Here is a 144,179-nt window from a genome sequence, read left to right on the forward strand (position 1 = left end):
AGTCGACAACTGTGTTCATTTACAGTATTTTTTCGATGTCCTCCCAAACACATTTAGTCATTTACTCATCCCAGTAGCTTAGTGGTTTCAGCTACCCAAGGACTCAAAGGTCACACACATTCAACAGCCTTTCATACGCTAAAACTTCCCTGAACTCCCTGAAGGTTTTCACACATATATAGTGCATGTGGTCAGTTGACTCCATTTTCGCAATTTTTAGTTGACTGTTATTCTTTTTGAACTGACTGACAATTTTGTCATAAAGTTTGGCACAAAGTGATGAGTCATGACCCATCCTTGCAAAGACCTTTAACCTGTTTAACCCTGACTATATTTTCAGGGGAAAAACGCCTAAAAAGACATACCCAAAGAAAAATGAAGAATTACTCCACAATAATAAGGTTCATATGGATGTTCTTGGTGCATATGGACATTTAGAGACCTCACAGAATCTATTCCCATTGTCTAAAATATTGTATCTATTACTATGCCTGAGTAAACTGTAACAAACTAAAAGAGAAATTAGAATTTTTTATCCTCGCCTGTTTTTTTTCGGCTGGATTGACAATGATAAGCATAAATTAATTGTTTGTGTCGGAGATTTTTAATAGCATATATTTCACCCCACAAAGATTAAAAATCATGTTTGAACATTAAAGTTTGCACTAAAATACACTTTTGATGTACTTTTATTAACATTAGGGGCTAAACTTTGAGCAAAAGTAAAAAAAAAACATCCATTGTCCTGATTTATTATGTTTTTATAGTAGATGAATATTAATATAATTTTTTAGGCCCGCAGGCGGGCTGATAGGGCCAAGGCCGTATCAAGATCCAACAAGTGGAACCAGTCACAACAAACCCCGCCTCTCACAGGTATTGTAGTTTATTTTGGCATCAATCCATCTGATGTTATCATGTCTATGCATGTGCTGATGTCAGCATATCAGCTGCCTCTATATATGTGCCAAGTTTGAAGTAAATTGAAACAAAATGTATGTTTTTATAGACATTTGAAATTTTACCCTTTATGGGTAAATGGGAGAAAAAAAGATTTTAAAAATTCATTAAAAATGTGAACTTTGACCTATTTTTCCCAAAATGTAACCAGATCTATTCTAGGTCATTGACAATCTATAAACCCAATTTGGTATGAATTCAACCAATAGTTTTGCTGCTACAGACGTTTGAAATTTCGCCCATTATAAGTAAATGAAAAAAAAAAAAGATTTTAAAAATTAAAAAAAAAAAAAAAGAACTTTCTAACGACCTGCCAACTGTGGAATCTTACAGAGTTGCTTGTACATTCTATAAACCTCTCAGTTTTATTTAGTATTCGTCTCAACCATTGAGTGTATCACAGTGTATTATAGATCCAAATCTAAATTTCTTTGTATTTACAGTTATATTTATAATTAGTTTGATCAGTGAAAACATTGTATATTTCATCAGTTAAATAAAGTTTCAAGCAAATGAACAAATAACAGATTTTAACTTTTATTGCATTTTATACAATTTCTGGAATGAAGTTTATATATTGAAATGAGAAGAAAATAACTGGCTGGAATATGAAGAGAGATTTTCGGAAACAAAACACTACACTAAGCTTTGGTAAACTCAGTATTTACAGTATGTATGTGAGGTATATATATAAACTACTTAAAATAGATACATACGGTTGCACTTTTTAAAGCTGAATGTAATTTATTTTATAGGAGATTTTTGGCATCGCTGGTTTATTTTAGAGACAATAAAGACTGACAGGAAAGGCAGAGGAGATAATGGGAACGACATACAGTACAACAATATGACAGATGCTCTACAAGGTGAGCCACCAGGGTGCTCCTCAATCAGTTAACTTTAATTAAGTAATCACAACAGGAAGGTAATGCTTTAGATTCAATTATTTTATGACTTTGCTCTAAATATTTAAAATATTTTTTATGTTAACTGCTCTTGAGACTGTAACAGTAAGTGCATGACTATTGCATTTTAGAGCAATTCAATAGGTCTGTTCCTGACAGAGTGGAAATGTTTTTCTATAGCCAGCTGGCTTCAGGTTGCAGTGCCACAATATTTAAAACCACCTTATTATGGTACTTATTGTTCATCATTTGGAAAATTCCATTGTTATGCCTGAAGCTGTAAGAGAATATAATGTCAAGAAATAGTCACGCATAATAGTCACAGCGCCAAACTGTGTCCTTCTAATTTAACTTGAATATAATCAGTGAGGACACATTAAAGCACATTTACAGCCAAATGTTGTCATAGTTAAAGAGTAGACAGGAGATCGTCATGTTTTATGTACTGCTATACAGTTTAATGTTGAGGCAATCCATGTTTGAGAATTTTAGTGATTGCCGACAATTGTGCGAAGGTGAGAGGAGCAGGAAAGCTGTTTAAAATTCCAAACAGGTAGAGACGAGTCTTCAGGTAAGAGGGTAGTGGAACAGCTACCAGAACACACACACACACACACACATACAGATGTGAGACGTGGAGAAGGAAAAGATGCAACCCGTGGACAGAAAATTCTGCTACTGTATATAGATGAGACAGAATAGGAGCTGAAGTGATAAATACTGCTTTTCTCAGGTACATGGATCTAATGTATTGTAGGCAACCAATGGGAATTTATAAAATAAGTGATGCTGTTAAGGAGCATGATTATCTGTACCATGTTGCATGGTAATCCATTGAATTGTTGGGGAGACATTTCACAAAAATGCAAATGTCAAGCCCATGCAAGATGGAAGGTCTGTGTGTGGGGACCATATATGAGCCTGTAATATTCAATGGTAAATCCCTCAAAATATGTTCAGATGTATCAATCTGGTCTGGACCAATGTCATTACCATTCACAGAGGCTGAGCATGGCAAAAAGAGATCTGCTCAGAAGTCAAGAAGAAAGGTTAGGCTGAGTTCAGTGTGTGATTGATTTTTTCTTTTTTCTTTTTTTTTTTTTGTTTTGGATCGTCTGTGTGGTTTGGTCCCTAAGCTTCCATCTCTGTTTGTGAAACTTACCACAGCATCACCCAATGCAAAATCAATACAACATGATGGAACCAATAAAGAAAAAATGGGGGCAGTTGAGAATCACAGGCTTGATTGCCTCAAGGGATGATAAAGTTGCTATTTGGAAAACCAAAACCAACAAAGGTGAAGAAATAAGTGAGAGAGGAAGATGATGCTGGAACTGGAACTGTACCATCACTGTGGAAAAGCACAAATCGAGTGTAACCGAGAGAGTTCAGGCTGCAAAGGAACAGATGAGACTGTGTAAACACACATGACACTCCTAAAGCTGTCAGCTGTCCCAGTTGGCGGCTGAGCTGTGTGTGTTCATGTACATACGTGTAGGTGTATAAAGATGTAAAGACTCGTGCTTGATGTGAACAGCTTGTCGGTGCACAGCTGCATCACACGTGAAACACAGAAATCATACCACACAGACCAGAGGACGTGCATAAATCACACTGACATTCCCTCAGTGTTTTGTTTTCTGTCTTGCTAAATTTTAATGTTTTCACCAGTTCTATGAACAGAATTTTCCATATGGGCAGAAAAGAAGCATCTTACAAAATTTAACACTGTATTATTACAAAACTATGGAGTCATACAATCAGCATGGATTTGTGAGCGTACACAGGATGGTTTTAAGCAAAAAAAACAAAAAACATATTTTTATGCTGTAAGTTCCTCAGATTGTCCCCATCTGTTTTGTTTTTGAGTCTGAGCTCTTCTGAAGTTGCGTGAAAGGTTGAAAACAACTTTTGGATCATATGCTCCACTAGGGCATGCCTGTATGCTCGCTTTGTAGCCTCTATTTATTTTATTTTTATGCCCGGAGGCAAATGAGAAATCCAATGGGCCAGTGTGGAGGTAGCCTGATGTTACTTAGAGAGAGGGATCTAACACATTAATTCCAGGTCATATGCACTGGATATGACGCTGATGTCAGTTTGAGTTCGCTTAGAAAACATATAAAGAGTTCAATCTGATGCAGTGAACTGGGATACAAACTAAAGATATCACATTAAACATGGTGACACTTTTGTTTCATGGTATTAAACAATCTATTACATCTATGAAACCTGTTCTGTGTGCACAGAGACCCATGAAAATATTGATTTGATTACATTTTTCTGACCTGAATAACCAAGTATTATTGATTAGAGATAAACCAGAAGCACATTGTTTAAAATTCTGACAGTTTTACAAAGAACTACAAACCATTATGTACATTGAACACAACATTCGAAGTTAAAAGTTTGTGTCTGTTTTCTAAATAATACTTCCAGTGAAATACCACAGTTTTTAACCACCTCAGTCACTTCCCAGAAGGCACATGGAAATGTGTTTGTAAAATCCAGATCAGTGAGAAAACCTGGACACAAAATAGGCTTCAGGTTTGTTCTGCTGTGAACAAAAACTTTTGAGAGCATGTGCAAGTAGGTGGTAACTATCTGATAGGGTTTCATACAACTGGTCTACAAGAAAAATGCTTCCAAAATAAAAGGAGTGAAACTTTACCAAGTTTTAGTCACAAATAAAGAAAAATCAAGTCACAAATACAGTCTTGGGTCAAAATGTGAAATTCTGAAAATTACTAAGAGAATGGGTTTTACTCCAAAGAGATTTTTTATATCAGAGCTACCAGATGTACTCCAAAACATTGTCTGTACATGACAATACATTCACTTTTCAGGTTCTTTCTAGTAGAAGATTTATAACTCTATATTATGAATAAACATAAACCAACATATATGTGTAATAATACTTCATTAGATACATTTTGAAAACATCAGCCAGTCAGCACTCACTCATACATTTTTCAATTCATCTAAATAAAGTATGGAAGATTTTGTATATTTAACATCTAAGCAGGGACGTGGCCAGGGGGGCTAGGGACAAGCTGTGCCCCCCTGTGAAATGCCCTGTCCAGCCTCAATGGACCCCGTTTGACAGTCATCTTTGACCCCATCCCCAACCCCCTCCGACAATGACGGACGCCCCCTACCTGTCCGACAATCACACACCCCTACCCCCACCCACATTTTCTTTCTGCCCACCCCCCAAACAAGCAAAATGCCCACCCACACATGACATTATGGTCACAACTCTGCATCTAAGGCAGATAATTTAAAAAAAAAAAAAAAAAATGTAGATCAGGGCCCTTAGCAGATTCCAGCTGACATGTGGGAACATAAAATCTAGTCCGTAAAGTTTAGAATGAAGGTTTTCCCTTTATGATATTTCACATTTTATACATGATTTTCAACATCCTTCTCGAGGAGTTTGGAAATGGATGAATGTATGATTTTGTTTCTATGTGCAGAAGTTTGACATGTTCCAAATCACAGACAAATGATCCTCCAAACCAGGGGTGTCAAACTCATTTTAGTTCAGTTCCACATTCAGCCCAATTTGATCTCAAGTGGGCCGGACCAGTAAAATAATAACTGTGAAAAAAGTAAAATTATATTATGATCAGGTTTACATCTACAAAGTTTCCTTAAAAATCTGAATAACATGAACAACTTGAATTGTCTTAAGAAAAACAAGTGCAATTTTAACAATATTCTGCCTCGGTTTATCAGTTTATCATTTACACATGTGCATTACAATCACAAAAAACATTTAGTAACAGGCAGAATATTGGTAAAATTGCATTAACTTTTCTTAAGACATTTCCGTTTGTTCATATTTGTTCAGATTATTCACATTTTTTGTAAAAGTATAGTTTCGTAATGTAAACATTTTCATGTAATTTTACTTTTTTACACCAAAAAAAAAAAGAGAAAATTTGGGGTTGTCATTATTTATAGGTTATTATGATAATATATTACTGGTCTTACCCACTTGAAATCTAATTGGACTGTATGTGTCTGTATGTGGAACCTGAATCAAAATGATTTTGACACCATTGATTGTTAATCACTTCAGTGTAATTTTTGCATTTCACAAATTCATCCCGCAGGCCGGATTGGACTCTTTGGCAGGCCAGTTTTGGCCCCCGGGCCACATATTTGACACCTGTGAACTAAAAGGATCACAGTCTTTCACAAAAGCCGTTGTCATTCAAGCAAACCTCCCAAATCTTACATCACAATTAGATTTTCATGTAATTTTACTTTTTTACACCGAAAAAAAAAAGAGAAAATTTGGGGTTGTCATTATTTCTAGGTTATTATGATAATATATTACTGGTCTAACCCACTTGAAATCTAATTGGACTGTATGTGTCTGTATGTGGAATCTGAATTAAAATGATTTTGACACCGTTGATTGTTAATCTCTTCAGTGTTATTTTTGTGTTTCACAATTTCATCCTGTGGGCCGGATTGGACCCCTTTGGCGGGCCGGTTTTGGCCCCCGGGCCGCATGTTTGACACCTGTGCTCTAAACACATAAAGTCATATAACTTTTTGGTCTGTCTCATCATTTTAATTGATACTCTTTCAATTTTATCATCGAGAAGTGTTTGGTCGTGCCATCCCGCAGGCCGGATTGGACCCTTTGGCGGGCCGGTTTTGGCCCCCGGGCCACAGATTTGACACCTGTGAACTAAAAGGATCACAGTCTTTTACAAAAGCCATTGTCATTCAAGCAAACCTCCCAAATCTTACATTACAGTTACATTTTCATGTAATTTTACTTTTTTACACCGAAAAAAAAAGAGAACATTTGGGGTTGTCATTATTTCTAGGTTATTATGATAATATATTACTGGTCTGACCCACTTGAAATCTAATTGGACTGTATGTGTCTGTATGTAGAACCTGAATTAAAATGATTTTGACACCATTGATTGTTAATATCTTCAGTGTAATTTTTGCATTTCACAAATTCATCCCATGGGCCAGATTGGACCCCTTTGGCGGGCCGGTTTTGGCCACCGGGCCGCATGTTTGACACCTGTGCTCTAAACACATAAAGTCATGTAACTTTTGGTCTGTCTCATCATTTTAATTGATACTCTTTCAATTTTACCATTGAGAAGTGTTTGGTCGTGTAAAAATGTACATAAACAGAGACTAAATAGGACAACCATATTAGTAGTAGTAGTAAAACACCAAAGCTGGTAGAAAAATAGAGATTTAATCATAGTGCTACTGGGTGGAAGTATTCCAGATAACCACTCTTTCTCATCTTCTTTTTCAGCTGAACTTAAACATCTCTGTCTTACTCCTCCCATTCAGGCCTCTAGCCTATTTCATTTATCTCCCTGTTGCTCTTTCTTTTTTCCAAACACATCTCTTTATCTACACCATTCAGGAGTCTGCTCTAATTTGCACTTGTTGGCTATGACGGGACGCTGAAATGACACTCCATTATTCTGCTTATATCTCTTCTATAAATTAAACCACACCGGTTCACGTCTCCGCCTTCACCACTTCGCCTTCACTCTTCAATCCCCTGCCTCTGTACCTTCCATGTTTCACTCCATCTACTCCCTATCCTTCATCCCTCTGCACCTGCTCTGCTGCCCACCTCACACACTCCCATTCTGTGTGCACACTCACAAATAGCCTTGAAGTCATGAACGTCTTAGATCTCTGCCGTGCTTCATGGATCACTGCAAGCAAACCTGGCTGGCAGAGCAGCTGCTGCCCAATTTACCCGTAAGAGACAATCAATGAAAATAATACGGAAGGTCTACAATACTTCCAAGAGATTACACACAAACACAAAGGCACACATGCATGCTCCCGTCCTGCTAATTGTTGGCTATTAGTCTGCTAGTCTTGGATTACATGTCTTATTAAATACAGAATTTCAAATGAGCTTCGTTAAATAAGAAAGTACTCCCCTTTTAATGAAGCTAATTTATATGGAAATTACACATAATACTGACGATTCAGCAAGAGATTTATCCTCATTGGATGAAGGGGAGGAATTAAAGAAAAAAAAAAAAAAAAGTGGGATAGTGAATTTTCCCCTTTCCATGCAGATCTTTAATGGTGGACTGTTTGCTTTTGAAGCGCACCCTGAGAAGGTTCAGGTCATGTATGTTTGGGTTGGGGATACAGCCATCAGTGTGCATGTGATGGAGTGCGTGAGTGTGAACTCCTGTCCTTGTGCTGACCCTGCAGAGCTCTAGTCTGCCTCTCCGGTTCCCACTGATTCATCATGCTGTCTGATTGCCCAGAGAAAACCCATTACTCTGAAACACCACAACGCATTAGCAGTGAGCTGCAGGTGTCTCTTTTCTGTGCTGTGCTCATTCCTCACCAACCACAGATGCAGATGTCATGTTTACAGTGCCCTGCCCATCAAACTGCACAACAGTGGATGATCATGTCTGTAACCTGAAATATATCCACATACTTTGAAAAAAATAAAAAATAAACATGTATAGCAAAGCATCTGCTGCTGTGTGTTACTTTCTGCCTCCTGACTAAACTCTTCTTAACAAATGTTGGGGTACATGCTGTGTGATAAGACAATGTTTCTGTCTTTCTCACTCTGACTAGTGATTTATTAATGCAGGTTTGTATGCAGCTTTGCCCCTGCAGACTGCCTCTGTCCCTCAGGCAAAAAGCTCATTGTTGCCCCCTGGTGGTAATTGCACTGATGTCCTCAAATGCTAGTGTCATAATTGAATAAGTCTTTTAATACATGGTTAATGCTGGTTTATAAAGGATGCATGAGAAAAAAGTATACGTTGTAAGACACTCCATCAGAACTATTTTACACCCTAGTGTCTTCATAAAATGGTTTACTACTTAATAATGTGAGTTCGAAATGTAAACACTACAAAGGCTCCTTTTTTCATGCAATTTTGCCAGTTTGGAAAAAGGTAATACAATTAATTCAGTTCAAGGCTGGTTACTTATGCTTGTACCAACTCAGCTGTTTGTGTTTGGAGATGAGCTTTATCAATGATTTACAGATCGGCACTTACCACAGCCCAAACAGGTTTTGTATGGGAGACCAGAGTGACCTTTCATTTCTGGAAAAAGTTAGACCAGAATGAATAAACATGATGACCGAGAATGTATTGTCTATATCACAGGTGTCAAACATGCAGTCCAGGGGCCAAATCCGGCCAACCACAAGGTCTAGTCCGGCCCTTGGGATGAAGTTGTGAAATGGAAAAATTACGATAAAATATTAACAATCCTTTTAGTTCAGGTTCCACATTCAGACCAGTTCAATCTCAAGTGGGTCAAACCAGTAAAATACTATCATAAGAACACATAAATAATGACAACCCCAATTTTTTCTCTTAGTAAATGTAAATATTTTTATGTATTTACACTAAAACAAAGTAGAATTTCACAAAAAATGTGAATAATCTGAACAAATATGAACAACCTGAAATATTTTAAGAGAAGTAAGTACAATGTTAACAATGTTCTGTCTGTTATTAAATATTTGGTGTATTTGTAGATCTGCTGTGATCTGTAAGTTATAATAAACATGTGGAAATGATCAACTGAAGCATAAAATTGTGAAAATTACCCTTATTGTTTCAGTTTGTTCATGTTATTCACATTGTTTGAAAGGAGTGTTTGTAGATGTAAATATATTCATTGTTTAATTTTACTTTTCGCACTCTAAAACATCGAGAAAATTTTGGAGTTGACATTTATATAATATTTTGTTATTATTTCACCGGTTCGGCCCACTGCAGATCAAATTTAGCTGAACGTGGCCCCTGAACTAAAATGAGTTTGACACCCCTGGTCTATATTAACAGTGGCTAGGTTATATAATCATAAAGAATCAAATGTAGCGTGGAAGGACTTTTTTTAATATAGGCAAATTGTGTAGCAAGAGCCAGACTTTGCATTGTATTTGTACTCCTTATTAATTTTCTGATATATTGGTATTTTGTTTGATATTTAAAGTAGGAATATTTTTCTTTTTGTTCAGGGATGATGTGCTTTCTACAAATGAACTTCGCTGGTGTTAAGATAATGCTGTCTTTTTGTTTAGTCAGCTGTTAAACTTTACCTGGTTTGACAGAAAAAAAATAATTTCTGATTGACCTACCCCTGTTCAAGTCCAGGTTAAAGACACACCTGTTAAGACTGGCTTTTAACCCTTAGCACTTAGACACCATTAGGTTTTAATCTGTGGCCTTTTTTATTAGTGTGTTGTGTCTTATTGTTTTATGCATATTTATGGTATTTGACAAAACTGTTTCTTATAATTTAATCATTCTTTTAGATGTAAACCACTTTAGTCTTCATGTTGTTATAAAGTGCTATATAAATAAACTTTGATTGACTGATAAATACATATATACCTTAGTGAAAAGGTGCAAAAATGCAATGTGTAGGTGACTGAAGAAAGTGTGAGAATTTTGTGAAAAAGCCAAAAAGCCAATTACATTATCTTCCCTCTGTAGATCGGTTCACTGCTCCACTTGTCAACAGTAAAATGTGAACAAGATGTTTGTGTAATGAACAAAAGCTTTATTCAAACATGAAATAAAAAAAAAGTGACAAAGAAAAATGAACAGAACTCACAAGAATTTGCATAAATATACCATCAGAGCATTTTAGAGACAACATATTTGAAAGGAAAGTATACCGCAACAATCTACAAACAAGCAGCAAAAGAAAAAAACTAATTAAGGACAAGGCAGAATGAATTAATAGGGTACAATAAATGTGTCTCTGCTGTGCAGGTCCTTTTTCTGTGATATCAGATATTGTGCGATATCATGGTCAAATGCACTAATGATTGTTGCCACCTAGAGGTTGCCCATACAGTGAATTCAAATGCAGTATATTTTATTTTCAACAATTACAAAATACACACATTTTTAATCAAGCAATTCCAATTTGTAAGTCATTTAAAACCAATGCAAATACAGCCCAAGGTGAGCAGTGTTATGGTGCTCTGACAAAATGCATATTACGTATGCAAAAAAGTGCAATCCTGTGGGATTATAGAGGCTATTGTGTTTAAAACCAAAGGGGCTGTGAACTGCAGCGCCAAATATTACTCTGCAGAATGTATTGTGGTGATTCTGCATCCAGGCCAGGGTAGCTGAACCCAATGAAAAACACTTGCAGGAGTAAAACATATCAAATAACACTACACTGACCATTTGTTCTTTTTGTCATATATATTTAACCGGCTTGTGTGTGACATTAAGTGTCATTATGATGGTATATTTCACTTGATAAACATGTGAAGTGAACGCTGCAGTGTACACCTGCAGCATAGTGTTAACAGAGCACTGTTGTACGAGTGAGTTCACTTTTCTCAAATAAGGCCATGAAGTTAAATAAACCATTAAGCTAAGGAAATTTTTTTACACTCATACCACAATGTATACCCCACGCTAACAGTCCAGCAAGCTTCATTCTTATATAAAAAGACAATTCATATCAATATGGATGCAAAACAAATCATCACACGTGTGTACTGAACAACAGTAAATTTTAACAGTTTCCCCTCTATAAAAATAGCTTAAAAATCTGACACATATTTTAGTACAGTGTAGGGTTAAGTCAGTTTTTTTTTTTCTCTTACATCTGAGACAGTTTAATAACAGGCTGGTACATAAGTCCTTTGCTCCTCCTTCCCTCCTATGACACTGCCAAACACAGACACAGGGCAATAAAGACCACCTGAGTCCCAATAAGGAGCGCTAAAGGGAGCAAAAATGAATGGCATCTTCATCTTCTCCCTGATCTAGACTAAGACTCCAGACTCCAACTGTCTGCAGGCAGGTTGTACAGTCGTTTCTGTACAGGGCTTCACATGCACAGTGGTTTAGTAGTAGAGCAGGACTTGGTCCATGACAGGTAAGAGAATGGCCAACAGTACAATACGTGTGCTCCATAGCAATGTCAGGATCATTGAAAAGGTGAAGCAGGAAGGACGAATCATGCCACGTCTGGCAAACAGAAATCACAGAATCTCTCTCACACAGAATAGAGCATCTGAGGGTCAGAGACATTTAACACATAAGCATTTAGTAACCGATAACCTATAGAACATACACTTAACCACAGCTCAGTGTTTTTACACAGAAGAGACAGGCCCGACCAGAGTGAACCCAAGGACAGGATGTGATTTTGATATACAACCTACAGGGCAGGAGTCAATGAACAGATTGTCACATTTCATGCTTTGCACACAGGCAATAAGTTTTTACGAGATGAGTAATAAACACTATCGTTGCCATCGTTATCATATTCCAGGCCCAGTTAATTCACAAACATTCATAGCAGGCAAAACAATACTTTACGCACACACACACACATTTGTAAGTGCACAGGCATACCGACACATCCCCACACAAACACGCCTCCCATTGCACCATGGGATGTAACTTATAGTGTAAGTGGTGAATAGCTTGTCCCCTGATACCCAAGAGTAAGAAAGCGAACAGAGAAGGCAAACAGAACACAACACAAGCCTAACGAGTGATACAAACCACTGACGTTATAAGGACACTTGAAGAAAGATTGTATTGTTTGGATTAACTGAACGCAGTTGTTATGTACCGCTGTGTTTGCTGGTTATAGCTTTTCAAAGCATATAAAATAAAAACTATCTGTAATATATGACAAAAATAAATAACTAAAACCTCTTGCAGCAGTTTTAAAAAGGCCACTGAATGCTTGTGTGTTTGTATGTTTGTATATGTGAATGTGCGAGTGTGTGTGTGTGTGGGATGTGTGAGAGAGATGCAAACTCAACAGCACAGATAGGATCTAGCCAAATAGTCTTCAGCCTCAAACCATCATGCATTGACATTACCATATAAAAGACTGAAATGCAGCCTCAAATACAGGATCTTGCTCGGGTTTCTGATCATGCCATTATGAAGATTTAACTGTATGCATACAGTACAGCATCGCAGGTTACAGTACAGCTTCCTCTTGGTAAGTCTCTAACCTGGATGAGTCCCTGTAAAAGGGTCAAGCCGATTACCAGGCTAGTGTTTACAAAAAAAAAAAAAAAAAAAGAAAGCAAATAAACCTATAAAACAGCCTCAATCCTGTAACAAGTTGGATTTCAAAGGCAGAAACTGTCAAACAATGGCAGTAAATGACCAAGGAGTTAAGCACACGCTTCAGGTTCCTTGCTGCAGCTCCATCAAACACCCAAATATCACAACAATTCTGCTGGAGAGATTAATTTAGGATCAGCTCCTGTTCCTGAAGTAGAATATCATAGCGATATCCTGCAGAGCAAGAAAGGCTTTATTTTGGGGCATGAGCCTGTGGCATGTTTTAAGTTGAACTGAATAAGGCCCTTAATTAAAATTACACCATGTACAGTTCCCCTGTACAGTAACACTATACATTAAGTGGCCTCATTTAAAGTCACTATGATGTTAACTTTTCCAATGTCAAATTACTGAACATCAAGTCAGTTAAAAGTACCCGACAAGTGATCATAGCTTCACATAAAAGGACACTTTGAATAGATAAATCTATCCTGTTAAAGCATCAAAACCAACACTGCCCTGCCAATGTTCCATCTGTACAGAACCCAAATTAACAATAAATCTCTTTTTTTTTTAGCAGACAGTAACACTGAACATTTTCAACGGGAGTCTCGACCCCAAATGGACAGTTCTATAAGGTTGCTTAGTGCGCTTAACATTTGTTTTGGAGAGCAGTAGACAAAATCTTAAGTTGTGTAACGACATTCTGTCACATTGTCAAATCTGCGTCACTCAGTTTTTTTTTTCCCTCCCAAATTTCTCCATCTCTATGAAGCTTTGGCTTTTCTTGCCCGTGGTGATGTTTTATCCTCTGACTTCACAACCCCATTGGCGGCGCCTCCTGACAAGACAGAAGAAAGAACCTTAATGAAAGAGGATTTAGATGTTTTAAAACAGTAGTGTAATGGCACAATGTCAAAATGCTATAAAATGTATGCTGATATTTTGCTCAATATGGATTAACAGCCTGTCACAAAGTAAAAACAAGTGGGACGCCCATAAAGTATCACGTGTGAGTAGACTGTCCTGAAATGCTGGCAGGTAAATGTCTGTGCTGAAGTGTTTATTTAGTTTAGTTACAGGAGCTGCTTCTATTCATACTGCTGAGTGCATCATCGTTTGACACAAGAATGAAGAATTCAGAATAATTCACATAAACCATAGTTTTGAATGGGAAAACATGCCAACAGATGTACTGCTGCATTCAAGGACACCTGTTAAATTCAGACATCTAACATAAACATTACTGAATAGAATAGAACCTAATAGAATAGAACCGAACAGAACTGATAGAACCAAACAGAATAGACTAGAACTGAACAGAACAGAACCGAACAGAATGGAAAAGAACCAAACAGAATAGAATAGAACCTAATAGAACAGAACCGAATAGAACCAAACAGAATAGAATAGAATAGAATAGAATAGAATAGAATAGAATAGAATTTCAGTGCAGCTGTTACAGAATTGAAAATGGGCAAGAAAAAAAATACTCTATAATTACAAATACATAAGGATGGAAAGAAAATTAAATAGAAACATTAAACAAGTTCATGTTTCTTCTTATTCTTCTTTGTTTAAATTCTATATCTGTCACTACTCAGAGTATGACCAGGCAGCCCATGAACTTACCTCAAAAACATTAGAAGGTTTCTCTTAAATCTGGAACATCGTCAAATTCTATACTTTTGTGATAAATATTGATTTTAGTTTTAGTAAACAAAAAAACCCAATACACTGTAGGTGACTGATGAGAGGGTCTTCATAACTCACCCCTTGTGGGCTCCCTTTTGTGAGGCTTACTCTTTGGGCTGACTGTCTTCTTCTTTGACGCCTGATTCTGGCTGTGCTCCCGCCACTTTTTCAACTGAAAGTTAATGAATTTCCACATCATCCAGGCCTGTGTCAGGCAGATAGCTGCCAGACAAGTCATCCTACAGGGATGAGGAGACAAATAAAGAATTAAAAAAAAAGGTAAAGTGATTTCAGTTGCAACAGGAGGTTTACTGCAATGGGTAAATTAGGGCTGTAACTCAAGTCAGCTGTTATCTGGACTTGCCTTATGGTGAGCACATTGAAATTGCCCTCTGCTAGGGAGAAGCCCTGGTTTTCTGTGCGGGGTAGCCCAAAACCAAAAGTCAGAACTGAAAGTGTGAGAGTGAGGAGGCGGGCAATGACAAAAAGCAGCGCCCACAGAGTAAAACTGTGAAAGAAGAGAAGACACTACATCAGGTTGTTCAGACAAAAAATTAGAGGATTGTGTCTGTACTGATCATTGTGTACACGAACAAAATGTTTCTTTTAAAAGATACCCTTTTTGTTTGTTCTCATCGCTGAAATAGAAGAGGCGTGAGGCGTGGAACAGGAGCTCCACCAGGTAGTGAGGGACCAGCAACACCAGGCCCAGTCGGTGGAGACTGAACAGAACAGACGGCACAGAAAAACAGAGGGACGGCAGTTAAGAATGAAATACGATCATGTACTAAGAGACACAAGTAACTTCCATATTTTCACTTTAAAAAAAAAAAAAAAATCAGTGTTTAAAGAAAATGAAAACAAAAGGAGACAACTTTATACTGTATATCTAAGAGAAAAACTTATGTTCATGGGATAAAAGGCAACAATGATTTAATTTAACCACATTATACATTTAAAAAGGCATTTGTAAAAATTACTTTGTCATTGTTTTAAAGAGGAACGCCTCATCCTACTCACTTTAAGACATAGGCACCGGTGATGTGGACAACATAAAGGCAAATGTAATAGAGCTGGCGGGGTATGTCCTCCTGTAATAAAACAAACAACAGGGTTTATAACTAAAAGAGCAACACGTTTTAGCAGCTATATCAGCCTTTTTACTGTGAAAACACTGATGTAAAAAATACACTTCTGATGGATGAGGCAAACATCATCCAAAAACCCATAACTTAGCTTTATTCAAAGAATTTAACCAGAGAAAAAAAGATGTAAAAAATAACTGTTTTATCATTTACTATAGTCTATCTGCTGTGTACCACACATCTGCAACTTGTACATTTCAGTTGGGTGATATGTAAAAAAAAAAAAAAAAAAAATATCATAAATACAAAACAAATATCATGACTGTTTTCATGTCATGGACGATTCACAATTTCAATAAATTTTTTACTGTTTATATTAAATCAAGACAAAACATGTTTCATGAATAGTTTTCCTCACTAAGACCTTATACTATACATGCAGAGTATTCACTTTCAAGGGGTCATTGTGTTATTTATTAAAAATATAACAATCATTTTAAGTAAAATAAGGCTCTCTATCAGCAATAAACATGTTTTAACAAACAAACGGACTGCACATTGAATTTTTCCTGAGAATCTCCAGAGTACAAGGCATTTTTTGTGATTTTCAGAAGGCAAATAACTGATCAATTGATCAGCGTCATCGCGTGATTTCTCATGGAGAGAGCAGGGCTGTTAAAAGGAAATTAATCAACAAATATGGCGCTCCATGGTACTTGTCATGTTACAGAATGTAAAGCTGTTAATACATAATATAAACACTTTTTACTTTAACAACTATTATAATTATAACATCTCAATCTAAATTAGCATTCATGACACTATGGGAGGTTAAACTACATGACTAATGTTCTTATCCACTCCATCTGATGAGAGGTTACACGTGATTAATGTAGGTTTTATTTATCTATTATTTTATTTTATTCATTTATTTTAATAAAGCTCATTGAGATTCAAAATCTTTTTCAAGAGTGTCCTGGCCAAGACAACAGCAGAAGCAGAAGTTACACAAAATACTAAACCAAACTTACCTTTCGTACTTTTTGGAAGTACAGCTCAGGAAGTGCATGGAGCCAATAGGCAATTTGGCAAATGTAGAAGAACTTGACCTGAAAACTAGGCAGAGAATGGATTTTGTAAAGTTAAAAGACCTATATCATCATTGACAGATGTTTTACATGTCATGTAAAACATTACACATTACCCTACAAATATCCACAACAAAAAAAATGGCAAAAATGTTTTCTGAGCAGATGTAGCTGCCCTTCGACAGTCTTTCAGGATCTAGATTATGATACAAATCTAGATTAAAATCCAAAAAGTCACAGGTGCATCTTACTGCTAACACCCTGACATTAAACTTAGATTATAATGCATGAAAAGATGAAAATGTTTATCACCAAAAAGCAGATGAGTTACTCTAGCAAAAATGATGGAAATCAGAAAAATGCAGGGGGAATTATAAGGGAACATGTGCATCATCACCTGAACTGAAAGAACTGATGCTCAATGTTGAGATGACGGACACTTTAGCTTACTAGTCATGAGGAGCACTGCTGAAGGGAACTTTTAAAGTCTAAGGTTATCTCAGGTCTGGCTTGTAGACTTGAAAAAATAGAAAGCACACACTTCAGAAAATGCTGGCATTGCCCAGCAGAGAAGTGCAACAAGATGCTACCAAGTTGATTGTGTGAAATGTGGGATCCAGTATTTTCAGAGCTTGACCAGGATATTTTAGCAGTTGATGCTTTACTTTTGACTTTCTTTTAATGTTTTTGTATATATTCACTTACACCATGTGGGTGTGTGGGTAACCCTCCCATAGGAAAGTAGGGTTTGTTGCAAAGTCCTCCTGTTAAAAAAAAAAACAAAACAAACACTGCATGAGAAGTGGTAATGTGGCCTAGGACAATACTTCTGTGACTGCTGACCCTCATACCGCTGTTAAAATGCTGCAGCCCCAGATGAAGGAGAACAGGTAGAATGCCGCCAGCTGCCCGGACTCATTGAACTTGCTGTGTTTGGTTTTTGACAGGTGCAACCTCCTGTTCATTTTCTGGAGTTAAGAAAAAGGGTTTTAAGGGTGATATTCAGCTCTTCGCATAAAAATATTAAATCAAACTAAAGAAGTGATTTGTGCTTTCAGTTTCACACATTTTATTTTAAAACTGCAGAGCCTGTACATGAATATTTGTATTTAATTTAACAACTGGGTCACTATTTGAAAAAAGGGAATATAATCTTGCAAGTAAGAAGTGTAATAAAATAAAATGTAATAAAAGATGAATAGGTGCAAAAAATCTTAATGTTTTACTTTCCTTTCCCTTAGAAATTGTCCAATAGTGTATTACATTAACCCATAAAGACCCAGTGCTTCTTCTGTGGCAGTTCCCACCTGAATTTTTCTATTTATTTAATCATTTGTAATTGATTATAATATTATCCTCTGTATTTTGTGTGGGTTTTTTTTATATAAATCATGTATTTTCCTATATTTAATTTTCTGATCATGATGTTCATAAAAGCTTAGATTAAAGTTATGTTTATCACAAACAGAAAAAACTGAAGAAAAAGTGACTTTTTCAAGAAAATATATTATTAACCCTTAATAGGTAACCATGGTGCCCCCCACAGCTACAGGTAACCTGGGGTCCAGCTAGACCCCAGGTTACCTACGGTGATAAAAACATCTAAAAATGTTATTTTTTAGTCAGTTACAATACTTTATTGCTTATAGTATGAAAGGATAGCAATGAAACGAAAAAAATATAACAAAATTGTGCTTTATTTTCCAAATAAATTCTCCTTTACTGCGTGAAGTACAATTCTCCTTTACTGCGTGAAAACATACAAATTAAAAACGTGGGGCCTGCTGGGACCCCAGGTTACCTATTAAGGGTTAATTGAACATCACACAAGTGTCTCCATCCACTGTCATTGATCCAACTCCATGGGTTTTACTGGTGAATTAATGTTGTAGAAGATGACGGTGTTTCCACGTTCACTACGGAGCCTCTGAACGTCCAAATGGGTCATATCTGATGACCATGAAAAGACGACAAACTGTATTTTACACCAATTATTTACATGTATTGGTAGGATTAATGGATCAACAGGCATTAAACAATTTAGATCAGCAGATGGTTTTGTTCGCCAGTGGCTGTTGGGGTCTTTATGGGTTGAAGATGCTTTTTGACTAAAAATATTATACATATTAAAACATCAAGACCAAAAAAAAACATCAGCAAATATTGTACTTACATCAAGAATATATTCTTGTATCAAGGCATGAAGGATGACTGCGATAAGAAGGTAGAAAAACACAGTTGCCACATCTTTAGGGCCGTACTGGTAAAGGTTTACTGGGTCGTGCTTTTCATCTGGTTAATAACAAACAAGAAACACAAAGGGAAAAAAATTAAGATAAGTGAAGTGCTCGTTCAGTCAGAAATCAGGTGAAAGACAACACATCTGGCATGGGTTGCTTATAACACAGTCATAAAACTCTCCACAATCAGAACTTACCAAGAACTTGTGTTACATTATACTGGACTGTAATGAACATGATGGCAAACTTTGCTGTCACCTGGAATAAACATAAACATGCAGGATTAGTTGACAAGTTACGACTTTAAGGAAATGTGTATTAATAGATTCCCCATCCATGTCACCATTTAGACTTGAACATAATATGGAAGGCTTCTTGATAACATGCTTGCATATTTATGAATACATCTCTCACGGTACATTCCCAGCAGGTGCAGGGACGCAGGATTTCTCACTAACTTCATCCATCATTAAATTTGTCTTATCAAACAGCTGTGAAGCAGTCAATCATGGGATGCACATTTGCAATATGAGGATTGCTGTGTCACTGCCAGTTCCTGAATTTAATGACTGTTATAATTGGGGTCTGGGGACATCCAGGAGGTGGCTGAAGGGAATCCTAAGGGTCTGTGGTATATATTAAAAAAATGACACTGCTTTTTTGTTGATTGTAAGCACTGACCATCTTCACAGATAAGGGTTTGTTTGTGGGTCTAGGATTACATACACAGAATTGATTGTTTATTTTTGTGTGCTAGGGGTAGGTGGAAGATGTTTTCCTTGCAATAATTACAAGCTATAGGATTTCTGTCGAAGCAAAGTGCTGGATAATCAGGTGTAAAACAGTCATACAGACATTTACTGTAAACCTGATCATCTTATATTGGAAAAGGCAACATGATTGTATTGATTTGCTCTATGGGGGCAGTGCATTAGCCTGCTGATAAAATGTCCTGTTTGTTGTGCCAGTGGGCCACCTCACCATCTCCTTTGGCAATCACTGAGACACATGAGAAGGGAAGGAGAAAGACACGCTAGCGCACTGTCCCTGGAGTGCTGCTGCTGCTGCTGCTGTCATGTTAGCTAGCGTTAGTTAGCACCAGCTAGCATCCCTCTGCTAACCCAAGCTTCCCCATCCACTCACACTGTACCTCGAACATCAGGCCGAGGAGGATTATCATGGCCAAACACGACACCATATCGGCGTGGTTCTGGATCACAAACTCATGGCTCAGCACCGGCGGGCTCTTGTTCTTCTTACGGAAACCCATGGCTCCCCTACGCGGCTGTCCCTCCTCGGGCTCCGGGCTGCCGTCACTGACGCTAGCTGGGGCTGACGCTAGCTTCCCCCCGGGCTGCTACGCTGCTGTCGGCTGATGGATGTTCCCTCTGCTGGGGGCCGGTCGCTCCGCTGCAGTCCGTAGGCTCAGTGAACCGCTGCTCATGTGTTTAAAAACAGTCATGAAGATACATCGCACCAAAAGCAAACACCACAGCACAACACCCACTTTTCCCTGCCTGGTAAAGTCCGAAGACGGGCCCTCCCACTTAAAAGCCCCATTCATGAACCGCCCAGTGGCTTTGACGTAGAAGGAAAACCATGGATGGAGCAAGGAAAACCCAGGCCCGTGGTGCCTTCACGGACCGCATGGAAACGGGCAGTTCTTGCAATAATTTTTATTGATGAGGAGAGGAAATAGCACAAGTACCTACAGGGTGGGGAAGCAAAATTTATAATATTTTGAGGCAGGGATTGAAAGACAGTGTATGACCAATTAGTTTATTGAAAGTCATGAGAATTTATTTGCCACAAGAAAATGTACATAATAGAAAATGTTTTTATTCTATGTGTCCTCCTTCTTTCTCAATAACTGCCTTCACACGCTTCCTGAAACTTGCGCAAGTGTTCCTCAAATATTCGGGTGACAACTTCTCCCATTCTTCTTTAATAGTATCTTCCAGACTTCCTCGTAATAGTTTTGCTCATAGTCATTCTCTTCTTTCCATTATAAACAGTCTTTATGGACACTCCAACTATTTTTGAAATCTCCTTTGGTGTGACGAGTGCATTCAGCAAATCACACACTCTTTGACGTTTGCTTTCCTGATTACTCATATGGGCAAAAGTTTCTGAAAAGGTATGGATAATAGTGTTAGGTATGATTATGACATCAATATATGTTTGGCTTCAAAACAATTGATGTAGTGCCTGCTGAGAAAAAACAACTAAATGTTCATTGTAAATTTTGCTTCCCCACCCTGTAGCGCCCTCATATAGTGAATTAACCCTTTCATACATAGTGGTCACTACAGTGGACAACTGTTCAAAGGTGTTCTCTTGTATATTCATGGATTTTGTTGTTTTACAGGGTGGGGAAGCAAAATTTACAATGAACATTTAGTTGTTTTTTCTCAGCAGGCACTACGTCAATTGTTTTGAAACCAAACATATATTGATGTCATAATCATACCTAACACTATTATCCATACCTTTTCAGAAACTTTTGCCCATATGAGTAATCAGGAAAGCAAACGTCAAAGAGTGTGTGATTTGCTGAATGCACTCGTCACACCAAAGGAGATTTCAAAAATAGTTGGAGTGTCCATAAAGACTGTTTATAATGGAAAGAAGAGAATGACTATGAGCAAAACTATTACGAGAAAGTCTGGAAGTGGAGGAAGCAACAAAAAACGTACCAAAGCTTTTATTAAAGCTCTCAAATCCAAAATCCTAAAGGATCCAACCAAATCCATGAGAAAAATGGCAATTGAACTTGAGGTAGACAACAAGACCATTAGAAATGCAGTAAAATATGATTTGAAGTTAAAATCTTACACAAGAACACCAAAACACTTGTTGACAACAGCAACAAATCCAACTTTAGCAGTTTTTGGGAATCATGTTTATGGCCGCCTTCTAGCCCAGATCTAAACCCTCTGGATTATGCTATTTGGGGCGTTTTAGAACATGCTACCAATAGAACATCACACAGCAATGTCGACTTTCTTAAAGATACTATTAAAGAAGAATGGGAGAAGTTGTCACCCGTATATTTGAGGAACACTTGCATAAGTTTCAGGAAGCATGTGAAGGCAGTTATTGAGAAAGAAGGAGGACACATAGAATAAAAACATTTTTTATTATGTAAATTTTCTTGTGGCAAATAAATTCTCATGACTTTCAATAAACTAATTGGTTATACACTGTCTTTCAATCCCTGCCTCAAAATATTATAAATTTTGCTTCCCCACCCTGTTGTTCCATATCAGCCAACACAGTGGACGCTTAAGCATCATCCCATACACTGCAATTCATACCATTACTGTAACTTTGCTGTTTATTTTATTTATTTATTTATTTATATAGCACTTTTTAAAACAACATGTTACAAAGTGCTTCACATAAAGGGGAGATAAATCAAATCAAATCAAATTTTAAGCCAATTTACAGAAACCCAACAGAATCCTCCAGGAGCAAACACTTATGACTGGTGACAGTGGCGAGGAAAAACTTCCCTTTAACAGGAAGAAACCTCGAGCAGACCCAGACTCCTGAAAGATGGCCGTCTGCCTTGGCCAGTTGGGGTTAAAGCGAGAAAGTAAAGGAGGAAAAAAGAGAGAGCGATAGAGATAGAGAGAGACTGGGGGAGAGGGTGGAGAGGGGGGAGGTAGGTGGAAACACATGCACAGATAACCGAACTAGAACATGTGTAAAACAGTATAATAAACACTATTGTAACTATATGGATAAGTGAGTGATGACGATAAAGGTGGAGAGAGGCAGGACCACAGCAGTAGGTCCAGAGATGATCTTAGGAAAACCTGTGAAGATCCAGGGAAAAAACGGTGATGATCCTGGGAAAACCTGTGAGGTGATAAAGCACAGAGACTCCAGGGAAGAAGTGAAGTCAGTAACATGAATTCACTGAGGCGTAAACAGAACAGATTTAATGAAATGCTTGTTTAAAAAAGTGAGTTTTTAAGAGTCGTTCTAGATAAACCGGATCTGCAGTAACATGCTTGAGTGTAAAAATTTATTTATTTATTTATTTATTTATTTATTTAACCTTTATTTAACCAGGAAAAGGATCTCATTGAGATTAAGAACCTCTTTTTCAAGGGAATCCTGGCCAAGAGACAGCATGAAACACAACACATAGTTACAACATACAATTACCTCATACAGTTACAACAAACAATAATTTACAGGACAATTCAACCTATGAAAAACACGTGCAAGTCATTGAGTTGATCTCCAGCACTTTGAGTTTGGACTTAAAAGTATTCAGGGAGATCATTTCTGAACATTCAATGAAATTTAACATGTATGCACTAGCAAAACATACATAATAATACAAATATCAAGAATCATAACAATCTTAGTCAGAAGAAAAGCACAATAATTCCATTAACATGCCTGAAAAGGGGTGGGAAGAAGTGCAGTTTATTTAATCCCACCCCCTCTCCTTACAATATTATTAATAATATATGTCCCTCTTCCTTTTACATTAAGTAAGTAAGTAAATTTTATTTATAGAGCACTTTTCACACACAGAGTCACAAAATGCTTTATCAAATCAAATCAAAATCAAATGAAATTTTGTTTTTTTAGCGCCAAATCAAGCCAATTTACAGAAACCCAACAGAATCCTCCAGGAGCAGACACTTGTGACTGGTGACAGTGGCGAGGATAAACTTCCCTTAACAGGCAGAAACCTCAAGCAGACCCAGACTCCTGAAGGATTACTCTTCTATATTTATATATCTATTCACACACAAACATACATACACACATACTCATTCATCCATATACACGTTTATACATATACACAGCATACAAATACACATATAATCTTTTACCAATGCCTTTCTTAGTTGTGCTAGCTAATAAATAAACAAATAATAACTAACTCAAGGAAGGAAATATGTACATAAACAACAGTGAACATATGGTGACAATTAATAACCCTCTTCCCTATTTCTTATGAAAAACATGTTCTTATAAGTGTTTTTGAATTGTCCTATGTTTGAACACTCCTTGTGCTCCTCCCTCAATCTATTCCATACTTTATACTCTATTATCTTAAAAAAAAAAAAAGATTTCATAATTTTCACACAGTATATCAGTAAATACAGGTTTCTTTGAAAGATTGGTTCATAAAAAATTATCACATTGTTTTTTTTTTTCATGCCTAAGGAGGAATAAAAACAGTCAGGAAAAAAATATTGGTAAAGGTTCTCATAATTCATGCATGAAAGGGTTAAATAACTATTGACAAAAAAATTATCAGAGAATATTGCAATATGCTGACAACAACAGGAAGGAAATGAATCATCTTTAGGTAGACAGGCAATTATTTGAAAATATGTTTGTAGTTTTGAATTTGAATTTATTATTTTTTTCCTTTTTCCTCCTTTTTTTATTGTTGTTGGCACAAAGCAAATTTACATATTAAGAATGGAAAAATATTACAGAACAGTAAAACAGAAATTCATAGGAGACATTGTGGAACGGTGAAACAGAACTATTGCAAATATCTGAAACAAAATAAACACAAAGACTAAGATATTTGAAGTGTAATGAAAATAGAGAAACAGAAAGAAAAATAAATAAAAAATAAATCAAACTGGACAATAGAGCACAAAAGACCAAGGCAAGATACAATTAAAACAGCAAGGACTTATATAAACTAGAATAAAGTTTTCTGGCTTTTTTGGACGTATTTACAATATACTGTAGAGATGAACATTTGAATTTATTCAGATTATAATGTGAATTGTGTCTCTTATCACATATTAAAGAGCCCCCATTTATAAACTGAGGACTGCTTCTGGGGTGTCCTATTACAAAATGTATCTTGTAAATGAATTGTTGATTTTAATTGTTTGTAATAAATTGATTGATTGATTGATTGATTGATTGATTGATTGATTGATTGATTGATTGATTGATTGATTGATTGGTTGATTGGTTGGTTGGTTGGTTGGTTGGTTGGTTGGATGGTTGGTTGGTTGGTTAATTGATAAAATACATAACAGTTTGGAAAAGGCAGACTATAGATTATGATTGTATGACACTAGATATTATTGGTGCTATTGCTGTTATTACTGTGTTATTATTATCAGTTACTGTTATTGTTATCAGTACTGATTGACAGTTTGGTAGGAAGCAGCTGAACAGATTTATACTAAGCAAAATATAATTATAGAATGGGGTGGGTATAAATAAGTAGAATTCCTCCCACTCCTTTTCTGGCTCATATACAGTCGCGGAAAAAATTATTAGATCATCAAAAGTCATCAAAAACAATGGTTATACAATCAAGTACTAACTCCTGTGTGTATCATGTGACTAAAACAGACAGAAAAGAAAACACGGAATGCCTAAAAGCACTGTTTTTGTCAGTACAATGCCATAGATATTGATGTAAGAACTGAAGTGATTTTGGTTATTATCAGGAAAACCTGGAAAATGGCTAGATATCAGCTCTGAAATTAAACTCTTATGAGCTATTTTTGTTGATATCATTATATTTGTCCAAACAAATGTACCTTTCATTGTACCAGGCATTAAAATAAACAAGAAATTGAAGAAAAGAAGGGGTGGTCTAAAAATTTTTTCCACGACTGTATGTAGGGTGTATGTTTATGTATGCATGTATGTTTGTAAATGTATATATGTATATGTGTAAATTTATATAAATATTGTACATTCATGATGTTCTTTTTTTTTCTTCTGCACATGCTCAAAATAAAAAGGATCAATCAATCAATAGTCTAGAAGCTCTTCATTCTCATATAGATAATAATGCATGTTTTTATGACATCAGAGATAGGTGTATGTAGATGGATGTAAATAATGCAGCTTTAAGAGGATGTAGGGAATTTTGCATCACCAACTGCTCTTCACAAAATAATTACAGCATCTAATTCTATGTGTCATTCTTCTGCAAACCAAATGCTCCCAGATAGAGTACAGGGTAATCTGTTTTGGGGATTTTTACAGGCTTATCACTCTTAAAAATTCACTTTTAGCCTTTAGATGCAGCTTTCCCCACACTACAGATTCATGTAGGTATAATTACCTGTGATGATAAATACAGATTAATTTGTTGTACATGATACAATTGTACATTTTCTGTATATATTTTTGTGCAAATATTTGTACACATGATCTTTTAGGTTTTCCTCTAACAAACATTTCTTTCAAAGTTTTTCCCTACCAAAGAGACTGCTGCATTTTGTACAGATTATAAAGCACATTATAGTGAATCTGTAATGTGTGGTATTGGCCAATATTAATGCAGGAAAACTAATTTGGATTGAAAATCCCTTTGCATAACTATGCAATGACAAACAGGCATTTTAATAAACTCTGTCTGATGACATTACAGAGCTAAATGTAGCTTCACATTTTAACCCATAAAGACCCAAACATCCACTGGTGACCAAAACCATCTACTGATCTAACATGTTTAATACCTGTTGATTCATTAATCCTATCAATACATGTAAATAATTGGTGTAAAATACAGTTTGTCATCTTTTTAGGTTCATCAGATATGACAAATTTGGACATTCAGAGGCAGGCAGTGTTTCCACATTCCACAGTGAACGTGGAAACACTGTCGTCTTCTACAGCAATGATTCACCAGTAAAACCCATGGAGTTTGATAAATGACAGTGGATGGAGACACTTGGTTTATGTTTAGTTAATGATAGATTTTGTAGAAAAAGTCACTTTTTCTTCAGTTTTCTCTGTTTCTGATATTATGACAATCAACTTTAATCTGAGCTTTTATGAACATCTACATGACCTACATGATATGGGAAAAATACATGATTTTCATTTTTAAAAAATGCAAAATACAGAGGATAATATTATAATAAATGGTGATAAATCACTTAAGACAGGTTAAGTAGAGAGAAAAAAAATCATGTGGGAACTGGCACAAAAGTAGCACTGAGTCTTTATGGGTAAAGCATGTATATATACATCTAATGCATACAGTTATCTGGTAAAAACAAAAAAAACATAAATTTAACAAAGTGGTATTCTGTAAAAAAAAAAAAACCCAAAAAAAAACTAAAAAAAAAAAAAATACATAGGCTGTGTTTGGATGCAACTGGGTTCTATTATCCAAATACTTTAGGCCTAAAACAACAAATGTAAGGTTTTTACACTTTACTTGCCTTTTTCCATTAATGCAGCTTCACTACAAGTCAGACAAATCCTGTACTTTCAGTACACTTGTGTGGCAGCTAATTTGGTAGTTTGTGACAGCTGTTTATTTTTGTACTTTTCTCGTCACATACACACATTAGACCAGGGGTCTCAAACATGCAGCCTGGGGGCCAAAACAGGCCCACCAAAAGGTTCAATCTGGCCCACAGGATGAATTTGTGAAGTGCAAAAATTACACTGAAGATATTAACAATCAAGGGTGTCAAACTCATTTTAGTTCAGGTTCCACATACAGACCAATATGATCTAAAGTAAAATAATTGCAAAATAACCTCTGAATAGTGACAACTCCATTTTTCTAGGTTCTAGGTTCAACTGCACTAGCTGAAGTAAAACTAGTCCAGCTGAACCTCGAAGAACCACCAAGAAGAACAATGACCTGAGCAAATGAGAAATTGAATGAGAAATTATTCTTATTTCAGTACCAAACTCCAAATTTTGAAACAATATTATGCTTGTCACCAAATGTTTGTGTAACATTGTGTGTAATCCTCATGTATAAATGATAAGTTAAGACATAATATTGTTAAAACTGCACTTATTTTTCTTACAAATTTCATTTTTTTCAGGTTATTCACGTTTTTTGTGTGTAAATGTAATAGTTTCATAATTTAATATTTTTACTGCACGAAAACAAAAAGAAAAAGTTGTCATTATTTATAGGTTATGATGCTATTACTTTACTGGTCACTTCAGGTCCTACTGGGCTGAATGACCCTTAAAGAAGTGAGTTTGACACCCCTGCATTAGACTAACAGGCCGGACAACTACTGCTGCAGGAGACGCAACAGTTTGACAAAAGACATCTTCCTTTTGCAGCAAAAGAAAAAACAGCTTCAAAAGAGTAGTGAGTATAATTCCTAACCCTTGATTTATAATATGCTGAAAATTAAAAAAGGATGTTTTGTTAATTAAAAAGCATGCACTTCCGCTTTAGCTAAATTGTTAGCTATGTTAGCTAGTTAGCTATTGTTATGCTAAATTCTCATCTGGGCCTCTATTTGCATTCGTTAGCTGTCTATTCAAGAATTCAATTAGCTTTAGCATTGTAAATTCCTCCATTTATAAACTGTCTTGAAAAACTTAAAGGCAAGTCAAAAATCATTTCATTTTCCTTCTACGTTTTGGCCACTAGAGGTCAGTAGGAGATAGAAATATATAGGTTAGCAGGCCTTTAACACAGTTTCAGTCATGTTTTGAGTGCTGTACTCGTTACACTTCCTTTATACATGACGCAGCATTAGCTCCATGTTTGTGTAATGTTTGGCATAGGCTACGTACAGGAAATGATCAACAGAGTCAGTTCTTTTTTTTTTTTTTTTCTTTGGTTGGATTTAGGGGTCGGTTGTGAATCGGGGCTAAATTTTCCAGTTCTGTTCAGACGTTCACTTCAAACACAATAAGCACTTTGATTTAGATGAGAATGAGGGATATTTTGTCAGTTTACATTTGTTTTACGGCCTTATGGTAGTGTTTAAGAATGCATACACTAAATGATACGTCCACCTACTATTGAAATACTATGGAAATACCGTAGTGCTTTTTAACTATTCAGCAGTTTATGGCCGGAAAATGTAATACTTCAAATTTATGAAGCTATAATGTGTTTTAGAATGTGACAGTCTACATTATAATAATACTGAACATTTGTTTGATGAATGGCAAGAAAATATTTCCAGATGATTCAGCCAAATCAAACTCAACATCTTCAAAACTTCCTAAAAGAGGGAGATTTTAGGTGACTGAGTTAACTTTTGGATATTTTATTCCGTTATTTTGGTCCCTAGGTATGTGCTTTATGTCTGTGTGGTGCTGTAAGGATAACAAAAAATGGTCCCATATCCAGCTGTAATAAAATTATTACTATTATGCTACAACTTATTGCTATTATTATAGTGTAATAGTAACATTGCCCATTCATAATTCAAAGTGTTTCAGTTCAAGAATTTATGTTTCAGGAAGGCAGTGGATATACTGTATTTACATTATATTTATTTATTATTTTATTCCTCTGGTACTGGACCTGTTTATGAGGTTCATTGCTGTACAGAAATATGTGACATATAAAGGCAAGCTTATGGCCAGGCCTGCTTCGAGTAACATTCTGCTGTCCTTTCCACCAGTGCTGTGAATATTTCATTGGTCAGGTTGACTGCTTAATCCTAATGTTTTGCTGTCTTTTTTTTTGTTTTGACAAAATAGGTGAAAAGCTGTAGCCTCTTTCCTCTGCAGACGGCTGGGAGGGAGGAGTTTAAACAAAGGCCCTCTCCACATAAAAAATGGAGGCTTGAGCAGAGCAGCAGTGGTGTCCTTAACACAGCCTCTACATGATGCCTTTTTCACCTCTGAAACCTTCCCTTAAGGCAATAATTTCCAGATTCCACACCTGGAAGCTTCACAGCATTGTTCTATGAGGTGTGTATGTCAAAACTACTCCGATTAATCATGTTATTTGGTGGTTCAGGCCTAGCTTTCTGCTTATTTTTCTTCCCCTGTCTCTGACACTCACAGGGCTGCCCCTGCCTGCACTGAACAAAGATAATTACTCAGGAAACATTTCGGCCAATCAGGCGCAGCCTTCTATCTTGCCTGTTAGGCAAGCGACCAGTCAGGATCTGGCTAACATCACTGGGGCCTGATCGCCTTGCCTGAAGAGCGGAGCCTTCCCCGGCTGAGGGCTGAGAGTGTCCTCCATGTTTTATAAGTGTTGATATAACAGTGTGTCAGGCAGCCATGCATCCACAGAGGTAAGCTCTGACTTTTTATTATCTCAACTCTGATAACAACATGGCTTCCTTCTTGTTGTTTTGGTGAGTGTCTGTTTCTAATGATGAATGTGCACACCTTAAAATCAGTTTAGTGTGCAGGAGGAGGAGCTGGGGTGGACTGGAGGCCTCGCCAGGCCTCTGTGCTTCACGGTGCTGAGGAAGGTGGGGGGTTGGGTAACGACTCTCACCCTTGCTCTCTCTCTGTGTCTCAGGGTCACATGGGTGCCCCAGACAACCAGGCTGCCATACAGGAGGCAGAGTGGACCATGGCAAATCCTTTTCCTTTTTTATAATGCAAAAGAGAGTTAGAATTAAAAATGGCACTCACATCTCCTTTCTGTTGTGGCAGTCTTGTTTAGAAGCCTGGCAGAGAATGAATGGGGGATGGGCAGTGGAGGAGGAGGGGGTGTTATGTACCCTTTGTAAGTAGTTCGGCTCTGTGTCGTTTTCTTGTGTGTCATGCCAGGTTGGAGAACAGACATGGGGGGCAACAGATGTGCTTATTAGCAGGAGCAGGGGGTTTAACTGAATCCTAGTTTCCTGTCACATGCACACACACACACACACACACACACACACATACATACATATATAAAAAACACATTAAGGTACTTATATGTATTCTTAGTTTGGCAGGAGTTTCTTTACTCCATATTGGTCCATGAACACAGGGTGAACCCACTCTAAACAAAAGTTTAAAGAGATCCTTAGTGGAATTGCCTTCCATTTGTTTCAGGTTTCTGCTCTAATGATTGAAAAGAAGGTAATGTGTCACAATTTACCCTTATTTATAAGCACAGGCCTGTAGTTTACAGTCCACAACCATGTCGACTCTGCAGCACTGTTGTGAAACTGCTTCCTCCACTCTAATCCTTACACAGAGGCCATTTTGTGTTTAGAGAGAGAACACTAGTCTTCCCTTCACACACCAGGCAGCATTACAGAGGAACAAGTAGAGACTTACTGGACAGAAAAGGCTTTTATGTGGTATGTTTTTTGCAGATGTCACAGTATTACAAATAACTGGAGTTATGTTCCTCTGTTGGCGTCTTCACTTCTAATCCCTGTTTTTACCATTTTTTCAGACACAAAACTAGAAATGTACAAAGCTTACTGACGTGTGTATTCTGTTTAGATAGAGCAAAGGTTACACATTCAGAACACTTGTGGGAAGTTCAAATAATTTAAAGATAGCAGTGCAGTTTCTCAGTGCACAGAAAAACTGTACATTGTGTAACCTAATGTTGCTCTGGTTTTGCTGTCCCAACTGCGTGGGTAAGATTTTTTTTTTTTTTCTGTGAGTTAACGCAAAACATGTTTCATCTACTTGGCAGCCAGTGAACTGTAATGTTACCGTTCCCTCTTAAACTATGACTGTGTTCTCTCTGTGAAAAGCAAAACCACCAATTAAAATTCTGCTAATGAATAAGCATGTGGAAGTATGCAGTGCTTAACTGAGCTTGTAGTGTGGCTGTTGCATTCACTTGTTAGAAACAGAATAGTTATGTAAAATGGAACAGTGTTGGAAACAAATCGTCTGGGCCTGTTTCTGAAGCGATGCAGTCAATAAATAAGACAACCGAGCAAGAATAGCAGAACTGTTGGGTTATGCATCATAACATGGATATAATCTCCCAAAAGGCCCTTTTTAAACCCCCTCTGGTTTATACTGACATAATCAAGATGGGCAAGCTAAACCGAAGTAAAATAAATGTCTAATGCAGGGGGAAATCTCTGCATTGCAGCAAAAATGCTTTTTAAGAGGAAGAGGGGAGCTTGCACACTGTGATCCGTGTGGCAAAGCACAGCCGACCAATAATGTTCCACCCTGTTGGCCCTCCAGCCAATTGCAGCTGCAGTTGAGGTTAAAGATTGACAATCAGAGGGAGAGCAGCAGGGAGAGCAAGGGCCTTCTGGAAAATTCCACAGCCATCTTGATTCACCCTTTACAGCCTTATATAAATCCAGGTCAAATCTTTCTTTTATTTGGCATGTTCTGTGAGTGCTGTCAGTCGACTTCATTTGTTAATGTAATGTTGGGACATGGTTGAATGTTTTTACATGATGTACTGTTTTGGGATTCATTATTTTATGTAATGCAGGCAAATATCCTGACCACAAACATATGCCTTCAGCTGTAATTAGTTTCATTGGTCTGCTTATGGTTGTTCATCTCGTGAAAGCTGGATGTTTCTCTCCATTTCTTAAAGAGGGTTCACAATACAGACCTAATAATCTCTCTGGGGTGATGTGTAACAGGGTGAGTGGGATGTTTTTCTGTCAGTGGCATTAATCCCAAGTGTTTTCAATTACAACACAAGTGCAAACTTAATAGTGTTATATTTGCACTGAACGCTTTTTCTCGATGGCCACAAAAAGAGGCCATTTACACCAATATTTTATCTGTTTGAAGTGTAAAGAGTGTTTTAGGTATAGAGAAAAGCTATTCCAGGATGCGAATGTACTTTTGCAGTATTAGCCTCTCTCTTGAAAATGAAATTTAATTATCCTATAACAGCAATATTCACAGGGAATGGAAGGCGTAAAAAAAGGAAAAAAAGAGAGAGAGAGAGATGAGTGCTCCTTACTTTGTTGGATTTTCTCGTGCTTCCTTCTCTGTGTCTCTTCTGTCTCTGTGACCAGCATTGAGGGTTTGTCTTAACCAAGCAGTGTGTATTTTTGTGTTTTTTTTTTTTATTCTGTAGTGTTGGACTGTAATCGCCACAGATCTCTTTGGTCCTCCTGCATGGATGTGCCAGTGCCTGAGTCTGAGCCTGGGAGTGGGGGATGGGGGAGAGGGGGGAGGGGAGCAAGCTGTGGCCTCCATTTTCTGTGACGAGAGAACCCTGCTCGTCTCTCACAGGAGTGGAATCTAAAGGCACTGAGTCAGTGTTGTTTCCTTTTTGTCCATCAGGTACTACTTGCAGAGAGGAATACTGTCAGTATTTTATTGAACCTGGGTCTTTCTGGAATACATCCCAGAATCTGCTGAGGATTTATTTGCTTAACTCTCCTTGTGTGATGGAACACAGCTCCTGATTTGAGATTGCCCTTTGGAAGAGCACCCTTTTTTTTTTTTTTTACTACTGGTCATCTTATTTTCCTGGTAGTTGCAGCAGTGTCTTGTCATTAGTATCAAGCACATGCGTATAAAGATTGTGGCACTTTCAGGAGCCAGACGAATGTTCTTTCTCTTCACTGCTTTGGTGCACGTAGCAAAGCAACTTGGCTAACGTTGTCTTATTTTCATGTGGGCCTCGCTTTTTTTCTCTGTGTCCGGAACAGGAAGGCCCTGGAGGGGTTGGGGTGTGTGTGTGTTTGTACGTGACTGCTGGCAGGCTGAAACAAGATACCCACATGCCATATTTGTTTAGAAACCCTGCTCAGACTATCACTTCTTAGTCAGTAACAACATATAAGGTATGAATTTTGTAAGTTTTAATTTGACAAGCTGTCTATGTCAGTGTCTTAAACTGTTTATGTAGCCTTGTGAGCTTCAACATTGCCTTGGTAACAGTTGTGGATCTGCTGTTTGGCTTAAAGAATAGATTTAAATTGCTGTTAAATCAAGGTTAACATGGTGTTTGTAAGAATGTTGTTTTTAAAGGGGCTAGATCAGACCCAGGTTTTTAGATATTGGTTCTCTGGTTCACTCTGTCCTTTTAGGTGTGTATTTTTACTTCCTTGTATGTGTTCCTGCCTATCAGTGAACTGACATTTGATCAACTCTGTGTGGAATGCCTCTGTAAGGGTGGAGGAGGAGGCATTCCTTTACTTTCAGAGGAGAAGAAAAAAAGCTTATCCCACAAATGCAGCTGACCTTTGAGTCGAAGCCTGTAAACCCATCATCCTGGCGGGAAACCAGAGCTACGGCCAAAGCTATGAACTGGTCAAGTGTGTGACCTGTCAGGGGTCCTTGGCAGTGTTTTCTCCGAGGGGCTTGTGAATAAAGGCTACATCCTTGGAACAAGGCCCTCTGTTGCTCTGACAAAGGAGGAGCCAAATGTTCAAAGACCCTCTTTTATCACCAGCCACCCTTTATTCTCCTTTTTTTCCCTTTAGAGAAAATGAGTTGAGAGAACAACCAGGGACGAAACCAGGGAAATCAGGCTTTTCCAGTGCTGCGTGTGTGTATGGTAGTTTCTGTGTTCTTGGCTTTTGAATTGATTCATACTTAATCCCTGTTTTGTAAACAGGATGTTAAATCTGGGCTGTATGTTGAACTACATCAAAAAAATATACTCAGGATTTTTATATGCATTTGAATGGTGTAACATTCTAAAAATCTACATTACTGACAGTGAATTATTACTTTGACTAGCAAATGTTGAAATGAATGTGTTTGAAGTGGTAAAGAGGGGCTTTAAACATGTCTGAGAAATGCAGACCTTCATTTTAAGCCTATTAGATGGATGTGTTGCTATAGGTTTCTACGATTGGGCTTGAAAAGCCTTTGGGGTTTCCTCGTTGTTAGAGGAGGTCTCGAGAGGTTCCTTAAATGCATACTGTGAATCTCCACAAGATGCCATCCCTTTAGTAGTATGGACCAATTCCCTTTGGCTTTCCTTGTTACAATAGGTTGGTCTTCCATTTATCATGCAGGCACAAAACACAGAGCAAAGATCAGAACACAGTCCAACTACAGTCTTACAGCAGCAGTGTATTCTGAGGACGGCAGTGCAGGGTAATGTCAGCTAAATGGCCCTGTGTGTTGTTGTGAATATCAACCTGTGCTTAGCGGAGAGGAACGTTGCCATGGTGATTATTACCACTGTGTCTCTTGGAACACAGAACAGAATGTGACTGATATTATGGAAAAGGAGTTGAACTTCGTAACATGATGTCAGAAATGTGTTGTCACCAAAAAAAAAACAAACAAAAAAAAACAATAGCAATGGATACCTGCAGGGTCCCTATTGACAGATCCTCAGGGACTCTGGTGCCTTAGGTGGTGTTCCACTTGTTTACTGTTATGCTGATGTGGTTTCTGAACACCCTTTCTGACTTTGTGTTTGCCTCTCTTTCTGTGTTTCTGTGTGCTCTTGTTCGGTGCTCTGCAGTCTGGCTGAGGAGGAGATAAAGACAGAGTCTGATGTGGTAGAGGGGATGGATTCATCTGTACGATCCAAAGGTAAGTCTCTGAGGCCGAGTACCTCACATTAAGAGTCAACAATCTTCAGGCAGCTTAGTGTCAGTGAAAGCAGAGGATATTTACTGTTTATAAAGCAGGCTGATGCATTTTGTTAGTCTCTCGGGGCTACAAAGATAATCCATAATGCTCGACTGCCTGCCTGTTTTGGATTTGTGTCAAGTAACAAGGTATAGTTGGTTTAGAGGTAGCACTCTAGCCCTGCAGTACGATCAAGTGGTAATGTAATATGCATTAGCATTGTCTTCAATAAATAATTGTATGGGTAGATTGATAGCTGTCAGTAGTGTGTTTTCCTTTGTTTGATGGCAAAGCATTGCATCACATCAAAATTTCTCAGCTAAAGGAGCGTTTTTGCAAACAGTTCTTCTCTTGGTGCATTAAGCAGATGAAATAGAAAATGTCTATGTTTAAAACAGACTTTATTTCATTACAGTCATTTTGAATTTTTCAGTCTTTTTTAATACGTGTCTCTTTCTGCTTCCAGTCCCTGATCCACCAGGGTCTGCAGAACGATCGGTGGGACCACAGAAGAGAAAGGTATCGAGTCCCACCCATTCCTCCAATGGACACTCTCCATCAGACACCTCACCCAGCCCGCTCAAGAAAAAGAAAAAGCCAGGGGCTGTCAACTGTAACAACAAAGATCAAGTAAGAGCTCCAGTATACTCATCTCCAAATTGTGTGTGTTCTCTGAGGTTGGTGCTAGAGGCAACACTGTTGAAATCTATGTGACAGAGAGTTTACCTCATCCACATCAGAATACAGGGACTGTATTGGGATGTCGAGGATGAAATCCGTAACACAATTTCAGCACCAATGCAAAAGTAATTATTTACTTTGGAATGCATTAAAGTCTAATTAAATACTCCTCATATGTCATAGCAATGTAAAGAGTTAAATGCAAGTGTTGGTAAATGCTGAGTGGGGACTGAGAGGCACAAAAGCATTTAAGTTCTGCACTTTGGTGAAATGAACAACAAAAACTTCACTAAACTCTGACTGGAAGCTTGTATGTTGCAGAAAGTAACACCCTTGCCCGTGAGAACACAGCAATTTGGATTTTGTATATTGACAGCTTCAAGATATTTACAGGTCTATGTGGGTGTGACAGTGAATATGTTGTTGTTATGTGTGTGTTGTGGCTGTGGGTGTTGTGGGTTTTCAGAGCAGTGCCAAACTGCATGATCCACTCACTATTTTATTGTTTACACATCTTGACACTTGTATAAATGTGGTATTAGTTATTCACGATTATCTGTATCCATTTGCTTCCTCAGTGTATGACTTTTGCCATCATCTGATTGTGGTGGATATAGTTTAATAAACAGCTTAATTTGGTGCTAATTAAAACCCTGTGTAGTCCCCCGTTGACTTGCATGTTACTAAAAGATAATTCTGACAGTTTGCAAGTATTATAATCAAACTTGTTGTGATCGTAGTAATGGCTTGATGACAATTTTTCAGTATAGGCATAGGTTAAATTGGGCCAGAGCACACCAGAGGTCAGCTCCGCCTCCCTAGGTCCACAACAAACCCCATCAGAGCTTAGCTCCCTCTCCCTCAATGTAAAACAACCCTCTACTATTTCTGTTATTCAGTTTCATCTCCTGATAAACAAAATAAACTATGAAGTTGAACAAGTGCAAGACACACTGTGCAAAGACACACCCAAATCAGCTACATGGAATTGTCAGGCTTCAATGTCAATGCATTTTATGATTCTGCTATCTCAGTACATTAACATCTAAACCATGATCTATTCTAAACACATCCTAGAAAAAAAAGTTGAACTGTATGAGACATAGATTACTGTTCAATGTATCTGCTGTACAGCATTTTATCTTCTTCATGCAGCTTTATAATGTGCAAATAAATTCATTCATTTATTCTTTCATTTATTCAGAGCGAGTAAGCATTTACAACACAAATGACCTGCATACAATAGTATCTGATAACACAAATACAATCAACAGAATACATGCAGGTACAATATTTCAAATACATTCATTTATGCTCGAAAGGGAGTAGGAAGTAGAAAGCTTATTTAATCCCACCTCTATTTCTCATCAATAACTTAACATAGTTTCAAGTACTCACCCCTGTCTTTAAACTTCAAACTAAGACAATGAACAAATAGGCCTATACACGATTATAATAAACTAATTTATTTAACAAAAATATGTGTGAAAATAGAAACAAAGTACATTCATGGTGGTGTTACCACGGATAACAGTTAACCTTTAATTTACATTATAATAATAATTACATGCCAACAGTGGTAAGAAAACTACAGTACCACTAATGGTAAAGAACAGCATACACCAGCAATGGTAAGGACAATAACAGAAAGGTAATGGACAACACATACCAACTTAGTGAGGAACAAGAAGCACACATCAACATTGTAAAACAGAATATTGATGCAACATAAGTATTAAGACCCTCTATCTTTATACTGTGACCAGATCATGTGTTTATTTAGCAGTTTAAATCGGTGAATATTTTGGCATTGCTTGTGTTGGATATCCAGACTGTTCCAAAGTCTCACTCCACATACAGAAACACAAAAACGTTTAGGAGTGGTTAGAAATTTAGGTAATGTGAAATAAGTTGTTATTGTTGCATGATAAAATTAAATAGATAATAAATCGAAAAAATATTAACGTCCTCATTACTTAGATAACTATTCAATCACACAGTCTACACATTAACCCCCCCCCCCAAAAAAAAAAAAAAAAAAAAAAAAAAAAATCACATAAGTTGTGGGTAAAAAATGAAACAAGACAACCATTGACCATAGGCTACACAAGGGCTCCCTCTCTTCACAAAAGCCAATTAAACCACTGAATATATGCATATAACAACTTCAGAGCTGCAGTAGAATCTGAGCTCTGAAAATAAGTACTATCTATATACAGTCTATGATCTTTATTTGGTATATTTTGAGCTCAGATATTGTGAACTCATTGTGTCTTCTCAGGTTAAAACTCTGCTTTCTAAATATAACAAAAAGAAATGCAGTCGTGTTAATACTAGATACTTCACACATAAACCTGTTGGGTGAGTCTTTGACTTGCAGGCATAGCAAGACGGTCAGATCGTTTACTTGCTTTAAGAAAAGTTTTTGTTGTGAACTACCTTAGTTGCCCTCTTAGCTGCTTCCCCTGCTTCCCTCACCTCATCACTGCCTTGTTTTTGTTGCACTGCACCTTTTTGTGTTCCTGCGTGTTTTTTGAAACCTGCCCCCCTGTTTCTCTTGCCTGCATTTCAGTCAGAGCTAAGACATGGTCCCTTTTACTATATGAAGCAGCCAGCACTCACCACAGACCCTGTTGATGTTGTACCGCAGGACGGCAGGAATGACTTCTACTGCTGGCTGTGCCACCGCGAGGGCCAGGTGCTCTGCTGTGAGCTCTGCCCCAGGGTGTACCACGCCAAGTGCCTCAAACTACCAGCTGAGCCCGAGGGCGACTGGTTCTGTCCAGAGTGTGAGGTATCTTGTTGAGTGTGTATGTCTGGGTGGACACAAATAATGTGAATTATTGTGTGACTCAAGGCACAATCCTGACAAAAGGGGTGTCAGATCATGCACTATGGTCTATTTTAGCCATAGAGCAGTGATAACATTGGCCAGACAGAAGAACCATAGTGCATTATGTGACACCCCTGTAAATGTGTGTGATTTTTAATGATTAAAATTTTGATCAGATCCTTTCCCAATTAAGAACAACAAATTTAAAGACAATCATGACATAAGATGTAAAAATCAGTCTCGCTAAATAATGATTTCATATGTCTTACTGTTGCAACTTTCCTTTTATTTAACGGTGCATTCATTTATTTTGCAGAAAATAACAGTTGCTGAATGCATAGAAACTCAGAGCAAGGCAATGACAATGCTGACAATAGACCAGCTCTCGTACTTGCTCAAATTTGCACTCCAGAAAATTAAACAACCTGGGGTAGGTATCCGAAACATACATTATCCTCTAAACTATATGGTTCTGTGTATGATTTACAAATGTTGTGTCAGAAATGTTTATTTTTTATGGCAACCATTTTCGTATTTATACAACCAAATTCTTCTGTCCTTTTTTCCCATTTTGTCTAATATGAACAGACCGAGCCTTTTCAGAAGCCTGTCTCTCTAGAACAACATCCAGATTATGCAGAGTACATCTTCCACCCCATGGACTTGTGTACCTTAGAGAAGGTATTATTGAACTTCTTTATGTGCTTGTACAATGTTAACAAAGTAGACAGTGCATACATAATAATGTCCGTAGGCATGGCGTTACTAAAAAAGGTTAAATAATTTTCGTCTTCTTTCACTTTGAATAGAACATTAAAAAGAAAATGTATGGCTGTACGGAAGCTTTTCTTGCTGACATGAAATGGATCTTACACAACTGCATCATCTATAATGGAGGTAGGCTACTGACACATCACACTATCTACTGGTTTGAATGAATGAATTTATTTTTAAAATGGGACAGTTCGTATTAATGAACATTTACATGTAAATACAAGAGATTATAGCCATATGGCTAATTTCCATCTCAAGTACCATTGGCAGGTAAAAAACAAAACAAAACAACAACTTATGGATAACATAATACCATAACTGAACTGAGACATACAAAAAGAAAAACAAGCAACAACACATAGTGCACACAAACAGACAAAAACAGGGGGACCAAGACAAGCCACCGAGCAAAAATTGATTGAGGTTTGCACATGATTATATCATAAATACCGTCATTACACATGATTATATTGCAAATATCCCATTGTTGCTATTACACGTAATTATAAATACCCCATTGTCACTATTACACATGATTATATTGCAAATATCCCATTGTTGCTATTACACATGACTATATTATAAATACCCCATTGCTGCTATTATACAGGATTATATTATCAATATCAAATTGTTGCTATTACACATGATTATATTCTAAATACCCCATTGTCGCCAACAAAACAAAAGAAATCGATATTAAGCATGTGACTGGATAATAAGCATGTGACTCTGTTCTAGGTAATCACAAATTGACAGCAACTGCAAAAGTCATCGTCAAGATTTGTGAACATGAGGTAAACTAACGTCACAACTTAATCATTGTTAAGTTTATGTAAATGTGCATCCTCAGCTGAACTGTCATGTGTTATTTCAGATGAATGAGATCGAAGTGTGTCCAGAGTGTTACCTGTCCTCCTGTCAGAAAAGGGACAACTGGTTTTGTGAGCCATGTGTAGGTCTTAAACAGCTTCATATTTCGGTAAATATTCTTGAGGATGATTGATGTGTAAAGTGCTGAAAATGACCCTTTGTCCGTAACAGAGTCAACCCCATCCTTTGGTCTGGGCTAAACTAAAAGGCTTTCCCTTTTGGCCGGCAAAAGCACTTCGGGAAAAGGACGGTCAGGTAGATGCACGGTTCTTTGGACAACATGACAGGTAAGATCAGCTTCTTTACGGCAGATCTTTGAGGAGATTATAGTTAAACACTGAAGAAAAAAGAACACTGCTGACTCCTCACATGTCTTGCACTCACAGTACGAGCTGTTCCCATCTGAACAACGCTGCACAGTCCTGATCAACAATGGGAAAAGATGTCTGAATAGATACAAGAACTCTCATTCCATGTTTGTCAGTCTCTTACATTCAGGCCATAGAGCAGGATCAGGATGTTTTATGGGACTGATGTCTTGTACTTATTGCACACTGACTGTATTAGTCTATGTCATGTATTGTATTTGCATGGTGGTATGTGGCAGCCTTCATGTCCAAGATAAAGTTCTGTCAGGCAAATAAAGCAATCTGGAATCTTGAGTGTTTGACATAAATTTAGCCAAACTGAATCTTCTGGCTATGCTTATCTGATATTTTAATATTCTTTGTCTTGCCTTTTGATCCAGGGCCTGGGTTCCCATCAACAACTGCTACCTCATGTCCAAAGAGATCCCATTCTCTGTGAAAAAGACAAAGAGCATATTCAACAGTGCCATGCAAGAAATGGAGGTCTATGTGGAAAACATTCGCAAGAAATTTGGAGTTTTTAACTATGCACCTTTCCGTACACCCTACACACCCAACAACCAGCTCCAGATGCTAGTGGACCCATCCAATCCCAGTGCTGGAACAGTAAAGACAGAGAAACCTGATAAACTTCGATTCAACTTTGATATTACAGCATCTCCTAAAATGGTCCTTAGTAAAAGCTCCACCTCCAGCGGCATGAGTCGGAGGGTCTCGATGACAGATATGCCTCGTTCTCCCATGAGCACCAACTCCTCAGTGCACACTGGATCTGATGGGGAGCAGGATGTGGAAAAGGCCAATAGGAATCCCGCTTTCCACTACAGCACCGGAGAGGAATCCATGGATTGTACAGGTAAATAAAAGCATACCATTCAACTGAAATAATGTCTTTTTATTTTGTGTAATTCAAATAACTTGGAATTTGTGTTGTATTTACAGCATCTCCTGTGTCAGGGAAGATGGGTCCTGCAGGCAGTGTGACAGGAAGCCCAAAATCCTTTAACCCTGGACTGGTCCCCAAACAGGAGAGGACTGCAGGAACAGGCAGCATCCTCAACCTCAACCTTGGTCAGTACTAAGAACACATCAACTGTTTTTATGGTTTAGGTCTCAAATCCTGATCTCAATGTAATATTACACTATACTTTCAGGATTTTTTTAACCGAATTTAACCTTTTTTTTTTTTTTGGTTAGATCGAGTTAAGGCTGAGATGGACTTGAAGGAGCTGAGTGAGACTGTACAGCAACAACAGCAACAGCAACAACAGGGAGCGCCAGCTGCCCCACCTACTCCAAAGCGACCTATCAGGAGCCTCGACAAGACTATCGAAAGCTGCAAGGCACAACTAGGTATGAAACAAAGATATACTATGTAATGTTTCGGCAGAGAACTGTGATTTTATACTTTGTAGGCTATGTTGTGTCAAGATAGCAATATCTGGCAGAGCAACAAATATTTCAAACAAGCTGAAGACTGCTCAGATCAATTTGTTCATAAGAACAATGAATCAGTCGGTATGTGTGAAAAGAAAATGGGCTCCCATAGTGTCAAACTTGTCAACTGGAAGACATAAATCAGCCAGACCCCAGAAAGCACAATCCAGTCAAACTCTTTGCCAAATATTTTCCATTTGAACTTTAATATGTGACAATAAGTTAACAAATTCCAAAGTAAGTACTGTAATTTAAGAGTAGATTATATTTTTTGTTCTTGGATTGATATGTGCTAGAAAGGATTTAGAAGTTATAGTTTGCACCAGAAATAATCCTATTTAGACTTGATTCACAGTGTATTGTCTTATGACAAGGTACTTTCAGCTCAAAAACTGAAGCAACTGAAACATGACTGACTGAGGGAAAACGGTTGAAAACAGTTCATGGTGTTAGAACAAAGTGTTCCAGTTTTTGTGACATAAAAAAATGTGTAATGATGAATTCCATTTCTCCATACAGGGATAGATGAGATATCTGAAGATGTATACAAAGGTGTGGATCACAGTGACTCTGAAGACTCGGAGAAATCCGACTCAAGCGACAGTGAATACCTCAGTGATGAGGAACACAAGCCAAAGAGCTCTGCCCAGGACAACAAGGACAAAGCAGAGAGAAAGAGGCCCAAAGCAAGCACTGAAGGAGAGACTAAAGAGGGGGTCACAGGGACGGGGGATAAAGCTACCCCTGAACCCAAAGACAAGCAGGGTAGTAATGGTACAGACCGGGATGTCCAGGACAAGCCCAGAACACCCCAGGCTCAGCCCCACACTGACAAAACCAAGACCCCAGAGGAGGGAAGAGCAGCAGCAGCCTCAACAGGAGCTGAGCAAGACTCAGATTCTGAAAGAGAGCTGGTGATTGACCTGGGGGATGAACATGGGAGCCGTGACTCTAAGAGGGCGAGAAGAGAGCAGGGGGCTTCAGCTGCAAAAATGATCAAAGAGTCCACTGTAAAGTTAGAAGGTTAGACATATAAGACAAAATATCAGTTTTCTCCTGTAATTCTTATAGTGAACTATCTGTTCGAACTGATTCCTGATTCTTACATTATCTGTTTTTCCTCTGCTGCAGCCACATCTGGACGGGAAGCTGCCTCCAATCTAAAAGACTCTTTGCAACCTGCCATCACAGCAGCCCTCAACCTTGTTTCCACTACAGCTTCTGGTCAGCCCAGTGCCACCACAAACAGCAGCGGTTCAACCAGCGCTCCCTCTCCCGCCTCCACGTCAGTCTCCACATCATCGACAGCACCTGCAGCTGTAAAGAAACAGCGCCCTCTTCTGCCCAAAGAGACAGCTCAGGCAGTGCAGCGGGCAGTGGTTTGGAATCCAACAAAATTCCAGACCTCCTCTCAGAAGTGGCACATGCAGAAGGTGCAGAGGCAGCAGCAGCATGGGGAACAGACGACGCAGACGTCAGCCCAGAATCAAGCACAGACCCGCAGTCCACAGCATTTGCAGTCACAACAGCAGAATTCCTCTTCAAGTACCCGCTATCAGACCAGACAAGCAGTCAAGGGTAAATAATAACATACATAATAACAACATGTCTCAACAACTTTATATAATGGAATATATGTACAATATGTGTATATTATTTCTCAAATTATATTGTTTGTCTCTCCCATATGTAGGACAACAAAAAGACTCACCTCAGAATACATCCTCATTAACAACTACCCAAGTCTCATCTAGTAGCTCTTCCTTTATGCCAGACTTGCAGATCCCAACAGTCTCAGCGGATGTAGCTGCAGATATAGCCAAGTACACAAATAAAGTAAGTTAGTCCCCTGGGAAGAAAAATGTGTAAAATAATGCAACAGCAATTAATAAAGAAAAAAACACTTATCTTTTTTAACTGTATTATTTGTGTTAGTCTAATGTTTTGCAAAACTTTGCAGATTATGGACACAATAAAAGGGACAATGACTGAAATCTACAATGATCTTTCAAAAAGCACTTCAGGAAACACAATTGCAGAGGTAAGTATTGAGATACAAACATTTTTATGACCGATTCAAAATATTACACCACAGTGTGTACAGTACTGTAATAACTGTGTACTTCTGGTGCAGATAAGGCGGCTAAGGATAGAGATTGAGAAACTTCAGTGGCTTCATCAGCAAGAGCTGTCGGAGATGAAACACAACTTGGGTACGTTTCTTCTTTTTGTAATGTTGTGTTACTTAAGTTTTTTTTTTTTTTTTAAATGGCATAATTTAACACATTTTTGTTTTTTATGATTAACTGCAGAACTGACAATGGCAGAGATGAGGCAGAGTCTTGAACAGGAGAGAGAACGATTGGTGGCTGAGGTGAAAAAGCAGATGGAGCTGGAAAAACAGCAAGCAATTGATGAGACCAAAAAGAAACAATGGTGTGCAAACTGCAGGAAGGAGGCCATCTTCTACTGCTGCTGGAATACGAGTTACTGTGATTATCCCTGTCAGCAAGCCCACTGGCCAGAACATATGAAATCCTGCACGCAGTCAGGTAACTTAGACACATTCATGATTCCCTTCAAAAGAAAAGCAAGAACTTTTCATATGGAATTGGACAAAGAAGTGAGTGTCAAGTGAAAAAACTAATTTCTGCATGTAATGAATTCATATCATTTTAAAATTTAACTTGATTTTTATAGTTTGTATTGTACCAAAACAAAATACACAGATGTGAGTGCAAATAAAACTAGAAGCACTCGGAGAGCGCAGACCTCCGCCAAGGCTGATCAGTGGGCCCCCCCACCCCCGATCACCACCAAAATTTAATCATTTGTTCCTTGTGCCAGTATCAACATTTCCTGAAATTTTTATCCAAATTAAAGGCACAGTAGGCCAAAAAGTAAGGGCACCCCCATTTTTTATATAAACTGAGATAAAATCCGCCTTTTGGATCAGATCCGGATCAGCCTTTGAAATGTGATAGAGGACCCCATTGTCAATTCCTGAGTTAAATTTCATGAGTTTTGGTCAATAATTAAGTGAGATATTGGGAAACGAAAATTTTGGCCCCATTTACCACAATGTTAACGAAATTTCAAAGTGATCCAGAATCCAGGATTTCTTCAGGATCACCCCCAAAATTTAATCATTTCTTCCTTATCCCATTTCCAACAAACCCTGAAAATTTCATCCAAATCTGTCCATAACTTTTTGAGTTATGTTGCACACTAACGGACAGACAAACAAACAAACAAACCCTGGCAAAAACATAACCTCCTTGGCGGAGGTAAATATTCCTGTTTTAAATCTTCTAACAGTTTAGTTTACAAAAAAAATAATTACTTCAGTACACTTCAGTTTTCCTAATCTGTTATTTACATTATTAGGACTCTAAACATGTAACTTTATCATTAAGAAAGCAAAAATAATGTGTTATGTTGTATAAATGAGAGGTGGGGGTGGGATTTAATAAGTTTTCTTCTTCCCACTCCTTTTTGAGCAGTACTTACTGAAGTTATTTTATTACTAGTGTACATGGCAATTACTATATTGTCTTGATCACCTCTATTTATTAATGTATTTGCTCTGCTATTAGTTCTTTGTACACAAAAAACTTCTGTTTTTTTCTGCTCTAAACAAATAAATGAATGAATAAAATGAAAAATGGATGAATTAAGAATAGTTTTTCGGCTTTTGCCTACAAAGTTGCTTGTTTTGTAATAAAAACAAATACGGTAGTTGCAGTCTTAGCAGTGTAATGTCCTTGACCATACTGACTGTATGAGCAGGATGAAATTCTAAGCACAAATGATACATTTTTTTTTTATTTAACCTTTTTTAAACCAGGAAAACCTCATTGAGATTAAAAATCTCTTTTCCAAGAGTGTCCTGGCCAAGACGAGCAGCAGTACATTTTTCAGATTGATGCATGATTCGGATTGACATAGCTTACATGCTTCTTTGCTTTTCCTTTCAGCCACAGCTTCACAGCAAGAGCCAGAAGCGGAGCCCAACTCGGACCCTTCAGTCAAATCATCAGGCCACTCTCCTGCCACACAGACACTGCCATCAGGAGCAGGATCCATATCAGACAAAAGCAATTCTCCCACATATATGGAAAAAAGCAAGGACGGTGCAGGCGTTACTGTGACCTAACTGCTACACTACAGACATCCTCATGTTTTGAAAGGTGGATGTCGGGCTTGGAGTCCAAAACACATGGTCTCAGACACAACACTTGAAGGCCTGAGCTTCTGTGACAAATCACTTTGATTTTTCCATTCCCATCTGCGTAGTGATCAGACTGTTTATGTTTCTCTTACACACAGTGTCCACAAGTCTGTGTTCAAGTGATATATCCATGTGAAAGTAGTCTATATTAAAATGTGAGTCTGTTTTCATCCTGTACGTTTGTCATATCTGTGTCACTATATTGTTTCAAATCGGTGCAAGATTGTATCAGCAAACTTTCAGTGCTGCTCTCAAGTACTCCAATGCTGTTTTATGTTGTTGATTGTTCACCAAATCAGGCAAAACAACCATCAGCAGATGAAAATGTTCACTATCATAGTGCCATTGGACATATTTTGAGTTATGCAATTTCAACTTTTTTGTTTCAAACCATGGTTGCTTCATGTCACCTGAGAGATTATAATTCATGCAACTTTTTCTCAACTGTGTCACGGCATTTTTTGTTTATACCAGTTTTGTATTGTAGTTCCACATAAAAAATATTTGTGATTTATTAAAAAGAATTTAAAAATTTAAACTGTACAAAATTTTTGTAAGAATATACCTGAACAATATTTATAGTGTTATATGTTTTTATAGTATGTTTAATTAAATAACATTTCTATGTGTCAAAATTATTTGGAAAAAACTACTTATGAATGTCGGCGCTTTCTGTTTATAATCAGTTATTAAAACTGATGTAATTCCTAGTTAAAGAACTGGGTGGGCATAAAGAGAAACTGCATTTTGGCTGTATATTAATTCCTGTGAGCATGTCTGTTTTTCTAAATCTTGTGTCACGTTACTGTTTACATATTGTACATAAAATAAATGGATTTGTGAGGAAAATAAAATTGTTCTGCATATTTCAGTGCTTAGTGTGCAGTGAAAATAATCAAAACCTTGTAATAATTCACACAAGTAACGCTCAGTGATAATTATTTCATTGAGTTCGATTACTATCTGTGAAAATGATCAATCAAACCGATCATCAATCATCATTTGAGTGTATCTCAACAAAGTGGGCAGCCGCGCTGTTCTCGGGCTCTACGTAGTTATCGCGAGAGTTCGAGTATGTAACGAGGTAGTGAAAATGGACGAGACTGCTAACTACTTAGCTAGGTGAACAAATATTGTCGCAACTGGAAACTATTATTACAAAGGTATGATTCAATTTTTCTTCAGAATATCCCTTTACAAGCAAAAATCGCGAAAGTCCTCGGACTGTTGTATTTGACGTTATTCCTCGTTATCGTGCAGCTTTAAGTATCAAGTAATGTTACCAGCTTTAGCTAAATTAGCTGCACACAACAATGTTGTCTGCGAAGACAATGCTTGTTACCTAACGAACCACTGTATTAACAGGGTCATAATAATAGGTTTCAGCTTTGTTACACATGGCTGGGAGATGGTAGTGATATTAGAAAAGTCTCTTTTGTGTTCGTCCTTAAGATTAGCCGTGCTTTATGAGTGTTTATGGATACCTCAAGGAGATAAGACTTTGCAAAAGAATTTTAACCTGACCGATTTTGCAATGTGAGCATTACCCCCATGTTTCCTGCCTTGACAAAACAGCTGACAAACCTTAGACAAGAGAGTAAATAGTACCACTTCAATATACAACCTTAGATGAAAATGATTAGATATAGTGATACTTATTAATGTGAAGAAAACCACTTACTATAGATTTCTTTCGTGAGGTTGAATTTTACACGTGATCAAACATGTTAGGCCCAGTCATATTCTTTGGATTCATCCCAAAACTAACAGGTAATGTTTTCTTTAATTGTATAGTATAGTTTTACATGGGCAATAAACTGGTTTCACAGAGTATAGTCTTTATTTCATTGCAGCCTCTTGCAGAAAATTGTGTGTGCAGCAAGCCCAGTAGTTTTTCCAGTCATTAGTGAAATGGTTACAGACAGTGGAGGCAAAGAGTAGTTCAAGAAGGTGTAAATATGTGCACATTTATTTTGTAAGAAATCAAAAATGTTTGTCTAATGAGAATATGTTGCATATAGGAACACACTCTGCACTCTGAAGACGACACAAGCTACAGCCTTGAAAGCATTTAAAAAAAAAAAAAAAAAAATAGAACCTCATGCCTCTTAAGTGGAATATTAAAATGCTGTACCATTAGACTACAGTGGTTTTGGGCTGCAAAGTTTTATAAACTGGCTGCTGAGTGTAGTATGTATTTCCATCTCCAAAGAGTATTTTATCCTGTACCTTAACAGGTAATGTTTTATGTTATTAGGCAGTAACCTTGGACGTCAACATGGACGATATGGAAAATAACAGTGGCACAGATAATAATACAGGTAACACACATTTACCAGTTTGCAAATTGCTTTGATAGACTAATGCCACAAGGAGTCTGATTTTGTTTTGCTTATCGTGTCTGTTCCTTTCTTTTTGTAGCAGATCAGCAGTGTGAATCAGAAGGGAAGGAGTCCAAACAAAGGCCAAACTTGTCACAAGTTAAAAAGTCCTGGGGCTTCAGGCGGACAACCATTGCTAGAAGGGAATTCTTGGAAGAAGTTGGAGATTTAAGTCACAGTCCTCCACTTGTACGAAGGACCAGAGGTCGTCGAGCCAAGACGGCACAAAATAGACAAGATTCCCAAGCCACTCAGAGAGCTTCTTGTTCAACTAAGAGTGTTATAGATGACCTAGAGTGGTCTGCTCCATCCTCACCTGCATCAGAGGACAGTAAGCCAGCTTCTGAAGCTTCTGCAGGAGGGAGCCTTGATCCCTTGTTATGGCAAGATTTTGGTTCTGCCTTCCACACTGCTTTCTCACTACTTGGTGGGAGAGAGGGTTTATCAATGGACATCTCGGACACACTGGGTACCCCTAATATTTTAGAACCCACTGATGTCCTTGATGACCTGCCTTCAAATGGTGCAGATGAAAACAATGTACCTGATAATTTGGAATCTGTCAGTGACATGGAAGGTTTACAACCTGACAATACAGAGAAAGGAGAAACTGATGTAGTTTTAATCTCTAGCCAAGAAGAAGACAGTGATGACCTGACTCTGTTAGATATTAAGCAACAGCAGTTGTTTAAAGGAAAACAGGGAACTAGAGGGGGAAAAGGTGGAAGAGGAAGAGCCAGAGGTAGGGGAAGAGGGAGAGGAAGAGGCAGAGGCAGAGGAAGGGGTAGAGGTAGAGGCAGAGGCCGAGCTGTGGAAGTTGTCTCAATCATTGTGGATGATGAGGACAATGATGATGAGTTAATAGTTGTTAATCTAGGTGGACAGAAGGCACAGGTGCTACAGGAAGAGGAAAAAGACAACAGTACACAGAGCCCTTGCCCAATAGAGATATCACCTGATTTCTCTGATATTTGTTTGAGCCCTGCTCAGCAATTAAGTTCAGACTGTATAATTATAGACACTGATTTAGACCAGATTCCTGATGTAACTCCTGGCCAATATGATGATGCACCAGAGGAGGAAGAGGAGAAGAACATAGAAGAGGATTCAAGCATATCGAAGACAGATGGTTCTGAATCAAATGCTCTGTTCTGCATCTGTCGGCAAAAGGACAATAAAAGGTATGGGCTCATTTCTGGTAGCATGATCTCTGGGCCTGAGCTGCTGTTATAAGAGGTTTGCATACACAAACCATCTGTAAGTTTCACTTTCTAATCACCATTTGTTTGCTGTTTCTAGATTCATGATCTGCTGTGACAGTTGCCAGGAGTGGTTCCATGGTGACTGTGTTGGTATCAATGAGATAGAAGGCCATAAAATGGAGAAAGAGGGGCAGGAGTATGTCTGCCCCCCCTGCACAGCAAAGAAGCAGAGCCAACTAGAGTCTGTGCCTGAAACACAGTCAGAGTCTCAGTTGAGCATCCATCAGTGTCTGACACAAACTCCCTCTGGTGATAATGGGGAGGGGCATGAGGAGCACCAAGTGCTTAAGGTTAGAATTTTATTTAGATTGTCAGATATTTCTATGTGGCTCCCAGCCCTCAGAGACAACAAAATATAAATAGCTTTTCATCACACATTCCCCAGGAGATGATGTTAAGGTGAAAATCTGTTGCTACTGTGTGACAGGAAATGTGTAGTATTGCTGTGCTAAGCTGCCATGAAAGTCACTCCTCTGTATCTTTGATGATTTGCATGATGGACATCTAGTCTTGGTAACTGATATGAGAATCTGTTTTTAGAGCACTTTGGGAGAGGAGGAGAAAGTGGAGGCCGCTTTGACGAAGTCAGAACCTGAATCTGAAGTTGAGATGGTCACAGAAAACTCTTCTCCCCTGTGCATTGGACTTGGATGCAACAGAAATGCCTTACCAGACTCTGTTTACTGTGGGACTGATTGTATTCTTCAGCATGCAGCTTTTGCAATGAAGACACTTTCTGGCCCAAAGGTGACTAAGTCTAAAGGACGGGGACAGAGAAAGCCTGCCACTGTCCAAGTCCCTGCAAAGGTAAGTCACTTTAACAGAATGCAAATTAAAATGGTCACTTAAGCTGTGATTAAAAAAAAAAAAAAAAAAAAAGTAGTACAAAGTTTTCTACATCTTGTTTTTGAATTATGTGGAACTCATAGTGTTTATTTTTTTACAATGTGAATATTTGTATTGCAGGGTCAGAGGGCATGTAGGATGTCTAAGAGGTTAGCAGGAAAACCTGAAAAAGAAAGTGAAGAAGAGATGAAGAAAGATGATGGAAGGCAGGAGGAGGCTGAATCTCACTTAGCCTGCGACCCCAGTCTCTCAGATGTTCAGGCCACTTCCATACCACCATCCAAATTACACAAGTGTATGTACCATTCACTACTCATACACACCAGAATAATAGAAAAATGCCTAATTGAGCATTATAACTTTCCCTTCAATCACCACAAAGAACTACAGAATCATATGCCTGCATTCCATATACACAGTACATAATATTTGTGGAGTGACTGATTAGTAGCGGGGGTCTGCAGTGGGTAAGTATCTTCAGTTTTATCATTTGTTCCATGATGCCCTAAATACCATGTGTAATCCACCTACAACCCAGTATTTACTAAACTGAGTCCAAATCAAATGAATCCACCAAATCGGAAACTGGTTCTTGAGCAGCAAAAACCTTTTTTTGTGGTGTAGTTCTGGGCAGGTAGGGTGCTGTATTGGAGTTTTCTATGTTCTAAACACTGCTCTACAGTTCAGGTGGTTTCTTTCAAACCTGTTTGTGGTTGGGACACATGAAGTACTGCACGGCATGACACTCACTGAAAGACAAACATCAGTTTGAAGGAAGAGGTTGACAACAACAGTTTGTTCAAATATGCATTGCACTGTGACATAAGTAACCATACATGGAGATGTGCAGAATGTTCTTGAGCACTTCACTATTATCCAAAGTTTAGGTCTGGTAATATGTAGATGAAGTGAGCGCTTCTCATTACAGTGCAGTTGTCACTATTTCACCATACAACAGCATACATTTAACATATAATATTACAACTGATTAATCGATTAGGTGCTTGAAGCGAATGCAAGAATTCCCGATTTGATTAATGGACTCGAATTGATTGAAGGGAAATATTCTATTGCAGTTTTCCTGAATTGAAGCTTCTTTGTGCGTCACAATAAGCGTCCATGTGAAACACAACAGTGGAACCGATGTTTAACAGCAGAGAAATGAAGGAAACAAAACTTTGATTCAGGAGAATTGTGATTGAATGATTTTTTTTGGATCATGTTGAGCCGAATAATCGGTTGCAGCTCTATACAATATTCAACCTTGCTAAATGCCTTTGATAATATAGTAAGATTATATAGAACGTCTTTAAAATTCATTTTAACAAGACACAAAAGATGAACTGCTCAGATCATTTCCTAGATTAACAGATACAGCGGAAACCACATATAGTAATCATAGTTGTGTGAATCATTTCTAATTGTTTGCAGCGATGAAGTACTTGTTGCTGCATGCAATTTGAAATAATTTTCTCTTCATGGTAAACAGGAAACAAGTCAAAATACAAACCGCATTTGAAGCCATGCTCATTAGTTGATTCATCAATGTGCTAGTGTTGTAGTCAAGACCGCACCATTTGAGACAAGACATTTAAAGACCAGAGGGTTTTGAGACCAAGACTTTTCAGGGTCAAGACCAAGACAAGACTGTACATACAATGAAAAATTATTAGAAGAGTGAACAAAGTAAAAATTCTCTATTTTCAGATTGATTTACAGTAACTGTAACAGTGACAAACAGTCTCTACACTTTTTTCAAAGCACCACAATGCAGGAAATCTCAATTCTTAGTTTTTCTGTCATAAAGCCAGTATCCATCAACCATACAGCAGCTGTTTCATTCACATAATTACAGCATTAAAATGATGGGAACATACTAAGACTGAATAAAATGCAATGACAAAACACTCAAACGTCTTCACCATCCAAAAGCAGAATCTACACACTGTTGAGTGTTTTCGCTTGCATGTCGTTTTACACATGTATTCTTTGTGGTTTTGGAAACCAAACTTTATCACTAACAAGTTCGCAGACATCACTGCTGCTGGACATGTAAACACCTTCTCCTGGTCTTCCTTCACTCTCGCCGCATGTGTGAGAGAGGGGGTGAGGGAAGAGTTGTCACACCGTTGTTGGGGAACCGTGGGAAACAAATCAAGCAACCAATAACTGGTTACTTTGAAATGGATCCCTTTCCACTCTAATCAGTGGAGTGAGCAAATAACTTAACAGCGGTGGTCTCGACCGGTCTTGTCTTAAAATCCCATGTCTGCACAGTCCGAGACCAAGACAAGACCTAGTGGAAATGCACCTGAGATGAGACCAAGATGTTAAAAAGGCGGTCTCAAGACCAAGACCGATCTCAAGTGCTATAATACTACAAATCCAGTATCACTTTGTGATGAACTGAGTGTTTGTCCCACCCACCCAGGTGTGGTTATAGCAAGTGTCCACTTACAGTGATTGATTTGACCTGGACAGATATGATCACTATAAGTGGTGTCCACTACATTTACAGATCCTTTTGTTGTCTGTGCTACATTTATAAAATTGTAATGCATTTCAACAAATGGTTTAGGTTTAGAATTAATATAACTGGATTTTTCATTGACATCCAACTTTAAATTGTTCACTTAGCATCTGTCTAACACACACACTGGAGTTAGCACAGTCAACGTCAAAATGCTTGTTTATTAAAATTTTAAGATATTTAGGATAATTTACAATTTTAATGCCTGATAACCCATTATTATCGACAGTACATTGTGTGGTCAGACCAGCTCCTGAACCTCATAATAAACACACTGATTGACAGATTGTTAACAGTATGACTACAGATCTTCCCTAAACCCCAAATAAGAATTAATACAACTAACAGCTGTGATGAATTGACACATAATAGAGGGTTTCATTTGCCCCTCATATCGTCAGACTTGCTGCAGGACAAACAAACCTGTCACATAAAAGCAGGAAAGTGTCAGCAGTCGGGATGTCTTGATCACAGACATTACACAGAAAGTACCACTCAATACACTGGATTTGTAAAGCCTGCTTATTGGCATTGTAATGTCATAATGCTGGCAAACATCTCACTTTTCAAAGTCCGATGGTTTTCTCATGGTTATGGTTCTTGTCCAGAAACACTAAGGGCTCAAAAATAGAGAAGTAGTTAAATCACACATAAACTCTATTCACAAACAGCAATATTACGTCAGCATTTGGGACAGCATCTTTGGTGGCCTTCGCATCAAACTTTCCTGTGATGACATGGACAAACTTTATTTTTTCTTCAACATGATCAAGTTCTGTGATGCTACAGCTCAGAGTTCAATAATCACATTACAGACACACATATGGACCAGCAAATACACAGAATATCACATGAACATTAGGATGCAAAGGATCCTGATGGGGCAGTTGGTGAAGAGGTGGAGGAGTTTGCTTCATGTGCTGCAGAATCGCAAAGACAAGCCAGAGGATCCATCATTGCAGGAGTCCACCACAATGAATGGGAGCGGTGATACCACAAATGTTTGAGGATGAGCTCTTCATGAAGTGTGGACATCAATGCTTCTGCCCCTGAGAAAACTCCTCAACCTCCTGCACATGAAGAAAGCCAACATGTCCTTGAGTTCACTATACACGCATACAAACTTGACACAAAACTTTTCAGACACTGACTGAAGGAACTTTGTTCAACATCTGTCCACCACATTTTAAAAAAATATTCACACACACATACAACAGCACCAAAACTTACCCAGTATCAGCTTCCATGCAACTTAACAACATTGCAGTCACAACTTGCCAGTAAAAAAAAAAGCACACAAATGGAACATGCAAAAGTACAATATTTTATTGACACACCTAGATCGGTCAGTATGATGTAATATGCAGATTTCACCAATATTAAAAAGTGCAGGTTAAAATAGAAGACAATACATACCTACATATATACAGTTGTGCTCATAAGTTTACATACTCTAGCTGAATTTCTTTGGCCATTTTTCAGATAATGTAAAAATACAAAAACTATTCTTTCAACCGTGGCTAGTGGTTGGATGAAGCCATTTACTATCAAACAAATGTGTTTACTCTTTTTAAATCCTACTGACAACAGAAACTATTCAAATGACTCTGATCCAAAGTTGACATACCCTAGTTCTTAATCCTCTGTATCGCCCCTTTAACATCAATGACAGCTTGAAGTCTTTTGTGGTAGTTGTGGATGAGGCACTTTATTTTCTCAGATAGTAAAGCTCCCCATTCTTCTTGGCAAAACACCTTCAGTTCCTTTGGAGACTGAGATGGACACTCCTTCACCTTCACTTTTTTCTGCTGTAGCCAATGACAGGTCAACTTGCTTTTGTGTTTTGGGTCATTATTATGTTGGAACATCCAAGACTGTCCCATGTGCATTCTGTCAGGGTATGTAAACTTATGAGCACAACTGTATGTCTATATCATTTTGAAGTACAACCTTGAATTTTTTCTAAATTCTTACTAATTGTAGTTAAAGCTTCATAAAAATAATTTTTAAGAACAAAAAACATGTTATTATCTCTAATTAGTTCTGCACCGGTTGCTACACATCAAAAAGGTTCTAAAGGTAATAAACTTAGCTGCCAGTGGTATCCACTGAAATGACAGTATAAATAGTGATGATAGTTCTACTCGTGTTACTGTATCGGGGTTGCAGCTCACATTTCAGGGATGACATCTTGAAATCTCTACACAAATGAGCAAATACCTTATGGCCCTCTTAGAGTACAGTGTTGCTTTGGGTTTCATCGTCAACTCACAGCAACTGTGGGTGTCCTCTGGGTGCTCCGTCTTCTCCCAGGAATTCAGGCTAATGAAAAGATTTGCTGGTAACTATATTGCCAGTAGGTGTGAATGGTAAATAGTCTATGTCTGTCTCTGTGTTGGGCCTCCAATGAACTGAGGCCGTCCATGATGCACCACAACTCACTCAGTGGATCGGCTCCAGGCCCCTGAAAGGATGAGCAGTAATAGATGGTGGATGGTTGGAAAATACATCTGTGGTTTGGATAAACTGACCTTAAAAACACTGACTGCAGCATGCATTTGTTTTCTATTAAACCTATGCATGTTGAAGAGGAAAGGGAAAGACTGTTCAGGATTGAACTTATGAAGACTGAACTCAATAGTCCTGATATTATAAAAAAGAAAAACTTCTAGAGAAGTAATCCAAGTCAAGAACCCTGGTTAAATACCTTTCACTGCTAGCTCTATTGAACACTTCTGAGGCATGGTCTGGTGAGAGTCAGAATATGCAGTTGTGGGGTACTGACACATGTCTGGAGAAGGTCCTGACCAAACCGCTGGCTCTTGGCAGACAGAGGCCACATGTCCAGCTGTTACGTCCAACTGTTCCCTGTTGTTGAATTCAGGAGAGGAGACTGAAACGGCATCAACACACACTAGTAGTCCTCAGGGAAGGTGTGACCACAGCATCTGTGTCTGACATGGTTCACACTAGTTTCACCTCTGATGATATTAGCTGCTGTATCATTTACGCATCACATGATGTGTGGCCTTTGTCTTGGAGTGAATGAACTTTGATCTAGAAGTTTTGAGCCAGAGTTTTCACTGTTCCCTATTACCTTCATTTGGTTATGGCACCATTCAGAATGAGGTATATTTCTGGTCATTAATTGTAATGAACTAATGTAAACACATTTTAAACACCTCAAATAATGTAACATTCTCTTTACAAAAAACACATTTTTTATCACTACATGAAAACAGAACATAGCCATCACCTATTTTTGATTAAGAAGACCTTTTTGAGTTTCTAACAACACATCTGACATTTAGTCATAAAAGACCAAGAAAATACATTTACAGTTTTGTTGCGAGAGAAGAGCTGTTGATACCTGGACCTGTGATGGGTAGTCACAGGATCAAGGAACACTACAGGATGTTTGGGTTGTGTGTTTTTTTTGCTTATATATTCCATAGACCTATCATTAACATGGTTTGCATTTTCTAATAATGACCCTGTGATGATCAGTGATCATTTTTGTCAGCTTTTACCAACAGGGAGGCTATTGTAAAGCAGATCTCATAAAAACACATCAAAAAGCAGCTTCACTCTTTAAAACATTCTAGATGAGCAGGATAGACTGTATTATAGCGATATCCTCCTGGAAGGAAGTAGATTCATATTAGTAGTGTCATCATCTGCCTTGACAGTGTGATCTGTTCATAGGGAGAGCTGTAATACAGAGTCTGACTGCAAACATTTCTTTTGATGTCGTGATATGAAGAAAACAACCAAAAAAACCCCTTCATTTGTACATTTATCGGTTAAGTGATACACATGAATGACTTGGAACAACATTTCACTGCTTTGGCAGGTTTTTTTAAGCTACACAAACCAAATAGAAACTCATTACTCAAGCATGTATAGATTTAAAACCACAGAATGGCACCTTGGGTTTTGCAAAGGTTTTTAGTAAAATCTGAATTATAGAAAACTGAAGTTGGCTTGTTTCAGCCCGGGGGAATTTAACGTGAATGTGTAAAGTGTTGTAGATGTCTTCATTTTTAAAATGGGACAGTTTGTATTAATAATGGGACAGTTCGTATTAATGAACATTTACATGTAAATACGAGAGATTATAACCATACGGCTAATTTCCATCGCGAGTCCCATTGGGAGGTAAAAAACCCCTGACAACTTACAGATAACATACCATACCTGAACTGAGACCTACAGAAAGAAAAACAAACAACATATAGTGCAGACAAAAACAGGGACCAAGGCAGCCACAAAGCAAAAATTTATTAAGGTTTGCACATGATTATATTGCAACTATCCCATTGTTGCTATTACATATATCCTATTGCTATTTGTGTACATTTGTTGATTTATCAAGATAAGTTTTTTTTTTTTTCATCTCAGATAACCTGTCAGTTTATTGTTCACTAACTAACTAATGGGAATTATAGTGTGGTTTGGATTCTGAAGAATGACTCCTACCTGATTTAGTGTCTTCATAGTTTATTTGAAGTATTATTGACAGGAAAACTCAACTGAAAACTCATGTTGTGTCACCTAACACAAGCATAATACAAATTCCAACATCCCCTGATTATACTGTTTTCCCCAAAACCAGAGTAACATGTTTACATACATACTATTAAAGTGATAGTTAACCATTAGGTAACCTATGAGTAATTCTGCTCAAACTTTTGTCTGTTGTTTTCAGTTTGGATATAGTTTATGATCACATATTATAGGTCAACTAGCACGGTAATGGCATGGGATTTTTCTTGACTATATTTGGTGATTATAGAAGTAGAATCAGGCTGGAAGTTAAACATATACATTTCATTTCTATTCACTTGTGTTTGCATACAATGGTGAACTGTCTGAAATGAGAAATATCTTTTTCTGAGCAAAACTGGGGCATTTTAGTTGGAAATAGGCTGTCACTTCCAGTTTAATTTTTTACATTATCTGCTGCATGTTTATTTCAGTTCTTCTTCAACTCACCTACTCATCATTTCCCCACCACATGCTCCCAGAGGGTGTTTTCTCTCTGTTTTTCCACTTTGAATAATATCAGTGCTTCAACGGCTCAAGTATTTAATTTTAAGACAGGAGTGCCCTCTAGTGTCCAAATGAAAAATGTGCAACTATAGAGAAAACTGTCAGTTAAAGATGATGCCCTTAATCAATCACTTATATATTCTAAAATGATACCATGAGCTGACCAGACATTACCAGTCAGATCAAATGTGAGCATAGATCTATTGAAAAAATACAGTTTAGTTTGATTTGGATTGAATTTTCATATTAAACATTTATACAATTATTTTATTAATCATTCAATAGTATCTTTTATTTGCTCCACTTGGTATTATATGACAATATGTATTTTTCTTCCTTTCAACTTTAACTGATTGTTTCACAAAAGACAAAAGCCCCCACCCTCCACCCCCCAGCATTTCTCAACTACTCAGCTGAAAAGAGGATTACACATCTTCAGTATAGTAGGAAACTCTCCTCCAGAGGCTCACAATTCTGATAACATCCATTTTTTGAATCACATGTGGTTAATCTGACATTAGAATGTGATCTTTGTTGAAATTAAATCCTCTGTTTTGGCAAATTATATTGAAATCCTGGATAAACCTGATGGTTCTTATCACAGAGAAACTGATTTTGAACTGATTATTTTAGATGAATATACCACATAAATTCACTCATAGCTAATGCTCACCGACAACCTTAAGATTGACTGTATTCATTCCCTATGGGAAACGGAATTGTTCCTTCACTCAAATAGGATGAAAATGAAATTATAATGAGTAATCGATACATTATTTAGAGAGTAGTCATTGACATGCATAAAAAAAACTTAGTTGAGTCTAAGCAGTCATTCTGTTCAGGTGCTCAGTCCGACATTAACCAAAGAATAAATTATTATAAATAAACTTGTGGTTTGTGTTTGTCATAAGATGGAAAAGGTTGTACACAATGGAGACACAATTAGAGTATAAAACAACATATTTGTTCAGCATTTGCAGCAAATCTGTGACACTACTGTCATTAGTTTTTAACATAATGAAATGACTCCCTGACCTTTGGACCAGATAGCTAGATAGATACTTTGTTCATCCCAGAGAGAAATTTACAGGTTCCGGTTGTACAACAATAGTAAAAACACAATAGACAACCAATGGACAAAGAAGCCAGATTTACTGAGTTCAAACCTCTCATGACCTGTTGACAGGAATGGTGTTTTTCATCCTTGATTTCAACATTTTCATTTTACAAAATTAATTTTATTATTTAACATGTTTTCCAGTTTCCATGTTTTTTTCTGTCTTAATAAGGCTTACTTGCAAATGGTGGTAACCCCCCCCGCCGCCGCCCCTCCCAGTTAATTCAATGTCATGAACATTAAGACTAAGTAAAGGTTTTGATTTGAGCTTTTGGCCGTAGTTTATCTGCAGTAGCTTTTACAAATTTTTATACACAGACACGAAAATAGTAATAGTCCAAAATTATCTGACATAAGAAATGTTCAGTTTTCTTGTTTGAGGACCCCCAACAATTCCCTGACTACATGACTTCCATACCCCCAATGCTTAAACTCCACAGCTGGAAAATCCTGGTTTCCACCAAAGGCTGTTAAAGCAAAGCTGCTCTGTGGCCTGAAGCACAACGATGACAGTTGTTGAACAAGACTTTTCCAAGTTGAACATGAGTGTGTGGGTGAGGAAGGAAACTACACTCATTCTTTTATTTATCTTTGTTAAGTAATAAAGTCAAAATGTGCTAACATTTCCTTTTTTTTTTTTTTTTTTTTTTTAATCACATTTTTTTTTATTTTTTGGTAGTCTGGGCATTCTAATGAACTAAAGCATAATTTAAGTATTTCTTAAAACATGTAGATAAATAGTAATTAACCCATAAACACTCAGTATGACTTGTAACAGTTCCCAAATGATTTTTTCTGTCTATTTAACATTCCTTGAGTTATTTATCACCATTTATTGTAATATTATCTTATGTATTTTGTGTTTCTTCAGTGAAAATCAGATATTTTCCTCCATTTAATTTACTAATCATATAGATGTTCATAAAAGCTAAGAGTAAAGTTGCATAATATATCAAAAATAGAGAAAACTGAAGAAAAAGTGACTTTTTCAGCAAAATCTATCATTAACTGAACATAAACCCAGTGTCTCCATCCACTGTCATTAATCCAACTCCATGGGTTTTACTGGTGAATCAATGTTGTAGAAGATGATGGTGTTTCCACGGTAACTACGGAGCCTCTGAGCATCCAAATGGGCCATATCTGATGATCATGAACAGATGACAAACTGCATTTTACACCAATTATTCACATGTATTGATAGGATTAGTGGATCAACACATATTAAACAGTTTAGATCAGTAAGTGGTTTAGGTAAATGGTGGATGTTTGGGTGTTTGTCGGTTAACAAATGTATTCAGATTCTGTTTAGTTACATGCATAGTCCTTAACAAAGTCAGACATAACATAGATCTTGTCATGTCTTCCTCAGTGAATCACTTTAACCTTTATCAAACATGAAAAAACTCCTTAAAGGGATTTTCGGAAATGCTTTGCTTCTGCTCTGTGTTTGCTATAGATCACTCTGTGTTTTGTTGGTGCAGATTTCTTTTTTTTTTTTTTTTTGTAATTATATTTTTATTATCTTTTTTGAGGCAGCCTTATCTTATCAGCATTTTACACCATGTATATAACTTCTATATATGTAAAGAAAAACAAACAAAAAACAAAAACATACTCATACAGGGGAGCAATGACAGAAATGGCAAAAATATACACAGTAACCTAGAATAGAATTAATGGGAAATGAGTATATTTCCCATTCCATTTTTTCCTTCCAGAAACCCTTTTCCCCTGTATAAGATTAACACTGAACATTTCAAGTGTGTAGCATGAACCAAGGGTTTACATGGGTCAGTATGCACGTTACTCATATCAAGTACAGTCAGCTCTTAATAGTGTTACAAAATCAACCCAGTTTTTCCAGTAATTGCTGAATTTGTCCTAATCCTATAGATGTCACCTATAACCTCTATCCAGTCCTCCATTATTGGTGCATCCTTTTTTAACCACTTCCTAGTGACGGCTTTTTTACCTGTCACCAGCAGTATTCTGAATAAATATTTATTCCGATAATTTGTTATCCCCTGGTTCTCTTTTCCCAAGTATATGGATTCAAAGGTGCAGATTTCATAGTAAAATAATAATAGTAATAATAATAATAATAACTTTATTTATATAGCACCTTTAAAAACTGAGTTTACAAAGTGCTTTGACAGACAAAGCAAAAATGCAAAACAGCAGAATAAAAACATAGCAAACAACACAACACAATAAAAGAGATGAGTACAGAAAACATGAAAACACGACTAACTTTGAATGTATCACAGTGGAGAGGGCAGAAATAACAGAGCATGATTCTGTCAGATCAATGCAAAATGAAGGAGTGGAATAAAACAACATCATGTATGTCAGTATAAATGAATAACCAAAACGGTAAAATTAAATATTCAACATTAAAAACATTAAAAAGAGACAACATCACATGAAGGCAAGTCTATAAAAATGCGTTTTAAGAAGTGACTTAAAAGATGACATTGATTCCGCAAGCCTTATCTCACAGGTGTCAAACTCCGGTCCTCGAGGGCCGGTATCTTGCATGTTTTAGATGTTTCCCTCTTCCAGCACACCTGATGGTTGTTATCAGGCTTCTGCAGAGTTGGATGATAGGCTTATCATTTGAATCAGGTGTGTTGGAAGAGGGAAACATCTAAAACATGCAGGATACCGGCCCTTGAGGATCTGAGTTTGACGCCCCTGCCTTATCTCCTTGGGCAGGCCGTTCCAAAGTCGAGGGGCCCTAATGGAAAAGGCGCGGTCGCCTTGCAATTTAAACCTGGACTTTGGAACAGCCAGGAGCCCTCTGCCCAAGGATCTAAACCTGTGTGCTGGCTCATAATTGACTAGCATGTCCATTATGTAGCTAGGGGCCAGGCCCATTCGGGCTTTAAAAGTGATTAATAAAATCTTAAAATATATTCTAAAGTGCACAGGAAGCCAGTGAAGTGAAGCCAGGACTGGAGTGATGTGATGTTGTCTGTTAAAACAAGTGAGTTGCCAATCCATCAAGGATACAACACTACCACTTGTCAAATAAAAAAAAAAAAAAAGTTGGGAAAGTGCAAATTTGAAAAGAATTCAGTTAAATAAATAAATAAATGAATGAATGAATAAGGGTGGTCCAAAAACATTTTTTTTTAAGATTCTCTGGATTAGAACCCTGCATTTGGTTCCATATCTGGCCAAATTACTTCAGTCCAAATTTTATGCAAATTAGTTAATATTTAGAGGTTGCACAAGACACGTGAAGATTGCTCTATATACTGTAACATAACTAGTCAAATGAATAAGGCATATTAGAATAATTTGTAATTTTATTCTCAAAATCAAACTGCAACTCGCATAAAAATGTTACCTAGAAAGTCCAGCAACCACTGTTGCTTTATTGAAATTACAAAAAATGTTCCGTGTTCTTTGACAACTTGGAGCAAGGATTGTTTCTGATCTTCATTTTTTGTTGGGCTACAGTTGAAGTCTTGAATAAGCTTCACCCCTCTTTCAGCAACATCATTGGCAACTTTTCTGGAATGCACAATTTGAGCAGCCTTCTGAAAGTCTTCATCATCAGCCCAGTCTTCTGGAGGAATTCTGAAGAATGTTTGTGGCAGATCCAAAGTTTCAAAGAAACGCATTGTGCTGGTGGTGACAAAATCACTGATCTGCTTCCCTTCATAATCTGCTTGATTAAGGGCATCACAACGCTTTAGTGGAACTTCTGAACCTTCATTTTCCATAATGTTGTGAACCATCAGCTGCTTCTGTTCTTGTGTCACACTGGAGTTGAAGAATGCCAGGCCAACCAATTCTTCACTCAAGTACCAAAGATGTCGGCAGCCTTACTTAATCCATATATTGCTAGATGAAGCACTAAAACCTTGGTTTTGATAGTACTGCTGCTTCTATTACAGGTCAGCTCAGCTATGCTGAAAATGCAATATTAGTCAATTTCCAGGGAACTTCCAGCAACTTGTGCAACCTCTAAAACATCTCCTTTTTCTTCCAAATTTTTTCCTAAATCATCTTTTGAATGCCAAAACCTAATGCAGGGTTCTAATTGAGGTTATCTGAAACTTTATTTTTTACTATGATTGTTGGACCATACATGCACATATATATATATATATATATATATATATATATATATATATATATATATAATGCCTCAGTCATTGTAAACAGTATGAAGAATTCTATTTCATTTTTTTGCCCAATCATCTTTATTTCATTTGTAAATATACATTCATTCTTGAGACCCAACACATTCAAGGAAAAGTCGCAACGCTGTACATTTTTTCGTCTTTCATCATCATCACATTTTATGTTTGAAGGTGTGCCACATATTCCCTCTGGGGACAAGTGGGAATGCAGACAGGGCAGTCCAACATCTTCCCTCTCTTCTACTTGAAGGCAGCTTTTGTTGCCTTAAAATGTCAGTGTACTTTTCAGCATTAATGGTGCATCACAGAGGTGTTGATGACCTTTACCGAGGACAGTGACCGTGGCTTCTGCCCTTGTTGGTAACACTCTGGATGGTCTTTGTTGTCTTTGGTCCGGAGCGCATGACATATTTGTTTCCCTTTTTTTTCCTCAAAATGACCTGGAATAGTGATTAGTCTGAGCACGCTTCATGTCTCCACTGAGTGATGGTCCATCCCAGATGCCCAGACGTCTGTAGAAGTTGATGATGCTTCTGGACTCTGTTAAGATGTGAACAGACAAATTCAAGTAACCACTGAACCTTCTTTGTGGAAGTGATGAATTGGCATGAAGCTGCTGGAGCTAAAATACACACCTTACCTCTGCAGCCTAAATATAAAGATAGATGACCTGAACGCAACTACTTTCCCAAGATCCCACGTTGAGTCATTTATGACCAAGTTATATATGGGTCCGATCAAGTGAAAGTGAACATAAACATGAAAAAGTTAATTTGCACACATCATTTATCAAGTGGGCTAATTTTTTAGCTAAAGATCTCTATTTTATGGAGCCGTTATCCTCTTTACAATACCATTTATAGAAAAAAAGTTACAACTGATTATTATTGATTGTACTTTTTACACCATAACCATGCCTCAGACATAAAAATATAACTCGAATATGACACTAGAAACTATATCTAAAAAATTTGAACATTTATTCAATCTGTCACATTTAAAAAGACTATTTGTGTACTGTAACTGAGAAATTACTCTTTATTTGTAATGTGCCTATATCAATATGGACCACCACAAGTTGTAAATAACACTCTGTTAGTATTAAATACATTAAATAAATTATTGTGATTATATCTGGTTTGTTGTTTTAAACAATAAGTTAACATTTTGGGTGATGCATACAATGGTAAAGAGTCATCCACATTACTATGGCAACCTATCCACGTGTTACCACATTCTCTTGTCAATAAAACAAAGACTTTTCAATATTTTACTCCAAAATTTAGTTTCAGCATAGTTGAACATAATATCTAAAAGGTTTTGTCCTACTTGATATCAATTTCTGTTGAGAATCGCATGTTTTGAATATTTGTGTAAAGCTTAAAAAATTCCACGTTACCGAGCAGTAATTTGACATTTCTCACCTAAAAATTTTATCTCCCTAAATTTTGTTATACATAATGTTAAAGTGCTTATAAATACCTTCTCAAATATGTATAATACATGCATATAAGGTACTCTGTTTACATGACAGAGACTGTTGAACATGAAATGTGTCCACGTGTTACCGCTTGATCGAACCCATATGTAAACCCTCAAGCTACCTGGAAACACTTGTCAGTAGCTAAAGTCTCCATCATGGGGTTTATTTTCGTCAGCCCATAAGTAGTGATTAGAATTCTGGTTTCTCACATATATTTGAATTACATTATGCTGAAAGATAATTTTGATCAATTACAACAAAAAACAACTATCATGCACTGCAGCTTTAATGTTCCAGCTTGCATTGACTGCAGTAGTGCATTGTTGGTCATGTTTCATATGTTGACGTCAGGGTCCTATTCTGGACTAATCCATTGTTAGTCACATAATCATCAGATGGTTTAACATTAAATCATCTCATTTCATTAGATGTCATGTTTGAATTACAGTATGCTTAAAGGTAATTTTGATCAGTTACAACAACAACAAAAAAAGAACTATCATGCATAGGGCTGTTTATCAGCAAGAATCTGGCGATGCGATACAAATCACAATACTAGGATCACGATACGATATATCACAATACTGTTAAAAAGGCTATTTTAGTGGTTTCCTTTCTTTTTTAAAAGGTTATATCGTGGAAGAATGGAATTACCCCAGAAATATGCAGAAATACTAAACACATTTTTATTTGATCACAACAGGATCTGATGCTACATCACAAAATGTTCCTGTGTTCAAACTTCAGTTATGTTTTACAGACATTACAGTTTAAGATCCCGTTCAAATGTTCATATTCTATTAGTTCAGAATTAACATCAGAACATTATTTTTGTGCAATCCCAACAAAGGAACTAACATTATTTAATAAAAGAGTGTTAAATAATAATAAATAAAATATAAACAAAAAAGAAAAACAAAACAAAAATGAACCTCCACAATATCTGCATTTGAATAAATACCTAAAAATATCAGTACAGTACTTTTTAATATTGATACTTTAGTGTGAAATGAAATATCGCAATATATTGCAGAACCGATATTTTCTTACACCCCTAATCATGCACTGCAGCTTTAATGTTCCAGCTTGCATTGACTGCACTAGTGCATTGTTGGTCATGTTTTATATGTTGACGTCAGGGTCCTATTCTGGACTAATCCATTTTTAGCCACATAATCATCAGATGGTTTAACATTAAATCATCTCATCTCATTAGATGTCATATTTGTCTCTGCCCTGTTAGTTCAAAGGATGGAGTGTAATTTGTGTATTTTCATAATTTCCTAAACCTTATTTTTTGCTGCCCCACATATATAAGTTAACTCACTTAGCACTGTTCATCTATACCGTGGTCCTTGTTCTGATGTAACGCGTACCATCTGTACTTAGTCTTGACCATAAATCCAGCACTCATTATTTTACAGTATCAGAGTGAAGATAGAAATTCTGTCGCTTTAACTTTTCATTTTCACTTCTGTCAGTGGATCAATTGTCAGGCTACGTGAAGAGCACAAGAGCGAGTTAATAAAAAATCTTCAGAAGAGTTTTAATAAATGTTTCTGCTCTTTTAGCTTAAATATATTTCCAGTAAATTCATCACTAATGCAGATTTCACTACACTCTATTCAATCAACATGAATATCACAGTGAACAATATTGCCAGTGCATCAAGGAGAGTACAAGTCTATAGTGACATAATTATTATATGAACTCAAGTATTTCATTCTTTCCCTGTGTCATTTATTTTTTCACATCATACAGACTTTGATTGATTAGTTACCATAACATTCATCATTTATTTATACTCATGGTGTTGATTAATTATTTAATTTTCAGTAAAGTCTGTCAGTGCCTCAGTCCTGGATGTGAGTGATTAAATAAGGCTGGTTTTACCGAGACATATGATAAAACTTGAATTAACACAGAGCACCAGTCAGTGTTTCAAACCTCTGATAACCACTGATCGCAGACATAGAGGAATAGTAGTGTGTCTTGTTCTGTCTTTGTCTCGCTCTCCCAAAGTGATGCAGAAAGAGAATATTCTGTCATTCATTCCTGTAAGAGAACCATACAAAAAGGAAAATGTCTGCAGATGAGACAATTGATCATCACTTTCAACATTTCTTAACTATGTAGAGTACGTCCTATCGAATTAGATTAATTGTTTTAGTGGATTTGTCTGTCCTTATCTTCTGCTAAATTTGATAAATACAACCAGAAGGGCCTTTGGAAAGCGCAGACTGCCATCAGTGGCCGACTCCAGTTCTTCTTTTTCCACAGTATTATTATTAAACCATAGATTATAACCATGTCTTCCTGGTTTTTATCAGTTGGTGCCACTGGCTGATGTGACTGACTGTTCCCACAGGCTCTTAATTCTCACTTAGCCTGGGGGAATCCTATCCTATCTTCCAATATTGAAGAAAAACAGTGAAAAAAATGTCAGCCTTTTCCATGTTTTATGAATGCACGCCATGATTTAAGGGGCTCGTCCTAATCTTCTGCCAACTGTAATGAAATCAGTGCAATATTTCCTCTGCAATTCTACTGACAGACAAGTACCAGTAATCATATAACCTCATAGGTGGAGGTAGTAAGTTGTCATTTAATGTAGTTTTAGTTGGTGCTGACTGCTTTAGTGTATTGTTGCTGTTTTATAAAGTGTATTAGGCACAATGAGCCACAGAAACATCAGAGGTTTTTGCATTAACTAGACTCTCATCTCATTAGTTTTTGTTTGTTTTCAGTTACACCAAATGAGTATGTGTTTGTCAGATCAAAGTATGGTCTCTTCATGTTTGTGTGTTCTAAGTCTCAGAACTGAACATGAGTTTATATGCATGGGCGCACTTTTAATGTGTCAATCAGCTGATAATACTTTACTGATCATTTTAGTACTTTTTTTTTTCAGTAAAAAGAAAACTATTCTATGAAAGATTATAATTCATCATTGGCTCTTGTGGAAAACCACAACCTATCCACTTAACCACCTACTGTTGGGGTCAAGTCCTATATTACCTACACTACAAACAAAAAGTTAAGGATATTTTTAATTTTTGGGCTATTTTTTTCAGTTGGGACTCCTGCACAGCGCTTTTTACTTTTTTGTGCGTGAATTGAATTGAAACCCATTTTTTTAATGATCAGACAGTTTTATTTATAAAAGGCAAAAATGACAAAAAAAAAAGAAATATTCTTAACTTTTTGTTTGTAGTTTATGTAGACGAAGTATAAAACACAGAGGTGGAGGAGATTTAACAGTGGTTTAACAGGCTGAACAGGACTAAAAGTCATTATCTGTGAAATCTGGTCAGGTTAATTATCTGCTTCAGGGTAATTATCTGCTTCACGTGCATTCTGGACTCCTGAAAGGGTCTGTATCTCATTCAAGTCAACCCAGTGACAATCATCCAGTCACTCAAGAACAAGAAAATGAAAATAATTCTGATCTGAAGCTAAAAATTGCGTCCTGGGGTGAATCTTTAATCATCCAATGAGAGCACAGCCTGTGCCCCCTATAGACCGGTCACCAATGATCTCATACCTTAATTTTTAATGAAGAGAAATAAAACATATACAACAACACAAGTAAATACTTGTGAGTGATAACAAACAAACAAAAGAACAAAAGAGAATATGATTAAAGACAGACATGCAAAAGCAGAGTAATTTGTAATCTTACTTTTGAATAGAAATGATTGTTATGTTTTCATGGAGTAAATTGTTCTAGGTAAATACAGCAGAGAAACCATGAGCAGTTTTCCCACATTCATTATTCTGCCTTCAACTTTTAGTCAGACACTTGAATATATTGAATAATGACTGCGTGACCAGTTAAAGAACCGAAGTCTGGTGGCATGTTACTGTCCCTAATCTCACTTAGTTCCGTTTATCTGCACATTGAAGGTGTGTTCTAAGGCTTCCTGTACCACATGCAACCAATCCCAACCATAAATTCTCACTTTAGCATCATTACCAAAAGCCGTACATTTACAATACAATGTCTACATGGGTTACTGTGGTGTGGAATTGGATTTGTCATAAATGTGCAATATGTTGAAAATCAGGGAGAATGAGTGAGTATTCACACAAAGACATAAATACATGTTCCTTCTACTAAACATGAATAATATGCCTGTTATTTACATTCTATCAAATGCTTCATAACATACATTTACATGCAGTAAACATGCTTGCCCATGGGTGTGAATGTGGGAGTGATTGTTTGTCTCTATATGTCAGCCCTGCAATGAACTGGCGACTTGTCCAGGGTGTACCCCGCCTTCGCCCCTATGTAGTTGGGATAGGCTCCAAGCGACCCCCGTGACCCTAGTGAGGATAAAGCAGGTTCAGATAATGAATGAATGAAACATGCTTAAATTTTCAACAAGAAGAAAACTGACTTCATGACATTTGTTTCAAGAATTTACAACTGGGAAATAAAAAAGAACACAGTAGACTTTATTTTTATTTATATTTCAAGTCCTTATCTATGAGAATGATATTTAAATACAGGAAATTCTAATATTGAGTAGTCACAATAATAGAATCTGAGATGATAAATAACTATAATAAAAAGAATTATTGTGATTAGCTATTTTAACTGTTCCATTAAAGTTAAGTCCCACTTTTTGTGATGCAAATAAGTTTGGTTGCAATTATCTTGTCTGTGTTCTGACACCTATTATGAGTGTTCTTGAAATTAAAGATTTTCTTTTTTTTTTTGGTCATTAGTAAAATGGCATTTGACAATTTGGCCTAAAAATGAACACATTCCAACATAGTTTTAAACAATTCCAAGTAGTAGTTTTTCTTTTTAAACAAACGTTGTGGCTCAATGTAAAAACTTTAATGTTTTCATTAAACATCGATTCTTTGTCAATATAAGACCAAAAACAAACAAAAAACATTCATTCAAAAACTTCATTACATCAAAATTTGTAAAACTTCACATTACTAACAGAAATTGTTTTTGATCTTTAACTTTCTGGAACAGCTTGTCATTTTCTTTTCATTTTATGTCACTCGTAAGAGTAAATTAGTAGTAAACTATAAATGTTAAACTGTAATCAGTAATGTATAATACAGAGCTTATGAGGAAGAAGAGGCTCTTATTAGCACTGAACACTAAAATAAATAACTGCCCTGGAGAGAAAAAGAAACCCAAACGTTTTCTTACTTTTGATTTTTTAGTCAGGGTATATTTTATTGCAGACTTGATCAATAAATCACTCTGATTGCTGTGAGATGTTGCTGCAGTTTTTACATAGTATATTTCTAGATGTTTACAAAACACTCTTTTGTTCATTTAACAGCGGAAAAGGACAGTGCACAGGTAGATGCAGACCCTGAGACTGTAAATGACCCACAAGAGTCGTCAAAGGACCCCTCTACAGAGTCCACCTCTTCTCCAGACCATGTCGCTGATCCAGCTTCACCCCAGAGCCACTCTCAAGAAGAAACACAGGGGTCAGATGATGTCTCGAAGCAACCGTCAGCAACTGCAGATTCCTCTGTCCCACCCACCACTGCAAAATCCAGTTTATCTGCAGCCACCCTATCCCAGACCCCCTCAGCCACTAGACATCATGAAACGGGGGCTCTCGTGATTACGAAAACCTCATATGTCATACCCAAGAAGCAGTCAGGAACCCCTCCTCCATCTAGCCATGTGTCAGCGGCGGCGTCACCCCAAAAGGCAACCTCGACCCCCACAATGCTGAATGAGACACGAAACCTGCCTGTGCCTCCTGCACCCAGTGCTCCTTCCTCTAGACCCACCCAGCCTAATACCCAGGTCAGACAGAGCATCCAACGCTCCCTCACTGGCATCCTGTTTAAAAGGTAAGACCTGGTTTGAGGTTTTGCATGAAAGCACAATCTAAGGGTTCCAGTACAGTGTATTTAATGTATTAACTTGATAATGCTACCTTTAAATTAACACAAATGATGTTTGAACAAATACAGAAAAAGCAGATTATCTCAAAACATATATAAACAACATGGATGTAATTTATGCTAATAAACATGAAAAAAGTACACTTTAATATACATATTTCAGATGAAGATACATTTGACTACATTGGTACATCGTCGTTATCATAGCTTTTTATGTGTGTACTGATATACAGGGTGGTTCTTCATTATTTGCATAAACTAGGTACCACAGTTTCATGTTCATGTTTCATGTTTATGGAAATACTGACATTAATAAAACATACCTTAGTTTCAGGAAAAAAAGTTTTACACTCACTTTAGATGGTTTTTGCCTTTGTCAACAAAGAATTCATGCACATGAAAACACCAACATCTTTTTTCAGCGAATTCTCTCATTGATACAATTTAAGTCACCTGAGTGATCAGATGACTTACCACTGGACTCTTTTTTTTTTTTTTTTCAATTCAATGCTGAATGTGTACCTTCAGCTAAGTAGCTCACTGACTGTCTTTTCCTTTGTCAAGGGTGAGTGATTGTGAGGATCTGAAGATGTCTGAAAGTGAAGCTGCTAAACTTGTCACAAGCATTGAAATGGAGATGTTCAACATATTTCGTAACACAGACAGCAAATATATGAACAAGTACAGAACAATAATGTTCAACTTGAAAGACCCAAGAAACAAGGTTTGTAAAAAAAAAACAACTTGTAAAACTTGTTTGTGATTTTCTTTAGTTTTACTATACATTTAAATACTGTGTTAAATGTCAAAGAAATCTGTGCATTTAGGTTTTCCAGTGTTGTCTGTTTTTGTTTTCACTCTTCTTGCTTGTCTCTAGGGCTTGTTGTATCGGGTTGTACATGGAGAGATCGGTCCCTTTAGACTCGTCAGGATGAGCCAGAAAGATATGCAGGCTGTCAAGGCACCAGAGCCAATTGCAAAAGAAACAACACAGGTAAAGTGTCATCACAGCTTAGACAAAATTATACATTTGTGTTTTCTTTGTCTTTGGAATCAGATGGGTCAAGCAGAGGTTGCGTCAGATGTGACTGTCATCTTTTGTTTGTGCGCATCTAGGTTAAGGAAACAAAGGCTAAAGCAACAGGTTCACTGCAGAAGCCTGAAGCAGTGAAGGTAGATTTGCCCACTTTGAATCCTGCCAGACCTGACAAGAACACGGTGAATGTCCCTCTCATATTACTCTCTTTTTCATTGCATAGTTTCTCCTGTTTTCTCATGAATGCTGCATATGTTTTGATGCAGCGCCTTTCTGATATAAGTCTTATTGCTTGTGTGTTTCACAGGAACAGAAGAAAAGTGTTCCTGCTCCTTCTCTGAAGGCTAAGACCAGCCAGCTAAACCAGGGGGGTAGTGCTGTACCAGATATTCTCACTTGTATGCTTAAGGACACAACATCAGAGCATAAAACACATCTCTTCGATCTGAAGTGCAAGATTTGTACAGGTGATTTACAAGGATGTTTGACAATGGTTGCGCAAAATGCAGTAGATATTCATTATAATCCACTCATCACTCATTTTAATTAATTAAAGTACATTATCATATTTTCCCAAAAGGTCAAATGGCAGCTGAAGAACTAGATGAACCTGCACAGAAAAAACAGAAGGTTTCTGAAGTGAGAGATAAACGTGAACCTTACTGGAAAAACTCTAAAGGAGATGACTCCCCACTGCGGGCGCCTCCTGATTCACCTGACTTGGACTCACCAACATCTTCAATAACAGAACCTTCTTCACTCCTTACCTCTGACTGTCCTTTGACCATAGTTGAATCTCCTGCTTCCCCCATTAAGGACTCTCCTGCCTCCCCCACTTTAGAGTCTCCTGCTTCCCCTGTCATGGAGTCCCCCGCATCCCCAACTTCTGACGCTTCTCAAATGACAACATCAAGACCATATGCACCAGTTGTGATTCCAGCGGTATCCACAGTAACCATCACAAGGCGAGATCCTCGTACTGCGGCAAGCAGATTCTCAACTTTGACTAGTGGTATTCCTAGTTCCAGTAATACAGCCCATAACAAATCAGCCCCTTATACCCCTCTTAAAGACTCTAGCTCCACCCCACCCTCAGCTCCACCCTCGTCTCTCCCACCAACAAACAAATTACCCAAATCTATCTTAATGAAGCCATCTTCCGCAGCAGATCCCAGACTTTATGGCACATCCTCAAGGTACTGAAGAAAGGAGAAGTATAAAGTAAATTAATCAGCACTAATGAGTGGTGTTAGTTATATAGTCATTGCTGATGTGCTTCTTATTTCAGGATTGTGACTTCTGAACCCACTGCTGATAGTGAGACTGCTCAGTTCCTTGCTAAGCAAGACATACTATGGAAAGGCTTCCTCAACATGCTCACTGTAGCCAAGTTAGTCACCAAAGGATATCTGGTTTCAGGATCTGCTGAAAATCTTAAAGCGGTACTGTACTGAATAAAACTAACCTCTCTGCATAGCTGTAGCAAAGATATTTGAAGATTTTGGTGCTTGAGCATTAAAAAATAAACAACTTTTATTTTTGCTGTGTGCAGGATCTCCCAGACTCCATACAAATTGGAGGGAGGATCCTACCTCAAACAGTTTGGGACTACGTTGCAAAACTAAAGACCTCACTCACAAAGGTAGGGAATATAAGCTTTTTTCTTTCTGTGCTTTATACTTCACTGAGATTATATTAAAAACATACAATAGTACCCATTCATATATCTTTTCTTTCATTAGGAATTATGCGTGATCCGGTTTCACCCTGCAACTGAAGAAGAAGAGGTGGCCTATGTCTCCCTGTTCTCCTATTTTAGCAGCAGAGGACGTTTTGGTGTGGTTGCCAATAACAGCCGATCCATCAAGGATGTATACCTCGTTCCACTCAGTGCAAACGAATCAGTCCCATCTATACTGCAGCCACTGGAAGGACCAGGTGGGAAAATGCTTCAACTTAAAACTCATAATTATCAACAGTATCACCAGTATTTGCACAACTTAAGGAGATTAGGGAGCAGCTGACCCTAACTCAAGTGTCAGTAATACCTGGTTATATCCAGTTTTCACTATCTCCTTAAATAACTGTATATAACTTTGCAAATTTGGCTGTTTTTACTTTTCATTTTAATTTCACGGTCAAATGTTTTCAGTAGATTTGTCATTATTGACAGCTGACTAAATTTTCTAAGAACAGTTGTAATTGAAAGTAACAAAGCTATTGTTGTTCACTGTTGTGATCATTGCTGAAAAATCTAAATATACTTGAGTTAACACTGTTCCTGTGCAATAGAAAACTGTGAAAGAAAACTTAAAATTCCATATATTAATTTTAAGGTATAGTTATGGATTTTACTCCAATTGTGTATTTTACTTTCACTGTGACCTTAGTGTGTATAATGTCTCTATTTTAATCAAGGACATTGCTGATTTGTTCATATTTATTAATAAATCAGTGTTCTGAGTCCTTAGTTCAGTGTCAGTGTCCTTTTATGCAAAAAAGAAAAAACTTATTTTTGTATTTATTTTGTTTCATTCATAGGCCTTGAAAAGAACCGGCCCAACCTTCTTCTAGGGTTGGCAATAGTCCAGAGGACAAAACGTCCAGGGAGTTTTCCTCAGGAAATTGAAGAAAAAAGACCCAAAGTGCATATGGCCAAAGACCCTATGTGGATCCCAAAACCACCAGTTCTTTATGGTTCTGACAACTTGGAGATATTCCAACCCTACAACCCAGAGACACCTATCAGCACCACCCCTCCTGATTCACCCCCTTGCCCTGGATCACCTTCAGATTCTTCTAGCTCAGTTACCACACCAGCTCTTTTCACTTCTCTTAAAGCAACTCCTCCTGTCTCTACTGCCCCTGATGCTGCCACTCAGTCAAACTCCAAAAACATCACTGACAAGAATCCAGCATCAGCATCCAGTAGTAAGACACCCTTACAGACAATCTTAAAAAGTTTGTTTCGTAATAATTCAAATGACTCTGACGGAAGTTCCACAACAGCAACCACAGTGAGTATTAAGAAACTCCCTGTGTTGTCTCAGATGTCTGGATCAATGCTAGATCCAATTGTCCAACAATATGGACAGAAAAACAAAGTCAAAGAAATAGAAAAAGAAAAAGAAGAAAATGACTTCGATCGACCGTATGACCCAGAGGATGAGTATGATCCAGCGATGGGATATAATGTGACGACTCCACAGACCACAGAAAAAAATAAGGAAGATATCCCAGAATTATCAGCCAGTGCTGATGATGATGTGGCCTATGATCCAGAGGATGAGACGATTTTTGATTGTATAAAGAATGACATAGTAACAAAGTCCCTTGCTCCAACTCAAACATCAGAGCCATGTCCAACACCTGCTTCTACTGTGGTGACACCAGCACCAGCTTCCACTCAAGCTTCTACTTCAGCCTCTGCTCCAGCCCGTACTCCTACTCCAACTGGAGACTTGCACAATATCCCTTCAGGGACTGTGGTTGTGTCAGCTGAAACACTAAGTGAACAGAAACGAATGCTTGAGGAGCTTAATAAGCAAATTGAAGAGCAAAAACGACAATTAAAGGAGCAAGAAGAAGCCCTACGTCAACAAAGAGAGGCTGTGGGAATCTTCATGGCCCACTTTTCTGTTTCTGATTCCCTCATGTCTCCCCCATCAACATCTGTGCCTCTGAGTAAACTTTCATCTCTGCAGATTGGCAAAGTGAAAACAGACAAGGCCAGTAACCCTTCAGAGACCCAGGACAGTTCAAGTGCGGATTCACCAGCTGTTAATCCAGAAAATAAGACTTCCTTATCTGTTGTAACAAATGACCCAGACACTGTCACAGAACAAGGTGAGACAGAGGAAAATGTCAGGGAAAGTGACAAGTATTCCTCTGCTGGAGAGATTGAAGATTCAGATGTAGCTTATGATCCAGAGGATGAATCCCTTTTTAATGAAATCCAAGAGGATGTATTTCAGGGGAGCAGTGCAAAGTCTCGAGATAAAAGTGGGCACAGGGGAAGTTCTCAGAGTTCATACCACAGCAGAAAGCACAGGCAGTCACCCAAGAGACGGAGTCATCGTGAAAGGGGTCATCATAGGAGTCCATCAAGAAGGTCCCAGCGGCGGTCTCCTTCGCGTTCCCATAGGCGAAGGGAAAAGGACAGACACAGAAGAAGTGAAAGGGAGAGGTCAAGCCACAGATCTAGAGACCAGTTTGAACGCCGTAATCGTAAGGAACATACTTCACATCGGCATTCTCGTGGACACAGAAGATCCCCATCATCTTCCAGGATTAAGCATTCTTTATCTCTTTCACCAAAACAGAGCAGGACACCTTCCCCTAAAATTTTTGAAGATAACCTGAAGCATGCAGTGAATACTTTTAATACGCCATTAGACTCTGCTGTGGATCAAAGTGTAGAAAGCAGCACATCATTATATGGCCTGGCTTCCCTCAAAAATGAATTTGATGTTCATCAGTTAAAGCAGGAACAAAAGAGCTCTGATGAAAACTATTCTTCCTATTCACATGATGTTCTTCTCCCTGAAAAGGTAGAGATAAAAGAATCTTCAGAAAATCAAAACCAGTCAGAAAGTGACCATAATGTTACAGGTAGTGGTTGCAAGCAGGTAGATAAACCTTCTCAACAGGAAATTATGTTTATCGACAAACTTGACAGTGCAATTCCTCTAAGAGAACTTGATCCACCCATTCGAGATTCTCCTCATAGTCCTGATCCAGAGCCTCAGTTTGTGAAACCTAGCAGCATAGAAAAACTAGACTTAATTAAAATAGAAAGAAATGAAGTTAGTGTGACATATAGCAGTAGCCTGATGGAAGTTGGTAAAGTTGAAAATGATCCTCTCTATGTTGAAGCTCAGGCAACAGTGGTCTCTCTGCAGTTGTCTGCTACTAGAGGCAATTTTAGAACCTTAGACCTACAAGGCCCAAGTGCCAGAGAAGAAGATCTGATAAATCCAAACAAATCAATCAGTCATTCATATTTAGCTACAGGTTCAGATTTTCAGGTTTCAGGGAATACTGTGAGAGGTCCAGGTATGCAAAGCTTACCACCAAAAGAATCACTGTTTGAAAAGACAAAGGAGCTTAAATCTCAAGCAGAAAATCAAGATGTAAAGCCAAACATTGTCACTGTAGTAAAAGATTCCTCTTTTGAGGATCCACAGTTAGCAAGTAGGACTGCAAATCTAGACCATACAGGTATGATGCATAAACATCAAAATCCAGGTGTGAGGAACGTAGATCCAGAAAAAAATGCACAAATATCAAATATTTTTGGAAAAGGTCCATGTGGTGGAGGCATGGGAGATGCAGGTCCAGATATAAGGAGTCCTGGGCCACCTTTTCAAGGGTTAGGAATAGATCAGAGGCAATCTCCACTGACAGATAAAAGATGGTATTCACAAAGAGGGCAAGATGTATCCATGAAACAGCCAGGGCCAAACACAGACTGTGAAAATAGAGAGTTAAAGACATTTGAAGGACAAGTGGTGAGTGATTCTAGCAAAGACTTCAGAGAAACTCAAATGATGAAACACGAATCAAAAACTATGCATGAATTAGGAGTTCCAGATTTGAGGGAAAGAAGTCATGTTATGTCTGGTCAGAATACTAGTAGTATGAGTGGGTCAATTACAAAAATTGATAGAACTGAGCCACATGTAAGTACTTCAGACATGCATGGTCCAGATAGAGGAAATTTGGGTAATTTAGGTATGAAAAAATTTGAAATGCAGGGACAATGGATTGATAGGAGACATGGTCCTAATATGGGTTGTAATGTCGGTCAGAGTGGTCAAACTACAGATCAGGATTCATATATGACGGATTTGAATATGAGTGGCACAGGGTTAAATGCAAGAGATGATACAAGAGGGCCAGGCAGAGGAGGGACGTTCACCCAAGGAGAATGGAGAGGACATGGCAAGAGAGGACGAGGAGGTCCAATTTATTTGGGCTCAGGATCTGAAAGGAGAGCTCCAGCTCTGGACAATCCAGAGACTGAAAATGGAGATTTTAGTGGAGGAGGCCCTGACAGGAGAGGGCCACCTATGCAGGGTCCTTTCAACGCTAGGAGGAGACCTGGTGATCCAGATTTTAGTAGAGGGGAGCTCGAAAGGAGAGGATTGCCGATGGAGGGCCCTGGGCCCCACAGTGGTGGACCTGGACAGCCAGATTTCAGTGGATCAGGGCCTGAAATGACAGGACCAGCTATGGATGGTCCGGTACCTGACAGGAGAAGGGCAGATATGGCAGACTTCAGTGGGTCAGGGCCAAAGAGGGCAGGTCCTGATATGGAAGTTCAAGTGCTTGAGAGGAGAGGGCCAGGAGGTCTAGATTTTAGGAAACCTGGGTCTGAAATGGGTAGTCCATGTGTACAGGATCCTGGGCCTGATGGAAGACATCAAGGCCCAAATTTCACAGGACATCAGTCTGAAGGCAGAGATCAACCTAATGATATTCCAGGTACTGACATGAGAGGACCAGGATTTTCAGGTTTTAGAGGACAAGGACATGAAAGGAGAGGTCCATTTATAGATCACCAAGGGCCTGATAGGAGGGGAGAATATATGGGTGCATCTGGACCGGGACCTGAAAGAACTGGTCCAGGTGTAGAAAGCCAAGGGCCTCATGGATTAGGACAGGGAGGTATACACACAAGGGGTTCTGAGTCAGAAAATAGACATCAAAATATTGAAAGTCCAGGTCCTGACACTAAAGGCCCAGAATTCAGAGGTCACAGGCCTGACAGCAGAGCCCCAGAATTTAGGGGTCCTGGACCCAACAGAAGAGACTTTGAATTCAGGGGTCCTGGGCCTGTAGGAAGAGGCCATGAATTCAGGGGTCCTGGGCCTGACAGAAGAGATCCAGAATTCAGGGGTCCCGGACCTCACAGAAGAGATCCAGAATTCAGGGGACCCGGACCTGACAGAACAGATCCAGAATTCAGGGGTCCAGGACCTGACAGAAGAGATCCGGAATTCAGGGGTACTGGGCTTGATAGAAGAGGTCCAGAGTTCAGGGGTTCTGGGCCTGACAGAAGAGACCCAGCATGGAGGGGTCCTGGGCCTGACAGTAAAGGTCCAGAATTCAGGGGTCCTGGGCCTGACAGTAAAGGTCCAGAATTCAGAGGTCCTGGGCCTGACAGTAAAGGTCCAGAATTCAGAGGTCCTGGGCCTGACAATAGAGGTCCAGAATTCAGGGGTCCTGGGCCTAACAGGAGAGGTCCAGAATTCAGGGGTTCTGGGCCTGACAGTAAAGGTCCAGAATTCAGAGGTCCTGGGCCTGACAGTAAAGGCCCAGAATTCAGGGGCCCTGGGCCTGACAGGAGAGGTCCAGAATTCAGGGGTCCTGGGCCTGACAGGAGAGGTCCAGAATTCAGGGGTCCTGGGCCTGACAGTAAAGGTCAAGAATTCAGAGGTCCAGGGCCTGACAGTAGAGGTCCAGAATTCAGGGGTCCAGGGCCTGACAGGAGAGGTCCAGAATTCAGGGGTCCTGGGCCTGTTCGTAGAGGTCCAGAATTCAGGGGTCCTGGGCCTGACAGGAGGGACCCAGAATTCAAGGGTCTAGGGCCTGACAGGAAAGACCCAGAATTCAGAGGTCCTGGGCCTTTCCGGGGAGACCCAGAGTTTAGGGGTCCGGGGCCTGACAGAAGAGGCCCAGATATCAGGGGACCAGGGCCTGAAAGACCAGATGTCAGTATGCATGGTCCAGGGCCTGAATGGAGAGATCAGGAAAGATCACCATTCATCACTTCAGGATCTGATAGAACAGGACCAAGTATGCAGGTTTCAGGGCCTAGGAGGGGTCCTGGAGGTCCAGACCTGTGTAGTCCAGAGATGCAATTTCCTGGTCAACATGCAGAAGGCCCAGGTCCTGAAAGGAGGACACTGGAAGATAATTCCAGGGCACTTGGACCAGGAAGACCTCCAGATATTGGGGGCCCAGGATATGGTAGGAGAGGTTCAAGAGGTCCACGTATTGACCACATGAGACCTGATTGGAGAACTTCAGAAGGTCAAGAATTTAGGGCAGTTAGACAGGAAGGTCAAAATCCTGAGGGCCTGCATCATGATGACTGGGAAGCACCTGATTTTGGAGGGTCAGGAATTGGCAATGATAACCCCAATATAGAGTGCCCGGGGCCTAATAGAGCAGGTCCCAGGTTTAGGGGTCATGGACCTCAGAATGACTGGAGAGGCCGTGGAAATAGGAGGCCAGGGCCCATACACGACAGACAATTTCAAGGGCCCAGAGGAGGCCAAGGAGACGACTGGAGTGGTACTGATTTCATGGATGCAGAACCTGTAGAGGAGGGTCCAGATTCAGTGAGCCAAGGGCCTGATGGGTGGGGTCCTGAGGATGAATGGGGAGAGCCTGATGATAGAGGTAGAGAGGGGCCAGGGAGAATGGGACCAGGACCGAGTTTTAGACGCGGCAGAGGTCAGTTCTTTAGAGGACGAGGCCGTCATCCACGAGGTCGAGGCATGAGAGGATCCCCGGGCCATATGAGGGGGGGTCCCAATATGGGTAATCACTGGAGACAGCCAGGGAACACGGAAGAACCTACTTCTTATAGAGAAAGTCCAGACTCAAATTTATGTCCAAACAGAAAAGGTTTTGAGATGGAAGGTCCTGAGAGAATAGGCCTTAGAGGACCAGACTCAATGGGCCCAAGATTAGGACCAAGGGGACCTGAGCCACACATGAATGATATGCCAGTGTCAGACTTAAGTTATGAAAGCAGGGGGTCGGACATGAGGGGCAGAGAACACATGCATATAGATCACACAGTCGGTAATAAAAGGGGAGGCCCACAGATAAGACATGGTTCACCACATTTCAACAGCCAAAGGACAGACTCACATAGAGGTCCAGAGAGTCATCCACAATCTGCACCTTTTAATATTCCAGTAGGTTCAGCTCCCAACACTGGAGGAAACCCTCAAAGACACAGAACTGCTTTACTTCCCACTCCCACAGAGGGTCTCATACGTTTCCCAAATCGTGTTTTGAACAGGGGTAGAGGACGACCAGTAAATCGAGAAGTAGATCAAAATCAAGTCATCCCATCTTTTGGTGCAACCACAAAGACTGTAGCAGAAAAAGACAATTTAAACCAATCAGAGAGCTCGCACAGTTAGCAAATCAAAACCTAAAAATACAAACACAGGAAGAGACTGTAGAATGATATACTTTGAATGTTTTTTGTTTTTCATTTTTTGAGACAGTTGTTTCTAAAAATGACCTGCTGGTAAAGCCATGCAGAAATGACACTGTAGTAATGTGGTAATGCCTGTAGAGGTATCTGAGTTTATCGTACTGAAATGTGTCCTCGTTCTGTCAAAGCTCATAGTTACTTTTATTTTTGTTACTTGACTGAGTATCTCGTAGTCTTTATTGATCATTTGTAAATTGAGACTGATGTGGATTCAAGTAGAAAAAAAACAGAGTTTTGTACAGAAAATACTGTCCTTTTCTTCTTCTTCTTTTTTTTTTTTTTAAACATTGGCATTGTGTCAGTACATTTGCCTAGATGTGGCTTATATTACATCTGTCTATAAAATGGCTTGTTTAATTCTTGTTTTAGAATAAAATAAGGCAATAAAACCTAACTTTTCTTAAGTTTGGGTTTAGTCTGAATTTTGTCATACTGTTCTATCAGTGTGTAGATCTCAACGTTCCCTTTAAAGTCTATTCATAGTCTTATTTTAACAAAACAAAATGTGTGTATTTATCAACTGGTTGTGCAAGTCGTAGTATTTCCATGTAGGGCCAGGAAGAAAAGTGTGTTTACTGACAAAGTAACTACTGGATTAATGTTATTTTCTTAGATATACATGAATGTAATTAAACTGTAAGAATTTTTTTATCGACTAGTGTTTTTTGTATCATACTAGTTTGGGGCAAGGTCAGAATGACCATTTGTCTGTACTTAAGAACAACTTACGTATAAGTATTCCAATATTTTGCAGTTTCATAGTATTGCTCCACCAATTTTGAGGTTTTTAAATACTTGCGTCCAAAATACTATATTTAGCAGCTACCTATAGATACTATTTACTTTACAAATTGAGCATTTATACATAAATTCATCCACTGCTGTATATGAAAAGTACAAGGAATGTCAAGGATGGGCCAGTGGAAGCAGAGGTGGACTATTGACAAATAAAAAGCCCTGGTCTGGACTTAACCCTCCAGACCAGGAGTTGTCCCTCCAGGTGTTTTGGTATCTCCAGACCTGGATGTCACTTTCACTCTATTGGGAGTTTTCCTCCAAGTCCTTTGGTTTCCATCCATGTAACTGCTGTAGTAAGTGTCTTCTTGAGGTGAATGTCCTAATACTTAGATTATATGGCTAAAACCATAAACCTAAGCTTTGACATAGTTTCCTCAATGATTCTTCTTCAATATTAATCTTCCATTTGAACAAAACAAAACACATTTCAATAATAATCTTGGGCCTTTTTTTCCACAGCTCATTTGTATTTATCTAGTTCCTTTTCAGCTTATTAGGTTGGTGTCTCTGAATCCTGACTGTTTCGCTCTGAAAGCAAATGCACAATAGAATTAAAATAAATTATATCAGATTAGACCCTGGAAAAATAAATTTAGTTTCTAAGTTTATTTATGTACTATGTAAATAAAGACAACATTTATTCAATAAAAGAGACTTAAAACAGGTCCAACAGTTAGAATGTTGTATGAAACATATTTAAGTCATTTATTAATTTAATATGCTTTATTTAATGTATTTTACTGGTTTATCCGACATAAATAGTCCACATCAATGAACACTACTGGCCAGCAGTGGAGACCAGGTGTGGTGCTTACACACACACCTGGTAGCTCCTCACCTTCACTCCATGGGTAGTTTTTCCCAGATTCCTTTGGTGTCCACTCATGTAAGTTCTGTTATAAGTATTTTAGATGTAAATAAGTAATCAGAGACATTTTAAAGATGCAATGAAACTGTCAAAGACAATGGACAAAAATATATATATATTTTTTAAAATTTATTAAGTACCACAAACAATCACAAAATAAATAAATGAATAAAAATAAACTCAATGAGAAATAAATCAACATTATGAGTAAAATATATATTTTTTGGTATCATTCAGTCTAATGCTTCATACTGTGCTCTTCATATATTTTTCTACACTTATGTATTAATATTTCTGTTGAATTATTCTTTATTTTGAGTTATCAGGTATAAGTTTTCTTTCACATCTGTCTTTCAGAGGTTCTTCATGTCCAGTAGAAGCTGTTATAGAACAATTAAAACATGATCCTGCTCATTTCACTTTAGACAGTAGAAAAGATAGAAAAAAATGCAGACTAAGGAGGAATGACAGACAAGAACTATCACTAGAACCGGAACTCTTTTTTTTTTTTTTCCAACTTTATTGAAAACATTTAAGTATACAGTACAAAAATTTGATCAAACAGTAAGATGTCAAAAGGGAAAAGACATTTGAACATATGAGTTTAAGAAAATAGTGAAAGATACAAAGCATAATACACAAATAATAGTATAGAAAAATAAATAAATAAAAATAACAAATCTAACAAATATAAATAAATAAACAGAGAATTCAGTCAGTATTAAATAATTGTTTATAAATAGCCAGGGTGTTTAGAGCTTTTTTTTTTTATTATGGATAAATTCTAAAGATTTAATATATTTTAAAATTTGGGTGTGTTTTAGTGTATTTATTTTTATGTATATGAAATTTTCCAAATAAGATGAACAAATTTACAACAAATTCTAAATTGTGAATATGATGTTTAAAACATGTAATTACATTTTGGGATGTTATAGTTATCTTATTATTACTTTTAGATATGATGTATTTTTTCAATTTTGGACCAGAATTAAAAGAATGTTCACATTAAAAGAATAAGTGTAGAGTATTTTCAGAGTAAGAATGACACTAGAACCGGAAGTTGAACCCGCAGCCCTTTAGTGACTACGACGACCTCGCGACCACTGCAACTTCCGGGTAACGTTATGACGTCAGTTACCGCCCGCTGCTACGAAAGAGTTTTCTGTATAAAGGTTCATTATTTTATCGTATTTAGTAAATGTTCGGCCCTTATAACTTAAAACACATACATTTTTTTATTGAAAATGTTTTCTTGTCGTTTATTTACAGCTAAAGGTGCTAAGTTCTTAATTATCAACGTTAGCTATCATACGAGCGTCGTCTAGCTTAACAGTTACTTGCTAACGTTACTTGCTAGCTCTGCGTTTGTCCAAGAATTGAATTTTGTCTGCTTACTTTCAAAAATGTATGTTTTCCCTATGAGTTATTGGTCTTAGTTTTAAGTGAAAGTCAGTTGGATTAACTGTTCAGGTGCTGGGCCTGGCTAGTCTAATGTTTTGTTTTTTTTCCTCTGATCTCCAGCCTGTTTCTACACTGAAAGATGTCAGCTTTTTCCACATCTTGTAAAACTGTCCATATGTCACCTTCACCCTCATCCACAGAACACACCTGTGAATCTGTTGGGTTGATTTTGAGCCAAGGTGGTTTTTTGACACATGATCAGGGCCAGGTGTTAGGTACTGAGCTTGGTCTCATGGAGATGACAGAAGTTGAATACACACACCTCCAACACTTCATCCAAGCAGATATGGACATGCAAGCAGCTGCTTCAGATGGACCAGATGGCAGATCTTACTCAGATACAGTGATTACTAAAGATGCCCCTGGATCCGCAGTTGTCTCTCTGTTCTCCACCGCTGAAGCTATTGACCTATCAACTTCGACTGATGAACACAATCTGGTGATGCCAGGAGAAAGGACACCTTCCTCTTCTGGCAAGGTCCCAAGCTTTGTGTTGGCCAAAATCAGGGATGATGATAGTCAGAATGAACCACCTGCCAACATTAATATGTCTTCTCCAAAACGAACTTGCTCTGCTGCCAGAGTTTGCCTCGAAAAAAGGTTTAACTCCATTTGTGCTGACACTCCAAAGCAGCAAGATGTTCAGGCAGCAGTTCTTAGCAAGTAAGCTTTAGTGTTATAATGCATCTTATTTTGTATGTTTTAAATATACAGTATATTGCTTGAGTGCTTACTTGCGTTGATTGTGCAAAGTCTCGTTTGTTGTTTCAGTTGTTTGGCAATCCTTCAACAGTCTGCTGGGGCTCAAGACACAGACAAACATCCTCAAAAACAGAAGTGGATGAAAACTGACAGGACAAATGCCTTTGAGACTTCCAGCCCATATGTAGGTGGCTTCTACAATCCAGTCACCAACATGTTTGGACAAGTATGACAAAAACAATGTTCAGATGCATTATCTAGAATTATCAGTCACATGGAACGTGCATTATTTGATTCATGTTTTTTATCTAAGGTGATTGGCCATATCCCTCAGATGGGTGACCCTAAAATGCATCAGAGTTTGATCATCAACAGTTTTCCTTTAAATATTTGCCCAGAGACAGTCCTTGCAAAAGCTCACTGTGCCCCTAGCAGCAACATAATGGACAAGCAACAGTCAGCCAAAAGAGAAGGTACAACATTAGTTGTAAAAAGATTTTTTTAATTTGTACATTGATGCCGATCTACCTTAGGCTCATACAGTCTTATATTTTTTGTAGATGAAATCCCCACACTTGCTGCATCTAGAAAGCATGGTAGTGCCCAAAGCGCCAAAGCCATCAGTGCTGCTAAAGTTGCTCCAGATTTAGCAGGAGAATCAGGGAAGAAGGCCAGGAAAAGAGTGCAACGTAATGTGTCACATAGGGAGCGCAGGGAGAGACACAACAGTAAGGAGAGAGAACGCAGGTGTGCATTCACTTCAAGCTGACAAAATACTGAATATAAATGTAGATATTCTGCTGTACTTAATTTAATAACTACTTGTTGAGAGTTGTGTGTAGAAAACTGTGGATTACTACAGATGCTGCTAGAGACATCTACAGTCACATCACAGCTGTTTAATGACATCTGAATTTGGAACCTCATAGTTTCCCCATAGAAAAATTCTATAATCCATGCTTCTTGACAGATCTGTTCTACATACAACACAATAAACTGTATTCCTCATGAGATTGTGGTACTTATGTTTGATACAGGGTCATGAAGATATAAAGGGTGTGTCTCCTTTCTGTACCTACCTGGCTCACTTTCATAGACTTACTCCGAAATGGTTGAATTTTTGATTCCAAGAAGGGTCCATTTTATGATGCCATACATTGTTATTCTGCAACTATCTAAACCTCCAGATGCTGCTACAGCAGCAGCTGAACTCACCCCCATTTTCCAGCACCTTGCTCCAGCAATATTTCCTAAAAATCACATCAAAGCTCTTACGTAATTTTATCAACTAATATATCATTCATGCATATGATACTTAAATAGTGCCTTTAATATGTATCCAACTGCATATAATGACCAAACATGACCTTTGAACTGAACTCATTGGAATATCAAGTTGGAAAATACAGCAAAATCATTAGGTTTGACTTTTAAAATGTAAAGTAACATTCTTGCCCACCTTGTAGATTATATTGCTTGAAATACGTTAAGCACACTATATTTATACATAAATTATATCAAGCTTTAGAATCTACGAGGAGCGCAACATGTTCAATTTGAAGGCAAAGTAAGGTTTAAAAATTATACATTGCATGCAGAAGTAAATGTAACATCCCAACTCATCACCTAAACATGCCTTATTTACAAATGTTTGATGTTATTATGATCATAAGTAATTGTTGCTTTAATGGAACATCTTTCCAGTTGAGTAAATCATGTCACTACTAATACAAAAGAGTTCCAGACTTAGTGTTACAGACATTATCACACTAAAAGGGATCCATTTTGGAGATGCTTGATATTGTTGTTTTGCTTCATCAGCTGAGTTATGAATCACTGAACATGGTCCAAAATGATTTTCTAGACATAATTATGCATTTTACTGAACCAGACACACCTATTTTTAAAATAAATCCAAAGTGGGCAAAACAGATAGGATACCAGAACATGTCCTTTATACTTCTGTTTAACTTGGAGATCCAAGATTAGGGTGACAAGTTAAATGAATTGAGAAAGTGTCATCTAACGTCTTTTCTTTTGTGCAGGAGGAGGATCCGTTTGTTTTGTGATGAGTTGAACACACTGGTTCCATTCTGTTACTTAGACACTGACAAAGCCACCACCCTGCAGTGGACCACTGCCTACCTTAAATACATCAACAAAATGCATGGAGATACCATCAAAGAGGTTAGTACATGCAAAGTCGAATCATCCACTTATGAAATATTTTAGTTTGATCATCCTGGATCCATATTATTTCAGTCCAGTAACTTATTGCCTTAACCCATAAAGACCCAAACATCCATCACTGACCAAAAGCATTTACTGACATAAACTGTCTAATACCTATTGATACTAATCCTATAAATTCATGTAAATAATTGGTGTAAAATACAGTTTGTCATCTTTTCATGGTCATCAGATACGACCCATTTGGATGTTCAGAGTCTCCGTACTTAAAATGGAAACACCATCATCTTCTACAACATTGATTCGCCAGTAAAACCCATGGAGTTTGATCAATGACAGTGGATGGAAATGCTTGGTTTATGTTAAGTTAATCATATATTTTACAGGAAAAATCACTTTTTCTGTTGTTTTTTTCTGTTTGTGATATAATAACCCTCAGCTTTGATCTGAGCTTTTATGAACATCTACATGATCAGTTAATTAAATACAGGAAAATACCTGATCTATACTGATAAAATGTAAAATACAGAAGATAATATTATGATAAATGGGGATAGATCACCTAAGAAAGGTTATATATTAAGAAAATTTCATTAGGGAACTTAGGGACACAAAAGTAGCACTGGGTCTTTATGGGTTAAGAGCCTAATTACATTTTCAGTTAGTGCTTCTGGGTTAATTATGTAGTTTTTTTTAATTTAGAGTCTAAAGCCAAACTGCATTTATACATAACATTTGAGAATCAAAAAATAATCTTCCTGATAATAATTTCCCCCTTTTCAGGAGTTTGAGAAGTTGTACAGAGACAAGAAAGACCTGAAGTCCAGCTCTTCTGAACTGGAGCAAATCCACCAGGAGATGGATGAGACCCTGAGCATCCCTTTGGCAGCAGAACAGTGATCACTGTGGTTTTTAATCTGTTTACCTGATTACCTGGATGTTAGTTAAATTCAGTACATTTTGAATGATAAAAAAAGTTTTCTTTTTAGAGGAGTAATGCCTGTGACTTTAAAGTGTCCATATCTGACCGTATGATTCTCAAACAGGGCTGGATTTCTTCTACTGGGGCTTAAAATCCCAATAACTTGACACATTTCTCCCACTTGTGTATTTTTGATCAAGTGGTAGAAAAGACTTTAATCTCTGTCACATACAGGTGGCAGTGTTTCCCTTTGAAAACAACTAATATATTCCCTGAATGATTAAATGCAATACACATTTTAGCATGTATTTTATAAAACTAATTTAAATTTATTTATTATTTCATAGCGTTATTTAAATATTGGAAAATGTAAAAATATGATGTGTTCTAAACTCTTTGTAAAATGCAGTTATTCATTTTACAGTCCACATACAGATACTGTTCATATATTCAAGTTTTAATATTGACTTTATGAATTCATTCAGTTCAATTTCTTGACTTTCACAGTGTTGAGCATATCGCTGGAGTGCAAACTGATACTTTGATATTTAGAGAAGAGTAGTGTTTTACTGAAAAGTGGCTTTATTTGTTCTTTCTTACAACATGTCGCTGTATCATCTTACTGTACATACAACAGTCACCCACAAATAATAAATAGTATTTAAAGTCATGTATATTTAATAGTTACAGCACCGGTAGTACATAGTGGATGTGGTCATTGCAGATTTGAAAATGAAAAAAAAAAAAAAAGTTCACTTTGCACTTAAGATTCCTGAATTTATTTTACAATGTCTGATTTCTCCATCCACATGTTTCATTTTGTTTTTTATTGTCGGATCTAGAAAATGAACTTCACATGTGATTAAAAAAAGTAAAGCTGTAAAAAAAAAAAAAAGTTAAAAAAAAAAAAAGACTATCACAAGTATTACATTTTTTTCATTAATGTACACAATTTCTGGGCACCTGGGTATTTGTTTTTATTCCTTTTACAACACATACACTGCTCCTCCTCTGGTACCTGTTATCTTATTTTACAATGTAAGCTTGTACTGAATGTTGAGGTAACACCTGTGATCTACATCAATGGGCCATGATACATGCACATTCACTTCAGAGACAGTTGTTTTTAGATAGAAGAATGTTAACAAAGGTATGGGGGCATGGAAACAACATGTACAAAGTTTTTACACACAAAGGACTCATTCATTTTTCCAGTTGTTTGTAAGTCAAGTCTTGTCATGATAATATTAGGAGCAATGCCATTGTTCTCTTGCACTCTTCTGTCCACTTTATTTATGAATGTCATCTTGATTGTTGTCTCTCAGGTTCATGTTACTCCTGGATGTTCCTCTGTTCCTCTCAAAATATCACACGTGTTGATGTTAATCTTCCCATGTTGTGATATATGCATTTATATAAAGAGGAATTTCTTCATGATCACACTTTTTTTTCATTTGTCTTCCTTCTCTTATCACCCTTTCTCCTTGGGGTGGATGGTGTCAGCTTGCTGGAAGTAACTTTTAATGGTTTTTCGGGTTTGAGGATTTCCCAGCAGCTGCTGCCCCCTGGCAAGCTGTTGTGTCACAGATTCCAGGAGGTCCCTGGTGCCCAGTCCTACCTACCCTGCCTGGCTCTCCAGGCTCACCTGGATCTCCTGGAGATCCGTCACGTCCGTCTTTGACAATTCCAGGAACGCCTGGGAGACCTGTGGACACAGCATTCAATGAGTGAGTATAAGACATTCATGTATCAGTTAAACTGCTTAATCCTGAGCTGATATACAGCTCTGGAAAATGTTAAGAGACCACTGCAATTTCCTGTGAAATCAGCATGTCTGCATGTATGACAGCCATTCCAATCCTGTGTCTGTTGAATTCCAACACAAGCACACATTATTCTACTTAAACACCTGATCCATGTCTTATGTAAGAAGGACAAGTATAAAAAAGAAGATTTTTTAAAAGAAGATTAAAGACACACCTTTTTAATCAGGCTTTTAACTAATTTTTTAAACTCTTCTTGTTCTTATTTTGTTTTATTTATCACTGATACTTTATCTATTCTATTTTATTTATAATCTTACGTATTTTACTCTTGGTACTGTATTTATTTTATTTTATTTATTCTTAGTCCTATGTTATGCTTTTAGTCTTTAGCTTTTAACACCAGTGTTTCCTCAGGGGGGTCCTCCACACTGGGAGCTGTGTCTGGTCTGCTAGTGGGGGTACTGTCCTTGGGTCCCTTTGGCCCGACTGGCTGGGGGTCCTCCCTTCGATGTGGGGGGTCCACCTGTCTGTCGGAGTCGGGGGGCCTGGGTGCTGGTCCCCCCGATGGCACGGCCTGTGGCTCCTCCCAGTGTGGACGGCCCCAAAGGTGGCGTTTCCTTGATCCACAGTGCCATGCCATGTCTCCCTGTTGTGTGCGTGTGCATGTGTGTAAGTGTGTAAGTGTGTGGGCGTGTGTGTGTGTGTGTGTGTGTGTGTGTGCGCGTGTCTAGTATGGAGGGTGGGAGGGAGGGGTTTTCTTTGTAATTGTTATTCTGTTTTTATTGTGTAATTGTTTTTAATTCTGTAAAGCACTTTGTGTTGCATCTGTGCATGAAAAGCGCTTTATAAATAAAGGTTGATTGATTGATTGATTGATAAAAACCACTACTGTGGCCATCACTATCTTCTTGCAATAGGACTAACTGGGTGGCAAAAGCAGTGCTATCAGTACCACAAAAGTAACTGGAATCAAAAAATAACTATTGAAAACTACGGGACTTCTGCTCTGAAAATGTTCCCAAACTCTGAGGATTGGTTCTTCTATCAGGACAATGCTCCTGGCCTCAGCTAGGTCATTAAAGGTGTGGATGACAGACCACCAGATGAAAACCCTGTCATGGCCAGCCCAATCTCCAGACCTACTTTGAAAACTTGTGGAAGAAGATAGTCACAAGCCATCGAACATTGCTGACATTCTTGAATTTCTATGCCAGGGGCTGCATAAAGTCATCCAACAGCAGGTGGAGAGCCAAGACACATGAAAGCTGTCATTGAAAATCAGGGTTATTCCACCAAATATTGATATTTGAACTTTTACCAAGTTACAACATTAGTATTGTGTTGCTTAGAAATGAATGTGAACTGGTTTTCTTTGCATTATTTGAGGTCTGAAAACACCTGCATCTTTTTGTTAGTTTGACCATTTGTCGTGTTCTGCAAATACATGCTCTAAATAGCAGAATTTTCATTTGGAATTTGGGAGAAATGTTGTCGATAGTTTAGAGAATAAAACAAAAATGTTCATTTTACTTAAACACATTCCTATAAATGGTAAAATCAGAGAAAGTGATAATGTTGCAGTGGTCTCTTATTATTTTCCAGAGCTGTGTACAAACACCATTCACTCTCACATTTACACATATGGGTGATGGGTGATTTAGATTGACCTGTTAAACACCCACAGAGAAACATCTGGATATATTTTGTTCTTGATATGTAATGACAGATATCACATCATTCACCTCATGACAGGAGAAGGACTGAAAACATGTAATTAACAGTTTGTATAGTATTTCCATTTACTTTATAGCAGTAAAGCATTCATGTGTCATTTAGGGTGACCACACCTGAGTATGTTTGTGAGGGATAACATGGACCATGTTACCAGTGCTGATGGATGGTTTTATTATATGATATAAAGTCTTTTTAACTTTTAAATGAGCAGTACGAGAACTCCAATAACACTAGTGGTATAGTAGAGCTTTATTTCTTGGGACAACCCTGATGAAAGCCAATAACTGAAACATGTTGCCCTAAATGCAAAGTGAAATAAAGTTCTTCTATTCGATAAGTGCTGCTGGAGTTCTTGACCTGTTCCAAGGTTTTCTCCTTCTCTGTGCACCTTGGAAGTAGATGAAGTTCTACCACAACCTTCTACTTAGATTAACTTTTCAAGTAGAAGCACTCGGAGAGCGCAGACCTCTGCCAAGGCAGATCAGTGCCCCCGCCCCCCCGATGTTTATCTGTCTGTCCATGTGTAAGATAACTCAAAAAGTTATGCATGGATTTGGATGAAAATTTCAGGAAATGTTGATAGTGGCACAAGGAACAAATGATTAAATTTTGGTGGTGATCGGGGGTGGGGGGTTGGGGGTTGAGGGGGGGCACTGAACTGCCTTGGCGGAGGTCTGCGCTCTACGAGTGCTTTTCTAGAAAAGAGCGCAGACCTCCGCCAAGGCAGATCAGTGCCCCCCACCCCCAATCACCACCAAAATTTAATCATTTGTTCCTTGTGCCAGTATCAACATTTCCTAAAATTTTCATCCAAATCCATCCATAACTTTTTGAGTTATCTTACACACAGACAGACAAACAAACAGACAGACAGACAAACCAACGCCAACAAAAACATAACCTCCTTGGGGGAGGTGATGAACACACAGTAGATTAACTATGCAGGCTACATATTAGGCATTATGCATGTGAAGGACGAATGTACTTTAACTCAACTTTCTAACTTAAATACTGAGAAGCATAAAAGGAAGCAAAAGATTCACAGTTTTTATGGCACCTCGGGGATAAAAAAACAGCCAGATGAAATATATTCTATCAGGGTTTTTTTTTTTTGCATTAAAAAGCTGAGAAAAAAAGATCTTAAAGTATAGTAATGAAACTAACCTGCACAGAATCCATACAAGAAACATCTATAAATACCATTTCTGATGCTGAACAGTCATAAAAATCCACCATGTATTCTACATACACAGAGCTGTGGAGACAAACAGTAGAGTTACCATAAAAGACCACCCACCTTGGTATCCCTGATCTCCAGCAGGTCCATCAATGGCTTTGCCAACGGGTCCCTTATCACCCTGTTCACCAACATCACCTGTTTTGAAACACAGTTCATGTCATTGTGTAAATTATGTTTATTATGTTGTTGCTTTGTAGATGTCTGATTTTATACCTCTTGGACCAGGGTCTCCAAGTTCTCCTGGCAGACCTCTGTACCCTGGTGGTCCACGGGCACCTGGGTGTCCTACAGATCCAGAAACACCTGGTTTTCCTGAAGGCCCAGCAGGACCAGGGCGGCCCACCATTCCAGGAGCCAGGGGTCTTCTAAGGTTAGCTGCGAGCTGTGCAATCTGATCTGCATGATAAAGAACAGCACAAGGTCAATTATCCTGGCTAACAATCCATTCACTCAGTTGAATTACTTATAGACTTAAGTTAATTAAGATCTTCACCATCAATCATTGAGCCACAGAGCTCTCTAATGTGCTGTTCACTTGCCAGTTTACCCTAAAAAACAAGAGAAAACAGTGTGACTGGGTGTATCTTCGTTCATCAGAGGATATTTACAGTTTTGTGCAGATTCAAAAACATATACTTACAGGTACGCCTGTCTTTCCTGCAATTCCAGGCAGACCTTGCTCGCCCTGGAAGCCCATTGGTCCTTGTTTTCCTGGAGGGCCTCTCGCTCCAAGCTCACCTTGTGGACCTGTCACTCCCTTGGGTCCCAGTTCGCCTCGTTTTCCACCCTATAATCATCAAAACCAAGTAAGTTGCAAAGCTGATAATTCACAAAAATAACCAAATCAGTTTATTCCACAGGTTATTATTGTTAACGAAAACTAACGAAATGACGAAAACTAGAATTATAAAAACATTTTTGTTAACTGAAATAAATAAAAACTATAATTAAAAGCAAAAACAATCACTAACTGAAACTGTATTGTGTGTTTACAAAACTACCTAAAATGTATAAAAATTCTGGATAAAATTCCTTTCATTTTCGTCTTTGTCAATGTCGAATTGATATAAAATCGATTTATTTCCCTCAAGAAATTTTAGCTGCTGGCACTATATGATATTTAACAGTTCGTCACTTGTGGTCACTTGTGGTTTACAGTCGTCCTCTGGTCCCCACTCTACCTGGAAACATGTAGACTAAAGTTGGGAGAAAGCAGCAGAGTCCTGTCTGGGATTTATGTGAATTCGACGGAGAAGAAGAGAAAAAATATAAAGAAACTAAACTAAAACTAAGCATTTAGAAAATAACGAAAACTAATAAAAACTAGCAAACCTGCTCTGAAAACTAACTGAATTAGAGAGAAAAAAGTCAAAACTAAATAAAACTAAACTATAATGAAAAATCCAAAACTATTATAACCTTGATAGGAACATAAACATTCATAAGCCTCTGATTTAGAAGCTGACTAAACATTAACCAAAAACAAATGGAGTCTGCTGAGACAGTGCGTGGGTAGATTCAAATGGCATCTTGTCGCTTGATTATTTTACTCCAATGAGCACAGAGAGTGATGCTCATCAGTGTTTCTAATTACATAAATTGTGCAGCAACTTAATGTGACTTGTCTCTCCCTTGTGGCGATAACAGTGAACGGGCCAATAATGCTAAAGCAGTAATACCTATCTCTAATTAATCCTATTAAACTTGGAATGTGAGGCAGACTCATGTGTAGTGACTTTGACAAGTGGGCAAATAGCTCAGAGCTAGACACCAGTTTGTAATGTTTAGTGAGGGAGGGAGTTTGGAACAAAGTTGTACTGTTAATAACACCCACAGAGAGCATGTGGTATAACTATACTAATAGACAGACATCTCCTGCATGTAAAAAACTAATTTCAACAGCTTTGAGAGCATGTAAAGCAAAACAGAAAACTAGTACATACATGACCACAATGTGAGTAAAAAAATGAATGTAACTCACTTCTCCTTTTTGACCAACTGGACCAAAAGGACCCTAAAAATGATGATATAAGCAAATTAATGTTATAAAAAATGATAGGTTTGTTATTGTAACTGCGAAAACAATACTTACAGGTTCTCCATTCTCTCCTGGAAGACCGTCACTTCCTGCTACACCCTAAGGACGCAATATCTCAATTTACTTTATGGCACAATTAATAATTGAGATTGTTTGTGTGTATGAGAGATACACAGCTGAAAAATCATTCTATGAAATGTTATTTTATAAGTAGAAATACACTGATTTAAAAAAAAAAAAAACAGGACCTGGGTTTAAAGTATTTAACCCATATAGACCCAAACAGCCACTGGCAACCGAAATCATCTTCAATCTAAAATATTTAATAATTTCCGATCCACTAAGTCTATCAATACATGTGAATAATTGGTGTAAAAATCTTTTCAAGGTTATCAGATATGACCCATTTGGACGTTCAGAGGCTCTGTAATGAACATGGAAACACCATCATCTTCTAATAACAGTGATTCACCAGTAAAACCCATGGAGTTTAATAAATGACAATGAATGGAGAGACTTGTTTTATGTTCAGTTAATGATATATTTGCTGATAAAGTCACTTTTTCTTCTGTTTTCTGTTTCTGACCTAATAACTCTCAATTTTAATCCAAGCTTTTATGAACATCTACATGATCGGTAAATTAAACATAGGAAAATAACTGAATTTCACGTTCAAAAATTGAAAAATGCGAGGGATAATATCATAATATATAGTGATAAACCACAGAAAGAAATATAAATTTTTGTAAATGCCACAAAAGTAGCACTGGGTCTTTATGGGTTAATCATGTCTTAAAACTTTAAATATGCAGGAGCAGTCTTCCATAGGACACTCAGTGGGGTCACATTTATGCTTGACCAGCCTCAGCTTTGATGTAGAAATATTTACCATGTCGCCTTTAGCTCCAGAAGCTCCGACTGGCCCCTATATTTAAAAAAAAAAAAAAAAAAAAAAAAAAGGAGAAAGTGAGTGAGTGAGTTATTAAATGAAAGAGCCATGGTGAGTTATTTGACTGGTGGAAGGCAGGCTGTGGAGAAGGAAGGGAAGTGAGGTGGGCTGGTTCAGGGGAACCAGGAGACGTATAAAGACCGCCTTTGTTCCATCCCCAGATTATGAACAAGAGCCTGCTTTGTGTCTGAGTCGACTCCTGGCTGTAGTTGGAGTTCATACCACTAGGACTGAGATGGGAAGACCTGCTTATTGATAAACCACACCATATAAGCACAGCTGACAGTTGTATATCTCAGGTGGAGACTTGGGTTTTGAAGTTTACATATCCTCTTGAGACCCAGGAAAGCGAAAATTTTAGCTTTTTTACATTAAACAATTGTCTTGATTGGAAACTGCATAATGCAACAATTTTTTAGATATATTTTTAGAATTATTTGTATCTATATATTTATTTATTTTATAAAGGAATGTCCTGTGCAATGGACTTTTTTTTTTTTTTTTTTTTTTTTTAAATAAAACTGAAACTTTTGTCCCCTACAGAGGACAAAAACGCATTGCTAGGTCTCAGGAGGATATTGTTCTGTTTTATATTTACTGCTATCATAACTACATCCTGGGATCACACATCACAAGACACACTCACCCTTTCACCAAACTCTCCACGGATTCCTGTTGGACCTGGAAGACCTGGATCCCCCAAGGCTCCTTTCACCCCCTGTGATAAATAAAACACACAGTCAGTAAATGAACCAATAATTAACACTAATGCTGTTTAGTGACATCATGACACTGACCTGGAAGCCTTTTACTCCTGAAGGCCCAACGTGGCCTGCAACACCAATTCCTCCCTGTTGGAAACACACATTGTCATATCATCCTATAAGAAGGAAGTGGTCTTAGTTCATGTCATTTTCTTGCGAACACTCAGTCTTGAATCTTTCAAGATGTGACCTAATGGATGCGATGGGTCTTTGATGTGTGATTATGTGCAAAGGGTGTGATATCAGCATGTTAATTCCTATGCTCTCATGAGAAATACTTTGAAGTAAATTTACGTCCAGCTTCAGAGATTCTCTTTTATCATTTTTTTTCTTCAGCGCAGGGTCAGATATGAACAACAAAGACCTCTCTATGTATGAATCCCCCCTTTATGAATATCCTTAGCGAGCCACTGAATCAGCAGTTACACTTGAAGGAGCTGAAGTTTCTTACCCTGCTGTTTCACTTCTGGCATGAAAACCTTTGGGTGCATATATTACTGCTCAGTGGTGCTATCTTTGATGCTTCTTGTACATCAACCATGTTTTAAGAGATTTGCTTTAAAAACCTTTTGGAGACTTCAGCTACAGCGTAGGCTCTCGGTGAGTAAATCGGTTATATTTAAGAGATGACCATCTGTGCTGCTGGAAGTCTAATGATTTGGCTTGTAAATGGGGCAAAGATTATTTTTAAATGCCCTCTAATAGCTAGATGTGATTTAAGCTTATTTAGCAAAACTAGAAGTGCAGCAGAAATATACACATCACCAGTGTCAGCTCTAACTTACAGCCACTCCTCTGGGTCCTGCTATTCCTCTCTCTCCTGGGATGCCAATCTCACCCTGAGGGCAGAGACGAATGATTGTGTTGGAAAGTTTGGAGAGCAGATGCAACATAGTTCAAGTTCCATGTTGGTTTAATGACATGCCAGGCTGTAGCCAAGTAATGCCCCAAAAGCCCATCAGATACATACAGGAATACCTGGCTCTCCAGAGGGTCCTGTCTCCCCAGGCTTCCCTGGATCACCCTGGGAGGAGAAAACAGTTGTCAACCGTTGTCTAACCGAGGTTCTAAAATTAAAGTGCAGTGCTATTTTGCTGTAATACTTACAACTCCTCCTTTAGATCCCTTTACACCAGCCTTCCCTTGCAAACCCTGGAATAAAAATGCACTTTTTTAGGCAGGGAGCTAATTTAGGACTGTTCCTCACACATTTAACCTTAGAAAATATGCAGCAGGGAGAGCAGGCATTACAGCTGCTCCACGGAGAGTCAATTAAAGAATATTTTTTAGCATCAGCAACTTCACACAAAAACACTAGTTTATTAAAAAAAAAAAAAAAAACTTACAGGAAGTCCGTTGGGTCCTTTCTCTCCAACTACCCCATGGCGTCCAGCATCACCCTGTAAACACAGAAAACACATGAGCCTTGATCTGGGCATTGATGCTCATGTTATGAAAACAGAAAACATTCAAGGAGAAAAGGCTGAATTTACCTTCTCGCCATCCAATCCAGGTGTACCGTCTTTGCCGTCTCTGCCAGGAATACCCTGTGGATCAAAATAAACCATCAGTGCTGTAGAGCAGGGGTGTCAAAGTCATTTTAGTTCAGGGGCCACATTCAGCTAAATTTGATCTGAAGTGAGCCGAACCAGTAAAATAATAACATAATAATATATAAATAATGTCAACTCCAAACTTTTCTGTATGTTTTTACAGTGAAAAAAGTAAATTTACATTATGAAAATGTTTACATCTACAAACTATCATTTAAAACAATGTGAATAACATGAACAAACTGAAAAAAAATGTAATTTTAACACTATTAGGCTTTACTTTATCATTTCCACATGTACATTATAACTTACAGATCACCGTGGATCTACAAATACACAAAATAGTTAGTAACAGGTGGAATATTATTAAAATTGCACTTCTCTTAAGACATTTCAGGTTGTTCATATTTGTTTAGGTTATTCAGATTTTTTGTGAAATTATACTTTGTTTTAGTTTAAACACGTGAAAACATTTATATTTACACAGAAAAATTTGGATTTGTGATTATTTATAGGTTATTATGAGATTGAATTGGTCTGAATGTGGAACCTGAGCTAAAATGATTGTTGACATCTTAGTGTAATTTTTGAATTTCACAAATTCATCCCAGGGGCCGGACTGGACCCTTTGGTGGGACGGATTTGGCCCCCGGGCCACATGTTTGACACCTGTGCTGTAGCGTAAACGGTGATGTGCAGTGTATATACATTATATACCAGTGGTTCCCAACCTTTTGTGGGTCGTGACCGCATTTTAACATCACAAATTCATTCAAAACAAAGACATTTTTGTGCTGGAGATGTCTTAGCGGGGCCAGGCGGGTGAAGAAATCTTTCCATTCTCTGTTCAATCCAGTTTTCGGGCAGGTTGAAATACAGTAATGCAAGCGGTCACATGATCAGGTCAATCAAGATATACCCTCTCAGATATAATATCCTATTTTATTTGAACTTGATTTTATTAGGAAAAGTGTGTGGTGTTTTAATTATAATGAAATATACACTGAATCATTAAAACAATTTTTTATTAGTAATTTTTTTATTTTTTTTTATCAATTACTAAACATTTCAGGCGACCCCAAGGTTGAAAAATGATGTTATGTACATTGTACTTACAGGCTCCCCTTTGGGTCCAGCTCCACCCGGGGCTCCTTTGGGACCGATTTTACCCTTTTGAAAACATATCTCGTGTTAATTTATCTCTCCATTTCACATTTATCAAACTGATTGCTACAATAAAAGGTATCTTACTCACAATTTCTCCTTTGGGGCCTCTAAATCCCTGTGGTCCTTTTTCTCCTGAATCACCCTGGAAGCATCAGATGAAACACACACAGCTATTCGTTGATGGGACCAATGATGTTTTCTAGCTATAGATTATTACCACCAGTTGCTTTTCATGTAAATCCATTTGCAAACAAGGAGAAACTCACTGTTTTTCCAATGATGCCGGCAATACCAGGTTTACCTCTGAAGCCAGGCAGACCCTAGAGACAGAACATGAGGAAAAAGTTAATAAGTAGTTTGTGCATCGATTAAAAATATCTGAATAAGAAATTAAGTGACTTTATGAAGGTTGCTTACTCTGTCTCCTACACCTCCCATGGGGCCTTGCAACCCCCTCAGACCACGTGGGCCCTAAAATACAGCATGAGAGCATTTTTTGAAGGCCATGTCGACACAACAAACAAAAATACACAATAAACCACTTTGCATATTTGACACGTCCTCTGAGATGTCAGAGTGAGGCCTATGAACAGTAAAAAAAAAAAAAAAAGAAATAATAGAAGAAATATGAAATATGGTGGAATTGTTTGCCCCTGAATTACCTGCAGACCCACAGTGCCGGGAATACCAGGTGGGCCAGGTGGACCAGCATCACCCTGCAGACACAATAAGACACTTAGTACAGAAATAAAAGCACAAAGGCGCTCAAAGATTAACCCTTTCATGCATAGTGGTCACTACAGTGGACAGCTATTCTACAGCTGTTTTCTTGTATATTCATGGATTTTGTTGTTTTATTTATATATCAACCAACACAGTGGGCACTTATTTATGCATCATCTCATACACTGCAGTTCATACCATTACTGTAACTTTGCTGTTCTTCATAAACCTGATCTGCAGTAACATATTTAGTGTGTCAATTGCAATTTTTTTATTAGACTGTAATTAGCAGGGTTTTTTTAAACAGTAAGTAGTGGGTTTTTTTGGCATATTTTTTTAAGTGAGTAATAACTAATAATAGAGTATGTCAAAATGTGAGAAAACATCAGATTAGCGGCATTAAAAATGTTTGTATTTCATCGTTTTCACACAGTATGTCAGTAAATACATGTTTCTTTGCTTCAAACATTAAACACATGGTGTCTAGCTGAGTGGACATTTTTGTAACTCCATGAAAAAAAAAAAAAAATCAGTCACATTGTTTTTTTTTCATGCCTAAAGAGAAATAAAAACACTCAGGAAAAAAAATATTGATTAAGGTTCTCATAATTCATGCATGAAAGGGTTAACAGTTAGATGAACAGTAAAGAACTTCCGTAAACAATACACTTACTTTTTCTCCATCTTTTCCAAGCTCTCCCTTATCTCCTTTATGTCCTGTGTGACCCTACGGGAAACAAAAATAAAAACTAAGGGTCAAAGGTAAACATAGACCTGTGAATGGAAGTAGACATGAGTGACTGTGTGCACACTGGGCAGCAGATATGCTCAGATCTTTACCTTGAATCCTGGCATCCCAGGGGGTCCGGGGGGACCAGGAGGACAGATTGCAGGACACTATCAGGGACAAATAAGACAAAGCACTGAAGAATATAGACTGTTCTCAAAGGATGATTTGTCTTTTACAGGCACATGTGCTCATACTGTGAGCACAAGAGCAGGACTTACCAGAAGGTCACCATTAAGATCATGAAGAGTTCCAGGAAGACCCTGAGACAAGGACAAACAAGAGACAACAGGTTTTTTTTTGTTTTTTTTTAAATCTTTGTGATTCCGCATTTCAGTCCTTTTGCTTTTTCACAGGTGGTAAAGATGCATGCGTATATCTTAGGAGTCGTTCAACAAGAAATCCACTGGGTGGCAGTGAAAAAATACAAGACTATATTGTTCAGTCTCAGTAGTAAAATATACAGTATAAAAATGAGTGTACATACTGGGGGGCCATCAGGGCCAGGAGGTCCGGGAAGTCCTGGAAGACCCTCAGCACCCTGATGAAGAAAAATGCAAAAATCAGAAACTCGACAAAACAATAAATATTCATTAATGGAGATAAGGCTTGCGGAATCAGTGACATCTTTTAAATCACTTCTTAAAACACATTTTTATGGACTTGCTTTTATGTGATGTTTGTCCCTTTTAATTTTTAATTTTAATTTTCTAACTTTGAATTTTATCCTGTTTGATTATTAATTTAAATTGTCATACATGATGTTGTCTTATCCTTCATTTTTACATTGATTTGACAGCATCATGTTACGTTATCCCTGCCCTCTTTACTCCGATTCACTTAATTTATTCGAAGTGTCGTGTTTTTGCATTTGTTGTACACATCTCTCTTATTGTGTTGCTTTTGTTTTAGTGTTTTTACTTGCATCTTTTATCCTGCTGTTGTGCCCTCTGCTTTGTCTGTCAAAAGCAATTTGTAAACTTTGTTTTCAAAAGGTGCTATATAAAAAAAGCTATTATTATATTATTATCATAATGTGTCATTTAACATCTTGGTGCATCTGTTAGAATGATTTTAACTTGAATTTGATACTGACACACATTATTGCTGTATGTTTACAGCTTCGCCTGATGCTGAGATAAACCCCTGTTTGGATAGTAAGATATCTACACACTGTGCTTTATACTCTGGTTAATAAATCCTACGCAATGCAGACTTGAAGAGAAATATTAGTTCACAATCTGAAGCCACTGTCCCACTGCTGCATCGTATGTAATTTAGGTTAATATCACACATGTAAAACAGGGCTTTACATGGAAAAGACTATTGGATATCTAAGATTAATATCCCTTGCATTCATCATTAACAATAACTTACTTTTTTCTATGGCTTAAAGGCATTTTTAATTGAAGGTAGAATAAATTAGATTAGTTTTCATGTATTCAGCCACAAGACGTATTATAAGGATGATCCATTTCTAATTTAGGAGATAACATGGATACTTACTGCTGGACCTTGGGGTCCGACTCCGCCCGGCAACCCGTTGGTTCCAGGTAGCCCCTGGAAACGAAACAAATTGGATTTTGGGGTAATCTTTACATTTCACAAATATATATACAGCCCAACATCCACTGTAAGAATACTCAGAAAAAAATACAAATGAACAGTTTGAACGTGTATCGATGAGACAAACACACTGCTCTACATTTTAAGCACAAAAGGATAGTGCTTTGTACTCACTGCAGCTCCTGGTCTCCCTCTGCCCTACGGAAGACACAGGAAGGCAAATTAAGTCACAAACACCAAAAAGATGATCCAATTCACTCAAAATGTTAATATTGACCAATTTTTAATACTACAATAATTACATTTGAGGAGTTTATCATATTGTTGCTTTCATCGACGTTCTCATCATCATTTCTTTATCTAAAGGCTGGTACATGTGATATGAAGTAACTTCTGTGTGTGTACTTACAGGAGGTCCAGGTGGTCCAGGAGGTCCAGCTTCACCCTGTGGAGACACATCAGACAAAATCAGACAACAGGGAAACAAATCTTCCAACATATGAACTCATCTGCTTATCCATATGTGGAAATAACAGGTATTTAGAAGTTTTCCTTTGCATACTTTACTAATGTATACAAACAGCAATACTGAACTGTGTAAAAAGGTTGACGATCATTCTGAATATTTATCATTTATAGTGATTTTTAATAGTTTTGTTTAAGTCTTGTTGACTTATTTAATGTATCCTTATGAGAACTTATTTGACAGTACTTAATTTTTCATTTTAAGAGAACAAAATGGAATTATCTTGGCAACTACAGTATTTTCTTTAATCCATTAATTTAAAACAATCAACTTAACTGCATTAATATGGCAGACATTTATGAGCATTTTGGTTCAATATAATTCTTCCTCTTGCCTTTAACGAACGTTAGTTTGCTGACGTGCATTTACAGTTTCTTTCTTTCTTTTTTTTTTTTTTTTTTTTTTTTTTTTACTTTTTTTAATTATTCAAATGTTTATTGCGAACAGTCTTATAAGATATTATACAAGACATCAGTGATACAAAGTACACATTTCTCTTTTTTTTTGAAGAAGAAAAAAGGGTATCAATAACGATCATTAAAAGGAGGAGAGAGAGAGAGAAATAAAAAAAAGAAAAGGGTAGTATAAGTAAATTAATTTTTTTTTTTTTTTTTTTTAAACTTATATTTTATTGTTTTATTTTTGGAATTTTACAACACAAACATTTAGAACATGGTGTCACTTGTCGTCCTGTATATTGTCCACTTTTTCCATCGATCTTCGCATGTTGCTTGCTGTAGTCTTATAATATAAGTCTCTCCATGTCATTTACAGTTTCTTTTAATAAGCAAATACTTCTACTCCATTCTCATTTCTGTCCTTCTGTTTTACCTCCACCTTGCCTTACTCTTCGTTTACCCCTCGCAGCTGTATTTGTGTTGTCTGAGAGGTGAGAAGGTAAAAATAAACAGTCCCAACGCACTAATGGTGCATTTATTCAATACATTCCTAAATGTGCAATTAAGACAATGGGCTCAGAAATCATAAACATGTACATGAGGGTTTGCTAAAATGAGCTTACAATAGTAAAACTGCTCTTGTATTCATAGTCGTCATTATTTATGTGGAGCTAATTAAGGTGAAGTGAGCTTATACTGTGTTGTGCCTAAGCCTCAAAGTCCACCGGTGTTTTCTTATTTGCTGTGCATGTTTCTTCAGCATGACTCTCAGGTTTGTGAGGAGGCTATAACTGTGTAGTAATCTGAGTAATTAGGGACACCGGTTGGCGCACGCTTCCTCATAAGGTTGGCTAATTAGTTCAATTGCCCGGGGCTTTATCTGTCTTGACAGTAAATGTGCAGCCGTACAGAGGAGGCCCCTGAATCTTTATTCCCAATTCTATAAAATCTTATGTTTGTTGCTGAAAAATAAAGTCTTAATTTCCAGCCCCGTGGAGCCACCTGTTTAATCATAAGATTCAGCGTTGGTTTGGACCTAAATGTGTCTGTCTTGTATCTCTCAGAGGATAATTCTCATTTCCCTCTGCATCAGGGGTAACAGATCATCATCCCCTAGAGTCTCACAGATTTGTAGGAAACAGTACACATTCCGGGCCGGATTAGGGGAAACTGCAGAAATAAATCCGATTTTGATCCCTCATTAAAAATATTCCCACCAAGAGGGTGAGCCAGCTTGACAAATCTAGGCTGACAGAAAAAACACAGACCTGGTCTCGGTTAGACCCTCTTAACAGATCTTTACACAGCCACATCCAAACATCAGATGCATCACGTGTTTCAGTATTTCATGTCAGTGGGTCTGGAGTAAAAAGTCAGACAAATGTAACCGTGTGCATCTTTGGGTTAGACTTAGACACACTTACCTGCTGTTAGATAATGTATAAAGGATAGGCAAAATAAACAGAAAGATTCAGCCTACTTCTTTTCAGTCTGACTGTATAAAGTAATTTTTTAATTGGTGAAGTTTGCGTCATAAATTTTCGATTTATCACACTGGAAGAAAAATCCAAGGCACTTTCTTTAAACATTAAAATGCCTTTATTATCATGGCATGGTCATATACCTTTTGACTTCCTGATGAAGACTTGAAGCTGAAACGCATTGAAGTGTTTTTTAGGTCTAGATACGACCATGCCATGATAATAAAGGCATTTTAATGTTTAAAGAAAGTGCCTTGGATTTTTCTTCCAGTGTGATACATACTTTTTGAATCCCTTTTTCCAAAGAGCACCTCGAACAAACTCTTTTTTGGTCCGAGAAGCATTCCTTCCCAAACATTTTTTGAACTGCCTCTATAAATTTTCTATTGTTGGGTCTATGGATTGGATGGATCTGTGGACTGTGCAAAAAAATAAAAGTTTTATTTATTCTTCTGTATAGCACTTTTTTTTTTTGGACAGTTTCTATGTCTTTAAATCTATTCTGTATTTTCTACTTCTATTTTGGTTTTAATTTTTCCTCTGTACAGCACTTTGGTCCGCTGCAGTTGTTTTAAAGTGCTTTATAAATAAAGTTGGATTGGATTGGATATATAAATTAATGATTTAATTGGTGAAGTTCTAAATTTTCGATTGTTGGATCTATGGCTTGGATGGATCTGTGGACTGTGTTTGTTCTTTAGACTGAAATTAAACAACAAAACAAAAACAAACTTACAGCTTCTCCTGCAGGTCCATCCTTCCCAGCAGGACCATCAGGACCTGTCAAACCCTGAGGACACAGTAAAAACGGTTACCTCATGTTCCTCCATACTACCTACCTTCAACTGGATCATCATTTACTTTTAAGGTTCAGACCCACTACTACATCCTGCGTTTCCTGAACACTTACATCGACTCCTGGAAGTCCGGGCAGACCTGGTTTTCCTGGTCCTCCTGGAATTCCTGCTTTCCCTTTGGGACCCTTGAAAAAGTGGGATTCGTACGTTAGATATCTCACAAAATGACGTGTTAATTTATGTGATCTTACAACTACTACTACTACTACTAATAATAATAATAATACAGTTGATTTATAGGTGTCTTTCTTGGCACTCAAGGACACCGTACAATAAACAGGAGAGTATAAAACAAGCAATAAAATAGAGTAAAAAGCAAAAGGCAGGTTAAAAATTGGTCAATGCAATTATGGTCACACAGAGAAAGATGGGTTTTGAGTTTGGATTTGAAGAGAGGGAGTGAAGAGACATGTCTGAGCTCCGGTGGCAAGGAGTTCCAGAGCTGGGGAGCAGATCAGCTGAATGCTCTGCTCCCCATGGTGGTGAAACGGCCACCTTAGACTGTAATGTTGGAGTACTTACTGCTTTTCCTGGTAGTCCAGCAGGGCCAGGTTTACCCTGTCAATAACACAACAACACAGACTGCTTTTAGGTGTATTTAGTTGATTTTTTTTGCACATTTTTCTGCTTCTGGAAATCTGTAAGTCACTTGTTTGACCACTCATCTCTAGCCCGTCTCGGTATGTCATGTGTAAGATGCAATGTTTAGCTTCTACAGCAACTGGGTAAGAGCAAACACTGTTAAATTGACCTGCCGCCTACTGGTCACATGATAAAAGCCTCCGTTTGGTTTGGACGAGGGGGGATGAAGGTGCGGGGAGGAGGTGTGAGGTGTAATTCTAGATGGTCTCACAGGGTTGGGGAATGCATGAATGGGTCCTCTGTGTGCCTTACTTTGCCAGAGTAACAAAAATATCCACAACTAAAATAGGCAGAAATTTCCTAAGATGAATTAATGCTTTTTATTTGGAATCATTTTTGCATCAGTAAAGTTGACAAAAATCAGTCAGTCAGAAATGAATGAAAAAAATGGGGGAAAAGGATGTTATAACATATTACTAAGTTGACGTTTTTACTTGGATTTCACATAATCCAATTTCCACTGTTGTTTGTTTTTGTTAAATGTGACATATCCTGTGTGGCAGAAACTGGAGGGTGAACTGAGAGTGTACTGTATTTATGTTGTCTGTGTCTCAGTCAAACAAGATTTACTAATGAAAAAACCCTGATTAATATCATATAGAAGTAATTATTATTAACCTGTTACTCAGAAGTACAAGCTATGATCCCCTTATTAAATAGTTTAATGGGCAATAGTTGTCTTTTCTTTTCTTTCTTACTAGTAGATCTCCTTTTTTTTCATTACACTCTTAAACCCTGCCCATCTGACAACCATGGTCATTATTTAATACCTGTAGGAGGGGTTGTGGGAGGAGTCACTCTGATAAAATCCAACATCTAGACACAGTTTAGCCACTTTTATATGTTAAGAAAACATTCTCTCCAAAAGGATGCTTAAAGGGAATTTGAGCAAACAACTTGAAAAACACTAAAAGAAATTGAAGTATGCTCTTTGATTCTTATTTTCATATATTTTAATGTCATTTAAATTATTTAAAATAGGGCTGTTTATCCAAAATGAGAGAGCAAACTAATTAATTCATAGTGAGGAGTGTCTACTTGTAGTATTTAGCCCAATCTTGATTCCAAAACTGACTTCTGCCACTTTGGTTTTGAGTAAAGAAACCGTCAGAGTGCGGACAACTCACATCAGTGCCATCCCTTCCTGGTGGCCCTGGGGGTCCAGGGGGCCCAGAAGCTCCTCTGGGGCCTGGCCTCTGCAATGCACAAATCATCACACGAATTCAGCTCTTATTTCTGAAGCATTTGCAGATAGATAAATAGCTTTATTAATCCCCAAATGGGGGAATTAAAATTCCATGGACTCATAACACAGTACAAAAAACACAGCATCATTATGGACTCTGCTGCAGACCTTTGTAACATCAGTGCAAGAGCCCAATAGTAGTTTCAAATAAAATTCTCATTATAAAAACGCAAAAAAAAAAAAAAAAACGTAAAAAAAAACGTAAAAAAAAAAAAAAAGCTATTGAATGTTCCCTTGAAACAGTCTACACAAATAAAAACGAGCAGCTTTTAGTGTGATATTCAATGTCACTATACTTTAAAATAGAGTTTGGGCCTGAATATTAAAACAAAACAGCATGAACTACATTGAACGTTTCAGGCATACATATAGATTATTTAAGACAACTGCAATTCCATGACTATATAATAACAATATTGTGCGTAAACATGACTAATTCTCCCATTACGAACAAGTGAAAGGCTATGAAAGAATTTACTAAAAAGACAAACAGGTCAGTAATGTAGCTCACGGTTCATTTCACTTAAATAAACTATTTTGACTAAGGAGACTTCAAATAAAGTGCAGTGTTGCCTCAGTCTGAGGCTGAATGAACAGAGGTGGCATTGTGCGCTCCTGCATGAGCTCCAATCCACGCATTCCACAGGTTCAGAGAAAACAGAACCCTGACTTCTTCAACTAGTGTGAGAGGCACAGCCGGTCACCTGCACATAATTACAATGAGAGCACAAAAATAAGCCCGAATAACCAGAAAAAAAATTAATATCACTCCAAGTCGTTCACTGCATACTTGGAAAAAAAAGTACCTGAACGCACCACTCAGAGCTGATAACTTTCAGAGGCTGAGACTGAAACTCAGGCCTTCATCTGCTGTAGAACACAGCCACAGTCCTCCTCCTCATCATCTGGTATAAAACCTCAGCTGGTCCGTGGATCACATGGATCTGAACCTAAAACCCTCTGGTCCAGTTGGACACCTGATGGTCCGGCCTCATGATAAACAGATGGAAGGATGGATGGGTCCCTTACCTGAGCGGAGGACCAGGTCAAAAGCTGGCACAGTAAGAGCACCCAAAGAGCGGACCACACGGCCATGGCACCCCGCTCGGCCTCACACACCCGAGTTCACACGGAAAAGTTCCAAACCCCGGTTCCCGGTCCTGGCTCAGTCCCCCCCACAGTCCGCGACGGAGTCCTCCTTCACCTGACGGCGCACAGCTCCTGAATGGAGTCCTGTTTGGTCCCAGATAAACCCGAGCCTCCAGCCGAAGGGGCTGAACTCAGACTGGTGCACCGCACACGGGGGTGAGGGGGGCCACGGTGGGTCTGCACGGGGACGGAGGCTGAGGGGAAAGCACTGCGGACGAGCAAAGTGGGCTGAGCTAAACCTGTTAAAGGTACGGGGGTCCCAGTTCTGAGCAACTGACACATTCAAGACCAGTAGACAAGAACCTGTAGAACTAGGTTCCTAAAGGGTCCATGTCCTAGAACCTGTAGAACAACTAGGTTCCTAAAGGGTCCATGTCCTAGAACCTGCAGAGCTAGGTTCCTAAAAGGTCCATGTCCTAGAACCTGCAGAACTAGGTTCCTAAAGGGTCCATGTCCTAGAACCTGTAGAACAACTAGGTTCCTAAAGGGTCCATGTCCTAGAACCTGCAGAGCTAGGTTCCTAAAAGGTCCATGTCCTAGAACCTGCAGAACTAGGTTCCTAAAGGGTCCATGTCCTAGAACCTGTAGAACAACTAGGTTCCTAAAGGGTCCATGTCCTAGAACCTGTAATTCAGGGATTTTAGTTAAGGGGTCACATACACTGTAAAAAATGATGGTAGAATTAACATTAAAAAAAATTGTAACATTGCAACATAAAAAATCCGTAAGTGAAAATACAATGCAAAGTTGTATATTTGAAAAGATTTTTGTGTTAACGATTAAATCAAATATAAATATAATTTGTATGTAGAAATTATGTACACTGTAAAAAAAGATACCCCATATCTACCCAATAAAAATAAGGCAACACATTACAAGCAATAATATTAATTAAATCTCACTGTGTTTGGTATTGAGTAAATGTTAATTAAATGAAGCCCGCCATAGTTATCCACTTAATATGAATAGATTCGAAAGCAAAACAAAATGGAATTAATTTAAACCCAAACAAAAATATTGACTTGATATGAAAAAGATACATTTCTTAATGTGTAAATAGTACTTATAAATATTTCTTTAATTCTACATTTCAGTGATATATAATTGAGCAATAATCTTCTACATTGATCAGTGCATTAATTTGAATTCAATCAATGCAATGAATTAGATCTAAATATTCTTCTGTCTTAGGAATAACTGCACTATAAGAAATTTAACTATGCTCTACCCAATTTACTCAATGAAATATTTATTGTTTTGAGAAAATCAAACTGTAAATTGAAAAACAATGTGGTGCTGTTTAAATTGCAAGACCACAATGTTGGAATAATAGCCTATTTGCTTTTTTTATTTATTTATTTTTTTTTTTATAAAAAAGTAAACATTTAACAATTTAACATTTTAAACATGTAAATTAACAGGCGGCTATGGCTCAGTTGGTAGAGTGGGTCATCCAATGACCAAAGGGTTGGCAGTTTGAATCCTGGCTCTGACGGTTCACATGTGTGTCCTTGCAAGACACTGAACCCTAAATTACTCCCACTTGGGCCTGGTGGCTTTGTAAAGTGCTGTGGGCACCATGAAGGTGTATAAAATTCACTATATAAGTGCAGTCCATTTGAAATACACGTATAAAATGTTAAATCTACATGTTACTCCATATATTTACAGTTTGATCTGTTTTTTACAGTATTGTTCTGGTAACCACAGCTGCCAGTTTTTTTCCGTAATAACAGGATTTTTTTTTACAGTGTACAGCTCATTGTGATCTGAAGTGGGCCAAACCAGTAAAATAGCAGCATAAAAACCTATAAATAATGACAATTCTAATCTTTTCTTATAGTGAAAAAGTAAAATTACAGTAAGAAAATGTTTACATCTACCAGCTATTCTTTAAAAATGTGAATAACATGAACAACCTGAATTTCTTAAGTGTCATTTTAACACTATTTTGCCTCAACTTGTCATATATACATGTATTACAGATCGTATTTACAAAGATACAAAACATTTAGCAACAGCCATCATATAGTTAAAATGAGTTTGACACTTGACTGTTTATATCTTCAGTACAGATTCATCCCATGGGCCAGACTGACACCCGTGCTTTAATTAAACCAGGTGACACCATTAAAATCTGTACTAACCCTTTATCGGACAAGTGACTATTAATGGTAATTTCCGCAAACATTAAATGTGGGGCCAATCCTGTGCCTCAGTGAAGTCAAGAAGCATGTTGGTTCAGAGATTTTATAGAAACGTTGAAGCTGTAAATAGTGAATATGAGTGAGTTTGTCAGTTTATGACCTTATAACACTTGTTTGATTGCATGTGTTTACTTTTTAGCAAGTGCTGCTCGGATGTTTTATGGCAAGAGGAGGGAGACTGTTGTCATGCCAACCGACAAGGAGGTGAATTTCAGAGTATTTCAATGAGTGCCCTATAAAGGGTTATTATTAACTTTAAGAACCACCTCTTGGCCTTTTCATTCACAGTATTTTATAGATTCATCAAAACATTTAAGGCTTTAACATAGGGGTGTCAAAAATATGGCCCGTGGGCTAAAACTGGCCCACTAATGGTTCTAATCTGGCCCATGGGATGAATTCACTTGAAGAAAAAATTTTACAACAGTCAAGGGTGCCAAAGTCATTTTAGTTCAGGGGCTACATACAGTTTATCTTAATTTGATCTCAAGTGGGTTGGACCAGTAAAACCTATAAATAGACACTCTAAACCACAGGTGTCAAACATGCAGCCCGGGGGCCAAACCCAGCCCGCCAAAGGGTCCAGTCTGGCCCGCGGGATGAATTTGTGAAATGCAAAAATTACACTGAAGATATTAACAATCAGTGGTGTCAAAATCATTTTAATTCAGGTTCCATGTACAGACACATACAGACCAATTAGATTTCAAGTGGGTCAGACCTGTAAAATATTATCATAATAACCTAGAAATAATGAAAACCCCAAATTTTCTTTGTTTTTTTGGTGTGAAAAAGTAAAATTACATTAAAATATTTACATTACCAAACTATACTTTTACAAAAAATGTGAGTAACCTGAACAAAAATGAACAAATGGAAATGTCTTTAGAAAAGTAAATGCAATTTCGCCAATATTCTGCCTGTTACTAAATGTTTTGTGCGATTGTACTGCACATGTGTAAATGATAAACTGACTGAGCCAGAATATTGTTAAAATTGCACTTGTTTTTCTTAAGACAATTCAAGTTGTTCATGTTATTCAGATTTTTAAGGAAACTTTGTGGATGTAAACCTGATCATGATATAATTTTACTTTTTTCACTGTTATTATTTTACTGGTCCGGCCCACTTGAGATCAAATTGGGCTGAATGTGGAACTGAACTAAAATGAGTTTGACACCCCTGCTCTAAACTCATTCATTCTTTCGTTTTCTGAACTGAATAATCCTTAAAAGGGTTTTGGGGGGTGCCAGAGCTACCATTTGCCATTTCATTGCATGTTGCCATTTCATTGCATAACAACAATTCACTGTCATTCACATTTATGGGCACTTTCGATTTATCAGTGAACCTATTCGTGCATGTTTTTGGACGGTGAAAGGAGGGCCAAGTACCTGGAGATAAACCATGCAAACACGGAGAGAACAACGACAGGCCTATTGCTAAATATTTTAATGATATTAAAATTGCACTTATTCTTCTTAAGAAATTTCAGTTTTTTCAGGTTATTCTGTTTTTATTTGTGAAAGTATATTTGGGAATGTAAATATTTCATAATTTAACTTTTTTGCACTCAAAAGAGAAAACATTGGGATCATTATTTCTAAGTTTGGTTATTACTGGTCTGGCCTGCTTGGGATCTAAATGGTCCCTGAATTAAACTGAGTTTGACATAACCATTTCTCTATGGACCTTCTTTTACAGTGCTGTATAAAAGCTACACACAAAACTTAAAGGGGTCATATTTTGCTAAACTCACTTTTATTAGTGTTTGGTACATTTGTGTATTTGGACCCTAACAGTTCAAAAAGTTTGAATTTGAACCCTCCCGGTGCTGCAAAGCTATCTTTATATTCATTACGGCAAAAATAGAGTGGATTTCTACAACCTGTTTCAATTCCTACTTAATTTGTTATATTTTATAACTAGTTACATAACGACATTTTCACATATAAGGTCCAGACTTCCGACAAACATTTCTCTGAGTACGACATGAGTGTTTCTCAGCCTCCGCAAATGTAGTGAAAACTGAAAATATGTCCAAACTTCGAGCCGATTACCTAAAATGTTCAGTTGTTGGTTGAATTAACAAATGCATAACGACATTTTCACATATAAGGTCCAGACTTCCGACAAACATTTCTCTGAGTACGACATGAGTGTTTCTCAGCCTCTGCAAATGTAGTGGAAACTGAAAATATGTCCAAACTTCGAGCCGATTACCTAAAATGTTCAGTTGTTGGTTGAATTAACAAATGCAAGTGGCTGAATGGGACAGAGCAGCACGGTCAACAACCAGGAGGGGGTGGGGCCTAATGCGGCTCATTTGGATTTAAAGGGCCAGCCCTCAAAACGACCTTTCTGGTGTCATTACTCAGAAATAGGGTTGAAGATGGACCTGTGGAGTTGAATTAATGAAGAATTCAAACTCATGCATAGTATAGAGCACAGGGAAATATTTTAAAATGCATAATTCCATTTTAAAAAAGCAAAATATCACTCCTTTATGAAGTCTCAGCAACAGAAATAAAAAGATAGATGCATTTTTGGACACACCGGAGTTTGCCTAACTGGGCCAGAGGAACTTCATCGAGCCAACAAAACATGTTAAAAATATTATTTATAACATCCCAAACAGAGGATTGGTAGATCTATAAATAAAGGCTGGCATGGACAATGCAATAACAGAACACTCAGACTCCACACTCACCCTGAGGCCTGAACAAGTTCTGTTGCATCAGTATCCTTAAGTTCAACATCTTTCTTGGCTCCGCTATGAGTCATGTAACTATACCGAGGCTCAGTTTGTTTGTTTTAAAAATAAAAACTTCTGACTCTATGCTGCAACACCAGAAGAACCAAGAGAGTCAGGATGGGGAGCAAAAAGCTGACTTTTACCTCAGTGTCGTCCTGAGGATCGTTACTGGACAGACCATGAAGAGATGAGGATGTCAGCGTGTCGAACACAGACTGATTTCCAAAAAGCGTCAGAAAAATAGTAGAACTTTTATTCTTTGTCAACAGCCAGTTATTTAGTCAAGAAAAGGTCATATAAAGAATTAAGCACTTTTTGTAAAGTTATTACCTTTTCATTATTTAAATACCACAACTTCAACATTGAGAAGTGAAAATTAAGTGCAATTACAAAAAAACAATGCATCATGAATTTTTAAGACCAATATATCACCTTGGCCCGTAAGTTGTCGAGGGCTACTCCCACCTTAAATTAACATACAGCAGGCTTAAAAAAATTACAGCCAAAGCTTTTTTTCAGTCCTGTGGTGAACAAAAAACATTTTTTTTTTTTACAATCAACCAGTCAATCACATTTTTTGGCGAGGCTTTCTGTTGTTGAAAGGTCTACTTCCCAAATCTGCACAAAGAACACAGATTGTGCAACATTGAAAAACAACTTAAGTGACATTCAGTCTTAAAACCATTTGAAGACGGGGTCCAGCAGAAACACACACTAGTACAGAATGTTTTTAACTCACAAAAACATCTCAAGAGAAGACAAAAGCTCCTCTCTCTGATTCTTCTCAAGTGCAAAAAACTGTTCAGGTCTGAAAGTATCAAGTCTAAAAATGCGGAACTCCTTTAATTCTACAACTGTAATCGATATACATTATGAATAAGTGCTTTATGTATTCTATAACTATGTTAAATATCAGTCGCTGACAGCTTTAGTCGTTATTACCTTAATATCGTCTTATTGGCCATGTAGAAATTGAGTCACATCCAGTCCTGCATTCAGTGTTTTTATAGGGTCCTTCAAAGTGAAAAGAATGAATATCTAAACATCAAATATAGTAGAAATAAGGCCCAGAAGGTCTCATACTTTGTCCCTATAGTACATTTAATTATTCTATTTATTTATTTCCTCCATCATCCACTTCTTTAGAGTTCACTGAGTTCCCCGTGTTCTGGTCAGTGCCTATGGGGTCTGAATCCATATCCATCGCCTCCACGTCTTTTCCATTATTAGTCTGTTCATCCGCATCTTTGTCGGTGCTCATCATTGTCCCGTTCGACGCCGACACATGCTCCTGAGACGTCTCATCTTCATCCTTTGTATCTGGCACTGGATTATAGTCGGTCCTTGGGATTTTTTCCTCTCTTCCCGAAGAAAGAGAAGGTGAGTGTTTGGCAGTCTTAAGTGGGGTCTGCGCCGTCTGGCTCGGCTGACCAGCAGCTTTATTAGCCCCGGCTCTTTCCTCCATCTGTCCGCCGGCAAAGTCCCCACTGGAGCCATTGCTTGGCAGCTCGTTATCTTCTCTCTTCTTCTTCGGTGGTTTTTTACTGTCACTGTCCCCATCTGTTTGCATAATGTTATCTGGTTCCTGGATGGCGTCCTTCTGGCTGCCGTGGTCCGCGCTGGTTTCGGTTTTTGCTGCCACAGTGTCACTGCTGGGCGACTGATCCATTTCATCATCATCATCTGTACAATCGTTTCCATTCCCCAATACGTCATTATTAGACTCTAAGCCTGTACTTCCGTTTTCGATAGTCTCTGCTCCTAGTTTTGGCTCGGGGGATGTTTCTGATTGTTTGTTTTTGTCTCTACTTGCTGTTTTATCAGTTCCTTTCTGGGTCTTGGCAACATTATCTGATCCGTCTTCTTTTTGTTGTACAACCGTTTCACCGTCTTTGCTCTTCGCCCGTGAGTGCGCTTCATCTTTGCCATCTCCATTCCCAACGGTTTCCGATTTTCTCTCTGCCTTTTTGAATTGTTTCTGAATCTTTCTGGGACACCACACAAACTTATCCTTTGGCTCAAAATGAAGGTAGGCAAAGCGCACAAGCTCTTGTCGTTTATGCTTATCCAAGACAGCAAATAGAAAGTAGTCAAGCACGCTTCTTTTAACACTGCTAAGGGTCTTCTTGACCAAAGTCTCTTCCAAAAAGAAGCGTACGAGTGGGGCTTGATAGTGCTCAAAGCCCAGCTCTCCCAGGCTCTTGAGGATGCGAGTGATGCGTAGATTGTTGTGCATATTCCTGTGAATTACGAGAGAGTTCAAGTTGTAATTATTAAAGTAAAAGTACACATCTGGGAAAACAGTAATACGACAAAATACATATATTTACCTCTCAAGATTTCCAAAGCGTTCCTTCCAATTTTCTGCACGTTTCACCTCCCCTGTGTCTTTGTTGACTAAACGGATTCCATAAAAGCCCAACATAAGCTCATAGGACTCCACAAGTCTCTTTTTGGCATCTTCGTTCTTCTTGAAGGCCTGAAAAACACACCAAAGTGAATCAAAAATTGTAGATTATCTTCAAAGATTCTGGGACTTTTTCTGATCATGACATAAATTAAATGTAAATAACTTTTAGTAGATCTGCATTTCTAGCTTCCTTTAAACTCAAATTAAGAACTACTGCAGCTTTATCCGTTAGTCAAATTCTGCACAGTTGACTTCCTTGCCTGAATGTGGATTTACTGTTTATTTACTTTGATATACATTCATTGCTTATTTGGACCCCTACTAACTTTTATCATCTGTTACCTTTGATATTACACTCACCTCAATCTCCTTCTTGGTGAGTTCTGAAGCCATGTAATTCACCCCTGGTTCCCGCAGTGGAAAAAGCCTGACAATGGCAGACAAACAAAACAGAAGTGTAACTCCACGTACTGCATGATTCTGAAAAGTGTTAAAAAGTTGAAAAGAGGAAGAGAGTAGGTTGAGGAGGGGCTGAGAGAACAACTGTTCTGGGACATCCTCAAGATGAGGATCACAGACACCTGAACAGAACCAGATCAGACTCTGAAAGGGTAAGTTTAGGTTTTGGTGCTAAACAAAACTAAACAAAAGCAGTGTTAAGTCTATGCTAATATTGAGAATATTAGCATCAGTTTTTCTCTCCATCGTCCAGTTCTTTCACACAATGAGCTACTTAGAAATCAGGTTTGTTTTGGGGTATTCATTTGATAGATCATATGGGGAGACAGGAAATGAGGCTGAAGAGAGAGTAGGGGCGTAACATGCAGCAAATGCCCTTCACCTGGACCCCTGTGTTGGGGCTTTGGCCGGTGTGGGATGTTCTGTACTCTGAATCACTGGGGGGCACCCCTGACTTGTTCTTAAATATAATACCACGCGTCCGACAGGTTTCTACAAGTTAAATTTAAGTCTTTTTAAGACCTTTTTAAGACTACTTGGAGCTGAATTTAATGCCCATTTCAAAAATTTGTGACTCCTAAAATTTAGGAAAATGTATTTATTTACTCCAACCCCCTGATTCTCACCATTCCAAGACATTTCTCACATTGGGCTGCTAAGTTAGCAATAATTGGTTCCTAATTTAAATATAAGTTGCCAGGTTGGAACAGGTGGAACCAAGTAGAATAACATTATCTTCTGTCTAGTTTGGATATTTCCCAAATACATTTAAAAACAATGCAGCCAACAAGTTTATGGCAACACAACTTAAAACCTGCCCCATCAAATTTAATACATCTTAGAGTTTTTTAAGGCGTTAAATGCAGATTTGTAAATTCAAGACTTTTAAGACTTTTTACGACCCTGCAGGAACCCTGATTACAGTTCCCTCACAGAGCAATCCTGCAATGGGTGCTATTGTGTAACTTCGGTGTTCTAATATGTTACTTCAGGGTCAAACTAACCTACTGAGGAGGCGGTTTTACAAGACAACAACCACCATCCTTGTCAGAGTCTGAAGGTTCAGTTCAGTCAGTTTGACTCCATCTTAGGGCGGGTAAACTACACACCAACATAGACTGACAAACTGTAAGCAGAAATATTTGACTCTACATAAGCATCAAGGTTAGAAACCTCAAACTGGTTTTAAAAAAGTAGGTGGCCTGTTGAGCATTGCAGAGTTTCATGTGTCTCATCACCAGCATTAATGTGTTTCCACATAATTAAAATCAATTCAATTCTCAGTTAAAAAAAAAAACACATGCTGGTGTTTCGTATTACTTTAATATGCAATGAAACCATTCAATAACTATGAGAATAAACATTGAAGTATTGCTCTTACATTGCAAACGTTTAATTAAAATAGTCTGTGGCACACTTCCAAATGCAAAACAGAAACACAAACTAACTCATTACATACCACTGAATGTATGAGTGAACCCTCTCCAGTCTTTTGTAGTCTGTTTTCCATTCCTTAAGAAACGAATCAATGTAGACATCTGTGCCAAATAAGCAATAACGCAAAATGTCACAACACCCATAACTTTTCAAATCACTGAATGCATTTTATAAGAGGAGTAAAGACATTACCATCAGGAGCAGAAGGATATTTATTGAGATAAAACTGCAAGTTGTTCATTTTGTCTTCTGAGCACTCATCATCTGTTAGATTCTATGCAAAAAAAAAAAAAAAATCAAAATTAAACAAAAAAATAGTAAATAAGTAACCTGCACATTTTCACTGTGGAGTGTTTCATGGTACTTACAGGGTATCCTCTTCTGTAGTTCTGCATGTCCTTTGCTGCCCTCATATTTCTGGGTGTGTGATGCCACTACCAAAACAGTGAAAGTGAAATGAAAAGAATGTCGCCAATATAAACTATAAAGAATGCAAAATCCCACATTTAAATATCAGAACAATGGCATGACTCATTGATGGAAACATGATGGCATTAGGCAACTGACATACTGTTCTACAAGTTTAAGGCCAAGCTAATTGATTTTATACTTCAGCAAAGGAGCTAATAGTTTAGTAAAACCCTTCAAAATCCACTAGCTTCCGAATAACAAACACATGACATCTTAAAGCCAAATGTAAATAATGAGTCGTAGCGTCGTAAAACCTCTTAAAAGTAAGCTGATGCCAGCGCTAGCTAAGCTAGTTAGCAAGCCTGCAGCAGTGAGGCATTAAGCTAACATTAGCTTTCCAGTCATGGGAATAAAAGCAAACGGCTGGCCGAGTGCACAATCAATGAGTAGTACGAGACCGGTATGTTCCATGTCTTTATGTGTCACTAGCAGTGTATAGTCTGGCAAAGTAACCTCAAAACACGTACAGTTACTAGCGTCCAGGAGGATTTGTTTTTGTCTTGACTTGACCGTCGGCTTTGGCTCTCTCCGGCCGGGTCGTCTCCATCACTCTCTGTGTCCCAGGTCGAGTCGTACTCACACACACATTCGTCCTCCATAACTCAAAGAAATAAGCTTACACCGGTGTCTAAAGCTAAACAGACGTGCACCCAGGTTCGGCACGAATCAAGGGCAGACGCAAAGTTACAGTTGCATTCTCGGGTTAGCTGGGGACGGCCCTGACCATCCGCCTCTCCGGTCTACCATCGTCAGACAGCGGCACAGTTAGCGGCTGCAGCACTGAGGATGCCTTCAGGGGCTGTCGGAAAGTACACATATAGACTTAGACGACAGGGCGCTATTTTACCGATGCCGTTGGGGGTGTTAAATGAATAAATATTTGACACAGTTGAAAAACAAACAAAAAAAAACCTCGTGATGCTTATGCTTATTTGCTGCCTATTTTTTCGGTTCATATACATACTTGTTTATGAACTAAAAAGACACTGAACGAATTGCAAACAATTAATAAAAACACAGTCTAACACTTTGCGTTCCCCCCACTAATTATATCATTTAATTGTCCTTCTATTTAGGTGACAATGCTGCTTTAAAGGAGCCGTATGCCGTTCAGAGTCTAGATTTTCAGATGCTTTTGAAGGCAGCACGTCGCCCGGTGTAGGCCAACTGCTAACCAGCTGATGTGAGTCAGGAAGCGAGAAAAAAAAAAAAAAAGAAGAAGAACAGCAGCCCAGAACTCCACGGGGATGTTACATAACCACAAACTCGGCTATTCTGTCAAACTGTACTCTAAAATAATTTTAAAGTAATTCTACAAAAATCTTAATACTAATACATCTCAAATTGCCTACAAAACAATGAGGATATAGGCTGACTGGTTTAACCAACAATTATTATTATATTATTATTAGGCCTGTAAAGGTACACAAAATTTTCGTTTCGGTACATTTTCGGCTTTGAAAGCCACGGTTCGGTTTTTTCGGTTCGGTACGAGAAGAAAGAAAACCCCTCAAAATGTCTTTACTACATTTATGAATTTTTGAAAAATTTTCCCCCTATTTTTGGACACAATAGAATATAGAAAAACAGGAATATAATTCTGCTGCTATAAATCAAATAGAAAATAAAATAAATGATTAATATTACTATGTGTTTTAAACATCAGTATTGCACTTTTCCCTGACAGGTAGTCTTGAACAAACAACAAAAATCAAATCACAGTTCTATCAGTTCACATTCTGCATAAAAATACCAAAAAAAATTCCACATGAAGTGCAACATTAACAAGAGGACAAACTGGTATTCTCTTTAAACAGACTGAAGAGCAACATTGACAACACAAAATTAACCAACGTATTTATTTTAGGACAGAGAACAAACTGTTTAGGACACTTTGTGTACGTGCGCGCGTAGGGTGTGATTTGTCAGGGGGATGTTTTTTTTTTTGTGGGTTTTTTTTTGTGGTTTTTTTTTGGTCGGAGCCAGGGGGTGTCCATAACTTACATAACAAACGCTGGCGTGAAACGAAAGTGAAGCTTTATATTCTTTCAACGTCCAACTCTGGGTTCTATTCCTCTGTTATACAGCGTGCGTGAGAGAGAGAGAGAGAGAAAGAGAGAGCTAGTGTAAGTGTCTTAGAACTACCGTAGTTCCTAGGGGCCAAACAACGTCCGTCTTATCACTGTCTCTTTCCTCGTTGTTGTCTTTCACCTGAACCTGAACTGATCCCAAACAGACTGTAATAATGGTGGAGGGTCTTCAGTCTCTTCCTTCCAAGTTCACATCATATTTGTTTTTTGTTTTTTTTTTTACCTTATATCAGCTGCTATTTCGTATCTCGGGTCAATGTGTGCGTCCTTCCATATGTCCGTGTGGAACTTGCGCAGATTTAAAGTTCCGCATCAAACGTCTTTCATTGCTTTTTCTTTTTCTCAACATACTGTGCCGTTTCGGTACAGCTGTGTACCGAACCGAACAGGTGTGTACCGAAACGGTTTGGTTCAGTAAGTGTACCGTTACAGGCCTAATTATTATCATTATTATTATTGTTATTATTATTATTATTATTATTATTATTATTATTATTATTATTATTATTATTATTATTATTATTATTGTCACATAAATTAACACATCATTTTGCGAGATATCTAATATATGAATCCCACTTTTTCAAGGGTCCCAAAGGGAAAGCAGGAATTCCAGGAGGACCAGGAAAACCAGGTCTGCCCGGACTTCCAGGAGTCGATGTAAGTGTTCAAGAAACGCAGGATGTAGTAGTGGATCTGAACCTTAAATGTAAATGATGATCCAGTTGAAGGCAGATAGTATGGAGGAACATGAGGTAACTGTTTTACTGTGTCCTCAGGGTTTTTCAGGTCCTGATGGTCCTGCTGGAAAGGATGGACCCGCAGGAGAAGCTGTAAGTTTGTTTTTGTTTTATTGTTTAATTTCAGTCTGAGGAACAAACACAGTCCACAGATCCATCCAAGCCATAGATCCAACAATCGAAAATTTAGAACTTCACCAATTAAATCATTACTTTATATATCCAATCCAACTTTATTTATAAAGCACTTTAAAACAACTGTAGTGGACCAAAGTGATGTACAGAAGAAAAATTATAACCAAAACAGAAGTAGAAAATACAGAATAGATTTAAAGACATAGAAACTGTCCAAAAAAAAAAAAAAGTGCTATAAGGAAGAATAAATAAAACTCAAATAAAAGGAATAAAATACAAGAATAGATTAAAAGCCATGCAATTAAAAACAGTATAAATAAAATAAACAAATAAATAGAATAGATAAATAAGAACAACAAACCACTACCAAATAAAAAATATAGAATAAAGATAATACCTTCAAACATGGTTTCAAAAGCCAAGGAGAAAAAATGGGTTTTAAGAAGGGCTTTAAAAACAGACAGAGAGGAAGCCTGTCTGATATGGAGAGGCAGATCATTCCATAGTCAGAGTCATTCTGTCAAATTGTACTCTAAAATAATTTTGAAGTAATTCTACAAAATTTTTTATACTAATACATCTGAAATTGCCTACAAAACAATGAGGATATAGGCTGACTGGTTTAGCCAACAATTATTATTATTATTATTATTATTATTATTATTATTATTATTATTATTATTATTATTATTATTATTGTCAGTTGTAGCAGTAATAGTATAATTAATGTTGTTGTTGCTGTTGGCAGTTTTTGAGATCACAAAATTGTACCCAACAAATGCCAAAAATGCAAAACAGTACAGATGGCATGCAAAAAGACCCTGCATTCACAGCATATATAAACAGCCAAAATAGCCCTTAATTCAGGACAAGAAAAGGAAAAAAAAAAGAAGCTCTATATCCATATAAACTCTATATACATAAAGGCACAGATATTATCTTATATACAATAATTGTACATTTTTTTGGTGCAATTGTGGACAAAACAGGGAGTTAACTGTTACTAGTGAGTCTTGAAGCCAGGGTCCATTGTAGACTTGGATTGTGTCAGAATCCTTGGTGAATCTCATTTACATGCATCATTAATGCTGAAAAGTACACTGGGCTTTTGGTGCTACACCTGCTACCTTCAAGACAGAAACTTTTTTGGGAACACCCATAAATATTCAGTGCAAAATCACATTCTGCACACATCACAAAAGCTTGGTTAAGGAAAAACAGGATGTAGGTTTTGTCTGCAGTCACCTGTAGACAATGTGTGGTGCATTTTGAAACACAACAAACAACAACGAAGACCCTTTGCTGTTGTCCGCCTGCCTACGTTCAAACTTCTTTGCAGGAAAAATGGGGCAAAATGTTATTTGAAACACTTGGTATGTGCAGTCTCTTAATATCCTTTAAGTGTTGTGAAAAGAAAGTGTCAGTATCTTTGTTATTACAACTTTTTATGTGTTGCAGCCTGATTTTTGGATGTATATTTAAAAAAGAAATGAAGCTGACCAGACCAAACATCAAATATGTTAATACTGTCTACACTGAAATACAGTCAAAGTGCTTTTTAATGCTGCTGCTTTTCCATACTGTCCCAAAATTTCAAATGTCTATAAAAACATACATTTTGTTTAAATTTACTTCAGACTTGGTACATATATAGAGGGAATTGATATGCTGACATCAGCACACACATAGACATGATGACATCAACTGGGTCGATGCCAAAATAATCTACAATTTGCGCGAGGGGCGGGGTTTTTTGTGCTTGTACTTGTTTGGGGTTGTAACTTTTTGTCAACTGACATGTAAAACATTCCCTATATTTTATGTTTCAGTAGAATAGTAACCTTTCTGCAGTGGTGTTATTAGAATATTGTACATATTGTTTATGTTTCCTCATGTGAATATCCTTACTACTGTGAAGTGTCCCAGATTGAGCTGAGCTCACAGTCCTCTTCTCCAAACTGAACTCCTTTATCTTCCTCCTCCTGTTTTTCTATTTATCAGTCGCCTTTACATACTGTACATTTAATTAGAATACAAGTGTTTGCACCCATGATAATCTGCTCTGCCCTAAATTGTTGCTGGACCCATGTAGTATTCCAATTATGGAGTTGTTCCGATGACAGAAGCCTTTAAGGTTTTGTTTTATGTAAAGTAGTGTATGTTGTGCTTATGAAAAATTGTGAAAAAATAGACATGCAAGCAAAATGTAAAACTCATATGTATGTAGGTTTTCAGCTCTTGTTAAATGTTTATGTACAATAGTGTGAACATTTTATGATTATGTCCACTTTACAGTTTGTCATGCAGGTTAATGTGTTAAAGAAATCACAAATGAAACATTGCTTGTTCTTCTATAGATTTTTATTGTGTTAAAGGGGTGATATTTTGCTTTTTTTTTAAAATGGAATTATGCATTTTAAAACATTTCACTGTGGTCTACATAAACTGTAAATGTTATGCTTGGGTCTGACTTCTTTATTAATTAAACTCCACAGGTCCATCTTCAACCCTATTTCTGAGTAATGACACAAGTAAGGTTGTTTTGAGCTCTGGCCCTTTAAATGCAAATGAGCCACTTCACACCCCACCCCTGTGCTTTTCAACCAGCAACTGAACATTTTAGGTAATCTGCTCAAAGTTTGGGCATATTTTCAGTTTGAACTACAACCGCTGCTGCTGACAAACAATTATGTCGTACTCGGAGAAATGTTTGTTGGATGTCTTGACCTAAAATGTGCAAATGTCATGACATAACTAGCTATAGACATAACAAACTAAGCAGGAATTTAAACAGGTTGTAGAAATCCACTTGATTTTTGCAAAAATGAATATCAAGATAGCTTTGCAGCATCTGGAGGGTTCAAATTCAAACTTTTGGAACTATTAGGATCCAAATACACAAATAAATGAACCAAAGACTAATAAAAGATTCAGATTCAAGTTTATTTGTCATTCCAGCATATAAAAAATACACAGAAACAAAATATTGTACTCAGGTCCCCGACTGTCAGCAGCAAAATAGTATAAATTACTGGTAAAATAATAAAATAATAAAAAACTGATATAAAATACCAATAACAATAACACCCCCCCTAAAAATTACCTATAAATAACCAAAAAGTGTTATTTATAAAGTGCACAGCAGTAAAGTGCGAATTTAAAGTGCATTTCGGGCTCAAGTTCAGCAAGAGTTCATCATTCTAACTGCCTCTGGATAAAAGCTGTTTCAGAGTCTGGTGGTCCGTGCTTGCATATGCTGGGGTAAAAGTGGGTTTAACAAAATATGACCCCTTTAAAAAGAACTAATGCATCATTTTGGGAAGTTGTTGAGGCAAAAGCACACTGAGTGTTCACAATGATAAAGATATTTTGCTCTATATATACACTTTTCTGTCCTTATATTCACTAATATATGAAAAGTACTAATGACAGCTTTCAAAACATTGATCTTTACTTTAATAATGCATTAAATACTGTGTGCTCACTAATATCACATTACTCTGTTAAGAGTGGCGTTAGATTAAATTTAGATTCCACGTGTCATATCAATTTTGGTTGTGTTAAAAGTTTGCAAGTGAGAAAAATCAGCCTCCTCTTCTGTTTTGAGACGGCTGTTGAAAAATGATGTGACCGATACAGTATGAGCCACATTTGGAAATAGATCATAGTGCACTGTGCAGTTTGACCATGTTACCACAAATAAACACAGTGACACCAAACATGATTTTACTCACTTCCTTGTGTCATTAATAGATAACACATCGGTTCAAGTTTGATGTGTGTTTCATCTGGTAATTCAGTCTTTGTTGTATTATGCATATGGGTATAATGTTTTGTATTATCATATCATGAATTTGATGCATCTGCTGTAGCGTAGGGACCACCAGTACAAGAAAAATGCACAAGTGTGAAGGTATAATTGGATTTTGATGGCTATCTCTTGACAGTAATTGGACAGATGTGTTTTTTTACACGGCAGTATGTTACCATTAGAAGGTATAAATAGAATCTTGTTTTATCACAGGGGATTCAGTGTTGAATGGCCGCTGGTGTGGGTTTCTATTTTTGGTCATAGTTACTGTGGAAACCAGAGGGCTCTGCAGGCATCCAGTATTTGGTGATGCTATTTAGTGCCACTGCTTCATAAAATGGATTCCCTGATGTCTCATTTCAGTGACTTTAATGCAGATCAAAAGCTTTGTTAAGATACAGATTAATGATTCCAACGGGGTAGTAATTATTTAAAGCCAGTCAGACTGTGTTAGCAGGAGGTTTGACATGAATCGAATCACTTTAGGACTGGCTTCCCCTTGCATGTGTCTTGCTTTTCTGTTTTCTGTGTTGTACCCTCGCAGCAGCAGCAGCCCGGAGGATAGAGCCCAACGTTGGCAGGGGAATTCTACACACCTGACAAGTGGTTTTTCTCTTTAGCTGTTGTTCATAAATGATCATACAACACAAAGCTTTAACATAGCCTGTTTATTGGTGTTTTTTTTACACAAGCTTTTGTCTCCAAAAGTCGTACAACTGTGAACATAAGACACAACTTATCTATATCTATATATAGGGATGTAACAATATGAAAATTTCATATCACGGTTGTTGTGACCAAAATTATCACGGTTATCATTATTATCACGGTATTATTAAAATGTGCTCAAAATATTCAAAAAGTACTTATACACACACGGAAATAATGTGACCAAGTAATATTTAAAAAAAAAAAAAATGAAATAACATGCACAATGTACTTTCTGTTGGCAGAAACATTGAAATATTAACATGTAAACATCAAACATACAAATGTGCATTAAAGATGGCACCATATAGCCAGAAGAGATATCTGCACTAGGGGTGGGAATTAACAGGATTTTATCAATATTAACCCTTTCATGCACGAATTATGAGAACCTTAATCAAAATTTTTTCCTGAGTGTTTTTATTCCTCTTTAGAGATGGAAAAAACAATGCGATTGAAAATTTTCTTCTGAAAATAAATAATAAATAAATAAATAAAAATTATTTAAAAAATGTAAAAAAAAAAAAAAAAAATACATACAAAAAATAACAATGAAAAAAAAAAAAAAAATCTTATGAACCTCTTTTTCATGAAGTTGCAAAAATGTCCACTCAGCTAGACACCACAACACCACATGTTTAATTTTTGACATGCAGAAACATGTATTTACTGATAAATTGTGTGAAAACTCTGGAGAGGGCTTGTGATTCTGGGGGTTTATGCTCAGGAGAAATCTACATTCATGTCAGAAAAGATATGTAGTGTCTTAAAACTTTAATAAAGATATGTGTAAAAAAAGAAAAAAAAACAACGGAAAGAACAACAAAATCCATGAATATACAAAAGAACAGCTGTAGAAGAGCTGTCCACTGGAGTGGCCACTGTGCATGAAAGGGTTAATGCCATGTCGATTCTGCTTACCAATCCAATTCCTTATCAGTTCTGCTATTGATTCCTGACTGTTTTTTTAGTGGGGAAAAAAAGTAGTTGGACAGGTCACAGTGGAGCTTGTTTGACCATTTTCCACATTAAATTATTCACAATGTCACATATATATATATATATATATATATATATATATATATATATATACACCATTGTACACACACACAAACAGAAAATGAAACACAATCATATTTTCCTGAACTATTTAATGAATAAATGTAAATATGCTGAAAGAATGAGGATTTTAAAACATGTTAGGGTGATCTGCTTCTCCAGGAAATGAGCAGTATCACCGTGATTTTCAAAGTGCGGTAATCAAACACGTTTATCATGAAAATTAGAATTTAAACGGTAATACTAACCGTCGGAAATTTTACCACGGTTTATTGCTATACCGGTAATCATTACATCCCTATCTATATCTATAATCAATTTATAACAGTTACTATCATCATCAGTACATCCCTTGCTTCATGACATTTTCCATACATTTTCATGAACTAAAACTATATTAACCAGGAATCAAGTTGCATTAGCTGATTACTTTATGCCCTCAATATGTCTGAGATGATCTTTAACACAGCACTTAATGTATTTAAATAACTCTATCACACTGTTATTTGCATTGTGTTCTATCATGGCTTCCATCATCTTCTTTTGTAGCTTTGGTCAGTCCAAAAACACATCACTCTCCAGACAATTCATCTATTCATACTTCACACTGCAAGTGATTTTGCCTGGAGAAAATACCATAGGATTAAATGCAGTTATTTTCATTTCACACGAAACTGCAGAGGAGGTCTTTGCTGACAGGGCAAACACATGATAGAATATGGGGGTGTATTATGGCTGAATAAGAACAAAATATACTGTGAACGAGTGCAACAACAGAACAAGGTTGAATCTTATATAAAGCAGAAATTAACATAAGTAAAGCAATACAATAAAAAATAATATGATTACTGATCAGTTAACATGAAGATGTGAGATGTCTGATGATCTGTTACAGCATACTACATTATAAGACATATATTGCCCATTTTATCTTTAATTTATTATTATATATTAGAAACATAGACTGTAAAAAAAAAAATCCTGTTGTTTTTACAGAAAAAAACTGGCAGCTGTGGTTTCCAGAACAATATTGACAAAAACACATTCAACTGTAAACATATTTATGGAGTAACATGTAGATTTAACATTTTAAACATGTAGATTTAACATTTTAAACATGTAGATTTAACATTGGATTTAAATGGTAAATGGACTGCACTTATTAAGCACATTTTCTACACCTTCATGGTGTCCAAATCCACCAGGTCCAGCTGGGAGCAATTTAGGGTTCAGTGTCTTCCATGGACACTTTAACATATGGACAGTCAGAGCCAGGATTCAAACCACCAACCATTTGGGCGTGCCGCTCTACCAACTCTACCAACCCATTAAGTTACAAATTTAAAATGTTAAATGTTTAAAATAAATAAAATAATAAAATTAAATGTGTGTGTGTGTGTGTGTGTGTGTGTATATATATATAGTAAATAGGCTGTTTTTTCAACATTATGGTCTTTGCAATTTAAACAGCACCACATTGTTTTTCAATTTACAGTTTTATTTTCTAAAAACAATAGAAATACATCATTTCTACATACAAATCTGGTTTTGTTCACATACTCTTCCTGTAAAAACTACAGCTATGTTTGATTTAATCGTTAACACAAAAATCTTTTCAACTAAACAACTTTGCATTGTATTGTCACTTACAGTTTTTTTATGTTGCAATTTTACAACTTTTTGGTGTTAATTCTACAGTCATTTTTTACAGTGTAACTTCAGTTTGTTGTAACCTCTCAACTATTGACTCTTTTAACCAGGACAGATATGAAAGTGTCAGCTCCATACTGTCTGCCTAATACTATCCAATACTGTCTTGTTTTATGGATTTTGTCCTCTGTGTGGATATAAAACATTAAAATATAATTTCTTTTGATCCCACATCCAATGACAATATATTATGAACTCCCCCAGATCAACCCATAAAGACCCAGTGCTACCTATATGGCAGTTCCAAAATCGTTTTTTCTCTATATTTAGCTTTTCTTAAGTGATTTATCACCATTTATTACAGGGGTGTCCAATCCTGGTCCTCAAGGGCCGCTATCTTGCATGTTTCAGATGTTTCCCTCCTCCAGCACACCTGAAGGTCATTATCAGGCTTCTGCAGAGATTGATCATAGGCTTATCATTTGAATCAGGTGTGTTGGAAGAGGGATACATCTAAAACATGCAGGATAGCAGCCCTCGAGGACAGGATCTGGACACCTCTGATTTATTAGAATGTATTTTGCAGTTTTTCAGTGAAAATCAGGCATTTTCCTATATTGATTCACTGATCATGTAAATGTTCATAAGAGAGTAAAGTCAAAGGTTTTTATATTAAATCAGAAAAAAATGAAGAAAAAGTGACTTAATAGTGCAATATAACATTAACTGAACATAAAACAAGTGTGTCCATCCACTCTCATTGATCCAACTCCATGGGTTTTACTGGTGAATCAATGTTGTCACAGGTGTCAAACATGCGGCCCGGGGGCCAAATCTGGCCCGCCAAAGGGTCCAATCCGGCCCGTGGGATGATTTTGTGAAATGCCAAAATTACACTGAAGATATTAACAATCAATGGTGAAAAAATCATTTTAATTCAGGTTCCACATACTGACCAATTAGATCTCAATGAGGTCAGACCAGTAAAATACTGTCATAATAACCTTTAAATAATGACAACTGCAGATTTTATCTTTGTTTCAGTGTAAAAAAACTAAAATTACACAAAAAATTTTTACATTAATAAACTATCCTTTCACAAAAAATGTGAATAACCTGAACAAATATGAACCTGAAATGTCTTAAGAGAAGTAAATGCAATTTTACCAACATTATTCCTCTTAATAAATATTTTGTATATTTGTAAGTGTTATGTAAGTTGGAACGCACATGTGTAAATGACAAACTGCTGCAGAATATTATTAAAATTGCACTTGTTTTTCTTCAGACGTTTCAAGTTGTTGATTTTCAGATTTTTAAGGAAACTTTGTAGATGTAAACATGATCATAATATAATTTTACTTTTTTCCCACTGTTATTATTTTACTGGTCCGGCCCACTTGAGATCATACTGGGGTGAATGTGGCCCCTGAACTAAAATGAGTTTGACACCCGTGTTGTAGAAGATGACAGTGTTTCCATGGTAACTACAGAGCCTCTGAACGTCCAAATGGGTCATATCTGATGACCATGAAAAGATGAAAAACTGAATTTTACACCAACTATTTAAATGTATTGATTGGATTAGTGGCTCAACAGGTATTAAAACAGTTTACGTCAGTAGATGGCTTTGGTTTCCAGTGGATGTTGGCATCTTTAGGGGTTCAAAGGGTTATGAACATTTCTAATACCTTCTACAATCTGACACCAAAATCTCCAAGCATCAGCATACTCTGATGTAGAGTTACTTCTAACTTACTTTTTAAAAGGAAAATTGCAATTATTAATTCATTGACTTTTCTTAGAATATACTTTGAAACAGCGATTCGACCATTTTCTCTTCTCTTTTAGCTCCAAGAGTTTAATATGTGCTAAGGCATCATATGTCGCAATAAGCCAGCACAGTTTTGTGATTATTTTATTATTATTATTGATCGACGTCCTTGTAATTAAAGTCACCAGTTCATGTTTAGTCTTAATAAACTCACAGGTTTTTTTCTTCAAACACTTTGCATCAGACCACTCCTCATCTAGAGCTCCTGTATCTTCTCTAACATCCCCTTCTCTTTGTCAAAGCACGACCTCTACTCTCTCTCCTTTCCGAAAGTTCGATTTTATTTTTTTTCAAAGAAGCCTATTTTTTTCTGTTTCTTCACAATTTTCTCAGATTAGCATTTCACTGGCAGATGGGTTTTAATAAATAGAGAAACACACCTTCAGGCACAAGGTCCCCCCCACCCTTTTTTTTTTTTTTACACCATGATGCATCTTCAAAATGGTCTTGTACCATCTGCATATTTGTATTCACTCAGCATCACACCAGATGAAGAGGAGGCCTTTTTTATATTTATAAAAAGCAGGACAAATGCTTTTCGTGGGCAGTGTTTATTGCAGTACAGTTGGTGCTTCAAATCAACTATCACTTACAGGATTATAACTAGGGAAACAGTTATTCTTATTGATAATTTTGCGTATCAATCATGCAGCAATTAATATAATTTGTTCTGTAAAATGTCTTAAATAGGGAATAGCTGTCTTGGTTTCTTGACTTAATTAAATTTCTTTGTGACATTCACTTCATAATAATCACATATTTTAAGAAGTTTGCAAATGTTTACATGTAAAAATCTTCACAAAGATCAGATGTTAAAGACATAATTATGTAAATCCTAACATAATTTAACCCTTTATAGGGCACCCAGTGAAATACTCTGAAAGTCAAAATGTCAGGCTTAGTGTGGATATTGTCATCTACCTTCTCTTTCCGTAAAACATCCGAGTACCACTTGATAAAAAGTAAACACATGCAATAAAACAACAGTTATAACATCATGATCTGACAAAAATCATGCATATTCATTATTTACAGCTTCAAAATATCTATAAAACCTCTCTGAATCACTGTATTGTGTTAAAAAAACAACAAAAAAACAACATGCTTCTAAACCTCACTGAGGCACAAGATTGGCCCCATATTTAATGTTTGAGGAAATAACCAAAAATAGTCACTTGCCCGATAGAGGGTTAAACACTAGAAACAGGTCCACAAAGGAATACAATTGAATTAAAAGCTATATGTTCTTGTTCTAGAGTTTAATAGAAAATGACAGCCCAGCTTTTGTTTGTCTGTGATGTCTTCTCTGGTTTTACAAAACAAAGGTCAAGAGACTGAAAGCCCTCAGGTTGGATATGCCAAGGTCAATGTTACCTCTTCTTGTTCCATAATGTCATCAAACCACACATAGTCCATGCATTTGCTTCCCTTCTATTTGTCAGTTGTGTCGTCAAACTGCTCCATCCTCCACTTCCTCTAATAAGTCTGCTTCTTTCATGGTCCATGTCCCACCCTTTCACCACATTTCATAAAAAATCTGACTTTTTGTGTAATTCTTCTGACAACCAAAACATTAATTTAACCCATAAAGACCCATTACTACTTTTAGGTCAGTTCCCAAATTAATTTTTTCTCTCTATTTAACCTTTCTTAAGTGATTTATCACCATTTATTATAATATTATCCTCTGTATTTTGCATTTTTTCAGTCAAAATCAGGTGCTTCCATTATTTAATTCAGTGGTCATGTGGATGTTCAGGTAAGCTTAGATTAACCCTTTCATGCATATTGGTCACTACAGTGGACAGCTATTCTACATCTGTTCTCTTATATATTCATGGGTTTTGTTGTTTTAGTTCGATATGAGTTAACACAGTGGACACTTTTGCACCATCTCATACACTGACATTCATACCATTACAATAACTTTGCTGATCTGCAGTGACATGTTTGAGTGTAAATCAGTTGCTAACAAAAATTGTGCATATGATCAAATGTGAGAAAACATCAGACTAGCTGCATTAAAAATGTTTTGATTTTGTATATCACTTTCTGATATTCAAAAATTAAACACATGGTGTCCAGCAGAGTGGACATTTTTGGAACTCCACAAAAAATTATGAAGGTACATTTGTTTCTTTATTGCTTTAACCAAAAAAATCAATTAAGAAAAAAATTCACTTCAATCAAAGAAAAAAAGTGTTCAAATGCAATTTTTTGGATGGTAATTTTTTTTTTTTTTTTTTTTTGCATGCAAACACTTTTTTGTAATGGATTTTTTTTTTTTAGTTAAAGCAAAAAAACTACCGTCATAAAAAACAGGTTTATAAAAAAAAAAAATTAAATTGCATTGTTTTTTCATGCCTAAAGAGGAATAAAAACACTCAGGAAAAAAAATCTCGACTAAGGTTTTCATAATTTATGCATGAAAGGGTTAAAGTTGATGGTTATTATATCAGAAACAGAGAAAACTGAAGAAACAGTGACTTTTTCAGCCAAATCTATCATTAACTGAACATAAACCCAGTGTGTCCATCCACTGTCATTGATCCAACTCCATGGGTTTTACTGGTGAATCAATGTTGTAGAAGATGATGGTGTTCCCATGTTCAGTTTGGACCCTCTGAACATCCTAAAGGGTCATATCTGATGACCGTGAAAAGACGATAAACTGTATTTTACACCAATTATTTACATAGGATTAGTGGATCAACAGGTGTTAAACAGTTTAGATCAGTAGATGGTTTTGGTTGCTGGTGGCTGTTTGGGTCTTTATGGGTTAATGAACTATATTTATACAGCACTTTTCTACCCTCCTGACATTCTACAGTGTTGAGCTCACATCCATCCAGTTTCAGAAGGACCTACTCTACCTTCTAAGCATATAACCTCACTGAAATAATGAACTACAGGTTGCACAAAGGATCCCATTTCCATAAACCTCTTCATTTGGTTAATTTATCCTTGTAACTTGCATTTTAATTTACTTTTCTACTAGTATAATTGTACCGGGGATTTTGCAGGAGAGAAAACAAAACCGAATCGATGGCGTATCTCTTTAACTACTTATCTTTAAACTCAGGCTGAATGGGGATTGATGGACCTCCTCATTTTGTTCCAGGTCCTTAGGCTTTGAAATGGATGCAAGCTGTGTGGATTGATGGGCGGCTGTTAGGGCTTCAGGTCCCTCTCTTATCAGCTGAGATATAATTGATTTATGGAGAGCTGGTTTGATTCACAGCAGGGATGTTAAGTGTGTTGATTTAGCCACTTAACACAAGAACAGGGCCACTTAGAGCAGGTTGCTCTGTTCAAGAGGAACAAAAGAACATGCAGCAATCCACCTGGAAAGCCTGATGGGACACATATGAATGGTTAGTTCTATTCAGTTTTTTATGCAGCTATTTAGCATTTTCTGTCCTTAACTGAATTAATTTAAAAAATCATTTGAAGTAATACAAGAATAATAGTGAGGTTCTTTTGACACATGAAAATAATTGACTGAATAAGATGGCCTGGATCATTACACTTAACATATTAGCTTCAGCCTCCCTGACAGTCCAAGTCTGTGCTTCTGGTACAAGTAACCATGGCAACCTGCATCACCTACAGTAGGTTTCCAGAAGCATCTTGTGCAATAATGCCATTCATTTATGCTGTAGGACTAATGTTTATGTAACATATCACCCAAGTGAGCATGCAAAAAGAGACGCACACGTTTCCATATAGAAGATGCAATGAACACTATGACATATTACATAGTTTCACAATAAAACCCCCAAATGTCACTATATAACCCAACACATGTCTTATATAACACCTAAAATTAAATGTACATACATTTTCTGTGTGTGTTGTTGAAGTTGCTATAACTTTATACAAATATGTAACAGGTAAACATAAAAGGAATTACCTGTGCAAAAAGATGGAATAAAAAAAGTCATACGTGTCTTTATACTGATTTTGACCCCGAATCTTTGTGTGACATTCCCATAAAATTATGCAACATTACACCAGCTGCTTATGAATGCACAAAAATGAGGAATTCCATGACATTTTCACTTTGTATACCACTACTACTACTACTACCACCACTACTAATAATAATAATAATCTAGGAATGGATCTAGGAATGGAATGATAATTTCTCTGATTGTCTCTAATCTGAGTGACACAAGGTACACCTCTATCTTTGGGAAATATTGGTACAAACAACTATCTATATGTGTATTAATTGCTGACCACTGACTGACATTGTGTATCTGTGATTTTTATCTTTGTGGCTTGTGTGTGTGTGTGTGTGTGTGTGTGCGTGTATTGTCTACTTTTGGACTTTGAGTCTGCAAATAAATTTGAAGTAATAATAATAATAATAATAATAATAATATGTGGTGCCAGGCACAACAAACCCCACCCCTCGCAGGTATTGTAGCTTATTTTGGCATCGATCCAGCTGATGTCATCATGTCTATACATGTGCTGATGTCAGCATATCAATTGCCTCTATATATGTAAATTGAAACAAAATTGATGTTTTGTGGGCATCGGAAATTTCGCCTATTATAAGTAAAAGGGAGAAGGAAAAATACTTTAAACATGTGAACTCTGACCTACTTTTCCCAAAATGTAACCTTATCTATTGTAGGGCTGTGTATTGGCAAGATACGAAGATATGATACAAATCACAATACTAGGATCACGATACAATATATCACGATATATCATGATATTGTTAAAAGTGCATTTTTTTGTTTGTTACTTTTTTAATAATAATTATTTCCTTGAAGATTTAAATTTCCTTGAGGAATTGAATTACACCAGAAATACACACAATTACTAAGCACATTTTTATTTGATCAGAACAGGATCTAATGTTATATCAAAATATGTTCCTTTGTTCAATCTTAAAGTATGTTTTACAGACATTACAGTTTAAGATCCTGTTCAAATGTTCATATTCTATTAGTTCAGAACTAACATCATAACATTATTTTAGTTCAATCTCAACACAGGAACTAACATTATTTAATAAAAGAGTGATAAATAATAGTAAATAAAATATAAACAATAAAGAAAAACAAAAATGAACCTCCACAATATCTGCATTTGAATAAATACTTAAAAATATCAGGACAGTACTTTTTAAGATCGATACAGTATTGCGAAATGAAATATCGCAATATATTGCAGAACCTATATTTTCTTTCCCCCCTAATCTATTGTGGGTCACTGGTAATCTATAAAGTGAATTTGGTATGAATTCAACCTATAGTTTTGCTTCCACAGACATGTGAAATTTTGCCCATTATAAGTAAACAGGGAAAAATTAATTTAAAAAATCATTTAAAAAAAGTGAACTTTGACCTATTATTCCCACAGTGTAAAAAAAAAAATCCTGTTGTTTTTACGGAAAAAAAAACTGGCAGCTGTGATTTCCAGAACAATACTGTAAAAAACACATCCAACTGTAAACATATTTGTGGAGTAATATGTAGATTTAACAGTTTAAACATGTAGATTTAACAGTTTAAACATGTAGATTTAATATTTTAAGCATGTAGATTAAACATTTTAAACATGTAGATAAAACATTTTAAACATGTAGATAAAACATTTTAAACATGTAGATTTAAAAATGGATTTAAATGGTAAATGGACTGCACTTATCCTGTGCATTTTATACACCTTCATGGTGTCCAAACCCACCAGGTCAATTTAGGGTTCAGTGTCTTCTATGGACACTTCGACATATGGACAATATGAGCCAGGATTCAAACCACCAACCTTTTGGTTACTGGACGAGCTGCTCTACCAACTCTACCAACCCATTAATTTACAAATTTAAAATGTTAAATTGTTAAATGTTTACTTTTTTTTTAATAACTTTTTTTTAAATAAAAAAACAAACAAATATGCCATTATTTCAACATTATGGTCTTTGCAATTTAAACGGCACCACATTGTTTTTCAATTTACTGTTTTATTTTCTAAAAACAATAGAAATACATAATTTCTACAAACAAATCTGGTTTTGTTAACGTACTCTTCCTGTAAAAACTACAGCTATATTTGATTAAATTGTTAACACAAAAATCTTTTCAAATAAACAACTTTGCTTTGTATTGTCACTTACAGTTTTTTTTTATGTTGCAATTTTACAACTTTTTGGTGGTAATTCTACAGTCATTTTTTACAGTGCAAAATGTAATCAGATCTATTCTGGGTCACTAGCAATCTATAAACCCAATTTGGTATGAATTCCACCTATAGTTTTGCTGCTAGAGTGTTAACAATTAATGAAACAAATAAAAAACAAACAAAAACATTACCCCTTTCCTCCCCTTAATAATAAAAGGCCAGTGCTCCGCTGGGTGCTGTCCATGGTGCTGAACCCTGCCCCCTTTCCTCAGGTCAGATTGGTATCTACCGGGTCGAGTTGGGACTAAACTTGTTGCACACGCAGATGCGATAACCCTGCACACTGATGATAAAGCTTTAATATGCGTCTTCTATACATATATCTCACAAAGCTTTTTATTGGCGAGTGCTTTGCGCATGCGAAGAGACAAGCAGAGGACACTTGCTTAAACAGATGACCGTGAGGAGAGCATCGATCCATCTTCAATGCGTCCTTTTACATAAATACACATCTGAGCCTGGGAACATTAGTGAATCTCTAAGGCGTATTACCCATCCATCCTCGCACGCATCCTCCGTCTTATTCTACTACGTTTCAACGCAACAGGCTGCAACAACCAATGTGGTTCTATGCTGAAGACCAGTACCACCTGTAACTGCGCCTCAGCTCCCGAGTTTCCAGCCGACGCCGAGGATGAAGAAGCAAAACGTCCGGACCTTGTCGCTCATTCTTTGCATGTTTTCTTACTTACTGGTCGGCGCGGCGGTGTTTGACGCGCTGGAGTCCGAGTCGGAAAGCTCTCGGAGACGCATCTTGGAACAGAAGCGCAACGAGATGAAGAAGAAGTACCGCTTTTCTGAGGACGACTACCATGAAATCGAGCGAGTGGTGCTGCAAGCTGAGCCCCATCGCGCTGGGAGACAGTGGAAATTTGCTGGTTCTTTTTACTTTGCAATAACAGTCATCACCACCATTGGTAAGTTGATGGATTACTGTGATCTTAGAAGATTTGGAACATAATGACTCACACTGTGGCTTTCACATTCATCTACAGAACACTGGATTTTAAAGATGATTTTAAGGAACATTTTAGTTTTAATTAAAGACTAATCAATAAATAAATATCAATGATGTGTGTTTTTTTTTTACTGTTAAAATACTGCTTTGCATCAGTGTGTGTGACTCTGATTTCCATCTTTCTGCATTGAGGTTACGGACACGCAGCACCAGGCACAGATGCAGGAAAGGTGTTCTGCATGTTCTACGCTGTTCTCGGCATTCCACTCACTTTGGTCATGTTCCAGAGCCTGGGAGAGAGGATGAACACATTTGTCCGCTATCTCCTCCATAAGATGAAGCAGTGCCTTGGCTTCCGACGCACTGAGGTATCGATGGAGAACATGGTCCTGGTGGGTTTCCTGTCCTGCATTGGAACACTGTGTGTGGGGGCTGCAGCCTTCTCCCACTTTGAAGGATGGAGCTTCTTCCATGCCTACTACTACTGCTTCATCACTCTCACCACCATTGGCTTTGGGGACTTTGTAGCCCTGCAGAAAAAGGAAGACCTCCAAGAGAAAACGCCCTATGTGGCTTTCAGCTTCATGTACATACTTGTTGGGTTAACGGTTATCGGGGCCTTCCTGAACCTGGTGGTGCTTCGTTTCCTCACAATGAACACTGAGGATGAGAGGAGGGATGCTCAGGAGAGGGCTTCACTGAAGAGAGACAGAGGCCTTTTGGATGGAGGGCTGCACCTCCATGTTGTAGGGGAACAAAACAGAGACCGCCACAGGGAGAGGAATGCAGCTCACAGTCGTAGCCACAGTACCCTTTTCCTCCCAATGGGGGAAGGAACCAGCCGCACCAACCTCATTTCTTCCCCTGTGGATGATCAGGAAAGGCAAAGAAGCCCCTGTAGGCAAAAGCTGCATTTCCAGATTAAAGCAGGCAGACATAGGCCGGAGTCCAGCCTCAGTTCCCTCTGCTCCTTTGTTTGTTATCGCCTGGGAATCTGTGATAGCTTTCTGAAGTCCCACAGCGAACACCCCGACTGCCATATTAATTCTGTTTACTACAACTCTGTATCCTATAAGATTCAGGGCTGTTCGCCAAGTTCCAGAGACAACACTGGTCTCTCCTCCCCGGGAAGCACCCTCTCACCTGGGCACAGCTTTCGGGAGTTCCCTCGTTCTAGGAGAAAGTCAGTGTGAAGGCCGTGAGCATGAAGAAAAGTGTTAACACAGAATGTAAACAGTATTTTCAATGACACTATAATTTGTGTTAAAGGGGTCATATTTTGCTAAACCCACTTTTATTAGTCTTTGGTACATTTATTTGTGTATTTGTGAACCCTAATAGTTCATAAAGTTTGGATTTAAACCCTCCAGGTGCTGCAAAGCTATCTTTTTATTCACTGTGGCAAAAATCGAGTGGATTTCTGCAACCTGTTTTAATTCCTGCTTAATTTCAATCAATCAATCAATCAATCAATCAATCAATTTATTTTAAAATTATTACAAACAGTTAACCTCAACAATTCATTTACAAGATACATTTTGTAATAGGACATGGGAGCCCTTTAATATGTGATAAGAGACACAATTTACATTATAATCTTAATAATTCAAGTGTTCTAAATAACTACAAACATATTTTAAAATTTTTGCCTATCCACCGAACTATGTTACATTTCCTTTTTCTGAGTCCTACTGTGGTCAGCATATTCCAATATTATCAGATAATCTAATAGTCAGACATGTGCTACGTCTATAACTAGTTAGGTCACGACATTTGCACATGTAAGGTCAAGACTTCCAACGAACATTTCTCCGAGTACGACATAATTGTTTGTCAGCAGCAGCGGTTGTAGTCCATACTGAAAATATGTCCAAACTTTGAGCTGATTACCTAAAATGTTCAGTTGTTGGTTGAACGGTACAGAGCAGCACGGTCAACAACCTGGAGGGGGTGGGGCGTGAAGTGGCTCATTTACATTTAAAGGGCCAGCGCTCAAAACGACCTTTCTGGTGTCATTACTTAGAAATAGGGTTGAAGATGGACCTGTGGAGTTGAATTAATGAAGAATTCAGACCCAAGGATAGCATTTACAGTTTATGTAGACCACAAGGAAATGTTTTACAATGCATAACTCAATTTAAAAAAGCAAAATATGACTCCTTTAAACTTCCTTTGTGCATGTCAGAAGACATGAGTCTGTTTCTTTTCTAGATTATTTGCTGTGCTCTTAAAAAGTTTATTTGTAAAGGAAACATTTCTTGTTTTTTTTATTTATTTATTTTTTAATGACGACATTACTTGTGATAGTGTTTCTACTGTTTTCCTCGCATGTAAGCCAAAGTGCAGTGCATGTTTAAGAGAATGTATAGCACACAATGTGAATGCATGAGTGCTATGTAAAGTTGCAAAAAGTTGAGCTTTTAACCTACAATTCTAACATAAACAGTATTTTGGATAGTGACTGTTGAATGTGCAGTGAAGGTACTTCTGATCCTCGGTGGACTCTTGCTTAAAAAAAAAAAAGGGACACAAACAGCTTTTACATGCCATAAGTAGAGAAGATGTCAATAAACTTTTATATATTAAAAAGCCTTAAAGAACTTCGACCAAGCACATAACTATGTGGCTTCTTAGCTCAGTGAATTTAATAAATCTTTTTCTTATCCTTGAAGGTCAAAATAACTTTTTTGTGCAGTGTTCAGCACTAATGCACTCTAATATAAAGAGATTATACTTGTTATATAATGGATTCAAAGGTAATGGATGTAGCACACAACAGATGTAGCAGGTTATTAGCGAACTTCCAAAAATGCTGGAAAGGAAGTCATTTTCTAGTCAGGAAGGTGTTATTTCCTTATTTGTAGTCAGACTTGATGTCTCTTACAGTCTTGTTTTATTAAACCAAAGGAAAGAACTATTGAATGTGTGAGCGTATTCATTCACTTGAACTAATTGAGCAAATCAACTCACATTTACACACTGTTGTTCAGCTTTTGTATTCATATGTCTCCTTTTGTTCTGTTTATGCATCTATTTGCCAGGGCCGTTTTTATATTCAATAGAAAAATAAGACTAAGGGGCCTTATCTCTACTCACACAAGGGGCTAGTACGAAAAACAGGAAAAAAGATGATACCACAGAGGGGTTATTGGTGGATATTATTATTTGAATTAAGGCGACAAACTCAAATATACAATATGAACTGTATGAACTGAAAAATTAAGACATGTTTGATTGGATATAATTATTGAGAACATAAATTATAGTAATTTAAAGGCAGCTGAAACAATAAATAGATCAAGCTAAAAAAACAAACAAAAAAAAAACAAACAGCTTTAACCCATAAAGACCCAAACAGTCACTGGTGACCAAAACCATCTGCTGTTGTAAAATGTTTAATACCTGTTGATCCACCAATTCTATTAATCTATGTAAATAATTGGTGTAAAATACAGTTTATCATCTTTTCATGGTCATCAGATATGACCCAGTTGGACGTTCAGAGGCTCCGTAGTTACCATGGAAACACCGTCATCTTCTACAACACTGATTCATCAATAAAACCCATGGAGTTTGATCAATGACAGGGTAAGAGACAATGGCTTTATGTTCAGTTAATGATAAATTTTTACTGAAAAAGTCACATATTGTTCAGTTTTCTGTGGTTTTGATATTATAACAATCAACTTTAATCTGAACTTTAGTGAACATTTACATGGACAGCAAATTAAATGTAGGAAAATACATGATTTACACCAAAAAAAACACAAAATACAAAGGATAATATTATAATAAATGATGATAAATCATTTCAGAATGGTTAAATGGAGAGAAAAATACATTTGGGAACTGACACAAAAGTAGCACTGGGCACAGACTGGCAATAATGTTCCGGATAAAAATGCATTCGTATAATATTTTTCAGAATTAGACTTTATCATGCGAACCTTTTTCTTCTTACCTCTCCTAAGTATAACTGTCTGTTTGAGCAATGACTTAAATTATGCTATACCTGTAAGCAACATGAGGGACAAAAAACAAAAAAACCCTTCATTTTCAGGTGTACTGTAGTGTGCTTCCAAATCATTTCCCACCAAACCATCTTTACCGTCATAAAGTAAAATCACAGCATGTGTTTTAACTTCTGCACTTTGGCTCCACTTGCTATTTTTAAAATGTGTTTTGCGTTAGAATAAGCACAAAAATCATAAAATCTTAAGATAAGCATCCCCTAGCATACATTGCATGCCATCTGTTGATCTACTGGAAAAGTAGGCTACTTTACATATAAATGTAAAACTGATTGGGCAATAGAATCTGAAATGGTGATTGGTTATGAAAAGCCATCTGCTCTGGCTGCTCAGGCGTAGAAAGAGGAACATTTACTTCCTTTCTAACACTGTCACATCACAAACTCCCTTTTCTTTCTTCCTTTCTTTCCGTCAAAATGTAAGATTATCTGGATCTTACTCCCTTAGGTGTACTTTCATTATCTGGTACATGTCAGGATAGAACAAGGAGAATGCAATAACTTTGACAAGAGGGCCCTCTACAGGGGAGAATAATTTGGGGGATGTTTTAGGGAAAAAGAGCAGGTTCTGTGTAATGTCGACATGTGAAGTATTTAACCACTGGAGGGCAGTATATGTCCATGAAGCAGCAGCAGCAGCAGCAGGTTGGTGTCTGAGCATCATCTGCTGAATCATAAAATACACAATATTATTATCACAATATTATCCATAAGATAAGAAGTCAGGTTGTGACACATGAAATATGGACACGTATGCAGCTTAAAAGTCTCAAAACTTGATGTTATTCAATAGTAAAGAATGAGATTCCCAACCTTTTTTTGCCCGTTACCCCATTTTAATCCTTTCATGCATAGTGGTCACTACAGTGGACAGTTACTCTACAGCTTTAATCTTGTATATTCATGGGTTTTGTTGTTTTAGTTCCATATCAACCAACACAGTGGACACTTATGCATCATCTCATAAACTGCAATTCATACCATTATTGTAACTTTGCTGTTCTTGATTGGTTCTTGAGCGGAAATCAATTGTTAATTGTTATTTTTTGCATATTATCTCCATGAAGTGAGTAATAACTAGTATTAGAATATGTTAAAATGTGAGAAAACATCAGATTAGCTGCATTAAACATGGTTTCATTTCACTGTTTTCATATCACTTTATGATATTGGGTTTTAAATACATGTTTCTTTGCTTCAAGAATAAAATTCATGGTGTAGCTGAGTGGACATTTTTGTAACTCCATGAAAAACAGGTTGATTTAAAAAAAAAAAAAAAATTCAATCACATTGTTTTTTTTTCATGCCTAAAGAGGAATAAAAACACTCAGGAAAAAAAAAAATTTTGACGAATGTTCTCATAATTCATGCATGAAAGGCTTAACATCACAAATTTCTGGAGGAGACCTTTTTTTTTTTTTTTTGCTAAAAATTAGTTTGTTTTCGATCATGTAGTAGTTTGCTATACTATGTTGCAAACAAACGTTAATTTTAGATGACATTTAGGCTATATAATGTATATTATTATGGATGGAGGCAAGAAAGTTAAGGTTCAGATTACAGCACAAAGTGAGAATTTTATTTTCCTTGGTCAGGATATGTACAGTCAGTCCAGCTTGGATTTACAAGGCTGACAATTAAAACTGAACAAACAATAACTCAAACTATGAATTATGAAAGAGCTGCAGCATCTGAAACTGACCACAATGAACATTTGAAAGATAAACAGTACCACAGTGCTTCAGTTTCAGCTTCAGTTTGTCATGTCTGGATGGATTGGGATTGTCTCTCTCAACTCACCATATATTTTTTATTAGTAAGTTTTTTAAAATTTTTATCATTTACTAGAAATTTCAGGCGACCCCATTTGAATTCCAGGCGACCCCACGTGGGGTCCCGACCCCAAGGTTGAAAAACACTGACCTAAAGGAAGCCATGTTATAGTTATAGGGTTCCTACACATTTGAAATTTCAAAATTCCATACTTTTTCCAGACCCTAATTTCCATAAGTCTTGGTAAAAAAGTTCCAAGCAGCCAAACCAGTCTTTAAATTTAGGATTTATGAGCCAGTCATCAGAGAATTTACATCTACCCATTATGAGTTCTGCTAATGATCACACAAGACATGTTGAATAGCTCACTCATGAACAGTGTGTGGACATCACCTGTCCATCAAAGCAGCAGTGAATCATGAGGACACGTGGGTGGGGCTTAAAATGGGTTGGAGGAGGATAAGAGCAGAAGGCGGGGCGTTCAACTTGTCAATCTGCCTTGTAGA

At 37.4% G+C, this 144,179-nt stretch overlaps 7 protein-coding genes across 18 annotated transcripts; 4 read left to right on the forward strand and 3 right to left on the reverse strand.

The window, feature by feature from the left end:
* Nucleotides 1-11,280: 11,280 nt before the first annotated feature.
* LOC115422679 (translocating chain-associated membrane protein 1-like 1) lies at nucleotides 11,281-20,627 on the reverse strand. Its single transcript, XM_030139137.1, has 11 exons — nucleotides 20,187-20,627; nucleotides 19,234-19,294; nucleotides 18,970-19,088; nucleotides 17,648-17,764; nucleotides 17,502-17,560; nucleotides 16,740-16,824; nucleotides 15,644-15,714; nucleotides 15,241-15,345; nucleotides 14,988-15,131; nucleotides 14,702-14,862; nucleotides 11,281-13,769 (listed from the first exon to the last, which is right to left on the reverse strand). Exons 1-11 carry the CDS (start codon nucleotides 20,304-20,306, stop codon nucleotides 13,696-13,698), a joined length of 1,116 nt encoding a protein of 371 aa, XP_029994997.1. The 5' UTR covers nucleotides 20,307-20,627; the 3' UTR covers nucleotides 11,281-13,695.
* Nucleotides 20,628-29,549: 8,922 nt separating this feature from the next.
* On the forward strand, nucleotides 29,550-47,286 carry LOC115422187 (protein kinase C-binding protein 1-like). Of its 7 annotated transcripts, XM_030138318.1 has the most exons (23): nucleotides 29,550-29,695; nucleotides 29,792-30,027; nucleotides 34,111-34,175; nucleotides 34,651-34,732; nucleotides 35,109-35,179; nucleotides 35,685-35,848; nucleotides 38,472-38,693; nucleotides 39,049-39,162; nucleotides 39,321-39,413; nucleotides 39,542-39,629; nucleotides 40,248-40,303; nucleotides 40,384-40,461; nucleotides 40,551-40,666; nucleotides 41,128-41,603; nucleotides 41,690-41,818; nucleotides 41,945-42,100; nucleotides 42,704-43,207; nucleotides 43,316-43,762; nucleotides 43,878-44,020; nucleotides 44,145-44,225; nucleotides 44,319-44,397; nucleotides 44,497-44,736; nucleotides 46,162-47,286. In XM_030138318.1, exons 2-23 carry the CDS (start codon nucleotides 30,014-30,016, stop codon nucleotides 46,338-46,340), a joined length of 3,597 nt encoding a protein of 1,198 aa, XP_029994178.1. In that variant the 5' UTR covers nucleotides 29,550-29,695; nucleotides 29,792-30,013; the 3' UTR covers nucleotides 46,341-47,286. The 7 variants fall into 7 exon arrangements, with proteins under 7 accessions (XP_029994178.1, XP_029994179.1, XP_029994184.1 ...); XM_030138319.1 differs by lacking the exons at nucleotides 34,111-34,175; nucleotides 34,651-34,732 and having other exon boundaries at nucleotides 29,551-29,695; XM_030138324.1 differs by lacking the exons at nucleotides 34,111-34,175; nucleotides 34,651-34,732; nucleotides 38,472-38,693 and having other exon boundaries at nucleotides 29,551-29,695.
* A 203-nt stretch (nucleotides 47,287-47,489) lies between these two features.
* LOC115422186 (uncharacterized) lies at nucleotides 47,490-81,827 on the forward strand. 6 transcript variants are annotated; one of them, XM_030138314.1, is made up of 17 exons: nucleotides 47,490-47,578; nucleotides 48,673-48,736; nucleotides 48,837-49,977; nucleotides 50,096-50,348; nucleotides 50,599-50,865; nucleotides 51,025-51,199; nucleotides 70,559-71,087; nucleotides 71,706-71,865; nucleotides 72,019-72,135; nucleotides 72,258-72,359; nucleotides 72,485-72,644; nucleotides 72,758-73,373; nucleotides 73,466-73,619; nucleotides 73,730-73,819; nucleotides 73,920-74,115; nucleotides 74,719-79,731; nucleotides 79,768-81,827. In XM_030138314.1, exons 2-17 carry the CDS (start codon nucleotides 48,694-48,696, stop codon nucleotides 81,339-81,341), a joined length of 10,590 nt encoding a protein of 3,529 aa, XP_029994174.1. In that variant the 5' UTR covers nucleotides 47,490-47,578; nucleotides 48,673-48,693; the 3' UTR covers nucleotides 81,342-81,827. The 6 variants fall into 6 exon arrangements, with proteins under 6 accessions (XP_029994174.1, XP_029994173.1, XP_029994176.1 ...); XM_030138313.1 differs by having other exon boundaries at nucleotides 74,719-79,437; nucleotides 79,474-81,827; XM_030138316.1 differs by having other exon boundaries at nucleotides 74,719-79,221; nucleotides 79,330-81,827.
* Nucleotides 81,828-84,602: 2,775 nt separating this feature from the next.
* Nucleotides 84,603-88,657, forward strand: LOC115422452 (uncharacterized). The gene is made up of 6 exons (XM_030138808.1): nucleotides 84,603-85,211; nucleotides 85,320-85,476; nucleotides 85,564-85,737; nucleotides 85,780-85,997; nucleotides 87,296-87,437; nucleotides 88,224-88,657. Exons 1-6 carry the CDS (start codon nucleotides 84,628-84,630, stop codon nucleotides 88,338-88,340), a joined length of 1,392 nt encoding a protein of 463 aa, XP_029994668.1. The 5' UTR covers nucleotides 84,603-84,627; the 3' UTR covers nucleotides 88,341-88,657.
* A 360-nt stretch (nucleotides 88,658-89,017) lies between these two features.
* On the reverse strand, nucleotides 89,018-109,136 carry col9a3 (collagen, type IX, alpha 3). Its single transcript, XM_030138326.1, has 32 exons — nucleotides 108,829-109,136; nucleotides 107,681-107,749; nucleotides 106,434-106,469; nucleotides 105,965-106,036; nucleotides 105,791-105,844; nucleotides 103,059-103,094; nucleotides 102,824-102,847; nucleotides 102,590-102,643; nucleotides 101,571-101,624; nucleotides 101,305-101,346; nucleotides 101,137-101,193; nucleotides 100,970-101,023; nucleotides 100,236-100,289; nucleotides 99,991-100,044; nucleotides 99,840-99,893; nucleotides 99,662-99,715; nucleotides 99,523-99,576; nucleotides 98,347-98,400; nucleotides 98,200-98,253; nucleotides 97,961-98,005; nucleotides 97,824-97,877; nucleotides 97,639-97,692; nucleotides 96,887-96,940; nucleotides 96,736-96,807; nucleotides 96,030-96,065; nucleotides 95,195-95,239; nucleotides 95,084-95,116; nucleotides 93,743-93,889; nucleotides 93,596-93,650; nucleotides 93,316-93,498; nucleotides 93,160-93,237; nucleotides 89,018-90,067 (listed from the first exon to the last, which is right to left on the reverse strand). The coding sequence occupies exons 1-32, from the start codon at nucleotides 108,892-108,894 to the stop codon at nucleotides 89,883-89,885; spliced, it is 2,037 nt and encodes a 678-aa protein (XP_029994186.1). The 5' UTR covers nucleotides 108,895-109,136; the 3' UTR covers nucleotides 89,018-89,882.
* Nucleotides 109,137-114,142: 5,006 nt separating this feature from the next.
* On the reverse strand, nucleotides 114,143-119,464 carry ogfr (opioid growth factor receptor). Its single transcript, XM_030138327.1, has 7 exons — nucleotides 119,155-119,464; nucleotides 118,585-118,650; nucleotides 118,409-118,490; nucleotides 118,239-118,317; nucleotides 116,681-116,747; nucleotides 116,241-116,389; nucleotides 114,143-116,150 (listed from the first exon to the last, which is right to left on the reverse strand). The coding sequence occupies exons 1-7, from the start codon at nucleotides 119,284-119,286 to the stop codon at nucleotides 115,025-115,027; spliced, it is 1,701 nt and encodes a 566-aa protein (XP_029994187.1). The 5' UTR covers nucleotides 119,287-119,464; the 3' UTR covers nucleotides 114,143-115,024.
* Nucleotides 119,465-137,414: 17,950 nt separating this feature from the next.
* On the forward strand, nucleotides 137,415-139,063 carry kcnk15 (potassium channel, subfamily K, member 15). Its single transcript, XM_030138328.1, has 2 exons — nucleotides 137,415-137,829; nucleotides 138,063-139,063. Exons 1-2 carry the CDS (start codon nucleotides 137,547-137,549, stop codon nucleotides 139,061-139,063), a joined length of 1,284 nt encoding a protein of 427 aa, XP_029994188.1. The 5' UTR covers nucleotides 137,415-137,546.
* Nucleotides 139,064-144,179: the final 5,116 nt, after the last annotated feature.

This window comes from Sphaeramia orbicularis, chromosome 7, assembly GCF_902148855.1.
Source record: "Sphaeramia orbicularis chromosome 7, fSphaOr1.1, whole genome shotgun sequence".
NCBI lineage: Eukaryota > Metazoa > Chordata > Actinopteri > Kurtiformes > Apogonidae > Sphaeramia > Sphaeramia orbicularis.

Excerpts from the sequence above, each read along its gene's own strand:
- kcnk15 (XM_030138328.1), top strand. The coding sequence starts at position 137,547 with ATGAAGAAGCAAAACGTCCGGACCTTGTCGCTCATTCTTTGCATGTTT. Across the intron at positions 137,830-138,062 it reads AACAGTCATCACCACCATTG|GTTACGGACACGCAGCACCA; the intron begins GTAAGTTGATGG and ends TTCTGCATTGAG.
- LOC115422679 (XM_030139137.1), bottom strand. The coding sequence starts at position 20,306 with ATGGGTTTCCGTAAGAAGAACAAGAGCCCGCCGGTGCTGAGCCATGAG. Across the intron at positions 17,561-17,647 it reads GCTGCAGCATTTTAACAGCG|GAGGACTTTGCAACAAACCC; the intron begins GTATGAGGGTCA and ends TTTTTTTAACAG. Across the intron at positions 15,346-15,643 it reads ACCGGTGCCTATGTCTTAAA|TCTCCACCGACTGGGCCTGG; the intron begins GTGAGTAGGATG and ends TGTTCTGTTCAG.
- ogfr (XM_030138327.1), bottom strand. The coding sequence starts at position 119,286 with ATGGAGGACGAATGTGTGTGTGAGTACGACTCGACCTGGGACACAGAG. Across the intron at positions 118,318-118,408 it reads ATATCCTTCTGCTCCTGATG|ATGTCTACATTGATTCGTTT; the intron begins GTAATGTCTTTA and ends TATTTGGCACAG. Across the intron at positions 116,748-118,238 it reads GTTCACTCATACATTCAGTG|GCTTTTTCCACTGCGGGAAC; the intron begins GTATGTAATGAG and ends TGCCATTGTCAG.
- col9a3 (XM_030138326.1), bottom strand. The coding sequence starts at position 108,894 with ATGGCCGTGTGGTCCGCTCTTTGGGTGCTCTTACTGTGCCAGCTTTTG. Across the intron at positions 106,470-107,680 it reads CAGGAAGGGATGGCACTGAT|GGTAAACCTGGCCCTGCTGG; the intron begins GTGAGTTGTCCG and ends TGTTATTGACAG. Across the intron at positions 102,848-103,058 it reads CTGGACCACCTGGACCTCCT|GGCAGAGGGAGACCAGGAGC; the intron begins GTAAGTACACAC and ends TGTCTTCCGTAG.
- LOC115422187 (XM_030138318.1), top strand. Across the intron at positions 40,667-41,127 it reads TTCTTTGGACAACATGACAG|GGCCTGGGTTCCCATCAACA; the intron begins GTAAGATCAGCT and ends CTTTTGATCCAG. Across the intron at positions 43,763-43,877 it reads GACCAGACAAGCAGTCAAGG|GACAACAAAAAGACTCACCT; the intron begins GTAAATAATAAC and ends TCCCATATGTAG.
- LOC115422186 (XM_030138311.1), top strand. The coding sequence starts at position 48,694 with ATGGACGATATGGAAAATAACAGTGGCACAGATAATAATACAG. Across the intron at positions 72,645-72,757 it reads GAAGTGCAAGATTTGTACAG|GTCAAATGGCAGCTGAAGAA; the intron begins GTGATTTACAAG and ends TTTTCCCAAAAG. Across the intron at positions 73,820-73,919 it reads TAAAGACCTCACTCACAAAG|GAATTATGCGTGATCCGGTT; the intron begins GTAGGGAATATA and ends TTCTTTCATTAG.
- LOC115422452 (XM_030138808.1), top strand. The coding sequence starts at position 84,628 with ATGTCAGCTTTTTCCACATCTTGTAAAACTGTCCATATGTCACCTTCA. Across the intron at positions 85,998-87,295 it reads AGTAAGGAGAGAGAACGCAG|GAGGAGGATCCGTTTGTTTT; the intron begins GTGTGCATTCAC and ends TCTTTTGTGCAG. Across the intron at positions 87,438-88,223 it reads ATGGAGATACCATCAAAGAG|GAGTTTGAGAAGTTGTACAG; the intron begins GTTAGTACATGC and ends CCCCCTTTTCAG.